Here is a 127,035-nt window from a genome sequence, read left to right as displayed (position 1 = left end):
TGTGAGCTGCAAGTCAGTGTTTATAGTAGCATAATGCAGATGGCTACAAGCTTCTAGCTGAGATACTACTTTTACACTTTTTCTTAACAGGAAAACAAGGAGTTACTAAATAAGTTTATACATTTTAAAATTATTACAAGGCAAGGGTGCTTCACACGGTCTATAAGCAGCCTGTGCCGTTCATAATCAGAGAACAAGCTAGCAGACAAGCACCACAGTTAGCATTAAGAGAACTGTTAGGCGGAGACTGGTACTGGTATACTTCATACAGAAGTCAGGGCTTGAGGAGAGCATGAGTACGTCCACGTTCAATCCTTAGATTTATGTGAACTTAAGACAGTTGCCCGAAGCTGATGGGCTGCAGCAGCAAAGAGCACTGCTTGAGCTAACTCATATTTTGGCAAAGCTTCGTGCAACTGCTGATGTGCCCCAGGAGGCTGTCAGCTCAAGCAAGCAGGAGAGATGATCAGAGGAATGAAGGGTCTGGACCAGGACAACAAATCTGGGACTCACACAACCAAAGTGAATAGAGAAAGGAGGTTTTCCCAAGTGTGGCAGCTCACCTCATGACATTGCAGGACTGCTCTGCATATATATTCCTCAGTTCCTCACAGGCTTGTCTATAGGATATCCTCAGAGCCATCTCAGTCTCTTCTGCCCTGGCTGGAGAACTGCACTTGCATATGTGCATCCTTTCCTTATATCACGTTAAGGCATCAGAATAGCAGGCAATACCCTAGTGCTGACACTCAACCTCGTGTTCACTTTTTGTCCTCACAGTCCTCACAGCTACTCACAAGGTTTACTCACGACCTTTTAAAAGTATGACAGATCAAATTAGTCTGCTTAGAGAAACAAGCACTGAGAAATTTAGTCAGCAACATGGCGAGTGATGGCTCAAGCAAACAAAGGTGTCTTCTAGGACCGATTTTCACATGGAAAGTCATCAGCACCAAAAGATGCTCTTCCTCTGGACTGCTGTTCTGCTGGCTTTCACACCCATATAATGCTGTGCCTTACCAAGTGTCTGGTCTCAAGCTCTGGTGCAGTATTCCCCAAAGGCCAAAGCCCTATCACTGGAATCAAGTTGGGAGGAACCCAGAGAGGTCAGTGTATAGATGCATGCCATTTTACAACACTGAAGACTTTGGCAGTGTCTGTGCACATATCCATGGCCTGAATTTCATTATTTCTACAAGAAATCTTTCTCCAGCAAAACAAACATAACATCCCTTCATCTCTGCTGCAATGCATTTATGAAAGATCATGTTTTCTCAAAGGGACTGGAGAAATCCAATGAGTATTCTGCCTGAGATTGTAGTGTTTCTATCTGGCTTTCACAAGGTCACATCTCATTTATTTCATCCTATATCTAATTCCTCCTACCCAGAAAAACCATATTATCCTCCCAAGTCAACCTCTAACCCCCGTCTGAGATCGGCCTGTCTTCTGACCCCAAAGCTCTTCTCGAGGGAGAAACTATGACTGTAAAGGGGAAAGAGAAGAAGGAAGGGGGCAAAACATTTTATGGGAGGTAAGCAAAACAGCAGTCAAACAGCTCGTCAATTTAAGTGACATCCCCTGGTGTTTTCCAGATCCCCTATGTTCAGGGAGAGGAAAAACTATTCATCCCGTCCCATAAAATTCGCAACTGCCTCCAGTTCTTTGGATGATGAATAGCAAGAGTTTATTGAACTGCACCCCTCATGTCGCACAGATCTTGCAGACATGGCTTCAGCTCTCTGCTCTCTGACAAAGTCCAGAGTTTTAAAAGCATAAACTGATAGTATTCACTAGACAGTTTTTTCCCCTCAACATCTTCCTGAAAACAAAGTACAAGAGAAATCTTTCATCCCAACACGGCAGATTAAAATTTACTATCAGGCTGGACTGAGAGGAAAATACACTTTGCACTTAATTCAATAATTCAGTGAGGTATTTTTCCTCCCCTTTAAACTTTTATCACCCTATGTGCCCCCCCATGAGAAGGGATAGTGAAACAGAAAAACGAAGGCACCTTTCAGCACGAAAGGCCATCTGAGTGGCTTCATTACTGAGCTGTTTTGACATATCCCGTGGCAATAAGAAAAGTGAACCATAAAATATCTTATTTACCCTGCCTATCACTGGGCTGTCTGATGACAGGGGTGGCAGTGTCCCCCCAGGCATGGCAGGGGGGTGGCGGCAGCCTTGCCTGCAGCCAGGCGCCCGTCGCTCATGCTCTGCTTCTCCAGGAGAGCCGCGCTGCTGCCACCACGCCTCTGAAGGAGATGTGGGATCAGAAAGCTGAGAGAAAGGCTTTGAGAGGAGGAATTGCATCAGAGGATGCTGCGAAACAGCAGCACCCGGGGAGAAAAACAGCTTCTGCTCAAGAGTTGTGTTAGCGGAGTCAGCTTTTATGCTGCAGGATTTACAAGTGCCGAGTTGCAGCTGCCCTCTCAGGCTGCTTTGTCAAACGAACAGTCAGGCGTCCCCTCTCTTGTACAGAACTTGCTGCTCCTTGACTTTAATCAACAAGCTGAAAGTATTTGGTGCATTAGTAGCAGCCCAGGACTCAGGATTTCATTGTGGCGGGGGTCGGCACCAAGGTCACTCCAGGGCGTCCCATGGGGATGGCTGGGCTGCAGCCAAGGAGGGAAACCGCAGCTCAGCACCTTCCTTTGTTTCCATGCTTTCAGGCTACTGTTTTCTCACTTCATGCCACAGATCACCTGGAAATCACCTCTGCAATGTTTATGGGTAAGGAAGGAGGTCAGAAAGCACCTGGCGCTAGTGATTCGGGTACACAGCTGGAAGGACGCATGAGCTGGGCTGCTTGACCCACACCTGGTATTAGCCCAGGTGAACATGACCTTACCTTACAATATTTTTCAGAAAAAATAAGAGCTATCATTAAGTAGCTACTATTCAAGCCATTTGTATATTGAGGAATCTGCCTCTAAAGCATGCCTACTGTACGAAACAAGTAATTCGTTTAACTATTTTGTTTCCTGGTGTATGCTTCACAAGTACTAATGAGATGGCATCATTAGTGACCAGTAAAAGGTACTCTGATCATTATTTTTATAAGGAATCCGTTGAAATATTTGTCAAAACTCTGATGGAAATTGCCTTTTTAACATTTTTCATAGAAAATACCTACTTGCCCTTATTTTTTTTTTAAATGTGAAAGCTTGCATTTATGATGACTGACATTTTTAAAAGGGAAGGGGTTTGGTTTTGGGTTTTTTTTTTCCTCCTGAAGAAATAGTAAAAGTTTTCACTTGAAAAATGCTTGAAAATTATTTGGAAAATGTAAACATATTTTTGCATTGCCTTGCAATTTTTTTTAACCGCAGTTTTCTCTGCTCAATAAAGCTGATCTGTGGTGTGCCCAGAAAAACCTGAATCACAGGTGTACACAGGCCCCTCCTACGATCCTTTGAGTGCTTGAATCAAGGTGAATAAGCTTGACATTAACAAATCACAGAGCAGAATTTCCTCAGTACAGTTATGGCTTAATTTTTGATGCATCTAAATCAAATAAGACTTAAAAAAACCCTGCAAGAACCTTGAGAAAAAATTATCTCCTAAAAGATGCACTAGGAGAGGTCTCTCTTCTTGCCTTGAAGGGGTTGGAGATCAACTGGAACTGCCAAAACTTAAACCCATTAGTTACTTCCAATGCCAAAAATGTGCCCCTTCCCCATACTGATTGTAACAGTCAGCTGCCAGTGCCCTGAAACATCACACAGCCAGTCGTGCTGGAAGTTGTGTCTGTGTTTGGCTCTTCCACGAGAAATGCCAATAGTTCTGGAGTGCTAGCAAAGGAGGGACAACAGAGCTGTGAGGCATTTGTATCCCATGGACAAGCAGGTATTCTAGAAAAAAAGACAGGAGAAAATACCTGCCATTTCACTTAACAAATAACTTTGCAGCTGTATCAGTGCTCGATGCAGATCGGTGGCACTGTGAGAACCTGTGAGCATGAACTGAACTGTTCCAGTTCAGGAGGCAGCGGCTTGTGACACGGCTGATTTACCCAATATTTACTAGGGCAAGCGCTCCCCATCTGCAGCGAGGGAGCCAGGGTGCGCATCGCCTGCCTACAGGCTTTGGAAACTCCCAGAACTCCCAGGGAACCAGCTCTCAAAAGCTGACCTAAGTCATGCAGAAAAGTCTCTGTTCCAGGCCACTGGAAATAAACTTTGCAACTGCGTGAGATATCCACTGTACTGGGCTTTCTTGCATCGGGAGGGGAGGTCTAGTAATGTGCATGCGTGAGGCAAACGCTAGAAACGGAAATTTTCCTTTACAAGTTCCACAGACTGATTTCAATTTGCTTCCAGCCAGTTTGATGGTAGGTCTCAACTTCCTGAAACAGATAACATTGTGCTGAAAATGCTGAAGGTAGGAAGATAAGATCCTGCCTGATAGAAAAAGGGATAGAAAAAGCTTCAAAAGGAACAATGTGAAGCAGTAAGTATTCACTATCAAAAAAAATCTGATAATAATCAATCAAAGCATCTGGTAATCACCTTGTTTGATTAAACCAGCATCTGAAAGCCAACCCACATGGACGAGGTGAACTGGGTGCATCCCTGATCACCATTCCCATCCCAGTGCTTCCAGTTCCTGCTCAGACTCACTGCCTCGGTGAGAAAAGAAATGATCCTCTGACTCCGCTGTTTTCTCCGGGGTCTTTTGAAGTCCTGGGACAATTTCCCTTTCTCAGCAGAATCTAAATCATGACAGTCAACCTTGTCCTTTACTGGACCGGGATTAGTGGCAGTTTCCCTGGGGCAGAATCATAGAATCTTCATGGTTGGAAAGGACCCTTAAGATCATCGAGTCCAACCAAACACCCTACAATCTCTGCCACTAGAGCATGCCCTGAAGTGCCACATCTAGACGTTTCTTAAACACTTCTAGGGATGGCGACTCAACCACCTCCCTGGGCAGGCTGTTCCACTACCTGACCACTCTTTCAGTAAAGTAATTCTTCCTAATATCTAATCTAAACCTCCCCTGCCACAACTTCACACCATTTCCTCTGGTCCTGTCATTATTCACCTGGGAGAAGAGGCCAACACCCACCTCTCTACAACCTCCTTTCAGGCAGTTATAGAGGGCAATGAGGTCTCCCCTCAGTCTCCTCTTCTCCAAGCTAAACATGCCCAGCTCCCTCAGCCTCTCCTCATAGGACTTGTTCTCCAGACCCCTCACCAGCCTGGCAGCTCTCCTCTGGAGACGCTCCAGCACTTCAATGTCCCTCTTGTACAGAGGGGCCCAGAACTGAACACGGTACTCGAGGTGAGGCCTCACCAGTGCCGAGTACAGAGGCACGATCACTTCCCTGCTCCTGCTGGCCACACTATTCCGGATACAAGCCAGAATGCTGCTGGCCTTCTTGGCCACCTGGGCACACTGCTGCCATCTGACTGCGTCTATGGACATGGAGCTGTGGTACTCCCTTTCCCGCAATACAGCCTTAGCAATCTTTCAGATAAATGAACCTCAGCCAACACTATTGTGCTGGGCTCGAGAGTTTGAGAGCAGTGTAATTTATAACATACATATGTGCTTTATATGCTTATATATATGTTACATACGTGTATTTAAAAGATAGCAGATCTGGATAAATCAACTGCACCAACTTCTCCTTTTGTTCTTTCATTTGCCTGCGTAGACATAAATCCCAGCATGTGCTGGGGAAACCCAAAGGCTTTAGGGAGTTCATGCTGGAGGAGATTAACCCTAGGAGGATTTACCAGTGCAAATCCAGTCTGCAAGTCTTCGTCCATCAGCTCAGGCTCAGAGTAATTCCTGTACCATGGCTGGCCGTGGATAAGGGCAGAATAGACTTTTTTTGGCTTAACTGCTGTTGCTCAGGGGCAACATGGTTATGCTTGGCTCCTGCTGCACGAGGGAGCTGTGGCACTTGGCTGCGTACACCTATTTTGCAGGCAAGGGTAGACTCATGGCTGTGGGGTTTCCTCCTCTTTCAGATATTTCTCAAGGTGGTAAAGTTCAGCCCAAGAGAGGGGCATGGGTTGATGCCAGTTTGGCATTCATCAAAGTCCCTTTGGCCAATGCTTTGTCCCCAGCCTGTCAGATTTAGGAGCCATGGAGCCCAGCACAGGAGTGACCACCCTGCTGGGAACTGCACCACTTGCTGCTGGAAACAGACCCCGGGGATGGGTTTGGGAGCAGAAACATTCTCCATGTCTGTGTGTGTCTTCCTGACCGCATTGCTGCCTGGCTTTCTGTCTGATACAGAATGAGAAAAGAAACAAGAGGGGCATACCTTGTCTTACTCAGGAAAGTTTATGTAGCACGTTAATGCCAAGGACAGAAATGAAGCCTAGGAAGGAAAAAGCTTTTTCTTTGCTGCTGTGTACATTTTTCACATCACAAAGCCCTGTGCTACATGAAAGAGCAGTCCTGCAAGCACTGATGCGTGCGAATGACTTTATACCCCCAAACAGGCTTTTTGAGGGACTTAAATTTAAAGCAATTAAGATACGGAATTGCACAATCATTACCAAAATTCCAGCAGCTTTACTGCAGGCAAACTTCACCACTAGGGAGCACCAACAGACAAAGTTTTCTAGAGCTTTTCTATACCGAAATCAAACCACAAATATAAAATAGATAATGCGTTTAGCACTGACACAATAAATATTTTAAATTGCGATTTTTTTAAATCTGCCCTCTGAGAAACTAGATGAATCAGGAGTAATGGGGCAAGGGATTTTAATTTATTTGTTCACTAGGCGAGGTCTGTAAATTGATACCAATCGAGAGCTCTGCTGATTCATCTCCGCAACTCGTGGATATTTTTTTCCGAGTTTCTATGTGATTGGTAACTTTATCACGATAAAAAAGGACAAACAGCAGGCACCAAAGGAATCTTTCTACACCAGATATGAACTTTCTAGTTCAAATACAAAGTACACTACAGATCCGAGAGAAAAAACAGCTTTTTTTTTTTCTGTGGCAAATCAGGATCAGAGGTTCCTGATGGCGTTTGGCAGCGACTGAGAGGCAGACAGAGAAAATTCAGAGCTGTAGCTCAAATCCCACAGATTCAGTTGACATGGCAGAACTGACCGACCAGACATGGTTGCTAACAGCTACCCCCCTACACCTTCAGTTCCTCTTCCTCTTGTCAGAAGCAGGACTGTATGTCCTCCTCACCCTCTCTTTCTTTCTGAGTTGGACACAAAACATGAGCATTGCTGTCACATCCCTGCAGAGCCGGGTGACATTAAGGATGGTGTCAGACTGCACTGTGAAACTCTCTGGCTGTTCTGATCTTAGCTGTACGCCCCATCGGCCAGGTTCCACAGGGACACTGTCAGGAGCCTCAGGCCATTGAAATGAAGTCAAGGCTCAAGTCAGCACACCCTTGACTCCTAAATGGCTTTGTGGGTAAAGACCAATGTGTATAATAGGCTGATCATTAATGTAAAATTTCAAATCTCATCTTCTGCTTCTGACACGAGAAGATGGGGTTAGCCTCGATTATTCAGTGACTCAGGAGACACCCAAGTTGCAGCTCTTCCCAGTCTTCATTTTCCCCAACAACCTGGACACGCACTCATGCCAGTGTCAGCTTGGAAAGCAACCCTCCCATACCTCACACCAGTTCCCGCAAAGCACAGGAGGTTTGACTGGATACCAGTCTGCAGCCACTGCTCACAGGGCCTCTCCTCCTCGGCTGGAGCCACGACCGCAAGGGAATTCTCCAAGCAAGCATGCACCTGCTGTAGCTGTCAAAAGATACAAGGTGCAAAGCTCCACACACAGCTCTGATGCAGTGGATGATGGCACACCGAGCACTCTTACCAAAACCCTTTTGGTTATTATACGGAAACCAAACTGCATTAACCTAGCCTGCCATGGTGTCCCAGTTCCAGATGGCTTAAGGCATGTTATTTCGTATCTTGCTCTTCCCAATAGTCATATCACTGTAGTGAACATGCTCTAAACATCAAGAGAAGGTGTAATTGAATTCAGTAGGAAAGCTCCTGTTCACTTGTGCATTGCAATGACATTTAAGGTGGCATTCCTGACCATGTGCAGAGGGATGGCGTCTGTGCTGCGGTGCTGCTGGGCCAGCCAGGGACGCCGATCCCTGGCTGGGGGCTCCTTAGCTCACCGAGGCACTGCATGTTTGAGGGCAATGGGGATGGGAGCACAGGTGTGGCAGCTGAGATGAAATTGAACTGAGAACAGCAGGCGCATACCTGAGTTACGCTTGATAAGCTCTGCAAAGCTGGATGGGAGAAACCATACAGAGGGTGAAAGTTTTGAGGGTTGCTGGGTATTGCATCGGCTGTACGATGCAATACAGAAATAATGCTCTATGCAGGAAGAAGCTGCTTATCCTTTAGTATCAGAATAACTATCCTCAATATCATATCTTAGGGACTCTGTTTCTTCATAGTCATAGCACCCATCTAAAGGTTGGCTCTCCAAAACGCCCTGCAAGCCACACACTCAGTGGAACAGCTGAAGTTTGGTGGGGGGCAGAGGTGCGTGAACTGTGCTGTGAGGGGTCCCAAGGTCTCTGCTGCAACTCTGCTGTGCTTTGACCTCTGATATTTCTGGGCAGACCTAACAATCAAACCATGGCTCTTGTCAGCTGAGATGCAAATGCTCAACACCAGTGCTCATGAAAACTCTCTAGTCTGGAAAGCTTTTCCTCTGGCTGGTGCATGCATAACCCAGACTCTGCCTATTCACTGCAGGGCAATGCTGACTACTAAAGAGCTGAAGATCAGCCCTAGCTTTGCAGAGCCCTGCTGTATCTGACAGGACTGCTTGCCCTGCAAGGTCCCAGGGCCAGCAAACCCAGCTTCAGCAAACCCAGCTTCAGGGAGAAAACTGCAAGGTTTACATGCAGGCAAGCTTACCTCTGTTTATTTGTACTCATGTCCTGAAATATCTAACACACCCGCTTTCAGCAAGGCTGAGCATCAGCTACCAGCATCTGCTAGCAGTCAGCCTTCTCCAAAGAAAGCACTGGATGAATCCTACTGCGTCTTTCCAAGGACATGAACTCCCCGTGATTGCAGCCATCCTTTTGGGAAGCTGGGAGATGGGCTCAGCCCTCCCTGCCAAAGCCTTTGGCTTGCCCAGGCCACCCTGTGCCCCCATCCCAGCAGCATCAGGAGCAGCAGGAGCTGGCCCTGGAGGCAGACACTGCTCAGAGACATCAGCTGCAGCAGGACGGTGCTGTTTGCCCAGGCTCCAGCACTGATGAACCTGTATTTTGGGAAAGGTGTAGGAGAAAGCAAGGCAGCCCTGACCTGGTGTTAATGAACTCGGTCACGACTGCATTGCTATAAAATAGTTTCAACACCATTCAGCTCAGCTGAGATATTTTTGTTTCATGCTAGTGAGTGGGAAATGTTGAACTTTAACGTGCATGCAGTGATTGACAGGCTCACGAGGCGATCTGAAGATACCCCACTATCTATCTATCTAAGACAGCTTTTAAAACTGAGCTTACAGTAGTCAACCCTTCTTTAGAGACTTAATGAGTTTAATGATCATCCCAGTGCCCACATCCCAATGCTCACTTGACAAAAATAAACCCAGAGGACAGAGAGGGAAGTCAGGTAGGTTTCAGCCCCTTAAGCCAGCCCCACTGAAGACAAAAGATGATTTAAGGTGTACCTGTTCTGCAGATAAACAGGAGACCTGAGACACTTCTGTAACTACGCATATGCCCTCCTCTAGAAGCAGTGGCTATTTTCATACCACAGCTCAATAAAGGAAATGTGAGAGGCATCTGTGCTTTGTTTATAGCTCCATTAGCCTTTCTTGAACTGTAAATTACTTGGCAGCAGCTAAGACAAAAGGAAAAGACAGGGCTGGATGCCAAAGGAAAAGTTTGAAGTTCACAGCTAATTCAAGTCTTTCAGATTTTACTGCCTAAAGTTAGAGTTCCTTTGAATAGTTACTCCATAATTACAAAACTCATTAGTGGAAATCAACACATTTACTACATGTTTAGTTGTACAACAGACTACTGTAAAATATATTTTTTATATATAAGTGCTTTATAACATTTCAACTATGATCATTTTCCATGGCAGTCTTCACCCTTGTCTCCTTATTCTTCATCAGGTAGTGAACAGAAAAGAGAATAGACAAATGGGTTTGGGGTCTGCCTAGCACACTTGAAATTTTCAGTGAGGGGAGTTAGGAACAATAAATTGTACTTTTCTCCCATTTCCAGCCCCCTGGTTTAACCACAATGACAACACTAGGAGAACATAAAGGCGCAGCCTGCGAGGGCCAGCAGCAGGAATCATAGTGCTGTAATGGCATCTGGAGCATTATCAGTAGCACAGTTGTGAGTAATTGCATTAATTGCCTTTAATTACACTCTGTGACCTGAAACAGGCTGCTTCCAAGAAACATGACACACAACCAATCACGATGGGTTTTGAAAGTGACTTGTTCAAGTATATGGTTAGATCTTTCTTTGCAGAGCTGCAGCTGGAATGACAGATGTGTTCAGGCATATTTGTGTGCTTGTTTTACAGGTCACCCACAACAGAAGTAGAAGAGCAAGCAGCAGGCCCTTCTTCACATAGGAAACCTTATGCAAACCCCCAGAAAAAGGGCAAATGTGGAAATGGTTCTATGCTTTCCTTTCCCTAGGACCAAACATCACTTCTATCTTATGCCAATTAGTGTCCCTACCCCTAAAGAAAGGCTTTAGAGACAGCACGTTACAACACAATTCCTGCTGGATGGTAACATCTTTGCTATGGGCACGGTGAGAGTTATAAATTACCACAGCTTTCTACAAATCCTGAAAGGAATTTTGCCTCAAATGCAGCTCTGTCCCCTTTTTAGTTACAGTTCTGCAAACATGAATAAACATCTACATGTACGCATTCACATGTGAGGCAGTTCTGTCCAATGCTGGACAGAATTTACTGATTAAATCCACAAGTGGATGAAGGAGTTGCATTAGAAAAGCATGATCTCAGCTTTCCGCCCTAACCTTGGGATGGACCTAAGCTCCTGGTCCAGCATGCCGGCAGCAGAGCCAGGGGCTGTGGTTGTAGATTTATCTGATGATGCTTTGCAGGTGCACATATGCCTCCGTGGCAGGCAGGCAGGCTCCTGAGATGGCTCTGCTGACAGAGCTGAGATGGCTGTTTCTCTGTCACTCCCTGTGTCCTACAGTGGGATGGAGTTGGTGGTGTTGCCATGCCATCTTTACATCGCTCACCTGCAATTATGGGAGCTGTGCTCTTCTCCATGACTCAGAATGTTTTATTCATGATCCATTTATGGTAAGACAAAGCACAGGGGACTCTGATGATACTGAAACTCCTTTGCATGCTAATGGCTAGGTTTTCAGCTGTGGGTCTCTAATTCTCATGCCTTATGCTGACATTTGCGTGTCTGAAGGAGAGTTGCACTGCCAAACCTGAAGCGTGTGCATTTACCTGCGTGTGACCTGCACACAGAGCACAGCTGGCTGTGCAAATTTAATGTGCCTGACTTTGTATCCGAGGATAACTGTGTCTGCATGGCTCCTTGAACACCTGTATGAAGATGAGAGAAAAATTATATGCTATGTCATCTGGCCCAGGCAGTCACCCTGCCAGACTCTCACCCTTCCCACTGAGTTCCTTCAGAGCATGTGGTGAGACCCTCAGGCTGACCCAACTCCCAGCTCAGACACATCTGGCAGCCTTAATCGCCTGAGCTGCACTATAAATCCTTGCATATCCAGGAAAATAAAGGGGGAATCCATTATGCCTACATGATCTAGTCATGCTGCTAAGTGCTCTGTAGCAGACATGGGTGGCAACCCACACAGCTAGACTGATGAAGAGGGAAAACCAACTCCTTCCTTGCTCCCCACTGTGGATGTCCATTCAGTCACAGGCTATCCCTTCCCCTGCCCAGGGTGTCCGTCGGTTCTCAGTGACTCATTTTTGAGTTTATGATCTTCAGCCTTACGTGTATTAACACATTTTGAGGCATTCAAGAGGTGGATCCAGTAGCTCATACTGTGATTTTGTTGTTCTAAGTCTACCTGTCACACAAGTCTTAGTTTTACATTTTTTGGGGGGAACTGTAGAAAGCATACATGCATACTTAACTGTCAAGGAACCTGACGGCTATGTGCAACAGTCAACAAATACAACTACCAACTGACAGCGCTTCTGGGGTCCATATAATTCTTCTGACCTTCTGCTTTGCAAGCAGGAGGCGAACAAAAGAACTTCAAATTCTCTAAGACACCATTTACAAGTAACTGAGATCTCAGCTTTCCAGTAGGTTTTAAAAACAACAAAATCACTCTGGAAACCAGCAGTGAGTCTCTGACTCCCTCAACTGTCCATGAAAATCCCAGACTAAGGTCTTGCTCGTGTTCCCATTGAAGTGATTAAATTAACAAAGTTCAAGATAGGGCAGCAGAGGGTAGCATAGTCCAGACAACCAAACACAAGGTTAAGAACTAGAAATTACAACACCCAGTCCCATGCCTTCTTTTCTATGGACTATGCCGAGTCACTTACTTTTCTTGCCCTTTTCCTCATCTATTTTTAGACTCAGAGATTTATTCACCTGCTTAAAAAAAAAGGATTTTTTTCACCTCTAAATCCGCTATATGATCTTCAAGTCATTAATTTTCTTGGGTAAAGATATCGCTGACAAGCAGCTCTGCTTCTCATCACACGTGTCATCACAGCCGAGCGCAGCCCGAAGCTGCTCGAACTCACACCGGAGACAGAGAGCAGGCAGCGCTGCGCTGAAGGGAGGAACGCACCAGAAAGGGTTTTGTTCTGCACTTGGGAGCCACAAGGACGCAGGATGCACAGCGGCGGCTGCTGGAGGAAGCTGCTGAAGGTGCAAGCCCACACTGCCCTCTGGAACTTAACTCCACAGGAGGGAGGTCTCACGACTAACACACCACACTTGGAACCCCGGAGCATCAACGTTGCTAACTGCAGGCATTTTGAGGTTTACTTTCCCACTCACGCTTTCTCCACTAAATCCTTCAATTCTCAGTGCTTGGGCACAAACAGCCCTGGCTCCCAGCTTCTGTATATGTTCCCGGTGCAAAATCACCTGAGCTGTGACACTCATCTTTGCTTGCCCAGTTTATAGTGCAGCAATGACCTGTTGCCACTGTCCTCCACTGGTCCCATCCTCTCCATCCATCCATCCATCCATCCATCCATCCATCCATCCATCCATCCATCCATCCATCCATCCACTCACCCGCTCCGTCTGCCCCGAGCCTTGGCAGCACTCTAGGCTGCCCTGGTTATGGCTGCTCCAGACTGCCATCATATCCCTCTCCGCTGAGGCTTCACAAGCTGCTTCACAGCCAACTGGAGGGGGATGTAGGGCTTCTGGTGACTCTGAAAGGGATATTCCAACATCACGGTTTTGGCTATACAATTTCACATTTCAACATTTGAAGTCAGTCTTGGAGAAAGAACCTGGAACAAGTCGAACACTTAGTGCAGCATCAGCATATTGCAATCGCCAGACCCACTGTACACGAACACTTGCTTAACAGCACCTTTGCCCTGTAAAGATATTAATAATGACAGTTTTTTTAGCACTGCTAATGATGGTGGGCCTTGTGAAGAGAGCTGACTGTACCACTGCACCAAGGGAACCTGTAGAAACAAATTAAGCAACATATATCAGAGATTTGCCTTCTTTTTGATCCTATTCACCCCAGCCAAGAAGGTCATACAAAATATCTTTCATTTTATTAAAGGCAATTTAAGTCATTAATGTCCAGCTGATGCTGTACTGCTAATTCTGTTCTGTAGGGGTGAAAAAATGGCCAGTGACCGGAATTTTTTAAGCTGCATAGAAACAGCATGGTGCAATTACGATGCTTCAGCCACAGTTAGCTCCATCTCTGGGTATAAACAGGCTATTCCTTCAGAAAAAAATTAGAAAAGATCAAACTTAAAAGCAAGGTCAAAAGCAGAGCATTGGAAAGAACAGTAAAGGACTCTTAATTTTAAAATTCTTTTGGTATTTTCTGATCATAGTGGCTGGACCTTTTTTTAATTTAAAAAAAAAGAGCAAGTCAGGTGAGAAGCTTCTCTTAGATGAAATGTCAGAGAAACTCAATGAATGTAACAGAAGGCAAGTATGCAAAGGAGGGATTAGTACAGTTAGTAGAGCTGGAAGTTTGGAGAAGAAGATGATAGCAAAGAGGACCACGACCAAGCCCGGGAAGGAATTTTAATTGTTTTTGAACAAGATACCAAAATAAAACAATCAGGGGTTTGGTACCACCACATTAACTCAGCTTCATTTTTCTTATGAATGAGTGAGGTGAGATTCAGTTTCACTGACAAGCATTTGGCTTTATTGTTTTCATGATCGTAAAGGTCTTGTGGAAGAATTAGAGCAGTTGAGGAAAAGAAGCATCCGTTGCCTAAAAAAAAAATTAATTACCCAGAGTGTGTGCTATCTAATTAGACATGATCCAGCTGATGTCTCATAGCAGCTGTGAATAAAGACTTCCCCTTCTAGAATCCTCACAATCTGACTAAAATGAAAGATGGTGTGATCCAGAGGCAGTTTCTAGGGTTACTAAATTAAATAAAGCAAAATACTACCGAAAGTATACACGGTAGATTTGTAGGACACATTCAGCTACAGGTGAAGCAAGAGAACAGTTCTGTACAACAGGGAGCTTGTGCCGAATGCTCCCCCAAAAGAAATCATGACTTCTTTAATATAAATATTGCCTCATGTATGTCTGCATGCATGTGTGTTTATTATAGCCAGGCTTACTGTTTTCTGCCTAACAGAAAGCAAGAATGCTGAAGAGGTGCTTCTAAAATATTGATTTAATTTTTTAAATATCACTTGAAGCCTAATTGCACTATTCACTTGAGAATTTACAAACATGAGCAAGAACTGATCTTTTCAAAGTCCTCAGGGATAACCACAAAACCTGGATCTGTATTAATTAAGTCACAGCAGAACCTTGTTATCTGCATTCAGGTGAGTGATTTGCAGCCGCACCATCACCCCATGCAAAAGGAAGCAAACGCTGCCATTTAATGCCTTAGTATTCAGTGCTAAGCTCAGGGCTAACGTATGCTGAGACTGTATGGATCAGCGCTGCAGTAAGAATTACTGTGTTTCATAATTCATGGCGATATAACTTTTATATCACAGCACTGCTGAATGAAGCAGCAGAGGCTGACAAAGCCAGTCGTGCCAGCCTTAACAGTGGCTGGCACTGGAAATAATATACCGAGCTCTTGCAGAGCAACAGTTACGGACTCCAGGACAAAATGAGCACATCCTGCGTTACATGTATTTGGCTCCTCAATGTAGGATTTTATAGGTTGCTAAGCCACTGTAAAGCACTCATCTCGATTTAAGTCTCAAATTGTTCACAGTACCGCACAAACACATTTGAATGTTTGGCTGGTGGCGCTAAGGTAAATAGTCCCCGCAGCCTCACACCTGCCCACATTGCACATTCATTGTTTGTTTCCCAACAGCCCATTTTCTCCTGATTTGGTCCTTGAGCGACACTGTGAAAGGAATTATCACAGACTGATGCAACCCAGATCCTCTAAATCCTGTCAAACTTTAGTGTATTTTGGTTTCGGGCAGGAAGGGGACAGGGAAGGGGGCGACATTGTCCTGAAAGTGGATATTTTCTTCTCCCCCTCCCTGCCAAAAAAAAGTGTATGCTAAACTTTTGGGTTTGAAAACAGAAGGACCAGTAGAGGTACCTGGGAAAACCTTAGTTCACAATTAGCCACTGCAAAATTCCTGTAAAGCCCCCAATACCAGTACAACATTCTTTGCATGGGACTTGCAGGTCAGCCTGAGTGGCAGCATTTTGAACACCTGGTGATTCTACAGCTCTTTAAAGAGCTTCAAACTACATTTGAACGGGGAAAGGGAAAAAACCAGGCTCGCTAGAGATAAACCCTGTACGTTAGGGAGAGTTTTGACCATCTAGAGCTTGATGATGGTGATGAAAGCATTGAGTGTTTATGGGTAAGAATCAGGGGGAAGGCCAACAAGGCAGCAGTCATGGTGGGATTCTGTTATAGAACACCCAACCAGGATGAAGAGGCAGAAGAATGCATCTGGGAGAAGTCTCGTCATCACTAGCCCTTGTTCTTGCTAGGGATTTCAACTTACCGGTTGCCTACTGGAAATAAAAACTGCAGAGAGGGAACAGTCTGGGAGGTTCCTGGAGTGTGTGGAAGATAGATAACGGCCTGACACAGCTCATGAGTGAGCCAACTAGGGAAGGTGTCCCACGGGACTTGTTGTTTGTGGGCGATGTTGTGGTTGGAGGCCCAGTAATCGTGAAACGGTGTCAGTTCTTATAGAAGTAAGGAGGGGCATGAGCAGAACTGCTACCCTGGACTTCTGGAGGGCAAACTTTGGCCTGTTTAAGGGTCTGGTTGACAGAGTCCCTTGGGAGGCAGTCCTGAAGAGCAAAGGAATCCAAGAAAGCTGGACATTTTTCAAGAAAGAAATCTGAAAGGCACAGGAGCAGCTTGTCCCTGTGTGCCAGAAGATATGCCAGTGGGGAATAAGACCAGCCTGTCTGAACAGAGAGTTTTGGCTGAAACTCAGGGGAAAAAAGAGAGTTTATGGCCTTTGGAATAAGGGGTAGGAAGACTACAAGGATGTTTTGAGGTTATGCAGGGAAAAAATTAGAAGGGGCAAAGCTGAACTAGAAATTAACCCGGCTACTGCTCTAAAAGACAATAAAAATGTTTCTATAAATACATTAACAACAAAAGGAGAGCTAAGGAGAATTCCCATCCTTTATTGCATGAGGGAAGAAACACCATGACAAAGGCTGAGGAAAAGGCTGAGGTACTTAATGCCTTCTTTGCCCCAGTTTTTAATAGTAAGACTAGTAGTTCTTGGGGTAATGAGTCCACTGAGCTGGAAGACAAGGACCAGGAGCAGAATGAAGCCCCCATAATCCAAGGGGAAATGGTTAGCGACCTGCTGCACCACTGAGACACACACAAGCCTATGGGGCCAGGTGGGATCCATCCAGGGGTACTGAGGGAGCTGTGGAAGTGCTCACCAAGCCACTTTCCATCATTTATCAGCAGTCCTGGCTAACTGGGGAGGTCCCAGTGGACTGGAGGTTGGAAAATGTGATGCCCATCTAGAAGAAGGGCTGGAAGGAGGATCCAGGGAACTACAGGCCAGTCAGTCGGACCTTGGTGCCAGGGAAGGTTATGGTGCAGATTATCTTGAAAACCATCATGCGTCATATGCAGGACAACCAGGTGATCAGGCGCAGTCAGCATTGGTTTATGAAAGGCAGGTCCTGCTTGACTAACCTGATCTCCTTCTATGACAAGGTGACCTGGTTAGAGGATGAGGGAAAGCCTGTGGCTGTTGTTTACCTGGACTATAGTAAAGCCTTTGACACCATTTCCCACAGCATTCTCCTGGAGAAACTGGCTGCTCATGGCTTGGATGGGCGTAGTCTTTGCTAGGTAGAAAACTGGCTGGAGGGCCAGACCCAAAGAGTTGTGAAAAAAGTATTCTGTCTGCCATCTGGACACACAGCTGCAACATGGATGCACCTGGATGTATTATGGAGCCATGCTTATATCCTGACATGCCTGCAAATTGTCAGGGTGGTGTTACCCATACAGGAGAGCCAGCTGCACCTCTGAAGGCAAACTTGGAGATCTAGCAAAGAAATGAAAGAGCCATTTCCACCTACCATAAAAATGCAATTAATGGGATCCCAAGTGACATGGCTTAGATCCAGTCAGAGAGACAAAGAAAATTCTGTTGTTTAAGAACAGCTTGAAGGTATAGAAACTGTCAGTCATCTTGTAGTTTGAAAGGGAATCCTTTGCAACATGATGAAGTGGAGGTTGCCTTCCCCAGCGATGAGAAGGCTGTTGCTGCTTCCCCGTGGGCAGCTGCGCACACGCCAGACCCCAAGCCTCCCATCCCCGGCTGCCTGCAAAATCCACAGAGAAGCTCCCGTTTCCAAGGCTTTACGTTTTTTCAAGTGAATACGAAGTGCTAGAAAATTAGAGCACCAATATCTTACCCTCATTTTGTAGAGGTATAAATGTCAGGCAAATAAACTGAGAGCAGGCAAAACAGCAAAATCTGGGCACATCCTCACACCAGAAATGTTCTAAGAGGCAAGCACAAGGCAACCCCATGTTAAAAGAAGGGACTTGACCCCTAAACAGCTGCACATGTGCAAATACATATAACACAGACAGGGAGAATCAACAGTGGACTTCACTCAGAAAGGAAAAGAGCTTTCTGTTTGCAAGGTCAATGTGCTCTGAACCACCCACCACACAGGTTTTGTATAGCAATTAGAGAAAAGATGCATGAGAAACAACCAGAGACAAACATGTTTTGTCTTCTCCTTTACCCTCTAAAGGTACCCATCCCCTTTATAATCACAAAAATAGCAACAGAAATGTCCTCAAACCATTTTGTTTCCTTCCACCCTGCCCAATTATTAGGGGAGTATGGGCTTGAATTAAGATACTCTATTTCCACATATCTGTTGGCATTTAAGTGCTTTAAGCAACATAAAAGAGCCGCAGGAGAAGAGAATGGAAGAGCTGCTGACCAGGTGGCAGATGGACCTACTCCTGGGGAGCTGCCTGGGGCTGGACCCCAGGGCTCCTGCACCACCAAAATATTTAGCTAGCATAATAGAGATTAGCAATTTTGTGTTGAAAAACTGTGTTTCAGGAAATAAACTTCAAAGGGGAAAATGAGCAACCCCAAACCCATAGGCAAGCTTGTAAAGTATAAAACCAGGACAATTTCTCTTTTGAGGAGGTCACCTCTCCCCTTTAAGTGCATACTCATAGGCAAGTGCTCACACATATCACGTACGATGTTTACAGGGCAGAATCACTGTTCCTTTTTTTTAGAGGATACAAATCTATAGATTTTCTGACAAATCTTTGTAAACATAGTTTGGCTCAGCTCCTTTACATGGCCTTTCAAAAAAAATTGACGAAGTTCTTGCAACTCAGTATCATAAATTCTCAATGCATCAAAATAGCACTCAGATCATTAATGCTACAATATTTACCACCTGCTTTGAAGAGAGAGCTTGTGCAGACCTGTAAATAAATCCCATTTATATCTATCAACAAACTGTTTCTGAGCACGCACTGGGTCCCACAAGACAAGACCAAAAGTTACCACTGATACTCTGCTCCCACGAAGATTCCACTAAACCACTTCTTTCCACTCACCTGATCCAACCAATGCAGCAAAGGCTGTAACAGAACATTGGCATTAAACACCACTGCTTTATGGTATCAGGTCTTTGTCCAGATTTTGTCCACGATGCTCAAGAAAGAAAAAAAAGACCTCCTTGCAGCAGTAGCAGGTCAAGCAGTTGGTTTGATGTGAAAAGTGAAACATTACAGTCCAATTCTCTATTCTTCTGCACAATGCTATGGGACTAAAAGTTACTACAAAATTGTTAGCATAATTCTCCAAGCTATTTATTTAATTCTTCTAGAAGGTCAAGAGCTTTTCCTGAATTTAGTAACGTATATACAAGTTCTCACATGAGTTACTTGGCCTTTTAATCCACAATCTAATCTTTGCTGCACAAAGAGAACATCAGGGGAAAAGCTCAGAGCTCTACTGTGTTAAACATTATGATTACAGGCAAATTAACACACTTTACACACATTTGTTAACTGCAGCCTTTGCACAACTGACACTTTCAATGTACAGAAAAAGCAGCCCTGAAAGTTGAAAACAGTTTCGTCATAAATTGTTGATTTACATTTTTCTTTGTCAAGTCCTTTTAGCAAGCTCTAATTTCGCCCTCAGGCTTTATAAAAAAGAAAGATGGGAGAGGGAAGATGACAAACATTCAGGAGCAGCAGCAGCCAAGCAGCAACCAGCAAACAGCCTTATGTGGCTCCAGGAAGGGTGAGGCTGCATTTGCTTTCGTGTCCTCCTGTTTCTGGTTTTAAATTGCCAATTTGTCATCATCAGGCTAAATTGCAGCCACATTTTATAAAACCAGAACCCTTTAGTTGAACCTTTAGAAAGCCGAGATCCTACCTGATGTGCTCTGCTCTAGACAGAGTGGTGGGTAGGCCGGGGCACCAGCTCTTAATAAATTATTGCCAATAAAACTCAAAGGCTAAATTTCTTGTACCTTAAGTACTCCGTAATGTCCGGCTGGGTGGTCCACGCTCCGCTTCTGCAGTGAATGCAAGGACCCTTAGCTCTCACTAAAAAAGCAAACGTACTTCCAGCACCAGCTGGCGTTGCGTGATACAACAGCCCCCATCGGCTTTCACCAGCCTGAAGACACACCACCTTTGCCTGACTGTTTCAGAGAGGAGGCAGCTAATTGCCTCAACTGTTCCCTCGCTTTCGACTTTGACTTTGCTAAAGCTGAAATCCCAGTGTTCAGACTATGTGGTCGGTGCTTACGGTGGTGCTGTCGGATTTTGCAAGTGGCTTTTGAAAGAGGTTCCCCCTCCCCTCCCCGTTACAGGCAGGATGATTATGCACACATACAAAAAAGGTTCAGCCAAGTTTAGCTCGCACGTTTAACTGTTCTAGTAAGGAGAATACAGATTACCTGATTTTCTTGCAGAGTACATTGTCTGCGCAAGCAGATGTACAGAGTTATAATCCTCGTATTACAAAAAAGCACCTGATCTGACCACATTAGAGCTTTAGTAATGCAGTAATTCAAGCAGACGACAAACTCGTCTCTAAAAGGTTTGATTAATTGGAGCACTGCTATTTTGTGCAAGTCCATGAATCGTGGGTATGATTACCTATTTGTATAACTACGTAGTTAATCATCCCAAAGCATTCAATGTGGAAGCCTGCTTTGCACCTGGAAAAGGCTATTGCGGTCTTTATTTCATTGAACACGGAGCATGAAGAGACTATAGCTTGTTAGATTGGTCTATGGAGACAAGGCATGCAGGTCGGTTTAATACCAGGCCCTGTGACAAGCTGTGACTACAGCTAATAAAGCAGTCCTGGCTCTCCACTCAGCTGTAAATTACGTGCCCAAATCTTTAGCCCACAAAAATAGTACTACACAAATGCAGGTTGGCTGAACAGCCGGGCAGCCTTATGAAAATATGTACATCAAATAGATGAGTGAAGGCATACCAGGATCTTTTCCTCCAAGATAATGCTTTTAGCATCTGATAATCCTGTCTAGCCAAGGATATTAGGATGGATTAAATATGGAAATAGATGAACCTGAATTATTCTGTGACTCTACGATAACAAATCAGTGGGGTTCTCATGGGTGCGCTATCCAAGCACAGTATACCTTTACATCCATATAACATGAATTAACTTTTTTCTTATTCATCACTAGGCAAGTGCTATTGCATTTTGATTTCTGTGAAAGATTATGCTTTATTTACCAGGCAAATGTAATAGTTTTTCTTTGTGTTATGAGACAACAGCATCTAAGCACCATCCCAGCCCCCAGCTGTTCACAGCTTAGGAACTGCCTGAGATTAATCCATTCTCTGTGTATTTATTTTCAATAAATTCATTTTTCATGAACTTGCCTAGACTCCCTTTGGGCTGATGAAAACATTCAACACCCAGCCCAGCATCTCATGGCAAGAAGCTCCATGGTGTAACTACACAGCAGGTGAGAAACCCTTCCTTTTGTTTGATCTGAACATGCCACCAGCAAGATGCAGTTGATGCCTCCTCCCACTTGTGGGCCACCAGTTGCAGTCCACCCTTTCCACGCCACTCATGGTTTCATAGCCATATGTTGTACCTCCTCCTATCAGCCTCTTCTCCAGTCTGATGACTCCTGGCTTAGTCTTTCCTGGGGTGGAAGTTAGCCGCAACTTTGCTCATCCTTGTTGCCCTTCTAAAAGTCTTTTTCAAATCTGTCACATGCTCCTTAAGTCTGGGTAACAAAACTGCACTAAGTACTCCAGATGCAGATGATGCTTAGATGAACACAGTGCATAATGATGAGATCTGGCTTGTTCCTATTTCTTTCATCACAATCCCTACTGTGATTTGCTTTTTTGACCTCCAAAGCAAATGAATTTTATTGCTCCATTTTCATTGTTGATGCTAACAGCCATTAGAGGATCAAAAGGTAGACAGATGACAAACACACGTTTCTCAATAGCCTGGAGAATAGGCTACAGCAATTCACTGTCTGTATTCATTGCTAATTGCATATTTCATTTCAGATAAAATCTAAAACCAGACACTTATTTTTGAAACAATCCAATTCCAATGGGATTATTGAAATGTATTGGCCACGTCGGGAGCTTTCAGTGACTCTGTATGAGCTACAAGGCTGCAGCATGTAAAAGTACATGCAGTATGCTTTATTTCTGACAGCTTCTCATGCTTTACATTTTTTGACATTGTAATTAGAGGAATATAAGAGGTGAATTTTATAGGGTAGCAGGTGCATGACACAGGGGAAAAAGAGTTCACTCAGATTTTGGGTCAAGTGTTTTAATGAACATGGGCAAATCTTCCCATTACTGTAGGGAAATAAAAGGTGATTTGCTACTAAGAAACTAAACTTCAAAAACCTTTAAGATCTCTGATGGGTCCGGTCAGACGACTGCCAGGTTGAGACGTACAGCACTAGAGAAAGATGAAAGCGCTAAACCCCGGCTGCGTCAGTGCTTTCACCCGCAGCACCTCGTCTGCCGGCTCCCTCTGCACAGGGCAGGCAGGACACAGAAGCTGGGGAATAACCAGTCGTTCAAAAATGCCTTTTGCTGTTTCCTCACAAAATAAAAGGTGAAATAACAATCTACGTGAATGTATGTTAAAACAGATACATGTTTACCCATGTGTATAGCTTACCCTCCTGTTTAGCAAAGACATACCAAGGCTAATGTGCTATTCCACAGTTGCTAAACCAGGTCTTAATGTTAATCTGTACAGATTAACTGGCCTTTAGACAATAAAAAGTCAACAATGAAAAAAGGGAAAGCAGGAATAAAATTCATTATCTAAATCACTATTTCGTACTTGAAGATTTAAACCTAATTAAGACCAGTTATTTAAGTTATTTTGATTTCAATCAATACATTTAAAATGCAATTATTTTTTCCTCAGAAGTTTCACAGTTGCTGGGAGGAAAAAAAAAAGAAAAAAAATAATGCCAGAAACTGTAGCTAGGGCACTAAGGAGCAAGAAACTGGGCCAAAAATGTGGAAGTCCCATTTATCACTTACACTGTGCCTATGCCCACAAACTGCTTATTTCTATAAAATCTATTTAAAATTGACCTTCCAATAGTTGCATTTTAATTGAACTCCCCTATCAAATTAAAAATATGTAAAACCTTTTTTTTTTTTTCTTCCCTCCTCTCAAATCCAGTGGCTCAATACACAATTACTTTCTAGAATCAGAACTATTTCCTAAGTAACTGTCTCACCTAGTGTTACATATGATTGTTTAAAGGCATCGCCACTGGCGGTGTTCTCGCATATCATCAGAGCACTACATTAACGGTTAGGACAGAGACAACCCATATTTGGAATAAAGCAGCTATTGCAACAGCAGGATAAAGTTGGCCTGCTGATTCTTCTATTGGAGTAGTTTAGGAAGGAAAAAAAAACAAGAGAGAGATGAGAACCGCTTTTGCAATAAGGAAAATTCATTCTGTGTACTGAGCAACCCATACTCTCCGGTGGTAGGACAGTACCTGTGGGGCAGGAAGAGGAGGAGGAGAGATGTTTTAACGTGCAGGCAAATTTCATCCATGGGTTTCTGCAGGGAGGCACTGACAGAGAGGCCTCCTTGGCACTGCTCGTCTTTCATGGCATCTTCTTCTGCAACCCTGGCAGCCTGTGCCTGACTCCTTCACTTCAAACTGGGCCAAGGGAGATGGCAGGGAATGTGCAGGTGCAGAGCACTTGGGCTGGGTCTGCCTGTGACTCGGTCAGAGAGGTGAGCAACAGAGGTCTGTCTGGGAAAAAAACACGTCTGGCCTCGCTAGGAAGAAAAAGTACTATGAGCCGTAAACTCCCAGCTGTTGCCATGCAGTACAGCTTTAGTTTCTAACATGCCACACGTCATTGCAGGAGGCTGCAAAGCCCAGCCCTGTTGTCCATGCTCCTTGGTGGTAGAGCTTGCCTGTCTCCCCTCCGAGAAGCGGGTCCCCAAACCCCACAGGAGGCACCAGGGAGATGAGGGAGGGAACTCATCGGCTGGCTGGCATGTCCTGGAGCCAGGCTTGAGGCAGCGGCTAGTCTGCTCCACCAGCACCTGCAGGCAAGCTGGGCTGGCATCAGTGGCGGGCACTGCCCACCCTGCCCACGCGAGCTGCAGGCAGCAATGGTGAGAGGGCACAGGGAAGCAATGGGACAGACTAACACATCAGAGGTCTAGTCCCTGCTTTCCATCTCCCTCCTCACAAGATACCACCAATGGCAGGAGTCAGCAGCACGGGCCCATGCAGGCTACAGAGTTGGGTGACACGTTTTTGGTGCTAGAGGCAAACTGGGGCTGGAGAGCGCTGGAAGGAAAGAGGTAGTCGAGAGCCTGCTGTGTCCCTGGTAGCGCAAACACATCATAGCATCCTGTGGTATTCAAGGGGCCCACAGTAACCAGGTGGAAATGGTACTCCTGCTGTGATGCCCTCATGGGGTGGTCCACGTACGCCCCTAACAATACAGCACAGCCTGGGTCTAACATCTGACTCCACACCATATCGCAAAACTGTGTTTAAAAAGCCTCCTACGTGTCAAGTCTTGAATACAGCAATGAAGCCATAAAACAAGAATACAGGTACCAGAGCTTTATTAGATGTTTCACTGGATACAAAGAAACTGGATTTTATATTACTCTTTTTTTACATTAAATACACATTCCTGTCATAAAAATTCACATTTGCTATACAGAACCGTAGGCATTTTTTACACAACATTAAAGTACCATTGAATAGATCCTAAAAAGAGAAGGTGCAGCTCTGTGAACCTTTGTGGGCACAACACACAGGGAGCTCCATGTCCTCAGTGTTACACAATTGTCCTTCCCACCAAAACAGAGAAAAGTCATTCAAATGCATTAATGCTCATTGGGAATAATAAGGCTTCTGTACAGAGACCCTGAAGATGTCAGGAGGCAGTGTGTCAATCCTAATCATCACTTACATGATCCTAAAGCTACTGATGACTGAGGCAGTCAAAAACTTAACAGCTGTTCTGGCAAGCCCAGATATTCCTTCTTTTTCTCCTTTTTAGAATTGTATTTTTAACAACATATTTTTATTATCAATAATAATAATAATAATAATTACACATAAACCTAGGATTCTGCTTTAAGGATCCCAGCTTCACAGCAAAACTGATTTCAGCTACCCAAGGAATCTCTCCTGATCAAATTGACTTTTGTGGGACCCAGAGCTGAGGGAGGCTCAGATGACATGTCATCTCAATGAAGTAAAAAAAAAAGCCTAAATGTACCTCCGTCTTAGCATATACTCATTGGCATATAATGCAATCTGGTTTTAATTTGGAGGGAGAAAGTTTATAACTGAATTCTCATCAGCCAAGGTGAGACCCATCTAAGAGGACATGTGTACATAACTTGGAGTGTAGAGATAAACCATCCCGGGGCATCAGATGTGGGACACTGTCATCTTTTAGCCCCATACTTAACATCTTATAAGAACCTGTGGTTTGCTATGGTCTACTGAGGATGACAAACCTGTAACACTCACTTCGAGCAGTGCTGCTCACAGCTGGCAGTTAAAGGGGGGCGTATGCAGAAGTTGAGATAACGAGCACTGAGCAGAGGCAAAGGAGAAGAATGGGAGGATGCTGCATTTTACCTAGACAAAGATAACAGAAGAAGGTCTGAAATCAGACTTCTGCCTTATCTCAATCACTGTTCAGGTGGGTCTGACTGAAGCTGCCCTCACACCAAATGTACGGTAGGGCAGGCACACTCTGCCTACTCCTGTCCAACTGGCCCTCTCTGTGTTCAGCATGTCTTTCAGAATTACCCTTGGCATCAGGCAGAGGCATATCAGACAGAATAGCTGGAGCTGGCTATGGGAATGGCAGAAGGGTCGTACCTGTGGGCAATGAAGAGATTTCTAAGTGGAGCACTAGGTCCTGTGAGCCACTGTGGAATTACTATGGCCTTTTAAATTAAAGCTGCCATGGCTCCTGAAAGCAGAATGCTGTATGTGGTCAGGCCAGGCTACGCTGCTCAGCCTCTGACATTTATCATTTTCACATAAAGATTTTTACAGTCCAACCTAGACTGGAGCAGAGTTCAAAGCTCTTCCTGTGACTTTACAGCTACGCTCCAGCACGGGACATGAGCAGGATTGCATAGCACCCAGGCACTTCCCCAAAGCCGGGTATCACCTTCCTGCTATCGTGTCTGTATCCCAGAAGATGAATTTTAGGCCATTCAATTACATGCTCACAATTCCAGCTGGCATCAGCAGAAGCTGTGTGTGCACAGAAGTGATTTGATCTGTATCACACTGGAAATCACGTCTGTACCACCTTGTACAATCAAGGTAGTCAGTCAGGCAAACGTCCTGTTCTTTATTTACCAATACGTAAGTGAGCTCCAAGTAACTCCAAGTTTGACTCCTTAGTGCTGAAAAGTGAAGGAGTCAGCCCTACGGACAATCCCCATAACATTTGAAATCAGAACTGATAATTATGGGATTTAAACATTATTATGCAAATGCATTAAGGCAGGTTACATAACTGCCCTTTTCCTTTAGGATTAATTATTATTTCCTCATACACTGTAGACAATCCATACTCCCATACACACACATACCTACAAAACAGCAGCACGGTAAAAACTAAACAGATCACTGAACTCCAACATACTTGTAATCAATACGTTGCACATACTATACAGCATATTTTAACCTCATTATTGGGTAAACATACACAATTCAGAACAACATTGACTGTATGTAACACAGAAGCTACCACTGAGATATGGCAAACACATCATATACGCTATTAGCTTTTACTTCACTGAAAAGGCGTTTAGAAGTTTAAAATGGTGTTAACTGAACCATTGAAATCACCAAATAGCTTACTCAGTTGCTAATACCTAGTGCTCCCTATACTATATTCAGGATGAACAGCACTGGAGCTGTGTTTTCAGGGTGCTCCACTTTTTTGATATTGTGGAGTTAAGCTCCGCAACTTTAAATTTCTGTTGCAACACAGCACATGCTTACTACACACTGACTATCAGCTCCCCTCTCATCCCAGGGTAAAGGTTTAGTAACTACTTTGAAGTTAGTAGAAATGGCCTAGATGACAGAAAGACTTCGCCCAGCATACAGGATCGTACATTCCCTCTCACACACATATGTGCATATATATACACACACAGGTGTATGTTTAAAAGAATGGCTTGAAATGGCAGGACCTACAAAACCATTAATGTAACAAAAAGCAAATGGATATATAAATAACCCACTGATTTTTAAAACTAGGCTCCTGGGGTCTGATTCTGATCTTACCCCTCTCCACACAAGGCAGGAATCAGACCCCGGGACCAGATGCTCTTTGGTCCAAATTGCTGCAGGTTGGATCCGTACCGAATAAAGACATCTCAGCTTGTGTAAACCGAAAAAACGTAGCCAGGCAGGTTTACACCAGCCGAGACACTGCAGGTGTTGTGCAGCGCAGTCGCAATTTTTCGAGTATGACTGAAAAGAAAGGATCAAGTAATGACATGAAAACATCAGAAAACAAAACCCTTGATGTGTACATGATGAACATAGAAAGAGGGGAAATGAGCACAGGAAGAAAAAAAGTGTTTTGGCAGAGAATGACATGACAGTTTGAGTAAATAGATGCTTATGAAGATCAATAGTGTAGACAGGTATTTTTCGTCTGATGGGCTGATTACAGTCATCTAATTTCCCATGTAAGATTCCTCATAATACGTGTGTAGAAACCTCCCAAATGAATCGAGTCAGAATAACTCATCTGACCCAACCCTGCAAGCACATTTCTGGTTGAAATCAAAGAGAGTTTTAGCTGCATACGGGTGGTAAAACCGGGCTCTTGAATGGTCCAGTTGTGCTGCATAGTCCCTTCTGGCTTATTCTTTTCTGGCGAGATCTCCCAAACAGTATCAACAGGGAGTGAATCCCTATCAGGACTTACAGTTGTGGGGCCTCGCAGATGAAATCGCCAGAAAAGCGTAGATAATATCCCCAACACACACTTTTTTGTTTTAGTAATTAAGGCAAGTTTGTTTACCTGTCCCTAACATAAAGTGCTGTGCTTCTCCAACAGAAAGAAGATCAACAGCTAAATGAAAAAAGAACTTTTCTGACCAAAATTTAACATTTTGCTAAGAGTTTTTTTCCCCATTAATGGAGAAACTATATGATTTGTCTATTATCCTTCTTATCAGAGGATTTTTTTTTTTTTGCTTTGCTTTTATTTACCAGCACCCAAATGATAATTACAATAAAACTGACGCTAAGCAAACATTTCATAACAATGCTAACAAGCTCAAGATAGCTCTATGTTTATTCATATATACAGGCACACACACACTTTTCTTAAATACAGCAGAACATTTGCTTTAAGTACACCTCTGTGTAAGCAAAAAGCCTGGTGTGTCTGGTGTGTGTTTGAGTGGAGGGTCCCAGGAGGAACTCAAGTGTCATTGATGCTCCCAGATTAAACAGAATTTCGATCAGAACCCAAAAAAAGAAACCTAGGTTTTGCTTCACCCAAGGATTCAGATTACTTTACTATATTAAAAGGATAGGTTAACTCTTTTGACTATACGTAAGCAGCTGAAGGATGACAGTAAGAGTCTGGAAGGAAAAAATCCAGCTAAAGAGAAAAATTAAAAAAGCATTTTATACCACATCGCCAATAAATAAGCAAACATTTACATGTTTCTATGTGGGACACCCACATAGGGTGGGTTCAAAAAAAAACATATGCTCATGTTTCATTTTATGTGTCTGTTACATGAATTTTGCTTGGAGAGCCTGTGGAAAGTGGAAACGAAGTGCATCAACCCACCCCTTACCTTGCTTAGTTGTGGGTGAAAGCACTAGAGTCCTCCCCCTTGTTCAATGCAAATATGGGCTGTGACTCTCGGTAAACTTTTGAGGCAGTTCAGGCATAGTTTTAACACTGTAAAAAACCTAACTGGCTTAGATCACAGATTTCACTGGGGATGAATCTTAGAGTCCTAACCTATACAGAAAAAAATGCCACTGAAGGAGGCATCATAACTTTGTAATAGGTTTTTTTCAACCAAATTTATAATATGCCTGTCCAGAAATCCGAGTATCATTACGCAAGTGTGCATGGATGTCTTTGTGTCATATATGCACATTTAAATGTCTCATTACACTACACATACACTTAAGTGTTTCTTTATAGTACACACTTTTTCCAAGGCACCCTCTCAGTACAAAATAGCAGCAAGTGTTCATTTTATTCCACTACTTCCTAAATTAAAAACAACAACAAATCCCCTATAATCTGTCCATAACCCACCTGTTCAATAAGACCATTTTTGTTTTTCTAAACTCTGATGTTAGATGGTAGTCCTTATCATCTGACAGAAAATAGCAAAGGACCGTATGATGCCATTCTCTTTTCTCACTCAAAACAAAAGTTTTAGTAGCATCAATGGGAACTTGAGCTTAGTCTTATCCCATAAAGCTCTGCAATATTTCAAAGAGCATTTTCTATTTTTCGTTATAGCGTCTAATGTTTTGCACAAATGAAATGTTTTACTTTCCAAAGTTGTATGCCTGTGCATGGATGTGTCCAGGAGATATGACTGATTGCATTGTATCCAGTTAGGTGTCATACAGTGGCAATGCTCTCATTTTATAAATCAGTAAATTTTCCATATATTTGAGTTTTACATATGTTTCAGGATGATCAGCGATTCTGCTGCTAGAACAGTGCCATTCAGTAGACTTCCAACCATGTGTTACGCTGTATTATATCCCACAAACAACTGAAGGACTATATTGTTACTAGCTAGAAACTGAACTACTCTTCAGTACAGCAATTTTTCACTGATGAAACCAGCACTGACTTTTTTTGTAATCAGCAGAAAAGTGTTGTATTTGTAGCTGCCTTAAAGAGAATCTTAGACTGCACCTATTTTTTTTTTTTTAAATGCAGTTTTAGTTCTGCAGAAAGCAGGTTTCCACTATAGGAAAAAATCCTGTCCATCTTACAGTAGACACGATTTACTAATCCTATGCCAAATCCATGCTAAACACAGGAAATTTCCCTATTAAATTCAGTGGATGACAGATCAGGCTCTTACATGAAATGAATCCTGGGAGGGAGTGCTGCTCCAAGCTGGCCTAACTTTGTTCCTGCTACAACCAGGGAAAATACACCCTGGCAGCTCCTGGTACAGAGTTAGGCCAGCACGACGTATCTGCTGACTTGGCCTAGGGCAGAGACGTTGGAAATCCCCATTTTGAGAATGAAAAGCAAGCAGTATTTAGTCTGTGCTCTGTGCAAGCTATGTAATACACCATGTTTACTGTCCACTGATGATGAGTGTGTTAAAGGCATGACTTTGGACTTACTTCACAAAGGCATTTAAACCTGTAGCTCACTGATAAATACGATCAGTTAAACCACCTAAGAGATGAAGTGTAGCGGCTTAAAATTTTTGGGCCAGATATACTGTCCTCGGTCTCCCGGTGTGACGTGCACACCATTAGGAATCCTGCCATAGGCAGGCAGAGGGCAATATACATCCCGTTGCTCCGAAAGCAGCAAATTTCTTGGCACTGTTCATAACCATAGAAGACAAATGAATCGTATTTGGTACCTTATGGAAAACATGTAAATGGCCTTCTTTTATCAAACACTGTAAACATGTTTGGTTTTGCTCTTCACATGAAACAAAAATGTAAAAAATGATCATAATTGATTAAAACATTTCCCCCACGCCCACCCACTAAAGCCCTAAACACCTCAGTGTGTTATAGGAAGATCAGTGTTTTACAAGATAATTCTTTTAAAATGCAATTTTTTTTTTTTTTAATTCTAAGTAATGCAACAACACACATATTATAGTACTATCAAGTAGTGTCATCTTCACCTTCATCCAGGTCATAGTTGAGCTTTATGACTGTGCTGATAAAGTCACCAAGTTCTACAAAATCTGCAGTGATAATATTCACACCACTTTCTCCTGGTTTCTGAGTTCGGACCCACTGCATCATTGCAGGAAGAGCCCTAAGGAGAAAACAGGAACAATAATTACTCAAAAATCAGCAAGACAAATGCATCAAGGCAATAGTGACTCTAAGGGAACCACGTGAAAAAGGACACAGGTTACTGCTCAGGCTTTTTGAAAACGCTTCTTTGTATAATTTTGATTCTCTGTGGAAAGAATATATGTTGATTACATTTCAACTTCTCAGTAGAAAAGAATGAAAGGAAGATCCTACAGGCTCACATTGATCTTGCCTAGGGGCAAGGACCAGATACCTTTTTGATATTATCTGGCCATATGACTCCATTGGATTTCTTAATGGAAGAAGAAGTAACAGAGAACTCAAGTCGTCTGCAGAGCATGTTTGACACATTTAAGTTAATACTGAAACTAATATTTTGGGGGACGCTGGAGCAACCATGATTTCTGCAATATAAGTACAGTATATACCAATGACCCTTTCTTTCCCAGTATTAATATCCTAGCCATGGATTATATTTAATCATAAACCAGCAGTTAGTAACTGAAATAAAGCACACCACAGTCATAACAACTCTTTTCTAAGATGGCATATTTTATTATGTAGGACCCTTAGCATGGGAATACTGAGGTGTAAAAGATGTCTGCCTAATTGGTTTGTGAGTATAAAGAATTTTTTCTAACACCATGGAAATATAAATTAATGATCACAAGAAATATCCATGGGAAAATAAAGGAATATGGCTCAGTCCTTCTGAGCAAGTCAAGCAGCAAGATCCAGAAGAAGTGATCAGAGTTCCAAAAAATAAGGTACAGATTTTTCAGAGAAAGTGTATTTTTCAGAGAAAGGGTAATTGGCCATTGGAACAAACTCACAATGACTGTGACAAACTCTGCAGCACTTGGAGTCTTTAAATCAAGCCTGGATGTCATTCCAAAAATACACTCTCGGTCAACCTCAAGCTGCTGAGTTAAATAAAAGAACCTACAGATTGGGCAGAACCACAGTCAGTTTAGATGAAGACTGTGTTCTCCCTTTGCTCTAAAATCTATACATCTGTGGTTCCCCCTCAGCCAGCATGTTGTACAGCCTTTTTCACAGAGGCAAGGTACATGTAAAATGTTGGCCTGACAGAAATTTAAATCAAGCTGAACACGCTGAACCTAAATCTGCTCCCCAAAGCCTTAGGAAAACAGATCTAAAGAAAACAGAACTATTAGCAGTCACAGATTGTACTTGTCAGTGGCCACCAGAATCAGTCATTTTTTAAAACAATTTTGTACAGTAAAAACCCAAGTCGTTATAATTAGCCCCCTCTATGATTTTGCAAGAGAATGAACAACATCAAGGTTTTGCTTCAGCAAAATGGGCTTAAATCCAGAGTAAGATCCACATTTAAGACTAGCAACACATTGATTCAATATGACTGAAGCACATGAATGTATGCACACCAGCTCATAAAACTGAGCTTAAGCACTCTGCTATATAAGAACCCAGCCAGAATCTTTAGATTTAAGTTTATGCAATCCTGAAAAGCTGCACTCCGTGGCATTGTAACAGGCACAGGTCAGGTGTTAAATATCCATCAATGCCTGGACTGTTTGAAAAGATCTGTGAGCAACCAGAACCAGGACAGATCTCAGCAGAACAGCATGGACCACCAAGGTGATAAAAGGCAGCTCAGAGAAGCTGAAAACTCCACTGCGTCTGTCACACGCAAGAGAGACTGACGAACACTGGGCAAAGACACAAGGCTGAACTTCTAAGATGGCAGTATGTTGCCTTTGTCTTTAATATCATCCTACTTAAGTTCAAAGAGTTTCAGATTTAAAGGTGAACTGACTGATCGTAGACAAGCACAGACTTTTCCTTCCTTCCTTCTGCATAAGTTGATACCCTTGATATTTTACTCCCCCTTGAGGCGTAATTAACTTCTTTTGGTGTCCTTTATTTGTTCTAAAGCTGGTTCTGATGTAATTCTGTCTTCACACCATAGAGTTTACTGTCTATACACTTAGCCTTATAGACTGAAACACTGTTTTCTTTTTCCTACTGTGCTCTTATTAAGCCAGCCTTTAATAGTCATGCCTCCTTTTGATTCGTGCTCTAAATTAAACTTAGTTTGCCCTGCCATTTCATCTCCAGTTAGGCTTGATGGTTAAATGGGTTATTTACATTTTACTGATATTTCACACAGGACACAGTTGCTTGACCCTTTGCTCGTATGCAAACTGTTAAAGTCACAGATATCTTTTGTTCATGAGACTAGAGTGCATTTAAAAATAAGTCAAAAAGTGAATCAGATTATCCAAAAAAAAACTTATTGCATAGAAAAGCAAATGAACAAAATCCTGTAAAAAAACAATATCTGAACAAAAGATTCCACTGACCTTTAAGATTTGATCTAGGCTACGCAACCCTGCTTATGATAAAAATTCATAGAAAAAACCCATACAGATCATCTTCCTCCCATAATGCCATCTTGAAAGTAGATCACATCAATGACTGTAAGAAGCCCTACGTTGCTCCGTTTCAGTACAAATATCTCACATGCTCACAATAATTATTAGAATAAGCGTCCTTTAACATTCCTCAGGGTGCCTTTGTGCTAGCAGCACAAACCTTGTTCACCCTTCCTTGTAATTTCCACTCTCTGCATGCCTCAAACTTGTAATTGTTCTCATTAAGGGTTTTAGTCAGAAGAACAAACCATGCTGTGTGGCAGCCACCTACATGACTGTGCTCACAGAAACCCAATATATACTATGGTCTTTGTAGATATCTTGCAATGTTGATAAGAAATGATCTTGCGCACGAGCAACAGCCAACATGGCTTCACCAAGGGCAAGTCACGGAATCACGGAATCACGGAATCTTCAGAGTTGGAAGGGACCTCTAGAGATCATCTAGTCCAACTCCCCTGCTAGAGCAGGGTTGCCTAAAGCACATCCCTCAGGGCTGCATCCAGGCGGGTCTTGAAAATCTCCAGAGAAGGGGACTCCACAACCTCCCTGGGCAGCCTGTTCCAGTGCTCTGTCACCCTCACTGTAAAGAAGTTTTTCCGTGTATTTGAACGGAACTTCCTATGTTCCAGCTTGTGCCCATTGCCCCTTGTCCTGTCGCTGGGAACCATTGAAAAGAGCCTGGCTCCGTCCTCCTTAAACCCACCCTTTAGGTACTTGTAAACATTAATCAGGTCCCCCCTCAACCTTCTCTTCTCCAGGCTAAAGAGTCCCAGCTCTTTCAGCCTTTCCTCGTAAGGGAGGTGCTCCAGTCCCACAATCATCTTGGTTGCCCTTCGCTGGACTCGCTCCAGTAGTTCCCTGTCCCTCTTGAACTGGGGAGCCCAGAACTGGACACAGTACTCCAGTTGTGGCCTCACCAGTGCAGAGTAGAGGGGGAGAATGACCTCCCTCGACCTACTGGCCACAGTCTTCCCTATGCAGCCCAGGATGCCATTGGCCTTCTTGGCGACAAGGGCACACTGCTGGCTCATGGATAATTTGCTGTCTACCAGGACCCCCAGGTCCTTCTCCTCAGAGCTGCTTCCCAGCATGTCCGCCCCTAACCTATACTGGTGTTTGGCATTCTTCCTTCCCAGGTGCAGGACCCTACACTTGCTTTTGTTGAACCTCATTAGGTTCTTCTCTGCCCAGCTCTCCAGCCTGTCCAGGTCACGCTGGATGGCAGCACGGCCCTCCGGAGTGTCGGCCACCCCTCCCAGCTTGGTATCATCAGCAAACTTGCTGAGGATACACTCTGTCCCCTCATCTAGGTCATTAATGAATATATTGAACAAAATTGGTCCAAGTATTGACCCCTGAGGGACACCACTCGTTACAGGCCTCCAACTGGACTCTGTGCCGCTGATCACAACCCTCTGGGTTCTGTCACTCAGCCAGCTCTCGATCCACCTCACTGTCACCTCGTCTAGCCCATACTTCCTCAGCTTCCTAATGAGGATGTTATGGGAGACAGTGTCAAAAGCCTTGCTAAGGTCAAGGTAGATGACATCTACGGCTCTCCCCTCATCCAGCCAACCCGTTATAACATCATAGAAAGCTATCAGATTGGTCAGGCATGATTTGCCCTTGGTAAATCCATGCTGACCACTTCCAATAACTTCCTGTTCCTCTATGTGTTTGGAGACGACATCCAGAATGAGTCGCTCCATTACCTTCCCAGGGACAGAGGTAAGACTAACCGGCCTGTAGTTCCCTGGGTCCTCCTTCTTGCCTTTTTTGAAGATTGGAGTGACGTTAGCCTTCCTCCAGTCCTCAGGCACCTCTCCTGTTCCCCATGACTTTTCAAAGACGATGGAGAGTGGTCTAGCGATAACATCTGCCAGCTCTCTCAGCACTCGCGGGTGCATCCCGTCAGGGCCCATGGATTTATGAATGTCCAGCTTGGCCAAGTGGTCTCTGACCCGGTCCTCCTCAACTAAGGGAAAATCTTCCTCTCTCCAGACCTTCCCCCTTGACTCCAGGGTATGAGATGCATGAGGGACGGTTTTATCAGTGAAGACCGAAGAAAAGAAGGCATTCAGTAACTCTGCCTTCTCTGTGTCTTCCACCACTAGGGCACCCGTCTCATTCATCAGTGGACCTATATTTTCCCTAGTTTTCCTTTTTCTGTTGATACACTGGAAAAATCTCTTTTTGTTATCTTTAACTGCAGTGGCCAAGCTGAGTTCTGATTGAGCTTTGGCCCTTCTAATCTTCCCCCTGCATAGCTTTGTTATATCTTGATAATCCTCATAAGTTGCTAAGCCCCTTTTCCAGAGAATGTAAGCCTTCTTTTTTTTCCTGAGGTCCAGCCAAAGCTCTCTATTTAGCCAGGCTGGCCTTCTTCCCCGTCGGCTCGTTTTTCGGGACATGGGGATGGCCTTCACCTGTGCTTCTAAGAGCACCTGCTTGAAGTATGACCAGCTTTCCTGGGCACCTTTGCTCTTCAAAACTGCCTCCCAAGGGACACTCTCAACCATGCTCCTAAACAGGCTAAAGTCTGCCCTTCGGAAATCCAAGGTGGCAGTTTTGCTGGCTCCCCGCCTCGCTTCACCAAGAATTGAAAACTCTATCATTTCATGGTCACTCTGTCCAAGATGACCTCCAACCTTTACATCCCCCACAAGACCTTCTCTGTTAACAAACAGTAGGTCCAGTAGGGCACTTCCCCTAGTAGGTTCCTTCACCAGCTGTGTTAGGAAGTTGTCCTCCACACACTCCAGGAACCTCCGTGACTGTTCCCTCTCTGCTGTGTAGTATTCCCAGCGGACATCCGGGAAGTTGAAATCCCCCACAAGAACAAGGGCAGATGATCGTGAGACCTCTGTCAGCCGCTTATAGAATACTTCATCAGTTTCTACATCCTGATTAGGGGGTCTATAACAAACTCCCATCACGATATCTGCCTTGTTGGCCTTCCCCTTGATTTTTATCCATACACACTCAACACTGTCATTCACAGCGTTGAGTTCCAGACATTCAAAACCGCCCCTAACATAGAGGGCCACCCCACCACCTCTCTTCCCTTGCCTATCCCTTCTGAAAAGCTGGTAGCCATCAATTACAGCACTCCACTTGTGTGTGTCTTCCCACCACGTTTCCGTGATGGCAACCACATCATAGTTCCCCTGCTGCACGATGGCCTCCAGCTCATCCTGCTTATTCCCCATGCTGCGTGCATTAGTGTAGATGCACTTCAGTTGGGTTAATTGTCCTACCACTTTCTTGGGGGGACAGGCCCTGATTTGCACCTGATCATTCTCGGACACTACTGTAGTTACCAAATTATCACTACTCCTTCTGTCTATGCTGCCACACAATTCACTATCCCCCACCATCGCTGAGACAGGCTGCAAGACCTTGCTATCACTTATACCCATGAGCACTGCTATGTTGCTCCCAGGCACCACTTTTGTGATCCTGGTTTCGTCCCCATCCCCCATCAAACCTAGTTTAAAGCCTTATGGATAAGCCCTGCTAATTCTTGTCCCAGTCTCTTTCTTCCCCTTCGGGTTAGGCTTCCCCCGCCTGATGCCAGCATGCCTGGTTTCCTGTAGATCAGCCCATGTTCAAAAAAGCCAAAGTCCTGCCGGACACACCAGTCGCGGAGCCAGGAGTTAATTTGCTGGCTCCTCCTATTTATCCCCTCGTCTACCCCTGCAAATGGTGGGATAGAGGAGAACACTATTTGTGCTCCCGATCCCTTAACCAGCCGTCCCAGGGCCCTAAAGTCATTCTTCATTGCCCTCAGACTTCTGGTACCTACTTCGTCACTGCCTACCTGAAATATCAGTAGCGGATAGTAATCTGATGACTGGACCAGGGAAGGGAGTTTCCTCCGTATGTCCTTAATTCTGGCCCCAGGGAGGCAGCTGACTTCCCTGTGGGATGGGTCCGGTCTACAGATAGGACCCTCTGTTCCTCTCAGAAGGGAGTCACCTACTACAATAACCCTTCTTTCTTTCTTTGTTGAGGACGTCCTGAGGCGTGGGGGTGAGTGACGAGCACTGTGCATTTCACTGGATGGATCAGCTTCTCCATCCTCAATCGCCTGGTCCTCAATTTCCAGAGCCTCATACCTATTACGTAAGGGCAGTTGGGATGGTGAGGGGGGCTGTGAGAGGTTTCGCTTACCTCTCCGAGGAGGGATCTGACACCACTCCCCCTTATCCCTTGAGTCCTCTCCTTCTGCCTGGTGACAGGAGGGAAGTGGGTCATCCACTTCTGATAGAGCCTCTTCCTGCTGCCTTTGCCTCAGGGTATGGCTCCACCAATCTATTTCGTTTTCACAGTTCCTAATACTTCTTAACCTTTCTACCTCTTCCTTCAGTTCAACCACCTTCCTGAGCAGATCATTTACTTGATCGCACCGTATGCACACAGTGTCTCTGGAACCCTGTGGGAGCAGTGCCAGACTCAGGCATTCATTACAGCCCGAGACCTGCACAGCTACATGCTTGCAGAGGAGCTCAGTCTGAGTTCCCACGTTCTTCCTCGCAGAAGCTTTTGACTGTTTTGCGGCCATGTTCTTTTCTCGTGCCGGGAGATGGAGGATCTCTGCCGTTTGCTTCCCTCGCGCCCTGAGCCGGTGCCCTTGCACGCCGATGTTCCTCTGCTTGTGGTTGCCCAGCTTCTGCTTACCTTAGACTCAAGGCTTCCAGTGACCCACCGTACGAAATGCTGCTCCTTGTTTGTTCGCTCGCACTGCGGTGCCGCCCTGGGTGACCCACGTAGGCTACCCGCGTGCTGGGTGCGCAGCGGCCGGCCGTTGCGCTCCGGGACCACCCGTTTAGAGCTGCCGCGTGTGACGCTGACTCCGCCCCTGCCGCGTCAGCAGCCCGCCCCCGAGCTGCCGGTTTCGGCACGAGCTAGCCGCCTTTCCTGGCTACAAGAGCCCTCGAAAGAGCCCTCAAAAGAGCCCTTTGCCGGCCTTATCCGCCGCGATCCCCTTCCCCAGTGAGGCCTTACCTGCACTGAAGCTGGTCTCCACGGCGACAAATCTGGTGGCCTTCTACGATGGTGCTACAGCATTAGTAGGTAAGGGGAAAGCAACAGATGTCATTTACCTGGACTTATGCAAAGTGTCCCACACAACATCCTGGTCTCCAAATTGGAAAGGCATGGATTTGATGGAGGGACCACTTGGTGGATAAGGAACTGGCTAGATGGCCGCACTCAAAGGGTTGCAGTTAACAGCTCAATGTCCAAGTGGAAACCAGTGACGAGTGGTGTTTCTCAAGGGTCAGTACTGGGCCCAGCGCTGTTTAACATCTTTGTCAGCGACATGGACAGTGGGATTGAGCGCACCCTCAGCAAGTTTGCCGACAACACCAAGCTGTGTGGTGCGGTCAACACGCTGGAGGGAAGGGATGCCATCCAGAGGGACTTGGACCGCCCTGAGAGGTGGGCCTGAGCAAACTTCATGAAGTTCAACCAGGCCAAGTGCAAGGTCCTGCACCGGGGTCGTGGCAATCCCAAGCACAAATACAGGCTGGGCAGAGAATGGATTGAGAGCAGCTCTGTGGAGAAGGACTTGGGTGTACTGATGGATGAAAAGCTGGACATGAGTGGGCAATGTGCACTCACAGCCCAGAAAGCCAAGCTTATCCTGAGCTGCATTAAAAGAATTGTGGCCAGCAGGTCAAGGGATGTGATTCTGCCCCTTTGCTCTGCTCTGGTGAGATCCCACCTGGAGTACTGCGTCCAGCTTTGGAGTCCCCAACATAAGAAGAACATGCATCTGTTGGAATGGGTCCAGAGGAGGGCCACAGGTGATCAGAGGGCTGGAGCATCTCTCCTGCGAGGACAGGCTGAGAGACTTGGGGTTCAGCCTGGAGAAGAGAAGGCTGCAGGGTGACCTTATAGCAGCCTTTCAGTACCTAAAGGGGGCCTACAGGAAAGATGGGGAGGGACTCTTTATGAGGGAGTGTTGCAATAGGACAAGGAGTAACGTTTTTAAACCGAAATAGGGGAAATTTAGATTAGATATTAGGAGGAAATTCTTTACTGTGAGGGTGGTAGGACACTAGAACAGGCTGCCCAGAGAAGTTGTGGATGCCCCATCCCTGGAAGTGTTCAAGGCCAGGCTGGATGGGACTTTGAGCTGCCTGGTCTAGTGGAAGGTGTCTCTGCCCATGGCAAGGGGCTGGAACTGGATAATCTTTAAGGTCCTTTCCAACCCAAATTATTCTCTGATTCTATGATATGCAAGCGTTTCAAGAGTGCAAACCCCGATAGCACCACTGCCTCTGTGTTACGCAGGTCCTGGCTCTCCTATGGAGGATGTTGATCTCCATGCTTAAGGTCTCACTAGAGCTCTGGCACCAATGGTTCAGATCCCAACCTTGCAAGGGCTGAAGACAGCACAGCCATGGGCGTACAGGCCATGTCTGTAGATACTCAAGGTTAGTAATCTCTGCTGTTACTCCACTAACAACAGAGGTGTAGTCATACTGTAACTACAGACACAACTCTGTTACGCTGGTGTAATAATATTTCCTAATAAAACAGTATCATGCTGGTAACAATGACAGCAACACCACTACTGAAACTGCATGCAGGACAGGCTCTAGCTCTCCTGAGGGCAATCTCAAGTCTTCCAGCTCTCCTGTGCCTCAGCTGCCTCTGCTGTAAATGATACAGTGAAAGCTGGATGAGTTGCTCAGGAGTCCTACTGGCCTCAGAGATGTGTTATGAGGTTTCAGCACAGTGAGTAAATGTTCTGAAGGGCATATAAGATGAAAAGTACTACGTTAACATGCTAACAGATGGAAAAGCTGACAGATGCAGAATACTTGCAGCCCTCAGACTTACTGAGTCGGCTGCATCCCGCAGCTGTGCAGTCCAGCCCTTGCAGCCACAATCCCAGTTCTTGCAAGGAATCACTTCTAACCCTTAGGGGTTGCAAAGACCACTGTGTAACATTGAGACACACACACACACGTGCTGCTTGGCTTAGCCTAGAGCCCGGGAGGAGAGAAGGTGTATTTGTCAGCAAAACCTGAGTGGGGAGAAAGAGAGGAGTCTCCTCCTCTGCTCTACCACCTGGGACTCCTGCTGCAGCTCCATCAACCTGGGTTGGTGCTGGCCAGATCTGACCCTGCCAGGCCAGTGCAGCACTCCCCCACAAACCAGCATCTGAAGTCAACTACTTTTTCCACATCCCCATCAGGAGAGGAGAGCTAGCAGCACAAGCAGGGCAGGGATGGGAAAGCCACAGGACTGGGGGACTTGAGCAGTGGTGGGGAAGGAGGGGAATGGCACACTGCCTGGGTTTGACTATGGATTGAGATCAGTAATCTTGGTCAAAAATTTTCTGTCCTGAAGGGATATGCAGAACTATCATTTATTTGCACTGACTGGGAACCAGGTGGTACCACACTGCTGTCCCTCACTCCCAGGAGGGTGAGAGAGCAGAGGGATGAAAGCGATGTGACTGGATGTGATATGGAAGGACCTCGTGGGAAGGGCTGTGGTCCAGCCCAAGCCCACCACCGCTGCACCTTGCCACCAGCAGCCAGATCCACCCCACCACCCATGCTGCCCCGCAGCCTCCCACAGAGGCTCTTGGATGCACCAAAAAGCCCGCATGAGAATGGGGAGAGCAGAGGAGATCTGAACGGTAGGGACCTATCTATGCTGGACAATGCAGTGTCATGCAGAGATATTTAATGTGGCTATATTTCTTCTGAAACCACAGCTTTTATCTCTAGGTGGCATCCAACTAGGTCAGTCAGAGGTATTAATCATGGCAGCATGGCTTGGATATCAGGATGGCTAACCTCATGCATGTCCTACATCACCGTTTCCAGACTTTTTTTGTTGAGGAGCCACATACTTTGTCATATAGGATTGAAATAGTGATTTTCATTTACAACCCAGTAAAATCTAGGTTCAGCTTTGACAGTTATTAACTCTGTTTTCCCTGTTCTGTTTGCCTGCTCATATAAACAGCAATGTGTGCAGATTTCTTTTTAAGTTTTTCATTTCTTTCAGGAACCATTTTCTGATGCATTAAACTCAGCTGAGAAACACTGCTCTAAACCACAAAACATGCACAGCCCTTTTCAAAGCTATTGAATATTCAAGACTTTTTTTTTTCTTTTAATCTATCAAAGATCTCAAGTGAACTCCAGTGGTATTGAATTTTGTTTAAAAAATAATAATTAAACATTCAAGTAGCTTCAGTTCAAGTAGCAAAACTGTGAATCCCACTATGAGCTTTCATAAAGAAAATATGACATAACTAATTGCATTAAAATTTGGTTTAAAAAATTTGCTCTTAGGCTATTTTAGTTCAGAAAGAGAGGTGGTCGGGTTTTTTTTTTTAAATGTTTGAGTCATCAAAGCCTGACAACGTGACAGAAGACTAATGACAGCAGCGCTCTAAGACAGGACCTCCTGTGGCGAAACAGCCATTCCTCTCTGCAGAGCTTTCAAGGGAGAGGAGGAGGAAAAGCAACTTCGTAAACACAAAAAAAAAGAAAAAAGGGGCTGTTCATTGTTTAATGAGAGTTTGGTCACTAAAGGCAGGGAACAGATTTTCTTCTGGAGTGCAGGGAGCCAGCAGAATCTAATCCAGACTGAGAAACCGGTCTCACTTACAGAGCGTGATGCTGCCTAGCATTAAGCACCCATTACCAGTAACACCAGTGAGAACTGAAGCAGGTCCACTTGCTCAGGGCAAAAGTGACATATGGCATTTTTTCCCTCTCCAGCAAGGCACACACCCCGCTTTCCTCCAGCCTTTTGCAAATAGGCATTACTGTTCAAGAAAAACAGCACTCCTCTGCAGGAGGATGTACTCACATGAGCCTGAATCCCTACTCTTTAACTTTTCACCCCCTCCATCCAATTTTACCCACGTTTGCAAGTACACTGATTAATTCTGGAGCCATAATTCAGCACATGCTGACTTTGGCTTTTCAAGGATGCTGAGAATTCATCGCTCCCATGGGAGCAGTGGATGTCTCGTGTGTCACTGAATCATAAACAGCATGACTGGAAAGAACCTTGAAAAGTCATTCAAGTTCATCCAGCGCATCCTGGGCAGGATCAACTACACAAAGATCAACTATTCAAACCACTCCCAGCAAATGTTCAGTTTAATCAGTTCTTACAGGGCTCCAGTGATGGACACATCACAAGCTTCCTCTGAATAGAGCATCCCTAAGTTAATATCCTTATGCATCCTCATTAGCTTCAACTGGAATTCTAGATGCCACCAGAAATAGTGGCATTAAGGTGTGCTATTCAAGAGCGTTCACCATGTTCTCACTCTATTCCTGCTTAAGATTTACTGTTCATCAGTAAATAAGTTTCCCTGCAGAAGAAGAACCTTAGGTACCATTCCACAGTACATCATTCTACCATAATTCTCTTCTATGGCAAAACTAGTTTAAAAGGTTCTCTTCTTTCACATGCCAGCCATTTGTTTCTGCCCCCTGATCAAAATTTACCTCTGATTAAAATTTATCTCAGTTGTGCTGAGAGACCTGTAACGACAAAGTAAAAAGCAGCATATGGAAATGGTCTGGATTACCAGAAACAAATCAGCCATTTTTGCTCTCCCTCTCTCCCAAATGGCTGTAGTTCATTGAAGAGATTTGATTTACACCAGGACTTCACGAATTGTCGAATTGTCACAAACAAGGAACAAATTAACTGAAGCACAGAGATTTACACGAGCTCAGCATGAACAGGCTGTGAAGGAACTCCTTAGATGCACTTCCTTACTCTTCAGATCCTCTTTAGGCAGCAGTGGTGTGGTCATAAAATCGGCACTACCAAGGCCAGACCAACTAGAACCAGAAAATTTGGGCAATGCTGGGTGACAGGTTATTATTAATAGTCTCAATGGCACACAGGTGGGAATTCCTTTCCCTGGATCCTGAATGGATGTTACACTGCCCATTGGCTGCCATGTTGCAAAAACTACCAACATTAACATCCAACAGCCCTGAATCCATTACTCCAAAATACTTATCTATAATTCAGTCACCTCCAATTGCTTTATACAGTTTGGAAACACATCTAATCAGATAACACAGACAACTGTGCTGGGGTCAGATGAATATTTTAACGTAATTGATCATAGCACTGTACTCTGCAGAGTCACCAGGGGCCAGATGTCTTCACTCTCCAATTGAGCTGTTCTTGGTTTTCTGGGTTTCATTTTTAAGGGAAGGCAGATATGGGCTCAAAAGGGCCTTTCCTGCCCTCCCTTCAAAGAACATTTCAGCTGAATTTATTGAACCTACACCTCTAACTTGTACAAAAACCCCACAATGGGATATTTAATAGCAGCAAATGATGGTTCTGGAGGTGATTAATGTTCAACATCCTATTTTTTTTGCCCGATTCTGTGTTTTTAGACATTGCCCCTACAACAATAACTAACAGCACGAGGAATGCAGACAGACAGCAAAGGAATCAGCGGACCCCATAGTATAAAAGCCTGCATTAATGAGGCAACTTTGGTATTTTGGCTACTCTTTTGGTTAATGTACTCTTGAGCTGAAGTGGGAAATGCCAAAGTTAAAAGCTTGACTGACTACCACACACGAAGTGAGGCATTTAGCTTTTACATCATGACTGAAGAAGGCCTTGTAACACACCGTAGTTACACTAATATGGACAAACACGTGATAGCCCATGGATTAACAGGAAAACTACTGCCTGCCATGAGGATGCCTGTGATCAAAGCCTGGGGTTTTTTTCAGCGATCCAATAGCTTAAGTTATACAAGCTCATCAATTGCTCTTTTAATGAGTTTTATCTTTGGAGATTACATGGGGGAGTAACATCTTCCATTTTCATATCAGTGGTGCATGTTTTAAGCTATGAAAAAGATGGGAAAGAGAGATCTGAGTGCTGTTCAGATGTCATTCCTTTCAAGCTTTTGTGGCCCAAAGAGAGATAAGCCTGAACATCCATTTACACAGGTATCTGCATGTGGCATAGTTTACCTGCTTGACACAGTCACTCCTGGTCCCAGTTCCAGCCACAATTCTGTTCAAGAAATGCGAAGAAATTCACAGAAATGACAGAAAACATGGACTATCTATGGAAATAGGAACTGAAAATTATTCCACTGCCAGTGAAACAGAGAAAAACCTCTGTGGAAGCTGGAAATCTTATTCATTCGTGAAACATCAGTGAGTATACTACAAGGAAGCAATCCACCCAAGAGAGTTCAAATGGAAAATTATGACAAAAATAATTCCCCTTGATAAAAGGTACAGGGAGAGTGTCATTTTTCATCACTGCTGCTATCTGGACAGCAAGAAGCAGCAGAGAGGATAGTAAGAGCTTCAGGCTGCACATCCAAGTAATAGAAATTGGGCATAATTACAGCTTTCATTTGAATGATATTGTGATTAAAACAAGTCAGGAAATGAGATGGTGGGGGACAAAATTATATAGGAACATAAATTTCTTCGGTTAATTAAAAAAATTAAATGTCTAGTTAATGTTCAATGTAGCAAATTAAACATTCTTTTCTTACTTTTTGGTCTCTTAAAATTTAAATAATTTTAAACTAGGTGTCATTTTAAAATAAAGTTATTTTGAAACTGTCAAAATACTTCAATATTTCTAAAACATTAAGTTAGAAAATATCAAGGTGAAATGTTTTCCTACATATTTCCCTCAAATTCAATTAGTCATCAAGTTTGACCCAGTTTCCCAAATAGTACCAATCGTGCTCAGAGATCTATTTTTCCAGCAAATTTCTGTTTAGCACCAAAATTCCTCCCTGCTGTACCTCTCTCCATCTGAGGCATCACCTCTTCTGCTTCCTGCTGTTGTTACTTTTGATAATATTAGCAACCGCCTTTTTGCCTGGACTGAACTTCCTCCGCCTCTCTCTCCACCAAGCCTTTACATGCCAGGACAGTTTTAGCGTTTCCCTTGCAAGGTCTGTATCAAATAGATACACAGCACCCAGGATCCTTATTACACTGCTGTAATTGCTACCCAGGGTTTTGCCACCCAGCACCCCAGCCCAGCACCTGGAGCGCAGGCTGCGGGGGTCTAGGGTCATCACACACCCACCATCTCCTGCGCAACAACTGCTTCATCTCACCAGTGAAGGAGACTAAGCTGCTTATTATCCTTTATACATTTCCTGGCTTCTAGCTCTGGCCTCACACAGCCAAACCAGCTTTGTTAATCAGCTGGATCCCAGAGGCAATATCCTCCTAAATAGCATCCTGGGCACTGCTGTGAATCATTTACCAGGAGCAGCCTTCCCCGAGCTATTCCTCATTCCTTCCACTTGCTTTCCTCACCGCCCAGTATTAACAAGCCCAAAGCATTCATATGATAAAACCTGTATTATACCAATTATAATTATGCCAAATACAGTACCCAGGAGATATTACAGAATAGCCGCTGCCCTTTCACAGTGAAAAATGTTTGTTCTGGCTACAGCTGGGGGAGATATGCTCACCAGGCTACCTTCCTGCCAACGTGGTCCCACATCAGGGGGATTTTTCCCCTAACAGAGACTTCTCTGACTTCTCAATAACCAGTGGGTCTATGAACGATACTGCAATAGCAGCTGCTTCCCCCATCTCTGGGTGGTGGCTTCTCACATGCCTTGAGACCAGACTGCTCCTGGGGCTCCCATAAGCAACCCAGCAGGGAGAGGAACGCTGCGCCACCCGGTCCTGTCCTCCCATCTCCAGCAACAAACCAAGTGGGATGGACAGGGCCGTGCACAGCTGGCTGTGAAAAGGTGGGTTAGCAGCCGTGCCGTCCTCCTGTAGAAGGGATCCTGGGAGGAACCTGGTAATGATCTCTGTTCCTCTTTCAAAAGCTGAGAGAGCTCAGCTTAAAAGCAGTCAGCTTTCTCACTCCTGCTTTTCCAGCTGTAAAACTGTTGGAAAACTTGACTGCTCTGATGGGAGGGAGCCCTTCTCTCACTTCTAGCCTAGATTTATTTAGTCAGTGTATAACTGTTGCTCTTGTGAGAACACTGGCCTTTAGCCTGAACTGTTCTTTTCCCTCCCTGGTATTTATTCCCCTGTGATATTTATAGACAGTAATCACATAGCCTCTCAGGCTTCATTGTGCTAGGAAAAACAAGACAAGCTCTCTCCATGTCTTCAGCAATTCATTCCCTGATTATCCTAGTTAGTAGTCCCTCTCTGCATCTGTTCCAATTTTAATCTACTCCCCAGAACACGGATGATCAGAATTGCACAGGATATCCAAAAAGATACCCTACCTGCACCTTGGCAGCAATATCCCCACCTTTCTGCACATGCTAGAAATGCCTTAGTGCGTACCAAGAGGATACGGCTCTTTTTCCCAGATGCTTTCCACTGAGGGCTCAGCTTTAGCCAGCCATGGGTGACACTCCAGCATCTGCTGTGCTCGGCTTCCCCAGATGATGAAAACCCACTTTAGCCACGCTCCCACCATTATGGCCTTGCATTTTATACCACTGAATTCCAGCTTATTTCTGAATATGGCAGGCATCCGCTTCTTGCCATATGCTACCCCTCAGCTTTCCTCTGTTACGATGATAGCCTCTTACTTTGTGTTATCAGCAAAATCCATTAGCAGTCTCCTACAGCTGAATCAAAGGTCCTTCATGGAAATATTAAAGACAACCAGGCTCTTTGAGGAATGCTACCATTACCTTCTCTTCAGTCTGACACTTCCAACCAGTCTCAGCTCCATTTCTGATTCCCAAATTCCTTTTCGGTTGATAATATCCTACTTAACACTTTACCAGCTACATTATTGAAATCCAAAAAATTTCCTGTAAAATTTCCATAGAATTAGTTACAAAAACAAATCAAGATCATTTGACACCACCCACCTTTGGCAAAACCTCATCAACATTTATCCTATTTTCCATTAACCTCTGTATCTTTAATTATCACTTCTTTCCAGTTAAACTGTTCAGTCTTGCCTTCTGAAAGCTTGGGGGGACTCAGACCATTCCCCTGACATTTTTAGATAAGGGCATTATGTTTGCTGCTTTTCACTCTAAGCCACTGTTTCCATATGTCTGCTTTAATGCTTGCACTGCTCATGCTAGTCCTTCAGCAATTCTGCTATGGAGATTACACAGATCACACTCCACTCTGCTTGAATGTATTCACTTCCTACAGCTTTTGTAAAATATCTTCCCCAGTGATACTGGGAGTCGCAAAGAAGGGTCCAAGAGGAATCCTGACAATTTGAACACTGGATGAAAAACTATTTTCCAGGCTCCACACTGAATATAGAACAATTTAACATGATGATAAGCAGGATTAATGCAGTTATTTTAACCAACTCATGAGGGCTATCATTAAGGTAGCAGAGGTACAGTTTACTTACTGCACTGTGCAAAGGAATGCACTGGAAAGAATAAAATTTGCTTGTTTCACTCTGGTAGATATTTTTGCTGATCTTTTAGCCACCCTTTTTAACATTTATTACTGGCAGATTTTGTAATCAACTGCTAGTAGTCATACTTTCTTTTAACTCAGCATTATAGCCAACAGTCTTGAAATGTCTAGGTGACGCAATCAATGGCAACAGAACATGACTGACAGCAAAATCAGATCAGCCATAAAGCTGGGTCAGGCTCTTCCACATTGCACAGTCCCAAATCAGTAACTCTAGACTACATCTACCGTCTTGCTGCCCATCTTGGCTTCAAACCATTTTATATTTTAAAGAGGGCAGCCATAGAATCATAGAATTGTTTAGGTCAGAAAAGACCTTGAAGATCACCGAGTCCAACCATTAACCTAGCACTGCCAACTCCACCACTAAACCATGTCCCTAAGCACCACATCTACATGTCTTCTAAATACCTCCAAGGATGGTGACTCAACCACTTTCCTGGGCAGCCTGGTCCAATGCTTGACAACCCTTTCGGTGAAGAAACTTTTCCTGATATCCAACCTAAACCTCCCCTGGTGCAACTTGAAGCCATTTCCTCCTGTTCTGTCGCTTGTTACTTGGGAGAAGAGACCAACACCCACAGCTGGGCCATTTCACTTTTGGTCACAATAATGAGGTTGAACTTTCTTAGAGAAAAATTAAAAAGAAGTTCTGACTTATTTTTTCTGCAAAAAAGTAAAGATCCTGGAGATGTGTCACAGTATTACTTAGACGATAGTGTCTCCCTGAAGAACTCTGTCCTTCTACAGGTTTTATTACCATGCACGCCAGGTGAATTATTATAATACTGCTAATAATTAATAATACTGCTACTTTGCTTAGACAGTGGTATTCACTCTATATCTAATGGATAAAACTGTAATTTCCAATATTCATAACCAAACTTAAAATGGACATTAGGAATGACAGAAAAATTATGATATTGACTGCAGACTGTCATTTGATCAACACTGATATCGAGGGACAAGTAAACGCTGAGTACTTTAGTGCTAGACACCCACTGTGGTATTAAACAGATCTGGCTCAAACCCAAGAACTGCTGTTCTGTGAGAAATTCCAGCATTTCAAAATGTGATTTTGTTTCGAATTAGAAAGCAAATACAAAATGTTGGCCTTTCCCATCAAATAAGGTTCAAGACCTATTTCTGAATAGAAAAATTAAAAGCTGGGAATACAGAAACAGCATTAAATATTGCAATTAACACTGTAACATAAATCTGAAGAAAAGACAGAATTAATAGAAGCAAAAAGTTGAAATGTTTTGACATAAACTATTTTGCTAAAATAGACTTCTCCCTGGAGAAAAACACCGAAAGATGCACTCCTGAAAAAAACAGGAGACATTGAGATATTTGCAGTTTTCAATAAAAAGCTGCACCAATGGGAAAAAGAACAAACGTTTTTGTAATCTCTGGGTTGAAACAATTTACGCAAACATGCACTTGCTGCCACAACTAACGAAACTAACAACTGTAGACCAAACTCTTAAAAAAGGAAATAAAATATTAACAAATATACTACTGATGTGATCTCAAATTAGCTTTAAAAACAAAAATGTTTTGTGATACAGAGAGCTCTTACTGGTTCTGATCAGCACTAAAAATAGGCAGATGTTGTAAGAAGTCTCATGTTTCCAGTAATACTGGTAACTGCTGAACTGATCTCATATTTTATTTAATGAGAACTCCACACTGATGAACTAGGGTTTCTATACCACAAATGAAACAAACCACATCACAGACCACGAGGGAAAAGGCAGACTAAAAAAATACATTATGTAGCTTGTAAAAATATAGCAAGGGATTGCAGAGGACACATCAACAATAAACTAAAATCCTTGTGGAGTGAAGCCAGGATAGATATTTGGTTGAGACACACCATAACAAAGAGGTCACAGAATCATAGAATAGTTTGGGTTGGAAGAGACTGTTAAAGGTCATCTAGTCCAGCCCCCCCTGCAATGGGCAGGGACATCTTCCACTAGATCAGGTTTCTCAGAGCCCTGTCCAATCTGGCCTTGAGTGTTTCCAGGGATGGGGCATCTACCACCTCTCTGGGCAACCTGTGCCAGTGCTTCACTACCCTCATCGTAAAAAATTTCTTCCTTATATCTAGTCTAAATCTTCCCTCTTTTAGTTTACAGCCATTACCCCTGCTCCTGTTGCAACAGGCCCTGGAAAAAGTTTGTACCCATCTTTCTTATGAGCCCCCTGTAAGTATTGAAAGGCCACAATAAGGTCTCCCCAGAGCCTTCTTTTCTCCAGGCTGAACAACCCCAATTCTCTCAGCCTCTCCTCATAGCAGAGATGCTCCATCCCTTTGATCATTTTCGTGGCGCTCCTCTGGACCTGCTCCAACAGGTCCACGTCTTTTCTGTGCTGAGGACTCCGTACCTGGACACAGCACTCCAGGTGGGGGTCTCACCAGAGCAGAGTAGAAGGACAGAGTCACCTCCCTCGCCCTGCTGGCCATGATTCTCTTGATGCAGCCCAGCATATGCTTGGCTTTCTGGGCTGTGAGTGCACATTGCCCACTCACGTCCAGCTTTTCATTCATCAGTACACCCAAGTCCTTCTCCTCAGGGCTGCTCTCAAACCTTTCATCACCCAGCCTGTATTGATACTGGGGGTTGCCCCCCAGGTGCAGGACCTCCTTGCACTTGGCCTTGTTGAACCTCATGAGGTTGACATGGGCCCACTTCTCAAGCTTGTCTATGTCCTGCTGGATGGCATCCTGACCCTCATGCATGTCAGCTGCACCATTTAGCTTGGTGTCACCTGCAAATTTGCTGAGGGTGCACTCGATCCCACTGTCTATGTCATTGATGAAGATATTAAACAGTACTGATCCCAATATGGGAACACTACTCGTCACTGATCTCCATCTGGATATTGAGTCGTTGGACCACTACTCTCTGGATGTCACCATCCAACCAATTCCTTACCCACCAAACAGTCCACCCATCAAATCTGTATCTCTCAAATGTAGAGAGAAGGATGTTGTGGGGCACCATGTCAAAGGCCTTACAAAAGCCCAGATAGATGACAACCATAGTTCTTCCCTTGTCCACTGATGTAATCGCTCCATCAGAGAAGGCCACTAGGGTGGTCAGGGAGGACTTGCCCTTGGAGAAGCCATGCTGGCTGTCTCGAATCACCTCCCTGTCCTCCATGTGCCTTAGCACAGCTTCTAGAAGGAATGAGTTCCATGACCTTCCCATGCACAGTGGGGAGGCTGACAGGTTGATAGTTCCCAGGGTCCTCCTTTCTATCCTTTTTAAAAAGGGGTGTAATGTTTCCATTTTTATGGTCACCAGGGACTTCACCTGACTGACATGACTTTTTAAATATCATGGAGAGTGTCTTAGCAACTACATTAGCTGGTTCCCTCAGGACTCTGGGATGCATCTCATTAGGTTCCATAGACTTCTGTATGTTTAGGTTCCTCAGGTTATCACAAACCTGATCTCCCCTTACAGTGGGAGGGACTTTGCTTCCCCAGTCCCTGCCTTGCAGTCCATCCACTTGAGAGGTGTGGGAAAAGAGGTTGCCAAGAGAGGTCATTCCCTCCTCCTTCAATGTGACACGGAGTCCTGCTGGACCACTCTGCTCCATCAGCATTGAACATGAGAGTCTGTGCAGTGGCTCACTCTCCTCTTGTGGGATAAGGACCAATCTGCACATTCACCATAGAGCTGCTGCAGTCCCCTTCCTCCTACAGACCTCTCACACCAGATGCTGATGGTGGTCAGCCTCAGCTGAGCATCTGCCTCGCATCAAGCATCAAAGACCAGCCAGAGAGACCTTGCACCCCTCCACCCAGTACTGACACAGGGGGAGATCTGCTAGACAGCACAGCCTCTGTTAGTGTAACCCAACGTGCTGGTATATTGTGCATCAGCACACACATTATTTAAGAGAGTACAAGAATTCACAAGCATGGAGAAAAATACACGCCACTTAAAAAAAAAAAAAAGGCAGATGTGAATCTGCATCTCAGAAGAGCTGCACAGCCAGTATGGTTGATGCTGGCTGTAGGCAGGAGAAAAGCCCAGAAGGTTACTGAGAGGGAATTACAGTAACTGAGCCTTGAGGTCAGTCCATCCAACGCGTTATTTCCAGTTACTATAGAATAGAGAAAAATCCTGCCTGAGCTGGAAAATATTTTTCCAAGCGATGGCCCATCTATAACTCTAATGAGAAATAGCTTAGAAGGGAAAAACCCCAGATTTTCATCATATGGATTACTACTTCCACAAATGTTCCTCAGACTGCAGAGGTCAAAGGAGGGAGCTTTCCACCATGAGAAAAGTGTTCAGTTGGATTTATGTCTCTTCTGTTCTAGTGCAGCCAGACAGTAATAGCACTGAAATGCTGTCTGATGGAGAGAGGGAGCCAGCAGCCAATGCCACTAGGTGAGACAGATCATTATCACCCTCTCAGCTGAGATTAGCAACAGGCTCAGAAGAACTCACTGTGCCTCGTGTGAGCGCAGGGTGAGAGACCAGCTCTCATTTCCAGTGCCACAGTGGTGACCTTACTCACCAGCCTTGGTGAGCCCTGTCCTTTACCTTCTACAGAAGGATGCTTAACAGATGGACCAAACGGGGCGCAGACACTCGCCATGCCACATGCTCATACTTCTCAGAGAAACACCACTGGTCTTAGACAACACTCATGTACATTGATGACCTTCCGACAATGAGCTTCAGGACTGTCTAGCTAGCACCCTATGAAAGCCTGAAATGAAAGCCTGAAACAGCCTCTCAGGGTACAATACACCCTTTCGTAATTCCTCCCAGAGGCAACTTCAAAGGCCAATGGTAACACTCTGGTTTCAGATTTAATTATCTCATCTTAACTGTCCAAATCCTAATCACCACCGCACATGCAGCTGAAGCAAAAATGAAACTTGCTGGGCTGACTGCTTGCAACAGCCCAGAGGAATAAATGAAAACAAAATAAGAAAAACTGTACATGGGAGGAGAAAGGTGGCAAAAGGCAGCTGAGGAAAGGACGCAACTGCAGCAGTCATGAGCGGAGGCAAATCCTCCTCCTGACACAGGGACGGCAGCCACGAGCCCCACACAAACGATGGCTCCGTTGAGACATCAGGGAAGGGCAGTGAGGAGCTGAGTCCTCGCTGCTTCAGCATCTTCCTCTATCAAAGGCAGGGAATGGAGGGGTGGCCCTGTTGTTTCTCTCCTGTGGTATCAGCAAAACCAAGGCAAACCATAATGAACTTAGGTCTGAGAAAAAGCCAGCTCACAAGGAGGCAAGTTTCTTTCCAATAGCCACTCACCCTTGGGAAACAAGGCAGCAAGCACACTGGCTAAAATGATCCCCTCCTAGTTTCTCAAGCAACACAGTACACTACCATACCTATAGGAATTATTTGGATTATGGCATTGCCTCCGAGATGTAATTTGAATGGGTCTCACAGGAAAAGGAGAGAAGCCAGTTTCAGACTTCAGAGTATGTAAATCTAAGTAGGATGGGAATAAAGGTCCATGGCTGTCCCCCTTCGCTTCCACAGCAAAATTAAAGAGCTCATCACCTGAGACGTGATTTCATTCTCGATTTACTACACAATAGTGTTTGCTGGCACAACTGAGAGCGCCACAGCGCTGGCTGAAAGAAAGTTAAGCCGGTTTTGATACCTCACCCTGAAACAAATCACTGTAAGGTTCCTCCCTTGTGCTGTAGCTCAGAAAACAAAAATTTTCAGTGGGAAAGTGCCTGCATCTCACCACAGCCCCTACTCCACTCTAACCGTTCAGTCTCCTTCAAATCTTAATACTGTTTTATGATATAATACATTCTGGATGACAGTTGCTTAGTTACAAAAACTCTCAGATCAACAGCTACAATATTAAAATCTTGCCAAAGGTCAAATCCCATTGTATGATCATTCAGTGTCTTAAAGACATGTCTTTTATAATTTTTCTTAGTGTCTGACACAAATATTGAAAGACATTTTACTGTAATAGGCTGTGCTCTGTTGAAAAAACTGTATAGCCTAGGACAATACATGCAATGCTATCATCATAATTATAGACAAACTATTATTATAATCTTTGACTACATGAACTTTATATCTTATCCACAAAAAATAGATCAATCAATCCTGGAAGCAAATGGAATTATGAAACATTTGCCTAGGAGTAAAGCTGTAGAGAAAAGATCAATAAAATGAGGTTAAACATTTCCAGGCTTTAAGAACAAAAGAAATCAAAAATAAGCCTATATTTTATCAAAAAGGCATCTTTCATGATAACAGTGGCTCCCTAAGAAAGAAATGCACTGCACCCCACATTACTGAACTCTTAGGGAACAAATCCGTGTTTTAATAGAAGAAAAACATAGGCATTTTTATAGCCTATGCAAGTTCTGCATTATACAGAAGGTGGTACATCACCAAGATCTTTGGCCCGGCTGCTTTTCCTATTTACAAGTCCATTTCCACTCCCTCTATTCCAGACGTTTCTTTTGTGCAAACGTGGCAGCAGGGTGACACTGTCCCTTACTGCTTCCTCTGCGTGGTTTGCCCCAACACAACGCTGGGGATAGCCTGCACGCCCAACTGCTCATTCAGTCTGCAAAGGCTACTTGTTTGTAAGCACAGGGAAGCATTTAATAAAATTAACTGCAGGCTTGGTGCACCTTCTGACAATAGATCACAGGGGCTTTCTGTAGCTAAGGTTTCCTTAGCCTACCATCCAAGTGGAGATAGCCAGGTGTCTTCTCTAGTGACGGAGTGGGTGCATTCTCTCTAGATTACAACTGAAAGCCCTCTGAGGCCTTGGAGGATGCTGAGAATTGCCCAAGTCCATCTGGAATGATACAGTATGTGCAACAGGGTTTTAAGAGCTCACAGAATTTTTTTTTTTTGACAATTTCTATCCGCATCCTAGCACTCTGGGACCTACAGGGGATAAAAAATTCAAACTTCCAAACATATGCATGTTACTGCATGTTGGTTAGCCCAGAACTGCCCAGTTCACTGCTTAAAAATTGCCAAAGATGTGCCTATAGATCTACTAACTCATATAGTCCTGAAGGCAATGGTTTGCAGCATGCAAGCACTAATACAACACAGAGACACGGATGTTGTCATACCTGGGGAGTTTGTATTTGCTTGAGTTTGTATTAAATGTCTTTGTATTACAGAAAGTCATTAGCAGCTTGAAAGCCACCTTGAGAATAAATCTGGAAAGGCTTGTTTGTGTAAGTCTCTGCGCTCATTTTTTACCTTATAAATGAAGAGGAGAAGGACCAACCCATCAAGGAACTGTTTCCTTCACAACAAGGTAAAAGCAGCTAGGCAGACCCAGGCCCCGCACCAACAAATGCATTTCCCCCAAGGTCAGCACTTGTTACCATCCATTAGCTGTAGAGTTTCCTTAGCGATCTCAATAATGTCAGAGAGATCAAAGAAAACCCAACTGACTTAATGAGCCATTTGCAATTTCACTACAGCAGCCACGCAGATTGAAGCATGAAATCTTTGAGACAAGTAGGTGTTAGTGACAGCTTACAGCAGCGGGGCTGGGGGAATGAACGTTTCCTTTTTGTGATGAAAAACACTTGCCGCTTTCTGTATACACAGGGTCAGACTGTGCTCAGACTGTGATGATGGCATCACATAAAATATCTTTACAAGTAGTCACACAGCATATACTGTAACTGCAAGTGGGTGTTTTGGTGCATAACATGATAAAAGTTACAAGCAGGCCAAATAGAGGAAAAGACTGTGAGACACCCCCACCAAGACAGCTACCCCAAAGCTAAGCCACCAATAATGCTGGTGGTCACAGAGCTGGTGGTCACCATGCCAATCTCCTTTCTAGACTAAATCCCACAGGCTGCTAATAGGTATGTAGATAAATACTTTTCCCTAACGAAGTTATTAAAATTCCTGTGCATTTTGTGGCATTTTAATACTACTCCAGGTTCATGACCAAAGCCATCAGACACAATCACCCAGAACTTCCCCAGGGAATGCTATACTAAAATCCCCATGCAGACGGATACTCCGATGATGAAATGCCGCTAAAACGGCTGCCGGCAAAATCAGCCTCAACATACACGGCCCATTCAGGATTTTACTGTGCAGGCCTGTTGACACAGCAGGTAGATGCTTCAAATGAAACCAAGGTCCCCCTTGTGCTGCTCTCTGTTCAAACATGGAGACGGCCTCTTGTGTGGAAAGATCAGGGAAGTAATGAAGGATAGTTTGAGGAAAAACAGAAATACTAAGGATTTGGCTGGATTGCCCAGACTACTTTTGAATTCCCTAGTAATATTCCAGAACGATAGTTTGTGCCTTCTGGGCCAAAAAAAAAAAGGGGAAAAAAAAGGAAAAAGGAAAAAAAAAAAAACAAAACCAAAAACGAGAGCCGCCTCTGAAGTCAAACATGTTGAGAGACAAGTGTGCTTGTACCATACATGCTAACGAGGGACCGAGTCTACACTTGCTTCTTGGCAGTCAAAGAGCTCACATGCTACCTGTGCTGCTATGGGGTTGCCAAGTCCTAAACCCAAACCAACTCATCAGAGCCTGCTGCTCTCCTGCAGCCTATAATGGAGACAGACATCAAGGTCACAAGCAGGAAGGATGCCCAGACAAGTAGCAAAATACAGTTGCCGCAGTTGCTATTTCTCTTGTTGTTTTTCTTTTTCCACATAAAATAGTTTAAGAATGGCATCAGTCAGTACCAAGCGCGGATCAAAATATCATCAAATACCACTCTTCCAGCAACACAGAAACTCTCAAAAATTCAGCTGGCTGAGATACGGCTTGGAGAAGGAGCATGCCCTCAGTAACTGACTCAAAAATCCCACTTCTTGCAACTTTAGGGATTATTTTTCGTATAATATCCACCTATTTGCTAGCCAAATCTGACCCTGCTTAGTTTATGACTGCACCCAGAGATGGCTTTTCCCCAGACAACTTCTGTGGCCTACTTACTACCCCTGCTGCTAATAGAGTGGCTGCTTTGCCTGTACTTCAAAGGCTCATTCTTGTGCAGGATTCTATTTTTTTTTATTTGCTTTGGTTGCTAAGGGGGAAGCTTTAGCATGGTGGGCAAGGATTTAGTCACATGTGAGCTACAGAGAACATTATCCTTAGAGATTAATTTGGAAATCAAGTGACAATTGGCTGGGTATGTGTTTCTTTCTATTTCTTGAAAGCTCTAAAAGTACCACAGGATTTTTGCAGCCTCTGAAGGAGATCTGTTTTTCTTCTATATCATTCAGCCTCAGAGACAACAAAAAGAATATCATGCTTGTCTCCAGTGTCAGAGATAAAATCAGTAATTTCACTGCAAATCAGAAAACAAACTAGATTATTATGAAGAACAGCTCTACAATCATCAAAAGGTTGTTTCACAACTGTCTTTCAGATGTATTAAAGGCAGCTGCCTAACAGTGAAGTTAATTCAATAAGCAGAGGGAACGTAATTCATTTGGTACATAGTGTTTGCTAATCAAAGGGTATTTCCTGGCATCTAAACTGTGCGTGACAGAATGTTAAGCCTGAAAACATATTGTTAGTCCTCGAAGTTTTTCATCAAATCCAAGAAACATAACATGCATGCATGCAAGCGATTCTCCTCATTTAAGTAATGAAGATGAAAGCTGAATTATAAAGTTTTGTAACACTGAGCTGTGGTCCTAGGCAGAGCTTCTGAGAAATGGTTTTTCCTTCTTGTATTTGCGCAGGACAGAAAGTTGGATGACTTTATAATTTCTCCTTCTTTCAAATTATTGTCCCACAGAGCATTAATGTGATGACAACAGCAAAGCCTATGAGCAAGCATTATCAGTAAAAAAACAGACCTGGTACATCTTTACTGAATTCAGTCTTAAGAACATGAAACTTTTTTTTTTTTCTTTTTTTTTTTTTTTTAACCAAGGTTACCGTGGGCCTCCCATCTTCCACATCTGTGCTGTGGGGAACAGGCTGAGGAATAACACCACTTCTCCTTCTGAAATACATCACATTATCAGACTGCTCTGCTGCAGTTGGAACACGTGGACCCCCACCACCACCACAAGCAGCTGCGATGAAAACCTATTAAACCAACCATCTTGGCTACGGAGGAATATTTCACCACGATATCTTTCACATGAGATACAAAGCAGCAGAAAGGAGCATAGATTGCTGCACGGTGTCTGCTTGCCGTTTTCCTGGTGTGACAGATGCTGCAACTGAGACAAACCAGCTTCTCCCTCTAAGGTGGCCACTGCTCTTCAAATCATAAATAACCTCATGACTAACAAACAACTTCAGAGATCAAAACCTGGTGTATTTTATCGGACCTGAAAGGATCTAAACTTTGCTCAATTTTCAGAATTAAATCGGTATGTAAATTAAAATGGCAACTGTACAGACTGGGGCGGGGGGGAAGAGGAGACTACGGGTTTTATGTGAAAATTCCAAAGGAACAGTTCTTAAACGTAAAATTTAATTTAGGGGAAAAAAACCCACCACACCAGAATTATTTGAAAAATTCAAACTTATTCCACATTTGCTTTCAGATCTTTCAAAATTCAATGTGAGGGGAAAATCCTACCCAAGTATTGTTACAAAACTGCTGCCAAAGGCAAGATATTGCATTCTTAATGCAAACCTCATTGCCAGCATTTATTAACAAGTAGAAAATAGTATAGGACGTATAAAACTATGCAGCAACTGGCAACAAAAGCACGTTATCTACCTGGACACAATAATGAGATTTGATCTGTGTATTTGTTCTGAAAAGGACAGAATAATCTTTTTACAAAAAATTATGAAATGTTTCAAAGTGGCAAACACAGTGCAGCTGGAACATATGCTCTGGCTCCTTTTGTATGAATTACATACCTTTAGGTTACTGAAACATTAATGCAGCGAGACTGAAGAGAATTCTGCAAACTCTACTAATCGTGCTGCATACTTCAGTTGCTCATCTATTTTTTTAACAGGAATCATCACCAAATGAGAAGGAGTTCTGAGCGTATTTGATGTTTGCTTTTAGAACAGTTAACTCAATATACAAGCTCAGTTTCTATGCTGATTAACACACATTCCAAGCCAGTACCTTCCTGCGTTGTATTTTTGTGACAAAAATACAAACGAAAGTTCAAAATGAGATGCCACACTTGGAAGACTAAATACTAGCTTTGGAGATAATTTTAAAGGTCAATTTCTTTTGCAATGGTTAAAAGAGTTATGCAAAGAAGGAAAGAAGTAGTCATGCAGCAGATGTGATTACACACTTGTGGCTCATGTGAAAAATCTCAGTTGCAATTTGGAAAAACAACATTTCCAGGTATTCTGGCCCAATTATTTTCTGACATTTCAAGTTAGTAATAATCTCAGAATTTGCTGCAGAGAAAGGCATACTAAGAGTTCAAAGGCTCAAATCATTCAGAGCTTAGTCAAATATAGCTGGAATCCAATTGAAGTTTTTATTTTTCCGAACAGCTTCAAGGAAGCACATTATGAGTCAGAGAAGAAGAAAAGGTTTTTTAATGGCCATTTTATTGATGCAGAAAGTTTTAAGAAGAACGTGGTAGTTTCTTGATTGTCCTACTTCATGTTCTAAAGAACACTCTCTCTAAACAGCTCATGTTCTAAAGAATCCCTGAACAACAAGGTGAGTGTTTAACAGTAAAATCCATCAAAAAATTTCAAAGTATTTCAAGTAGTGCTCTTCAAACTCAGCAGAAAGGGAGATTCTGAGTCCAATCGTGCCTATAAAAACATATGTGGAGGATGTACAAACAGCTGCAAGTGCAGTCGCACAAGCACTTCTGAATCATATCCCACTGCTTATAAAAACCTTCTGTGTCAGTGTTTTACCATTTCAGGTAAAGTTTTCCCCTGTTTTTTCAAGTTAACAGTCGCTTGGGAAAGCTGCCATAAAAATGGCTCAACCTTTCTTAAAAATGAGGCATGCTTTCTTAGCTGGTTGCAGTGTCACAGGCACTGCATCATTCATCTCATAGAAGAGGACAGCATTCCCAATACACCTTCCTGGCAGAGGCACATCCATGCAGAGAGCAAAACGTTAGCAGGCCATTGATCCCCTCTCTCTCTCTCTGTCTCTCTCTCTCTCTATATATATATATGTATGTATTTATTTTATCTATTTATTTTTAATTGTGGTGAGGTTTTTGGTTTATTTTTTTGGGTTTTGTTTGTTTGTTTTACACTCTGCAACCCTTATTTTATTTATTTATTTTTATAAGGGGGAAAAAAATAGCTCTTGTGTCTTGGCATTAAATTTCAGGTTTCCTACCAAGTTGTCAAGAACATAGTCACACATATATGCCTTTAAGCTGAAAATTGGCTGTGATTTATCAAAGTCAGAATGGTATAAATAATGCATGTCTTGCACAGATGGCTTTTTTTGTAATGTAACAACTAATGGCCTGTCAACACAATATTCCAGGTACAGAACCTCTACAACGATCTGCAGTCTCTTTCCTGTATGATAGATGATAGCCTGTTAGGAGGCAAATGTGATATAATGTGTGATGATATGCAGAGATGTCATGGTTTGGTCTGGACTGGACACTAAACAAAAGACAGATGCTCTCCTTAACCTCTCTACCTTCAAAGAAAGGAGAGAGAGTAAGAGAGAGAGAAAAAAACTTACGAGTCAAGAAGAAATTAAACTACTTTAATGAAATATTAACAATAAAAAGAAAATATAATAATATTAATAAGAAAATAATGAAATATATACAATATATACAAATCCAGTATCGAGGTCCCAGGGTGACGATCACATCACTGGCAGGCACTGGGGAAGCCCCAGACTGGACTCAGCAATGGCTGGGAACTGGATTCTGGATCTGAAGTCAGGAACGCACGGATCAGGATCAAAGGCAGATGAGCAGACAGAGTCCTCCTCGGACACTGGCCATTGAAGAAAGACGGATGACCCTTTGATCCCTCAGCTTTTATACTGAGCGTGATGCAGATGGGATGGAATACCCTATTGGTAAGTTTTGGGTCCCCTGTCCCGTTCACTCCTCACTGCAGGTGCGACCACTCTATGCTTTGCCGCTTCCGACCCTCCAACAGGGCACACCACAAAGTTAGTATTGGTATTAACTATAAACATCAGGCCTTATCTGCTAGAAGCAGACACTGCCTGAAAAATGTGCTGTTAATTTCAGAAAGTGCTGTTAGTTAAAAGCGACTTAACTGAAAAGTAAGATCACTAAAAGGAAAATTCCTTCTGTTTTACCTCAAACCAGGACAAGTGAGAAAAGCCATGCCTCTTTAAGGTGTATAAAGGTAGTTAGGGATGCAAATTCTGCATTGTCTGGCTTTGCTGGTGAGCCAAAATGAAAAAATTATTTAGCCGATACCTGAAGACTGATACATACACAAAAACTTTAATGATCTAGATCATTCAGAAGAGATTTGTCCACATCCAGTAAGGAAATCCAAGGAAAGATGTTCAGTGCTCATGGTAAGAAACCACATTTGAAAAACAAAACAAATGGAAAAATCTGCATTCAGGAAGGAAAAAAAAAAAAAAGGCAAGCCAATCTCATAAAATTTTATTAGGCTTTAGTGCCAGATTTTATTTCAAATGCAAAAGCTTCTCCTTCAATGTGTTTCTCTTTAAATATTTTAGGATTATGACAAAGTTCTGACTAATCCACAGTAGCATGTAAGAAACACATCTGCTGGAGTTTCTTTAAAAGGAATGAGAAAAGCAGCATTACCAACACACATATTCAGCACAATCAGCACACGTTGCCCACCAAAAACGTACCTTTCTGTGATCGTTTCTCTGAGACCACTAGCAACCCCTTTCACCACTGTACTAGCCTTTGGCGTCAGCACTACTTGAGATATAAAAAAGGAGCCCTTCTTTCTTCTTTCGGTGATTGACGCCTGGAGGAACTGAATCAGTTTTTCCGGATCTGTTGTGTTTGCCCAAGGAGCTGGCATCATCTGGCCTGGCCAAAGAAATGGTACCTCTAGAGCCACTGGACTGTGGTAGAACACCAGCACTTGGTGTTCCTTTTCCCACAGGTACTGGAGGCTGACTTCATGGGCAAATATAGCAGGACACATTTTGTTTCCGTATGTGTCTTTGAGCATTTGGACAAGCTTTTCATGATGGTATTTCTGCATCCCGTAGAAGTGATTGAAGTCCAAGAAGACCACTTCTTTTGGGTGGTCAGCAAGAAACGCATTGATCTCTTCCAGACCCTCCTTGACTTTGGCACTGAACAAACCATGAGCAAAGTAGAGTTCATTGTCTGGGTCTCTGGGCTTGGTGGAAATTCTAAGATCAAAATACCGTATACCTGCCCCCAGCTGGCTGGTGAAGTTCATGGTCTGTGTAGCCAACCACTTCCTCATCAGCTTTTTAGCCACAGTCCCAAAAACAGACACAAAATTCTGGACCGTCTCTGGCTGCTCAGGCCCAACTGGAGAGGCTTCATCGATGTAGAAGCTAAATGAATCATGAGACCCTAAAAACAAAACAAAGGGAAATGATCAATATTGTTTTCATACATTTAAAGTCATTAGTGATTCTTTCTTAACAAACATAGTTTTCTGACCTTTACTATCGCTCATCAACAGACTCCTCCCTTGCCCTTTTTCTCAATACACTACATTTGTCTGGCAGCATTTACCCCACCAGCACCTTGCAGGAACTTGAAGTAAATGTAGTGCCTGTTTCACTGCTTGTCTGGGCGCTCCCTCACTCTCTTCGACCTCTTACTTATGCCTTTAAGTTCACCGAAGTCAGGAGGCTCTGAACGTCAAAGCAATTCTGGTGCAACTCCAGCAAAGCTAGTCACATAATAAATCCCCAGAGTCAACGAGAAGCGGAGAGTCTGGCACCGTACACTGAATCATGCACGGTCTGGTTTGCAGAACCAAAGAAAAAACTAAATCCAAACAAAAACATCCACCACACTTCTTTATAGCTAGCTAAAACATGAGTTGAAAAATGCCAAGGACATGTAACCTTTCTGACCTTTTTTTTTTATTTCAAGTCTCATCTGGTCATCAACAAGGTTACTGAATGCTGTTTTCCTTCTTAAATTTACCTCTAAAATTCTTTGCTTTCCTTTGCTACATAAATACAACAGATAGAGCTAAGGATAGCATTGCATGCCACTGCTAAAATACAGAAACTCCACTGCATGCTCTTGACAAGAATGAGACGTACTACTTAACACACCTATGTACAGAAGTTATCATTTTCCACAACATAACAAAGTTGAATACAAATATGTTAGACACTTTGCTAGGAAAGATTCTCTCTGTCTCAAGGTACATCCATTAAAAAAAACCCAAAACGCAATAAAACACAAAAGAAAAAACCAACAACTTATTTTGCTCAGCATTTAGACATTTACATGAAAGCAGCTGATAAAGCTAAGGACATCTGCAAACACATGATCATTCCTCTTTAAGGGACTTTGTCTTGCTTTATGGTGAGATGAGCTGACCCTAGAAGATGCTCATCACCCTTGTCTACCACTAGCTTTCTGGCCATTCACACAGAAATATTGTCTGGCTGCAGGCAGAGCCACACTCCCGCAGTCCCAGCCAGAGGGGATGCTTCTGGTCAGATTCACCGTGGCAAGCAGATTGGCTCCTCAGCCACTTGCAAAACTCCTTCAAGGTCAGCAGGACTTGTATTTCTGAAATGGACTGCAGCACTAGGCCCTCAGAGACCAAATCCTAGCATCAAAATGAGTTCAGTGCACAAGCCTTGCCTGCTACTGATGCTTTTCTAGGTGCTTTTCAAATTACTTTCCGAAGCACGCGCGCTGTGGCAAATAAATATCACATTAATGAAATCCTGCTAGTCAGTCATTTCTGATGGCGATGCTATTTTAACTGAACTGGAACAAACCCTATAGATTGAAGTGACAGCTATAACATTTTCTTCTTTAACAATAAATGGAGTCACGACAAATCATCTTAGACTCTAGCTTCGATTTGGCTTTGTTTAATCTGAGAAATGTCTTAAAATTTTGTACACCCCTGCTTTTCACGGCTGTCTCTCTGAACTGCATTTTAATTTAAATATTAGATGAATTTTCCATTTTGATCAAGCTTTCTACTGCTAAGTGTTGAAGCAATAGCATATTCCTTGCAGAACCTGATTAGATCATGGACTATCTGGTTACACACAGATATCCCAGGGGACCAGATCTGCATCCAGAATTTTAATGGTAAAACAAATGATTAGAGCAGTGACTTGTGTTTCGACAGTATTACAGGGAAAAATCAATGAGATACATTAAATGTTCTGCTCAATGTAATCCGCACTAATCTAGAAATCAAAGTAAATCCAGTCTTGTTTAAAACAAAGCATAGCTACAATATTAGCAAGGGATGGATCTTGCAAACCCTCGCTTTGTCCATTGAAGTCCCTTTTATTTCAGTAGGATTTTATGTCAGAATAAGTACAGGTATCATCTGATTGCAGCAGTAGGCTCAAAATGGTTTTAATGTTAATTAAACTATTTGTCCTTTATTGTCTGATGTACAGCCACTAGCAATCTGCAGTGCCAAATGCTACTTAAAACTACTAAAACAACTAAGTTGAGACAGGCAGCACAGTTCTCATGACAGAAAACTAAGGGGATCAACTTGTCAGCAGGTAGCTTTTAGCTACTGGTAATGCAAAACATAGAGAAGAGTGTAGTGAGGGGGGAAACACCACAGTTAAAAATGACTGAACATTACAAGCAGCATAGTTTAGAAAAATATTTTTTCTTAATCAAGGTCTTCATACACATATTTGACCCTAAAAATGGGGATTCCTATGTGGAAGATCCAGAGAAAAGCGCATAGTGCACTGAGAACCTCCATGTTTTGTAACCCAAACAAGGAAGCCCTATTAAATACTACAAAGAAAATAAGTCTTGACTTAACTTGGGTGACACTGAATGAAGCAGATACTCTATTCAACAGTTTGTAAAGCTTCCTCCTGACTGAAAAATGCAGCAAATGTTTTGTCTTTCCACATGTATAAGTAATTTAAACAGGTCATTTAAATATTTATTTTCATCACACACTCATACATTTCCTTTTGCCTTCATCCTGCCCTACTGTCGTAACCAGCTTACTCATATAACTTGGGGAAATTCAAAATCCTTACACTTGGCAGAGCAAATTAGAGTATGACCTTTTCCACTACCGCGCCCCAAATCACTATGTTCCTGGTAATGAGAGAATCCGTACAAACATACACTTGTTTTTAGCAACGACGTTTCCTTACAGCTTTGCTTTGGTGCGTGGGGACATTCCCATACTACTTTGCCACTGGGAAGTGGACTTGCAGGTTCTCTGCATCGTCAAATCTCAGCTCCCACGAAGGCAGGATGCAGGGTACCTTCAGAAATACTAATGCAACGATGCCTGCAGTCTTTGGAAGGTAGCAGTGCTTGCACATCAGCTATCTTTATTATAGTAGGACAGGGGACACATTGACCTGATGTATGGAACAGTCTCTACCACAGAGACTTCACAGTCTGAGATGTGGGGAAACAGAGAAGGGAAATGACTCGTCTCAAGTCACCGAGGGAGGAGTAAGCCGATACTCCTTGTGTGCAAGCATATTTTCTCACCAGTATCTAGCACTTCCTTAAAATATTGCACACTGTTTTCCCACTGTTTCAACGGCACAACATATTGTTGATCCGAGGAGGCTCATGGATCAGGATCACGGGGGTGGTGAACAAGGGGTAAACATGGTGTGCATATGCTACTGACTGACCAGTCAAGACGGGAAAGTAGACAAGGCCTTCTTTAAACAACTGGAAGAAGCCTTGTAATTACAGGGCTTGTCTTCATGGGGAACTCTGAGACATTTGCTGGAAGCGCAGAACAGCAGGGCACAGGGAATCTGGAGAGTATCAAAGACTTTTTTTCTGCAGGCACTCCTCTGGGTAGACAAGGTGCACTGCTAGACATGGTACAAATTAAGGAAGAAATGGCTAGGGACACGAAGGCCTTAGCCAGAATGCCTATGAGGTGATACAAGAACTTAAAATACTGAGGAAAGAGAGGAAGACACATAGCAGAATAAAGATCCTGGCTTTCAGAGCAGCAGTCTGTGAGAGAATTACCTTAAATGCCAGGGGACTCAGCAGAAATGGTTGAACTTGAAAGACAACCTCTCTAAAGCATACAGTGTGCAAGAAAACAAGCAGGTAAGGCAGGAGTCAAGTCTGGCTGAAGTATGGGTAACTCCTGAGTGAGCTCAAACTTAAAAAGCTATGTACGGAAGGTTTAAGCAGCGACAGGCTCCCTGGAAGGAACAGAGGAGGAATGCAGGGAGGGAGCTAGGAAGGGCACAGGGTGGGAAAGCTGTAAGGGGTGGGAAAGGCAACAGAGAACTCCTGCGGATATGTCAGCAGCAAAGGGCTGCAAGGAAAATGCTAGACCACCACTGAACAGGGCAGGAGACCTTATTAACGCAGGACAAGGAAACTACTGAAGTACTTGGTATCTTCATTGCCTGAGTCTTCACTGGAAAGGTCCGCTCTCAAGTGCCCCATGTCTCTCTGCCTAGTACTTTCTCTTTTTCAAACTGCTTCGCATTAGTAAAAGGTGACAGAGTTAAGGAATACTTACATGGATTAGACACATATAAGTGTGTCTAATATGGGACAGGACAGGATTCATCTGAACATGCAGAAGGCACAGGCCAAGATCACTGTAAGGCTGCCCTTTCTCACCTTCAACAGGTCGTGCTGACAGGAGGAGGCAAAAGTTAACACTCATCTTCAAAACGAGAAAGCGGGACAATCCAGGGAACAACAGTCTGCCAGATTCATTTCAGTCCTGGGGAAGATGACAGAGCAAGTCCTCATGGAAACCATTTCCAGCTTATGAACATTAAAAAGGTGACTGGGAATAGCTACCATGGATTTAGCGAGAGCAAATCATGACTGACCAACCTGATTGCCTTCTGTGATGGAATGACTGGCTTTGGGGAAAACAAAGTTTTCCTTTCACCTCAGCAAGGCTTTTAACACAATCTCACTTAATATGCTTGCAGTCTAACTGGGAAGACACCAACTAGACAAGTGCACTATAAAGTATGTGCAAAACTGCCTGGGCCATCAGGTTCACAAGGTTGTGGCTGAAGGTTCAAAGTCTACTCGCAGCTGATGACATGCCAATTCTCTTTAACATCTTCATCACCCAACAAAGACAATGAGATGGGGAGCACCCTCAGCAAGTTTGCAGGTGAAACCAAGTTAGGGGAAGAGGTTAATGCTCTTGAGAGAAAAGTTGGTATTCAGAGAAACTTCAGCATAACAGAGAAGCTGGACGACAGGCACCGTAACAAGTTTCAAAGGCAAGATGGATCCAGGACAGACAACCCCATTGAGTAGCACAGTGGAGACAAACTGGCTAGAAAGCAGCTCTGCAGAAAAAGACTTGTTCACACTTGGACATAAGGAAAAAACAACTTCCTCACAAGACCAGTTAAGCTCTGGAGTGGGAGACGAGCAGAGGTGGACTCTCTATCCCTGATTATCAACACTTGGGTCGATAGCCTCATCTAACTTGCAGTTAGCTCTGCTTTGAGCAGAGCATGGACTGGATGACTTCTGGAGCCCCCTTCCAATGCGAAGTGTTCTGTGTCTGCTTATTCTTCCCTCCCCCAAGATAAAAAGAGATTCGTTTCTTGTCTCTCAACCTCAGAAGCCATTATCAAGAGATATTTAAAATGTCTGCACCAGCCGTGATCCAAAGAATAAAACTGGCTCGTTCCAGCCACCAAGACATTAAATTTTCATTAAGTTAGTTGTGGCCAAACACTATTTAGATATTCAAGCCTGAAACACACAGTATCACTTTGATTGCAAGAAAACAGCTGCTAGTACTTTTACTAGGGAGAACGATCTCCTGTTTTCTTTACTGAATTCCTGTAATAGGACAATTGGGAATATATAACCCAGTACAGCTCAGCTATGGACATATTTATGGCTTCCCTGGAGGGCTAAACCCCCCATTTACAAAATAATTGGGCTCAGTGCTGAAAAAAGTCCCTCAGAGAGAGTGCACTTCAGTTCAGAATCATGTCTTCAGTCCCACAGAGGCACAGAGAAGCTACTATTTTTGGTGGCTAAGCTTTAACATATCACTCGTAAAGCTGTCAAGCCTAGCTGAACTTAGCTCTGTCCTCCCCTTGCCTCACTGTTGGCTCTGTCCATGCCTTGTAACAGCCTGGTAAACAGCACCTAATACAGAGATGCAGAATCAAACGGTTCTGCCCAACATGCTCCTTTCGGCAGCAATCACACCCTGAAGACCCACAAGTTACAGAAAAATCACAACCATATAGAAGCAAAGTTTCACAGTTTTTGGCATGTTTTACTCTCTTCCCCTTCTCCCACGAATCTCAAGCTCCTCTTGTCTCTGTGCTGGGAGTGGAGTCTTTTACTACTGCTTTGAGTGTCATTAAAAGCTTTACCTGCTGTTGTCTTCCTATATTTAGAAGATGACATCCTTTGGTGGCTATTGCTGAAATGTCACTTACAGTGCAGCCTAACTTTTTTGAAAATGTCCTTGTCAATGAGGGCTCTAAAGTGAATGACTGCAGATCACAACGCGTTTCTTGGATGTTGTGGAGAACAGCTAGGACAAATTCCATGACCCCTGGTACACAGGAGACCAATGCAGTCTCATTTGATCTCTTCTCACTCTCTTGTTTGGCCTCGAAAAGAATCAAAGAAAGAAAAAGCCCTATGAATCTTTACCTGGCTGCACTGCAATTTCAAGGAATAGTAAAGCCTAGTCACAAACACTAGATTTGTTGAACCTCAATATTGTGTTTCTCCTTCTTTTTAAGATGGCTGAGCACTGTTGTCTCTATCAAAGCCACAGCACATCTCAGGAAGTCAAAAGGTGCTGCTGAGAGCAATGCAATTCAGACTTTACAGTCCAGTTTAGCATTCAGACTGCTTGGGTGACACAAGCTTTATTTGATAAAAGGATTAGCCAGGACAGCAAAACAAAAACAACTGGGGAAAAAAAGAGGTTATACATCGTTCAATGACTCAGCCTCCCCAAAGGTAACTGCCTTGCTTACCAGCTGTTCTTCCAGTGTTCATCACCAGTTGTGTACCCCTGACACCATGCAAAGGCCACAGGGCTTAGGCACTCAGCGCTCCATGATACAAAGGAAGGGAGAGGCAGATATGACCTCAGGTAATGCAAAAATCCAGGTAATGAATAAGTCATCAGAATCAGAACAAGAGTACATGTATGACCCATGCTTATATACATATGCCCACTAGCTATGCACCCGATCACATGAAGTTATGATGTAATGCGTACAGACAACACTTTGCTACCCATAAAACCTCCTTCTAGGCTCACAAACTCTGTCAAAACCCTAGGAGAAACAGCTCAGTTCTCCAAGCACCACGCTGCTGTTTCTAGGTGAACCAGTTAAAGATGCACAGACAGCACCATGCAAGTAAACTTAGATTTAGGTAAACTTAGAACCGAGAAGCCTAAAACTGCATCTCTGCAGGGAGACCAGGGAGCTTTCTCCCTGCAACCCCCAAAACTTTTGTTTTGTTCTGTGTCTGAATTAAGAACCCTACAGAGACTGAGCTGGCCACCTCCCAGGTCTCACCAACCCCAAACTCCATGGTCACAACAAGCCAAACCGCCACGGTTAGCCAAGGGTACCTGGCAAGGAAGCTCATCCAGTTTCGTTCCTCCAACTCAACCTCCAACAGTCACATGGGATTTCTGCAACTCCCCAACCGTAAGCAGTTCCCGCGCTACCCATAATTAGGAAAGCTTTTCAGGCAAGATTGCCAGCAGCACCAGGAGGATGCTGCCTACCTTTTGGCTTTCTGAAGGCTCAGGAAGCCTTCTCAATGGGAAGTCAGAGCAGTGGGTGCTCTTCCCGGAGTCCTGGCCAGCCAAACAACCACACGTTCTTGGACCTTGGTCTTAGCATGGAAATTGGGATTTTCATTAAAAATAAGTATCAGACTTTTCTTTACATGAGAGGAACATTTTTTAATATCCAGGAATATCTGGGTTTTATTCAAGTGAATTGTCTGATCAGAAAGCAAGAAAAAATATTTTATAAGCCTGCATTTATAGGTGGTGAGCTACCCATACATAAATCAAACTGAATCACTCCCTCTCAAGCAGTGAAAACAGAGGAACTACTTAACTTTTTGTATATAAAGCCCTGAAGTTTCTATTAAAAAGAGACAAAAGCCAAAATGAAGACATTTTTAAAATAAGCCCATTAAACAAACTTGAAAAGTCTGTGAGGTAACATGAACACAAATCATTCCACTTTTTAAATCAAATCTTTTTCCAGGTCATACAGCACAAATAATTTTACATCCAGACAGTTAAATCTTGCAAAGTCAACAGTTTTAACCTGTTAAGTAAGCACTTTAATGCTTTCCGGCTATAACTACGTGATAAATTAACCTTGGTTTTCAATGGGAGATTACTGGTGAAGTACAAATCCAGAGCCCAATTCTAAGCACACTTAACTGTTTGAATTATTTTAATTATGTGCATGAACGTCTGCAGGAAAGAGACCCGTTTTTCTTGAGCTTCTTTCAGAATAATAGAATTCCAAATTGCTCTAGAGTTACATTAACACCAGATAAATTGAAGTCGTTGAATATCAGGGAGCAAGAAGAAGCAGGCAGTGACAAAAGAGAAAATGTATTCCGGTCGTGTTTGAGAACATAAGCAAAAAAGGTGACAGGAGTGACAGAGAATGAAGCTGTTAAAACACCATTTGTTACATTACTATTAACTACACAAGAATTCAGATGGTGCTTCAGCTACAGCACAATTTCCCCATCAGAAATGCACTCCCCAATCTGCCCACCTCCTCTGTGCCAGTCCTATCGTCTCTTCCAAAAGAGTCCAAGCTCTTTTCTTCCTCCCCTTGTATCCCCTTCTGCCTTGAAGACTTTGGTGATAATGTGGGAAAAGGAAAGGAAATGTTTGCTTCCTTCCTGCCCCGTTACTTCCCAGAACTGGTACCCTCCGCCCATTCCCTCACCCCAGGAGATAAAGGTGCGTTTTCCCTCTGCCACCAGGTGAGTCCTGGACCAACCATTGGAATTGCATATAACCGTAACTCGGACCTTGGTCCTGTGCCTAGGGACACGGTGGTGTGCTGCCTTATGGGGACTGTTATTGCAGGCAAAGTAGTGTGTAAAAGGGACAATGTGATAAACCAGAGAGATACGCAGTAATTAGTATGCAAACATTTTAACATGGTTTACTTGCAAGGGTGACCAGAACTATTTTGTACTAAAAATCACTTCAAAGTAGTATTTTGTCAACTTCTGCCAGATACGGTTTCTTATACTACTTCTCCTATATGTGGAACCCTGCATTTCTCAGCCAAACCATCTCGGCTGGAGCACCTTAATCCACATCAAATGTCACAGCACAACTACAACAGACGCACCAACTACTGGATCAATGGATACAGCCTAGAGCTGCACATGGCAAAGTACAAAACATTCAAACGCCAGCACAAAGCAACCACTCTGTGATCAGCCTAATATAGAACAGAGACTTCATCCTTCAGAGAATCACAGAATAGTTGAGTTTGGAAGAGACCTGTGGAGGTCATCTGGTCCAGCCCCCCTTTCTCTTGAGTCTGAAGAGAAGTTAAGTGAAAGAAAGAAAAACGTCTGCACAGATGATACAAATCATTGAAGACTGCTCAAAAAGACCTTCCTGAACCAGCATCTTAGCTAGGAAGAAAGAACTGGTAGTCCATCAGTCTGGAAATGGCATCCCATATCTAGTGACCAACTTTCACACCTGACTCTATATTTTTGTTCTCCCTATAAACAGATAAAATTTTCACACACAAGAAAGGATTTTAAGTAACTACTAACTCTTGCTCCTCTGGCTTCTCCTTATCACCTGTAAAATATTCCTGAGGATCATTTTGTTTTGTGCTTTTTAACATGGCTACAATTGCCTTCAAGGGGAACCTATGACTGTTGACATTACCAGTAATCTCCATGACCGTGACAAACTGCTTTTGACTCAGGCCGAAGCTGTTACCACTCTAAGTTGTTTTGTAAGAGACATCTTGTGGACTATGGCAGTGCCTGCACTGGAGCCAAGATCAGTGCCTCACCTAAGCACTGCTTCTTTCCTATAAGGAAGTCACTTCTAAAAATAAAACAGGTTGGAAGGTGGGGAAGGATCTACTTGGCTTTAAGGCTCAAGATAACTGGCAATTACCACAGTACAACAGGCAAGCTTGGCTAAAAATCTGATTAGGTTACTCATTATTCAATTCATACTAATACATTTAGTGTACATAAAAGTACCCACATTCAGTCTCTTAGAGCTCCCTCCCACAAACATGAAGACCTGTTCCTGCTGCTCTTAGAACACTACATCAGTTAATTCCACATTCCAAATTCTAAATACTCTGTTGAAAAGTAAAGAAATAAGACAAAAAAAAAAAAAGCTGTAATTATATTTCCAGCTCTCCAAATAGTGTGAGCATGTTCACAACTATGGACATCACAAGGTCAATTCTGCTAAAGAAACTATTCTTTAACAGAAAATTAGCACATGCTGCCCTCCTGAGAGCATGTTTCCCCTCTCGCTTAGTAACTCCCTTACTGTCCTGTAATTATTTGCGTAGGAGGAGGTGTTGTAATGTTTTCTGAGACACTGCTAAGAGTAGATAGCCTCCTACCTCTTCCCAATCAAACCACCTCCAGACAGATTTCCTTGCAGACTTCACGCAGACAGCACACAGAAGACAGCAGAGTGGAGCAGTATGCGAATGGTGGGGGCTTTCCAAGAGCCTCAGATTACTGTACTCTAAAAGCTCACCATTAAGTGAATTATTAGTTTCATCAAATATAGGTTCTAAATAAGCCAGTCTTTACTCCGACAAATGTAAGATTAACACCACTGGAAACATGAAAAAGGCCTCCAAGATCAGGCCATTGCACAGAACGGAGCAGGGTAATCCTCACGTTTAATAAGCTCGGTGGAGACCTGGCCCCAGGCCACCATGGCCGCAGGACGAGCTCTGGGCAGCACCACTGCTCACCACCTCTCCCCATCTCTACCTCCCCGAGAGCCATACCCAGCTGCTCCACCAGCACGAGTCAGGCCACCAGGTTTCCTGGAGACATCGAACCGCAGAGGGCGTGGGGAACATTTTTGCAGTACAGATGTAGAAGTGGAAATGGTCATGCTGAGGACTGAGAGAATCAGTTGGTGTGCTTTCCCCACTATTTTTTCCAAACGAGATCTAAACCTCCCAGCTGTACACAGATGAAGAGGTGGAAGGCAGTAATATATATGTGCATATACCAAATGCAAGAAAGACCCCCACGCTGTTGGACATTTGTGCACTGCACTGAAAATTTTAGAAGGTGCAAAAGCCTCAAAACTTTTAAAACCTGCCCTACAATAAGCCACTAAAAAGTTATTTTTATTTCTTCTGCCAAGTGAAACTGTAAACATGATTTCACGACGGTTTGTGAGCAGACACATAGTGCAAATTCTTTAATAGAAAAAGGCTCCCATTACCTGTAAGGCTAAAACCCACCAGGATTCATGGAACAAGGACTTCAACTAAAGTTACAAAAATTAATAAATCAGCTCCTATTTCTGACACAGCAAGAGTAACTACCAGTTTTTTTAAAGAATCTTTACATCAGGATTGACCAAGCACCTAAAACATACAGTTTAAGATCATCAGAAGTTAAAACCTCAACAGCAGACCAGACACAACACTATGGCTTTCATGATGCACATCAAGCGCTGTGCTGGGCAAACTGCCATGGCCACCTTATTTATGAATTTGAATGAATTTATGAAGACCGAACAGAATATTCTATATCAAATTAGTAAGCATCACATACAATCTTGTATTTTATGGACAACTATAATCTGAAGACAAATTGTCTATCTAATCACTTGGATATAAAATAGTCAGGGGCAGAGCTGTAGCTACTGTCAGTCACCAGCACTCCACAAATGACAATTCTCTCAAGTTTCTGCTTTTTTGGGAACACTGCAAACAAATCTACTATGCTATTTTTTCTTTTTGCTCTCCAAGCTCACTGCTGCGTGTTCACATGCATCAGAGATCTCTATCAGATCTGACATTTTAGTTAAACACTAGTCTCAGAAGTACCATATTAGCTATTTTTCTTCTTAATTCAGGCACTGGCATACAAGAATGTGAACATTTCAGGGAGGAAAAAATAGCACAAAGTATATCTGATTCTAAGCATAAAATTAATGTGCCAGGAATAGTTTGGGGCATATTTCATTCTAGCACCAGCTCAGTCTGGCTGAGTATGTCATCAGCATCCAAGTCATACCCCCTGGGGCAATCATCATCACTTGAATTGTGAGCCAATAGCCTTGTGACTAGTGAGAAGCTGTGATGACCCCATGCAGCTCTGCTGAGCATGCGAAATGGCATCTCCCCACAGTGAGTGCCTTCCGACCATAATTCTTGTTCATAACCCTAATGCTACCATTGACAGGACACGCGTTGAAAGGCAGTATGCAACCGAGAAGGCATATAAAAAAAGAGAGCAGGCTGTTGATCTGTTCATATCTCTTCCTCCCCATGCACACATAAAGCACTACTTATTATGTATAGCCACAAGTAATTCAATGTTCATACTCTAAAACAGGATCAAATAAGACAAACTCTGCTTCTTATGGTTTTATTTATTTGATTTATTTTCATGGAAAATGTTCTTTAATACTCTTGGTAACAAGAGAAATTTCCCTTGAAATAATTGTTTCTGATTACACAGATCCCTCTTGCCACTTACTGCACCTTTTCAGCAGCACAAAACGTTTTGGATACTTGATTTTGTGCTTCCCCCATCTCTTTGCCTCTCCTCTCATCTTTGATCAACATTTTTTCTTCTCTGGCTTATACAGTGTAGTCCTTTCGTAACTCATGGCTGCATTAATGCATGTATTAGCCTCAGCATAGCTCTTATTTCATTGTGTTCCCCTTTCTATTTTTTTTTAAACAAGCAACAAACAAAAAAACCAACAGTGCAGTGTTTTCTATTAAATCTGAGCATCATTACTGAACAGTTCTAGTGATCTTGTAGCTGACAGAAATTACTTGCACAGCATATGCAGTTTCTGCATCATTACTCAGTATTTTAAGGCCAAGAAAAAGGAAGAACCAGGAGGTGCGGCTGGATAAAACGAGGCTGCATCACAAAGCCAGTGGAAGAACGATGCTTTAAGGTTTTCTGTAACTTTTCAAATCCCTACAAGAAAGCTACTGCCATCCGAGACAGATCACCTCAAGAACTTCAAAAGGCAACATTTTTCAATTGTTTGTATAAGCATCAAACTCTGCTGCAAGGACACTTGCAACACAGAGAATAAGGACTCCTCCTGCACTCTAATGAGCGCACTGACAGTCAGTTTATCAGCACTCCAGGAAGGGCTGTCCTAGGGACAATATTGACAGACTTTTCTACCGCCGTGCAAGAAGTCCAGGCTACGTTCCTTTCATTTTCTCACTCACTGAACTTGGAAAGCTGGGCCAAATCTGAGCAGTTCATCTGATTCTTGTGGGAGAAAACTGGGAAAGCTGGTGGGAGAAATATTATTCCCTTTTCTGAGTCAGTTCGCAAAGGCTTTCACGTACATACCCTCTTAAAAGATCACTTTTAATAAGCTGTCCATCTAAATTTAGCTGACTGACCATGCCAAGGCTGAGAGATAACAAACGGATGTAAAATACTGCAAAGGAAGGGGAGGAAGAGGGAAACATGTAAGGTGTTATATTTTGACCATTCCCCTTGCTCTGCACATTTCCTTATCCTTTGGTTGCTTCAAATCTTCACATTAGACATTGTTCTACTTTTGTGTATTGCCTGGCACAGTTGACCAACTGCTACAAACAAAATACCTCCCTTAGCCACTGCAGTGAATGCAAGACATGTCTCCTGAGACAAGGTGCTCAAGAAGAAGCCTTTCTCGTGCAAGGTCTCCTCAACTACAAGCAAAGACACTGCAATGTTTGACTTCACGTTCACTGGAGGGAAATAACACAATACTTTCCCTCAGGCCCTGAGATGGGAATGGAAAATACTACGTCATCTTTGCCAAAGCATTTTTTTCCTGCAAAAGCCAGAAGAACATCCCTAAGCACTTGAAGCCTGGACATTAGGAAGTCACCGGGAGTAACCCTCTGGCCCAGAAGATCCCCCGCAGTCAGTTTGCTTTGCAGGAACTCAACAGAGTGCAAGACCATGGGCAACTGCAGCCGTGTCATCATGAGGGAACGCAAAGGCTCATAAATATAACCCCTCCACCGAGTTACCACACTGTGGTGTCACTGGCCTTCTCAAGCCCAGAGGTCAGCAAACACAAGCACAGCTCTGCTTTGCTACGTACAACCAGTGCTTTACAACGTGACTCCCTGAGAAAGTACTACAAAGGAAAAAGCCTTTCTAGGAGGCCTCACTGTCTCCTCCGCGTAATCCGTATTTGACTTCTATATCCAACTGCAGAATGAGGAAAATAATCTCATTCAAAGATTTTGCATGTGAGGGTTCAAGCCAGTTGTGGCTTTCATAAGACATCAGCTGCAAGGCACCATGAACCATCAGACAACAACACACTCAGAGCTTGCTGGCACCCAGAGTCAGTGGCCAGTGTCAGAGCACCTCCTTGCACCACGCTCTGCTGCTGAGATTCTCATGGAAGATCTCTACAGTGATGTGTAGTATAACACCTGTAAAACGCTAGATCAATGCCAGAAAAATGCCTCTTGCAGGGAGACAACACCAAGATCAGAAGACAATGAGCCAAGAGGCTTTAGAGGGGAACAGTGGAAAGCTACACGTAGTTGGAAAAGGAGAATCCAGAGAACAAGTTTAAATGAAACTGTTTATTTGGTCACTACTGAATGGAAACATTAGCAAAGATGAGCTGCGTTTTAGTCCTTGACTTTGAGGTGTGGATAGACAAGAAACCTCTCTGCAGCCACAGAAGGAGGTTTAAAAACAAGTCCTATCCAAGCTGGGTGTATTTGCAGGCCAGTGTGGTCCAGGTAAGCATTTTCAGCCAGACCAGCCACCCTGTGATGAGGCAGCATCCCATTTTTGCCAGGGGCTCTACCTCAGCAGAGTTCTGAGAGTCCTCCAGACAGAGGTTGGGATAATGTGCCCGCCCTTCTTCCCTACAGGTTCACAACCTGACTTCCGAATAAGGTTAAACCCTAAAATATGAAGTTTAATAATACCCTTTCCAAAGTTTTCATGATTTTACTTATAACTCTGAATAATCTTCCTATCCACACAAGTGATTAATTTCATTTTTGACCCTTAAGGCCAAGATATATCACAAACGAACAGAAAGGAAAACACAGTGTAACACCAAAGCCTAAAGAAAGTCTCAATCTCAACCAACACGCAGGAAATGGGACTCACTTGGATGCTATTTTAGCTGGTAGATAAAATAAAAAAAAACAAAACCAACATACATTGTAATACAGGAAAGCATTGCAAGTGCCACTGTTGGAAGAGTCTTATCTAGGATTGCAAAATGTGTGTATCAGCCACATCATCTGGTGCACATCCTCTCTGGTCCAGGAACATAAAGAGACTAATAACTTCATTTTGCAAACTGAATGGTGACAAGTAAAGACACACAGAAGAGAGAGGATTCAAACTGTGAATGCCTGCCTTTCACTTGTCTCTTCTACCGTAACCGAACAGGCAATTTAAAGCCCCACACGATCGATCAACCTAGAGTCCCGTCAAACACACTGTGCCTAGCAATCCAGTTTCAATCCAGTTCTTGCATTATTTGTTGCTAACAGCATCCCTGCTTGATTCAATACGCTATCAAATAAGCCACTATACAATACAGAGGACTATAAGAAATGAATGAAAGAAGTTACAAAATAGGAGTATTCCATTTCCTAAATTTTCAGCCTACAGTCCGCACCAGATTCCCAGTTGGTATTTATCAGTATAGCTCTAATGACCCATTAGGCCAATTTACGCACTGCAGATCTGGCTGTTAGTGTTTGCCATTTAGCATTAATAAGTCAATGAAAAAGCACAGGCAGTACTATTGATTAACCGAATGAACAGTCAGCTGATCTGCACTTTGTCCAGGCTCAGGATACATCCAATTTATACTGGATATGCTTATGTTTTTACAAACAATAATTAGTTTAGCTGTTTCATACTAACAGTACATAAATACAACATTTCATAGTAATTTCCTAACATGTAATTGGATACTATCCTCATCCTTTAACTCATTTTGGCTGCTTTTGTCCCCCTGGTTCAAAAGTTAACTTTGATACAGTAAAACTTACAAATTCGTAAATGTATTTTAAGGACCTTTCAAAGCATCTGAACATGGAATGTTTTCAGTCCTGAATGTACCCCAAAAAGCCATGTTTTTTCTGAACATCATGGCAATGGCTGCAGTCCATCTAGACTGATTGTGTTTCGCCTTTAACATGACACTTCCTCAGCTTAGATGTCAAAATATTGTTATCTGCAGTAATCCCACAGCTGGAGATACTGGTAAAGCTGATGATACTGGTAAAGCTGACACAGTGCAGTGATGATGCCAGCACAAATTCTTTCATGCTTTTTTTGAATTCTCTAATAACTTCTGTATCACCCTTTTCTTCTCAGTAGAGATTGCCCTTATTACTCAGGCAGGAATCTCACAGACCAAACTGCCTTAACATCCCCTTACCCTCTGCTCTCTAGCTCTATGCCATCCTGAATATTTATTATCTCAAGACATTTGCAAGGACTTGCTGAAGACAGCCCATTTCTGAGCCAGTTGTGAGAGGATGTGAGTGGCTTGTGTTAAAGGAGACCCTTTGCTTTAAACCATTAAGTAATTCTTTACTAAAATGGCACTGGCAGACAGCATCTCAGTTCAGCAGTCCCACTCCACAGCTAAACACAATGGCAGCTGTTCTATACTGCTATTATTGCTGTTTTTCAAGGAAACTGTCAAAGCTGAGTCTTTATCAGACAGTGTCTTCTTTTTTTTCCTCTCTCTGCCTTTCTTCCAGTTGTAGACATATATATTAATTCAGGAATTTGACAAATTTTGAGTAACTGTGATATTTCGAAAAATAAAATTCTTGTTACTTTTAGGAGCAGCTGTACTAGGGAAAAAAAACCAACCCGGCAAGCCACTTGCAATTATCTAAAAGCGGATTGAGTTGGATAGAGACCTAGATCTTCATACTTAACTTTGTTTAAAAAGCTTTTTCACAACCTTAACCTCTCTGTTGGATGCAGAACTGCCCTCATGCCGGGACATCACTGAAGCTGTGGAGCACATGGTGCCAAAGTTCTCAGGACCCCCCCCATCCCTCCAACACACAGTTGTGATCCAGAGCGTGGTGTAGAAGACAAATTCAGCGCTTAGCTTTGGTGGAAATCTCTTCATCGCTCAATTGTCATTTCTGCAAAACAGAGGATATTAATACACACTCTCATTAGAAGTTTCCCAGTAAGAAGTGCAGCGTAGGAGCTAGGCGTAGCTGAATTTTCAGTTGAGGCAGTACCTGGTGCAAGGAGACAGTCAATGGCTGACCAATATTCTTGTTAATGCCTGTCACAGACCATAAGGACATCCCTCTCGCCCACTAGAGCCACCATGCTGCATTGCCACCCTCCAGCCCGCAAACCTGTGTGCCATGGGCAGCCAGGCAGCCCCTCAGCGCTGCTGCCACTTCAGTGAGACCAACACAGCCACAATGGCAGCTGCAGAACCCATATTTCATCCTTGGAGGCACACGGTGCTCTAGATGGTGCCACAGCAAGGAGGACATTGCCCTCCCTTCCCGCCCCAGTAGCATCATCACTGATCAGACAAATCCCACGTACAACACAAGAGGCCTTTTTGAAGAAGTTTGTTTTTGTGCTGTGCGCACAACCGTAAAACATTCACCCTTGCATACAGTGAAAATGTTCAATATTTTAAAAAGAAAACATCAAAATAATTGCACAGCAAATTATTTCTCACCTATAACAAACACCTAGTCCGTAATCTCTTGTTACTAGCAACAGCACTGACATATAAACAAAGAATAAATACCTCTTATCAGAGGGCATGTTTTGAAATCTAAACATATTCATCAAAAATTAAAATTTGCAGGAAGCTCCTAAATCTGTTCCCGCAACTGGCAATCAGCCATTTCGTACATTATGTTACTGACATACTTTAATTAGCTCTAATTCACACATTATAATCACTGTCTAGAAAATTTGAAATGCACTTGTTATGAAGCAGTTTTGCATCTTTATCAACACACAGTTGCTTTAGTCTTACAGAAGTCACTAACGCAACAAAAAAAGATCTCGTTTTGCATTATGAATTATGACATACCTGTCTTCAAATTAAGTACTCTGGGTTTTTTTGCAAGCCACTTGCACACTAATAGCTAGAAGTATTACAATCTCTCTTCATTGAACACAATAAAGAAAAAAGGAAGAAATAATTCCTTTGCTATAGGGACTAGTATTTTTTTAAAGACATTTCAACAGGACACAGAAACTAATCTTCTTCAGTTCCTCTGAAAAACCCTCTGAGCATATACTTCTATCTTTCTGTTCACGAAGACCTTTGAAACTCTGCCTTGCAGGAGTCCGTCTATTGCTGGGAGTCAGTGACATGTAGGCTCTTCCAAGTGAGATAGACAGCTTTAAGCCCGGCAGTGCTTAACTACAACATGCAGCTTCATTGCTATTGAAGAAGCAGGAATTTAAAATTGAAATTAAAGATTTCTACCCTTTATAACAGTGACGTAGCTGTTGGTGTTACTAAAGTTCAGATCTCATTAACTATTCAGTTCTTCAACATCCACAGTTGATTTCCGAGCATTGTTTAATGCAGCCCAGTTACCAAGTGAGAAGTTTTATGAATTTGCTGGATCTGCTAGACAAACTGTAATTCCCCCTAAGTAGCAAGAATAAAAAGCAAAGCTGGTGCAGGTGAATGCAAGCCAAAGGCACAACCAGCACAAAACCTTGAGAAGAAAAGCTTTTTCAATTGCAAACTATTTTGTCTGAGCACAGACTGGCAATACCATGGCTTCTTTATTCACTGCAATGCACTTCAAGCACAGGTACTTCTCACTCCAGGTGCTTAGCTGTTAAAAAAAAAAAAAAAAAGCTGGAATTGCACCTGATCTCCAAGCAAAAGATATATTCCGCCTTTTGCCTTGTTTCACTAATGTGCCTCTCTCTGTGCAGAGGTAAAAATCCACATTAAACACTGTTTCCTTCTTCCACAAGTGAGCCTCCTTTGAAGAACTCCAGAAACAAGAGATTCAGTTATTTGCATACAGAAAGCCAGACTTAATGGCACTGATTGATTTTCACCAGTGAAGCAGTAACAAAGAGGCGTGAAAGGGCATTGCACTCGGGACAGTAAATGAAGCATTCAAGGATGACGAGGCAAGCGTGGACGCAGGTGCCAGGCACCCGTTTGAGTCCGATGCCACACATAAATGAATGGCCCATAAAGCAGAATAGGAGACATATGGCAACTGATTTGTGCTGCAATCCATCCCTGTCCACTGCACGCTCTATTTAGTGGTTCCGCACAGGCACATCACCCAAAATGCTCGCTCATCCTGTGCGGCTAGAGCAGCTGCAACGGAGGCAGAATCTGCCCCTCAGTGTGGGAGGAAAATGAATAGTGAGCAGAACGGTCCCCACCCTCGTGCCACCAGTTAACAGTTTTGCCGGCATGTGACCTTTTGTTTGCCATCAAATCATCTCCCTAGCAGTCAAATCATATGTTTGTCTATTCATCATATCCTCTGAACATTCAAACCACCTGTTCACATACACAAAGGCTGTTTGGATCCTTCCTGCCCTCTATTGTGGCAGCTCAATAACTAAGACAGGGAGCTCCCAGCTGGGTAGGAGCAGTGGAGAAACACTACACAGCCAGAGGGGAAAGAGATGTCGGCAGAGCACACTTATATAGGGAGAAAATTAGAGTCTGGAAACTCAGCGACAAGTCATCCCTTTTCTTGTGAGTGTCATAAAAGAAAGATGCTCAGAATAATTACTACAATAGCAATGTTAAAATGTTAATTTGTACAGTACTCTGTGGAGCATGCAGTTCTGATTGACGTTTTGGCTGGAAAAGGAGCCTTACTTAGCAATCTCTGTTTGCTGAATTAAAGCACTAATAGAGGCAGTTTGATAAAAATGATGTCACCCTATTTGAAACCAAGCCAAAGGAAAGAAATGTTTTTATGATTTCGCTCCTGCAACTGTACAGTGATATTTAGACATAGAGATTTCCAGGATCTAAGTATGGGTGGATTTGAAGCCTCATCATTAAAAATTAAAAATTGGGGGAAATCTCTAAAAAATTCTAGCAGTAAAACCACCCCCAGCTGAACACGTGCTGTTTGCAGAAGCAGCAATCCGTTGGTATTTAATTTCATCACACAGATGAAGATCCACTTACTTCATCCATGTTTATCACCCCGACCACCTCATTCAATTGTGGCCGTTTCAAATTAAGCCTCTCATCTAAACTGGTACTGGTCATCTAAATTTCTGCAGAGATAGGAGAGAAAGAGAGGAACCTCTGGTGTGTACTTACCTTGTCCAGATATAGGTGTCTAATATAAGTTAGGATAATTCACCAGTGGAGGCAATTCTTCTTCTGCACTCTTTAAATGAGTCAAACATCTCACTTCAAGTAACTAAAGCTCCCTTCAGCATACATACTTCTGCAACTACTGAATGCTTCTTCTTTAAGGGGAGGAAAATATTATCCTCATATTACTAATGGGCAAGTTAGGGTCTCAAGAGGCTGAAAGTCATACCTTAGAAGAATTTGAAGTCCACCTACATGGAATTTAGAAGCTTAAAATCTAAAATCCCTCTGTGGCAGACAGGCAAAGTAGAAAGAGTAGAAAGTCTTACTTCTTACTACAGTATTTCCCAAGCAGTAAGGGTTGCCCAGAAATGAGTCAGTCTTAGCGCCCAAATGATATATAATCCCTGTTTCGATGCACAAACTTAAAGTGTCCTTGCTCTAAATCCCTACTTAGGAATTAAGCTGTGATCCCAACAAGAGAACATCAGAAAGACCTGAAGGTGCTCAGTAACTCCAGACATCATGCCACATAGTCCAGAGCATGAAGTTATGTTTAAGGGAAAAAGGGTGTGTGTTGTGGGGTGGAGGTGAAAACAGTTGAGAGTGCAAGAAGTCTGCAAAATCCAGGCCCACAGTATTTCAAACTGAGCACCAGAAACATTCCGGGGTTTTTTTTGTGTTATTGGTTTTGGGTTGGTTTCTTTGGTTTTGGTTGGTTGGTTGGTTTTTTTGTGTGGTTTTGTTTGTTTGTTTGTTTGTTGGTTTTTTTTGTTTTTTTAATTTTGAAACTTACTCTCCCCTACTCAGCGATAGCTCCATTTCTTTTCTGTCTCACTGACGCACAATTACATCAGTAACATCTGTATTGGGATAGCCTGAAGAATACCTCGCTAAGGACCATGGCTGCCTTGCTCAAGATACGAGTTGGAGAAACTTCTACAGAGACACACCAGAGACAGCCTGTATCTCTGCAAGAATCGAACCATCTAAGGATAAAAAGAAACACATGAAGTAGAAATAAAAATCAAAAGAGGAGACTTGAAAGACACACTAAAATAATAACTAACAGCTTAATAAAAGGTCACAGCTCATCAATTGCTTGCTAAGTGCTTCATGCTTTTACATCACAGTAAAGCTCAATTTTAGGCAAAGACTGGAATAAAACTTCCATTCTGAAACAGTGTTTCTCCGCCTCAGAAATACAGAAAAAAAAGCGTAAGAGAAACGATGATGGTTGTTGTGGGAAATGCTGACTCAGGTACAGGAGAAGGGTGTGCAGGCAAGAACCAACCCTCCACGGCTCTCAAGGCTCACCGGTTGGGCTGAGGCAAGGTGGACTCTGAAACCAGGAGTGAGCACCCTGTGTTTGGTGGGACGGGTAGGGAGGTGTGGATGAGGACAGGGGAGCCTACAAAACCACAGCTGCTGTTACGAGTCCAGCAGAAACACCCATGTGGAAACACACTGTTCTGTTTGTGCGTTTGCTCTACATGAGCGGTGTAGAGAGGAAGGTACATAGGAAGGTACAGAGTCCCACGCAGCCCCGAGAGAACCACCACAAACCCCACCTGAATGCTCTCTGTAAGCTATGAGACAGACATACTATGGGGTGAAACAGCATTATCGCCCCATAACACTCTGTGTTGGACAAACTAACACTACACAAGCCATCTTGGTATTTCCCTCCCCACAACATGAAAACAGTGCCCAGATGCTCAGTCCTTGACGGTTCGAGGGGAAGCATGTTTTGGGATATGCTCAGCATAACCCAGGCTGGACTCCATTTGATATCCAGACGGTAACACTTTCATGTTTCGCAGATTGAGCTACTCAGACTGTGTTTATTCTTAGACGGCACTAGCATTAGATTAGTGTCAGGCTGTATTTTTGTACTTAGCTTGAAGTCTGCTGCTTCCATTTCAGGCCTGGAGAAAGTTTTCTATACCTAAAAGTTTATCCAATTTTTTCCAATTATAGCTGCCGGTTCTCAAAAGATATTATCTTTTAGTGCCTGGGACTATCACAGCTGTAAGGAAACTTCCCGCAATATGGGAAGATACTGAATTTGGTGCCTGAATAGAGATTGCCCAAAATGAAGAAAAATGAAGCCACATTACCATTTAGTTCTCAAATTTACGCACCATCCCCAGAAGACCTATATCTTCAAACCTCTAAATATTACTCATTTTTAACTACTATATACAACTAGGTAGAGACTGTCAAGCACTGAGAAATCATCTGTTTCACTCAGCTACTCAACTCCACAGGAAATAATTTAAACAAGAAGTGTGCTCCAACACAATAAAAAAAACAAACAAACAAACAAAAAACAAAACCAAGCACTATAGAGCAAACCCTAGAATGCTGCCAAAATAATTTGGTAACAGACAAAACAAGGAAAAAACAAAAAAGAAATCTCATTAACATGATGAAAACACCTACTGCCAGCAACAAATTGACCTGGAAACACTATGAAAGCATCAAGAAAAATAACAATAATATTAGATTGGACACCCTTGGACACAAATTTGGAGCAAAGTCCTTAAAAGACTATTTCCTGAACAGCAGGAAGTTAATAAAAACACAAACCTCCTAAACTTTTAATATTTTCGTGACCCCTAAATTTCTTCATTAAGCTAATTCTATTAACCCCTGACCAACAGGTAACAAACCCAGCTGCGAGCTCTAACGATACAGCAAACAGCACTTGGCAATCCATGGCAGTAATTTTCTTTTTTCTCTGCCAAGTAAATAACTATTAATCTCAGACTGCTCTAATATCTAAGGCTGCATCACTAAGGCGAGAAAGAAACCCCAGAAGCTGTAAGAACTGCCTTGCTACAGAGATGGCACTTGCTCAAAGGCAAAGTCCTCTCTCCCCCAGCCACTTCCCCAACCCCTCCCTGCACACAGGCGCGACTTTTCCTTTTGATGTGCTACAGGCATCCGGGGAAGACACACACAGTAACAGGCACCTCATGGCCCAAGAGAAAGGAAGGATGCACATTAAAAGGAAAGAACATTACACATAGGCAAATGTGCTGATGTTTTGCCCATGTACTTCTTTCCACCTATACAGCATGGGAAATCAATTTTTTTTTTATTTGGTTGAAGAGATGCATAGAAGGTGAGCTCAGTCTTGTGCTCTCTATGGTTTACATTAGCGACTCGATTGACAATCAGTTTAGTATTTCCAAATACAGTCCCTGTATGTCTCTTTCTGAAGTCTCCATCGAAGGGCTGCACACAAATTTGGTTGTCCCTGTTCCCAAAACCAATTATGTTCAGTGGCAACTCCCCTCCCATACACTCCCTTCCCCATCCCTCTCCACTTCCCCCAGCCTTCTGTTAGCAGCAAAGAAATAAGAGGACATTATAACTAACATCAGGCACACTTCAACTGAAGCCTGATATGTCATTTTCCTATAAATCTATCAGTTATTTCCTAATAATAATTTATTTATGCATTTGTATCCAAACATACAATAGCTTGTGTCACAAATAGCGCACAAAACTGAGAGAACGACAGAGTTTCTTAACATGGCTGTATTCCTGCTGCAAAAAGTGGCAACTCTAACAGGCTTCGGTTTTGCAGAAAAGGCAAGAGTACAATGGTGAAATGAAAGGTCAATCTGACCTTCGCTTTGACAGATTTTATACATTAAAGGTTAACACACATAAAAGATGTAAGCTCCATCTCAAAGACTCCTTTCCAAGCACTCTTTTGTGTACAGAAATGATGTTTCTGCATGAGTACAAGTGAGTCTTAAAATGATATTTTAACTGGCTTTTGATAAATCAATGCAAGCCTCTCAGTGGACACTTATATTGATTTAAGGAGTTCAGACGGCAAGATTGCAGTAAGATACACCATGTCCAGGCACGGTGCTCCTCTCCGCCTGCCCCGGGGGGGTCCGGCTGGGGCAGCAGCCCACCCAGGGCCGGCACTCCGGGGCTGGCTGCGGGGTGATGCTCCCAGGAGCTGCCCAACCCCTGTGTGGTCCCACCGTGCGACAGGAGCGGTATCGTTAGCAATGCATCATAACCTCATTTTTCTTGACGAGGGTTCATCTTCTTTTCATTATGGATGCATTAATTAGTTAATGAGGAGGAACTGCCACTGTTAAAAGACTGAATGGTAGTGCAAGAAGCCGACTGGCATGAACTGGATTTCAAAACCTGCATGGAGTGATATTATCTGTTGTTTAATGGGAGATTTTGCAGCTCTCTCCATCACACTGAAATTTTTACATTTGCATTTGATATGACAGAGTTGCTAAATTTCTCCCCCTGCCCCTCATCCCCAGTAATATACACTTCTAAAGGAAGCGAGAAGAGGGGATCAATTTTCAAAGACAGGTGGAAATTTAATTCCACAAGTACAGAGACATTGTGAATAGAAAAATTTTATCTAGGTAATACTCATGAGCCAGAACACGGACAAGGACATATTGTAAACTGCAGGCTCCAAAAAAAAAAAAAAAAAACCACAAAAAAACCCCCAAAATCCTGTTCTAAAATAGAAGCAGCACTATTTAATTACTTCACCGATTTCGCTTCTGGCAAAAGCATCAGCTAAGTAAATAAAATATTTCAGTGTAGAGCTGTGATTCCTTATGGCTCTAGCTTTGGCCAGGTTGACAGATAAAACTAGCATAAACCTCAAAACCTGAGAGGCAAACAGTTATCTCATTAAAGTGCAGCACATTAACTTGCAGCCATCAGCTCTGCTGCATGCTGTGCTGTGAATAAATTAAATGTGAATTCAGAAGAATTCTGGCTGGCTGTGTCTGACAAGCTTTATTACCGTGCACATACCAGCAATCATCTCCCCAGTTTCTCAGGGAAAAAAAAAAACGTTAAGGAGGCAAGAGCAGAAGAGTCCAAGCTTATCTTCTCTGGCAGTGGAGCAGCTAAACTCCTAACGCCAGAGATGGCCTCACACAAATGCTTCAGTGGCAAATACAAAAACAGAACTGATCTTTTGCACAGCCACCAGAGAAGCAGATATTTTGGTGACCTACCATTAGCAGCTTCTCCCTGTGGCCATACCAAGTACGTGGCTATTGCTTATGCAAAAGCAGTCCATGCTCACTCAAACTATGGGCACCAACTACGTTGGGTTTTGGCTCAGTCAGTCACATACCACACTGTCAGTCACTGAACAGTGTATTTTCCTGGCGCAGAAGGAAACATTTCCCCACCTTCTTCAGTTCTTTGCCACTATTTCTTGTAGTTATTAAGCTCCTTTATCCTGGAAGCATGAAGAGTCTATAACATGTTAGTTGTGTTTCATCCATTTCAAATGAAACATTTGACTATGAAAAACAGGGATTAGCATTTCTTTTCCACTGTACTTTAAGTTCCATCTCACTAATGAAAACCAGGATTTGTGATCATCATCCTACATTTCTAAATACAGACATAATAGAAGTTCATTAATTTTAATTACCTGAACCCATCAGACAAAGAAAATGTGAATGACAGCCATCACTCTAGCTGGCTCAGGTCTTCCAAGCCACCAGCACAAATGCAGGCATTCAAGACTGAAGCCACAGCAGGTCCCTGATCCAGCACAAGGAAGGAACACATAAATACACATCAACAAGTTTTACATCGGTACTTACAGGATATCATTGTTCAGTTGGGCTCAATAATAATTTATTAACATATAATCTATGGCATGAGCTCTTTAAGACTTTATGGCTGGATTAGCTCAGTGGAGGTGGCACTATGTGACAAGAGTCAAATAATATGCAAGCACAGAATTTGGGCCATGGGCACAACTATAAATAGAAGCATACGAAACCATTTTCTTCTATTAAAACTAACACCTTGGCCTCCGGGAAAGTAAAATCCTGTAGCTCCATGCTTATTTAAATGTGCAGACGCATTAATGTCAGAAAGTCTCTTGGACAAAAGCACATTGAATTCCAATTAGTTCAGATTGATGGGAAATTAAAAATTAACCTTTTATTCATCAATATTTCAAAGCCCTATTAGGTTCCATTCAATAGAGAATGTCCTTAGCATGCATCCAGCAGCGTCCTACAGAGCAATCACAGCGAAGCTGGGGAGGATGACAGGCATTTAACTGAAGAACGTAGAAGGACACGGAGTTTGCCTAAAGCCTCCAAAGCCAGTGGCCATTTTACTGCCAAAAATTTAATTCTACATCTGTATTCCACACTTTGAAAAATTTTGCTACCTCTAAGGAATCCTAGCAAACAAGGTTCCTGTGTCCATTTTCTTCAGTGAAACTTTCACTTCAAAAGCAGCATCACAGCGAAATTAAGCCTCCTCCTTCAGTCCGACTGTTGATATGTGCTATTACAGAGATAGCATCCATTTCAGCTTGAAAACGCAGTCCATATATCCTTTGCGGACCTCTGACGTGGCACATGTTCTTCATGATATTGTCCCTGGAGAGGTGACTGCTCTCTCCACAACCATCACCATTTCTGAAGCCCTTCAGACCCACCAGAACACCACCAGAACACCACCAGAAACTGTGGTACCAGGTGAATGTGGGTAATCTGACCGCATCATCTTAGAAATTCCAATCTCCCTGTAGCAGCTCTCTTAACTTTTACTCCATGCCTCTTTCCTTAAGAAGGGAGTTGAAATATGCCTGTGTCTGTCCAGAGAAAGTAATTTTTAATCCTTAACAATGATGATTTCTGGCCAAAGATGATGGTCTTGCTAATGGTTCCTAACCCCTGTACCAAACACAGATATTCAGCAGCCACTGGGGGTCAGGGGGTGGAGTGGGGGAGGCCAGGGGAGAAGAGAGCAGAGAGAGAAAATACTGAAAATCACAACTCATAAATGGAAAATGGAAAAACCTCAAAGAAAAGGCAGGAAGAGACAGTGCAAAAAAGCAGATCACCTATAGCAGAAGAGGCCAGAGAAGAACAGAAGACAAAGCTGTGTGAGGGGACAGAAGTAGAAACCAAGTCATAATAACCTACAGTGCAGGAGATTTTCAGCAGAGCCAAGGAAACATAGAGGACGTTTTGTATATAGGCATTTGTTATTTCGCTTTAGATGAGCCATGCTTTAGTCCACAGGTAAAATATGTGTATGGAAGCTTCTGTGTGAAGTTTCTGTTAATGGTCAGGGTCCTGAAGGAGCCCACTCTACACTGATGTCCACACACAGATGGAGCTTTGCCAAAGGGATGCTTTAGCTACTAAAAAGGCGTCCAGGCAGAGAGATGGCACTAGAGTCCTATAGTTTCCTAACCTAAGAGGAAGTATCAACACCCAGTTATTTGCCAGGAATGCGCCCCCAAGACGGGGTTACTGAGCTTAAGTGTAATGTAAACATGCAAGATCCAAGCATGGGGCTGCTACAAGTGCCTGGCAGGCACCTGCAGCGGGAAGGCGGGCTGCAGCTCTCACACGTAGAGGACGCAGGGAATTAAAGCCACCCTGCACCAGAACACAAAACCCGCTTCTTCAGGTTTGCTTCTCCCCAGCAGCTTTTTCCAGCCAAACCAGACAGATCATGTGCAGGCGCTGGGGGAAAAAAAAATGATTGAGAGAAAGGAAATAATTGTCATTTGCCTTTTAAATAGCTTTGAGACGTCCAGACACTGCAGTAGATTGTCTGTGCAAGGATCTGGGAACTGAACCTAACTTTTCTGGGGTACTTCCATTTGTAAGAGGTAAAGATATGAACTATGTAGTAAATGAAAATAATTTGCCTTGACAAATACACTCTTTTCTTTGTCAAACAGTACAGCAACCACTACTACAAAGTACCTGAGCAGACAAAACTTATGGATGTGCTCTGAGAGTTCCCACATGGGTTCTTGTGAGAGCAAGACAGGTATTGCTGCTCAACTGCATCTGCACCACCCGGTGTAGGGTGCCCACACGTTCAACGGTGCCACACACGTGGAGAAGAGAAAAACAGAGAATTGGAGAGGACGGTGGCAATGTTTACTCTGAAAAAGGATTGTTCAGCTTTTGAGGGTTTTCTACAAAAGCCAGAATAACTTTCTAAACAAGTTTTGCTTTTCTCGCTCGTTCACCCATCACTCGATTTGTCCCATATACCTTGTGCAGCTTGCAAAATAAATGCTAATTTCATTCTTTATGAACTTTCAACAGCAAGTTGTCACCTGAATGAGCTAACGTGGAAAAAAATATATTTACACATATGCAAACACACACATACACACTCATGTATTGGAGTCAATGCAATGATTAATGCGTATTCAAATTATTATATTTATTAACCAAGTGATTAATCTAGCATCACGTGAAACCTAGCTCTTTATCCTTTGAAGGGGTAATCTGCTTTCCTGGGGAGCAAAATTTTGTCTTGTCTTCAAAAAGGCAGACTTCAAAACAAACAGGATTTGACCCAGGATAGTTTTTCAGTTCTTGAGACCTCTACTCTCACTCACTGATCAAAAAAGTTCAGCAGCTAGTGCAACTCCAAACATGATCCTTTACTCTGGGTTGTTGGTTTTTTGTTGGTTTTTTTTGTTTGTTTGGGATTTGTTTGGTTGTTTTTTAAAATGAAATTTAGGATTTTACTAAAATTATCCCTGTGTAGGATTTAAGCATGCTAAGCCATGGGCGGTGTCTGCCCTGGATATAATACAGTTGAAAACAGGGACAAGAGATGGGCAGACAAAAAAAGAGTCCAAAGGAAGAAAAAAGACAATGCTGCATAACACTACTGGTGGCAGCCACAAATGGAGAGAAAATTCATTTTTCAAATCCTTGTTCACAGTTGTGTTGTGTTTGCATACATATTCCCAGTGCAGGAATAGTAACACAGTACTGCCAGGGACACTCTTGGGTCTCCTACCTGGAGGGCTGCTCTAACGAGAAGCTGACTCACAAAAGTAACATCGTGCTCGTCTCTAGCGAGCGTTTGATCATGTCACTGTACAAATTCAACAAGACTTTAAAATAACATGTCTCTAACTACTCTTTTCAGCATGCAAGGTCTGTGCCCAAGTACGGCATGGAGCAAGCCCAGGCTCTTTAATCTTCAAGCCCTTTCAGTGTGCACAGCAGGGAGAGGGCAGGTTGGACCGATCTGACCCTGGGAGTCCATTTTTAACAACATGCTTCAAAGACCTAACTTCCAGAATTTAAGAAAGAAACCACAGTCACTAAAGCATCTCTCCAGAGTAAAGGTAAGCAAGTAGTCTTGAAGTCCAGATACGAGTGATACTACTACTTTCATTCAACTTTGAGGAGGTAAGCTAGCTACAAAGCCCTGTGTTCAGCTGGTTACAATATTTGATGAAGAGAAGTCAGTCTTTCAGGTACTTTTAATAACCACCTCTCAAATCAGTGGCACAGCTGGTGTACAACACAGAGCTAAGGACACTGAATATTGCTACCTCCAGTGTACCCATTAAGTAGTGATGAACTTTGAGCAGAAAAGTCATACTGCATTTTTATTTCTTTACTCGGAAGACCTGTGCCCAGAGGATAATTTATTGAGAATATCACTATAGATGAAAGCCTAGCTCAAGTTGGAAAAAAAAAAAAAAAGAATGAATTAATTATGTATACATAGACACAAATTTTTTTTTTTTAAAATATGTTTTTTTCATTCATATATATAGTGGGCAGGACTCCTTTGCATGGGAGCCTGAAGAGTTAGCTTGCAACATGTACAGCCACCTTTACACAGCTGTGATGGATCCTTGCAATCATTTGTTATACCTTAATCCTACTCATTGCCCTCTCCAGAAATTCAAGGACACGTGGTGAAATCAGGACACCCAGAGAGACAGAGAAACTACTTTTCCCTGTGTTAGGGAAGAGACAAGCATCACAAACATGGTCACATAACGGGGCCACTTCCAAAATGCCCTGAAAATATATTAAAAAAAAACCCTTGCTGTCCTAAGGGGGGAGCCCACATGCATTTACTTAAGGTTCAAACAGGCCAACTTAAGGCAACGCATACATGGACCTCAGCACTGGCCTAATTCTGACTTTTTGAGAGTGTGGTTTCATGAATTCCAGGTGCATTTGAAAATCCACATTTAAACACTTACCAGTTCCCGTGAAAGTGAAGTCATATACGCATGTTACCTGAACAAGGGCCAGCCTGAAAAATATATACAGGCATCACTTGCTTCTTGGGAGTCCAGTGCTTGTGTCATAAGCGGGATTGAAAAAATGTTTTCATGCATGTTATCTTTACCTTTTGCTGATCACCTATTGAATAGATTCACTGCCCTTATGTGGCTTATAGGGGTTTTTTTCATTATCTTGTAGCTCAGCTGTTCATGCTTCCAGTTCTTAACACATATTCCAAGCATGTAGACTCACTCTTCACATTATGTAGCTTAGTCCACAGTTTGCTTTGAAGCAGTGAATTTGTCTGGAACTAAGTAGTCTGCATTTTGCAGCCTATTTATCAGTCAGATTCATCAATTTATTCTCCTATGAATAGTGAGTGGTGAGTAAACTCCCTCAGATTAGTTTCATATACATAATTGCATCTCACAAGAAAGGTTATGTGAGTGTTCATGAAAGTTCACTGGGTCATTGCATTCAAGAACTACCTTCTCACACTTTTAGTTCACTACATCCCAAATGTTTTTAACCTATTGAACCAGGATCACAGCCACATTGTACCCTGTTCACATTCTGACTTTTTCCTGTTTTGAGGATATAAGTAAGATTTTAGATTTTGAGCTTTTATAAAACATCTGGAGAACAAAGCTCTACCTAAGCAACTCTGATACTGGAAGATTATACTTTAGCTAGAAAAACTGAACACAAGTTACAGCTAACAACATCGTTTTCTGCTCTGTCTACCCCAATCTACCCCACGACAGTCTAGGCTTATAAATTCACTCTAAACTGTCCATATTTGAGATCTCAGTCTGCTGAAGGAAAAATATACATCCAGAGAAAATCCCTTATCAACCATTACTTCTTCTACCAAAAAAGGCTGGAAAGACCAAAGAAACTACCTAATTCCAATGCTATGAAATAATGGTTTGGTTTTTAAAAGGTTGAAGATGAAAAATCGCATAAATAATGTCAAAAGAAAGTAAGAGCAAGGAAAGCAAAAATTCTGGGATTGCCCTGTTTTGTAAGTCAATTAAGTAAATCTAAAGACTATGAAGGAAGAAACAAAGTGAGAAAAAAATCTAGTTATAAGAAGTTGTTGCAGCCATGATTAAATGCCCTTGATTAACTGTGCCACAATTATTACTCCTGGTTCAATCTGGAGAGCAAAACTATGCCAGCCCACGTATCTTCTGCATGTTGTTTAAGTGAGTATTTTCAGATATTGTCTGTTTCTGGCTCCTAAAAAATAAATTTTTGCTCCTAAGAGGCTAAAAAAGACTCACTGCTTCACAGAATGCACAAGTAAACCAGTCAGGTAGCCATCCAGGTAAAATTCCTCCTGAAGCAGACAGCAAAATTGGCATTGCAGTAAATCATTCTTTCATAACCTTGTCAGGAGTAGCCTCTTGCAGGCTTTTTTTTTTTTTTTTTTTTTGAAATAAAAAGAAGTGATAATGGTTTGGTTTCTGACAGAGATCTCAGAAGCCCTTGCAAAGTGGTGATACTACCACACTTTCCAGGTCTTGCAGATAATACAAAATGGATTGGTTTTGTTAGAACATTGATCATAAACTAACAAGACACGTCCATTTCATAAAATATTTCCTACTACTTAAATCAGTAAGAGATAGCATTAATTTTTTATGTGTGATCACCTATGAATCCAAGCTTACACATTTTATTTTTCAAGAATGCCTGCAAGGCATTACTTTAGAGGAAAGTAATCTTCCATGGTTGGTTTACAGAACAGAAACACCCAAGGGAATTAACAGAAAATAGCTACAGATTCACATGGAAATCATATTAGAACTTGATATACGCTATTCAACAAAAAAAGCCTACAACAGCCAGCTTCACAAAAGAAGTAGATTTAAAACACTGGAGGCAGAAACGTACTTAGTTCTCAAGTATTTCCAGCTCATCTTGGCTCTTTGTCAAGAGTTTCCACGCTGCAAGTTCTACTTCTGATCTAAGTCCACACTCACCAAAAACTTAAACGTGTAACGTAAGTGTTTTTTGGTTTTTTTTTTTTTAAATAATTCTATATTACAGATGTCACAGAAAGGGAAGCTTTCAACTAGAAATCTGTTCATTTTTGAAACAGTTTTAAAATAGGAGCTTAATATGGGGACTCTCGGTGGAGTACAGCATTCTGCACAGAGGCGTTCAGCTGCCTGCAAATGACTCCTTTATAAGAAATGTCCTATCTCTAAAATAGAAAGAAGTTCGAATACCCTCAAGATCTGGAAAAACTCACAGAATAAAAAGTGACTTTGACCTTAGGGCTTTCTGAACAGTACTAGCTGAACATTTTTCATGGTCTTGAAAAAGCATATATCTCTCCATCCAAAGATTTAGAAGATGCACAAGTATTTCAGTGAAACAAAAACAAAGTTTATGAGATTTTTAGTACCTGGAAACTGCAAGAATGTACATGGGAAGTAGCAGAGCTGCTTGCCCCTGTTCTTGCTCTTCCCTACAACTCTGCATACAGTCACTGCTGGAGAGCAGGACAATGGGGAGATGGCAGTACATCTATTTATATGGCACTTTAAATGTGATATCTTGTTTGAAATAAATCGTTTAGGTTTGATATATCTTGCGATTACTGAATTAATACATTTAAATTGGCCTATGACTGAAGTTTTTGGGGTTTTATGCCTTTTTTTTTTTAAATAAGAAAGTGCTTATTTTTCCATCCCAAACAAAGTATTCATTTTTAATTGTTTTTTGTTAATGGCTAATGAAAAAAAACCACCATCTGTTACTTTCCAAGTTCTTTTCCTGCCAATATGGAATTTACTAGAAAATAGGCTTAGGGGATTTAAGATCAGGGTCTCTTTACAGACCTCTAACACCATTTACAGACCTTTACAGGCCTCTAAGGCCACTAATCTGATAGCCTTCTATGAGGGCATGCCTGGATGGATAGATGAGGGGACGGCAGTAGATGTGGTCTACCTTGACTTCAGCAAGGCGTTCAACATGGTCTCCCACAGCATCCTCATAGGGAAGCCTAGGAAGTGTGGGTTAGATGAATGGACAGTAAGGTGGATAGATAACCAGTTGAAAGACAGAGCTCAGAGGTTCGTGATTAGGGGCACAGAGTCTAGTTGGAGGTCAGTGACGAGTGGTGTTCCCCAGGGGTCAGTACTGGGTCCAGTCCTCTTCAATACATTCATCAATGACCTGGATGAGGGGATAGAGTGCACCCTCAGCAAGTTTGCTGATGACACAAAGCTGGGGGGGGTGGCTGACACACCGGAAGGCCGTGCCGCCATACAGAGAGACCTGGACAGGCTGCAGAGTTGGGCAGAGAGGAACCTTACGAAATTTAACAAGGGCAGGGGTAGGGTGCTGCACCTGGGGAGGAATAACCCCATGCACCAGTACAGGTTGGGGGCTGACCTGCTGGAGAGCAGCTCTGTGGAAAGAGACCTGGGAGTCCTGGTGGACAACAGGATGGCCATGAGCCAGCAATGTGCCCTCGTGGCCAAGAAGGCCAATGGCATCCTGGGGTGCATCCAGAAGAGTGTGGCCAGCAGGTCGAGGGAGGTCATCCTCGCCCTCTACTCTGCCCTGGTGAGGCCGCATCTGGAGTACTGTGTCCATTTCTGGGCTCCCCGGTTCAAGAAGGACAGGGAACTGCTGGAGAGGGGACAGCAAAGGGCTACGAAGATGATTAGGGGATTGGAACACCTCTCTTATGAAGAAAGGCTGGGGGATTTGGCTCTCTTCAGTCTGGAAAAAAGATGACTGAGGGGGGACCATATCAACGCTTATAAATACTTAAAGGGTGGGTGTCAGGAGGATGGGGCCAGGCTCTTCTCAGTGGTGCCCAGTAATGGGACAAGGGGTAATGGGCACACACTTGAGCATAGGAGGTTCCACCTAAACATGAGGAGGAACTTCTTTACTTTGAGGGTGGCAGAGCACTGAAACAGGCTGCCCGGAGAGGTGGTGGAGTCTCCTTCTCTGGAGACATTCAAAACCCGCCTGGACGCGTTCCTGTGCAACCTGCTCTAAGGTGACCCTGTTCTGGCAGGGGGTTGGACTAGATCTCCAGAGGTCCCTTCCAACCCTATGATTCTATGGATAATGGTTATTTATGCTGGACTGTTGCATAGCACAGAAGAAGAAATCAGTTCAAGCCACAGAATAATTCCATTCAATAGACTCTACTGCAACCCTGAAACCTTGTACTGAGATGGAGTGTTTTTTTCTGGGAAGAACTCTAGCCTCACTTTAACAGATTTCACTTCTCAATCTATCAGTTGTGCTAGCAGTCTCATTGGTAAAAATGCACAGTTTAATTCCGAGCAGAATATATATGGAGTAAAAATGACATCTATATTTCACTTCTTGACTACCCCCAGAGCATGCTGTGATAGTTATGTTCCTACTGGAGATCCATCCTGAAAAAACATTCCTTATATTCTCTAATCAGACTCAGAAAAATTTTCATACTCTGTAGGAAGAGACAGTTCCATCAAAAATACGAATCGCACATGGTCTCTAACACCAACCTTCTTTGTGGTCTTGATGTAGCAAATGGTCTCCTCAGGATTTCAAAATTTCTAGTGTCAGAATAAAATGTGTCATTAAAAGCTTTAAAAGGGCAGCTCATGGAATAGTTTACAGCACACCATCTTCAGCTGACCTCCAAAGATACTGAGATTGAAATGCACAGAAGCAGAAAAGATTTCAGCCTCTTCTCCTGATATCGCCAGCTTCCCCCTTCTCCCTTTGGCTGGCGTAAAAAATTCCTCACGATTTGCTCTTATTAAGCTTTGAAATTCTACTCTGACGTATTACTCAGCAATACCCTCTTCTTAGGCAACCAAAGAACTGTGATTACGGAGCATAGCACAGTCAGAAACATACTCTTTTATACAGAATGATGCTGCCACGTACCTGAACCTCAAATACACTTCGACAGGCGTAATGTCTTTACAAAGGTAAAAAGAGGACTGTATTAGGGATGAAAGGGCTGTTCAGGTAGTATGAACAGAGTAACAAACGTGGTGGTAATTGTGTGGGGTTTGGCTTGGTTCTTTCATTCCTTTGCAGATTCACAAACAACTCAGAAAATAAGCACCACTGTCTAAAGGAGAAGAGGGTAATTTGATACCATGTGGGCTCCCTGCTAAGCATCACAGCGTTGTAACATGCACATTCAGGAAATGCGTAAATTAAAATTAAGAGGCATTGTTTTTAAGCGTATATTTTTACAAGATAAGCTTCAGAAAGCAAGACACCAGTCATTTTTTGCACATCACCAAACCTCTGGTATGCCTTTGTCTTACGGATGTCTTTCTGCAACAGAGGATGTGACCAGCACCCCTGAACCACGCATGGAGGGACCAAACTTTCTCTCTGCCTGGACTTGCAGGGGTTCTTTCATGTGGTTAAGGCTGATGCGATGGCAGAGCAGTAAGGACAGTGTAGGCAGTAGCCAAAAATAATGCCTAGCTCAAGACTGATGGGAAGCAAGCTACATGCAGCATAGCTGTCAGGAAAGTGCCCTGGTACAGTGTTTGGCCAAGTGTTCCCCACGGCTCAGGGACAGCTAACCTCAAAGTATTACTGCGCCTTGGAAAGTAATATCGCATTTAATTGTTAATACATTTTGTCACATCTTCCCTGCTTTAGATTTTCTTGTAACACAGAGTGTGCCTTGATTCCAGCAATGCATTAAGGCATGACTTTAATGTTCACCTGAATTACACCCGTGACTAGTTAAGGCTCAACTGTGGCTCTCATCCTCCAGGTTTGTAAGAGGTTTCTTAAGGTGCAAGCAGACTTTCCAGCAGGCCTGTTCATGTGAAAAAACCTCAACGGTAAGAGAAAAAGAATTCAAAATTTGCTTCTTGATGAGGAGTGACTTCTGCATAGTCATCAGGCTGTAATTCAATGGGCTAGGCTCTGCCACACTCACAAGCATCTAGGGAGAGGCTCCTAGGTCACAGTTCTTGGCTCTTTACCAGATGGAGCTACTCAGCACAAAACTTCACTGAAAAGGAGCACTGCGTTTTGACAGAGTTTAAGATGCCCCCTGTTGAGAAGAGCTCAGAGAGCAGGTCAAGTCATGGAAGAAAATTCACTGCTCCAGTGCTTGCGCAGGCTTTTTGTACAGCATGGCAAAATCAACCTTACCAAGTCATTAACATCATGAATTTCTACAGATCAAGAGTTCCAGTAACTCACCCACAGTTTGCACTAGCAGCAAACTCCCTGAATTTACAGTACCCCTCCAGACTTGTCCCTGATGAAGAACTATAAAAAGCATCTTAGTTGCTACTCTCTAAACTCCTTCTCCTAAGTATTTTGTGCCAGAAGGTGATCTCAATTTGAGAGAAATCAATGAGGCATGGATGAACATTTTTCATCTCTTAAGAAGTTTCTAGAAGTGTTCCATGGAAGGGTCCCTTACGAGTAAACCATCACTGATGTGCTGCCAACCCCCAAGCAGAAAGTCCTCTACACAGCTGATGACCCGTGCTCGGTGGAACCCATCTGATGTAACCCACATGCAGTGTAACTTCCTCAAAAGTCCCAACAGCTCAAGCTCCTGGAAAAGAAGGAAGATTCGGAGATAGCTACAGGTAATGGTGGAGATGTGTCAAGCTGCAGCTTCAAGAAGACTGCATAAGCTTGATCTCCCAGGAGTTTTTACACACTAACTATTGTGATTTATCATTCATTACTACAACTGAAGCTAGCTGAAAAACACCACATTTCAACTTAGGTTCCCTGAAGATGAGTAAAGGATGAGAAGAGAAGGTTTCTGAGGTCAGGCAGGGCACCCACCTGGTAACATGATTGCTTTGTTTTACAACGACGCACTCTTTCCAATCCATGCTTAAAGGAGCTCAAAGGCATCACACCTCATTTCTTTTCTTTGCATCATGTAGTAAGTTAATCCACCACTGATACATTTTCCTGTTGTTGTCATCTCTCGCTGATCTCAGCCCAGCTTCCAGAATTCTACCCGGGTGGCTTCACTATTCCTCATACTGACACACTATCTCAAAGGGCTTTTTCACTTCACTTCCAGCTTCCATTTCTGTCTGTATTTGCAGTAACGATGAACACCATACCTTATTTGCAGCCACACCAGACTACGATCTCTACGCTACATACTGTGCTTCTAAGCAAGTAGCTGAAACCTGCAATGGTGATTTCTTCCCAGCTGCCTCACCTGTCAAAATCCCAGCCACCACTGCCCTCCAGGTCTCTTCCTGAATTATCATGTTTTAAATCCCTCTTCTTAAAAAAGAACTGCCTTTTGAATAATTCTACAGTTCAGCACCAGCCTGTTAGTTTATTTTTATCCAAATGAAGTTCATTTCACTGTGGTACAATATGGGCTACTGTTTTCCTCATGTGCTTCTTGCAATTGTTATTACTCACATATTTTCATAAAGAGCTTGTTCTCATCTAGGTGATTAATGAAAAATATTAAATGAAACAGGACCTAAACATTCCAGTGGTGGAAAAAATGCCCTGCTCAAAACCAATTTTACCAAGTTGGTGCTGTCTTCACCTGAAAGCTGTTCAGACTGATTGGATGCAAACACTACTACTAAGATTTTATTTTATTATTTTTTTAGCAAGTACCATACACAGCAGTAAACAAGTTTTAACCTGTGGTTTAGCCAAAGTCATTCATGAGCTCCCCTCCCGCCCCCCCAACTTTGTTTGACAACAATTCATGTTGACTTTCTCTAAAGTCAACATGAATTCACTGTCAAGGAGAGCAGCAAGAAGTGTGTAACAGCAGGCACAGATCCACCAGCAAACATCAATTTAGACCCTCAGCAATTCCATATCCTGATTTAAATTCGGCAGCTATAAAAAAAATAACCTTTCATCAACAGCTTTCACGTTAAATATCCTAGCTTGGCACTCATGGAATATTTCAATACTGCAAAATAGCTTGATCTCAGCGCCGAACTGTCAGAACACACCCCCATTCTCCTCAGAGCTCGCAGAAACCTTTTTCCTGCATGGTTTATCATTTGCTTTACTTAAAGTTCTCCACAGGAAATTCTGTCACTTTCACATTTTTTAAAGAAAGGCCTGGGATTCAATGGCAAACAGACAGTTCTTTCCAAAAAGAGGTCCCAAGGACAAAATTTAATATATAGGGATGTTGCAGTGATACATATTTTTGGAACACATGTAAGAACTACAGAAGTAAAGTAGTCTTTTCAGAGCCCACAAATGAATTTAGCCACTGGTGAAGTGCTTGGGTATAATCTTTTATTTAGGAGTAAAATGTGGTTTTTGTTACTGTAAATTTCACTTATTTTCCCAATAGCAGCGCAATACCTGTGCCTCCTCTTTCTGAGCACATATTTACTTTCAATTTTGCTCAAGTCTCAGAAGAGAAATCAGGCAGCAAACCACTCCTGGCTGTGCTCTAGATGCTTTCTGAAGCAATGCTTTGCAAAGAGATGGAGCTAAATCTGGTAGCACACACTCGCTAATCTGCAGGCATGGATTTAGGGCAGTAACCTAAATGGCTTGTCCTCATCCCTCCAGCCTTGAGTGTATTTATTCCCCTTTTAACTTACTATATTCTCTCTCTTGCATGATTTCGGGTGAATGGATGAAACCGCTGGTGCCTTCAGGCTTTCAGATGGTGCTCGAGGAGGCTTCTGATTGTTCACACCTTGTCCCACTCCCACCTAGCATATATTAAAGACTACAGTGATACACAACTTGCTCAATGATCTTCACTTCAGGAAACAAATCACGCACTCTGGTTCTTTGCACAGGTGACTGAAGGACACAGATAAAACCAGCTGGCTATGGTTCACCTGCTGAAAGTGGAAGAAGTACTGCTGGATGGCACCGGGAAACATCCAGCACAACAGCAAGGCAGTGTTTGCCTCTAAACTCCAACGGACGGCACATGCAATAACGCAGAATTTATTGCTAAGTGGCAGCCCTTCCTCTGCAGGCCTTGCAAACCTTCCATTTAGCTGAAGCTGCTGTAACAAATTTCTTTGCTTGTCAAATGAGGCCAGAAATCTCATCTCCTGTGGCTCATGCTCTAACCTGTGGGGATCTGCCACAATCGCTTATGATCTGATCTCACCTCTGGCTGGTCCTTCTCTTCAGAGACCACCTCAGAGGTGGGCAATGCAATCTAGCACTCTGTATGCCATCACACCCTCTGATGGCTAATGTACTTGTGTTGCTTTCCAGTGGGAAATGTTTCCTTTCCTTGCTGGTATGACGAAGTGCAAGCCACACAAGTGTCACGTACAAGACATCAAAACCTAACATGACAGCTGTCATGAGAAGCTTTGGATGCCCTCTTCGTCCTCTATTATACAACACCATAATTCACCGTCAGAGCAGAATACACCAATTCGAAATTACACTACTGTTCAGGAAAAAACATGGTTCAAAGGCTAAGTCACTAAATTAAGATCTATAAAACTTGAGTTCATTTCCTGCTCCTGCCTCAGCCTCCTGCTTTTTAAGCAAGCCATTTAGTTTTCTGTCCCATGAAATGTGGAAAACATCCTGTCGTAACACAGAATATGAGTCCTTTACAATTTGTTTGTAATGTGGAGGCTATGGAGACGGTCAAATGATGCACACACTTTCCATGCTCTGACCATTTGTTTTAGACAAGCTTTAAGTGCATATTTCTGGCTCTAAGTCCGTTTTACTGAACCCCATCTCACATCTCCCTCTGGAAGCATCAGCAACAGCCAGAGGTCAGAAGCCCTGTCCTAAGTCAGCCACACCCCCAATCCCCAGTGTTTTTGCACATTGATACAGAGATGCGTCTGCTGCCTGCTAACATCAAAGTCACCCAGTCTGGTCACTTGTACTGCAATACCCAGCTCTACTGCTCTTCTCAGCGCCCAGTCCAGGCATCAAAAACTCCATAAATCCTTGCCTTTAATGCAATACACAAATCCATGCAGTGTTTCTGACAGCTGCTCTTCTGTTCTTGCCTTGCACCTCAGTATTATTTAAACTACTTGTTTTCAAACTATCATGACATGAAAATCCAGCCAAGATCACAGACCAAAACAAGAGGATTGGTCTTGCAAGAAGCTGTTCAAAAGAGATATGAAGAGCCTTTGTGTTCCAGGGCTTCAGAAAACAGACGGATACTGGTGTCATCAAACAACCACACACGGCCTCAAATACATCACAGACATTTTAAAACCCTTTCCTGGGGAGTCTTTTCTGTTTCTATGTGTTTCTCAATTCCATAGTAATTCTAGAAACAGATCACTACATTTGAACTGGGAGACAAAACCAGAAATTCCAATCTTTACTTGTCCCAAGAGTTCTCCAGGCTTCAGTTATATGAACACCTTAAAAGATATGTTAAGGCACTGAAAATAAGCTAGCTTGGTTTTGAAATACTGCTGCCTAAATATTAAAACATATTATTATAAATAAATGTTAGTACATTTGAAAGCCTAATATATTTTTTAATTTTACAGTAAGAAAAGAGTAAGTTTGTGAAAGGCCAGCCGGCTCCAGTATCATTATAATTCAGACCAAAACCAAAATATTACTTAATGGTACTTCAGCAGCCCACTGTCTCAAAAAATATTAGATTATATGCTATTTCCTCCTCTTCTGCATGTTCCTTAAGTCACTACAGTAACAAACTAACAGCATGATCTAGCACTATTAGTCATCACAGTGTGTCTGTCAGTTGATTTCAAAATGCAGTAGGTAAAATCCCAAATCCTACTTTTCTGTGGTTGTTCCCTAAATTATATTTAGGTCATAATCAAAAGACAATGGAATTTTTGGATAAGGCTGAATTGTAAAGCTTGTGATTTTTTTCTCTTTGAAGACAGATTATTTTTTCTTTCATGTGGCTACTTAATAACGGTTGGAGACTGGAAGCAACATAAACTGGTACTCATCTTTCTGACAAGTGAGTTGCATTAGGTAGTTTGCAGGGCCATATTTAAGTCCATGATCTAATCAGCATTGCTGTCTTCAGCTGGTCAGAGCAATTTATTCATCAAGAGCTAACCAAGACAGATGCAGTTCCACACCACATAGGGCACACAGTAAAAATACAGAGTTACTGCTCTGATTTAGTGACACTTCATACAGATCTGCATTCACAGATGGTACAAGGCAGTGGAAAACCAGACCCAGTCAGACTAACATCAAAATTTCTCCTGGCAGCCGATGAATTCTCTTATCCAATAAAATGTCCAAACCCAAACCAAACAAAAAAAAACACCAAAACTTAACTGTGAACTGGGTTGAACTCATGCAAAAAGCTTACTTCAAGTATAATCTCTCCTTTCCTCCCTCTTGTATCCTTGTCCCTCTTGCCCATAAATTGTTGAGAGTTTTGAAAACAGATTACTTTGCCTTCTAGATTAAAACAGTGCTCACAAATTATTATCCATTTTATTATATTATCCAAATTATTATTATGTTGAAATGACACCTGAAGGGAAGTGTGACATAAAAGGGATAGAGTTTAGCTTGGCTTCTGTGTTCCAGGAACAGCACGCTCTTTCAGACAATAGCAATTTTGAAAGGAAAGGGCATTATCTCCCACTTGACTCAAAGAAGTTGCTTTCAATGCATTAAGTTTACTTATTGGTGCTTCTGAATACCATTCCAAATATGAAAACACCTACTCTAAAAACCTTAAAATTACAACAAAACACCATCACCTCCCATCTCTCTGATAAACTTCAAGCAAATTCACAGCCTAGAAAGGTGGTTTAAAGATTAAGAAACCTTATCTCTCTTGGTACATCTGGGAAAGCAATGCCAAAGAAAGATAAAATCCAGTTCTGAAAACTGGAAGCACCAGTGGCTTATTGTTGCCTGAAGACCTACTTGAGAAGCAGGCTGGGCTGGAAAGAGGCCACCACAAATGTTAGGTCCTCTAGGGTTGTTGGCACAATGTGCATGTTTCAGAAAGATGTATGTTTCCTCCAGAGTAGAGAAATGTTGATTTATATGGACTGTAAATAGCCAGAAACTACTGAGCACTAGGAGAATGAAGAGGATGTCCTCCAGCTATGCACTGATAACTCTGCATCAGTGGGCAAGATTCACAGGCCCCAGGAGACCATAAACAAGACGAACATCCACACTCAGTTGGGAAGGAGGTGTTCAGGCTGCATCCGCTGCCCCCAGCACAGGTTCTGTTGTTCGACTCAGTATCTACTCAGTGTCAAAAACCTAAGCAATTCCAGAAGCGGGGACCCAAACTTGTCTCAGTCCTCTCTTGTCCCAGTGACATTCTCCCATGACTGACCCAGTGTCACAAACCCTCTTGTGCCCTCTCCCCATGGCCGTACAAACCTCACACTCTCCAGAAGCCAAGGGGAATAGTGAAAGTCCCTACTCCAGCCTCATTTACAGATAAGGGGACACAGATCTTCCTTGAACGCTGCTGGAAGAACAGTCCATCAGGCATTACAGAATGTAATAATTTGGACGCAACCTTTTGGCTCAAGAAATCCACAGGCCAGAAGAGTAAAGAGGTACAAGTTTGGGGGAATACCCCTTTATTCTGAACTTTATTCTCAACTTTATTTCCTTTCCCTGACACTGGCCAGAGAAGATGCCAGAGCCAAGGCACTGAACTAACTGCACCTTTGTTCTTTACAGCACTTCTCACCCTGGCCTTAGATCTCCACCATTGCATCTTCCATGCTGTGCAACCCTGGCTCAGTTTAATCCCAGTTATTTGCCCTAGTTACCGACAGGGCTCTCCTGCAAAACTGAAGTCACTTTCCAATAGCAGAGATTACTTTTGTTTTTGTAAAGGATGCAGCCTCAAAGGAAACTGTAATAATTTTGTGGTGTAGAAAGCACATTAACAAACAGCTAGAAATTGAAATCATAAGGTGGACCAGACCAATCAACCTTTCAGTGACTTGTTCTGACCCCTGCAGAGCAGAAGGATGCAACGGGATCAAATACATAATAGCACAAAAGCAAACCATTTCTCTTCAGTACCACCACCGCATCATACCGAGCTCTCAGACAAGTCAGCGTCTGGTTTTATCAGTTCATACTCACATCATTTCCAGCCAGAAGAGCCTGCATCATCAACAGCCATTAAAACTGATCTTAGAAATTCCAGTTTTGTCCATATTCCACACTGTGATTTCTAAAGGGATTCCTGCACCTTGCACACTAGAAACAACAGCATTCTGCTTGTGTCCTTCAGTGTCCCTTGGCTTGTTTCCCCTATAAGACAGCTACGTCCAAAAATTACTGAAGCTGGCTTGACTTCTCTGTATTTATTTCAACTTACAAAATGTTTCTCAAAACACTCACTAGGCACATGCACTAAATAACACTTGGCTAACGGCACGAGTCCAGCTCCCTCTCACAGCAAGAGCCTGCACTACTAGATAAGCCTTGAAGCATGACTAGAAGGTCAAAATACATGCACTCCCCATTCCCATCCCAGACAGGACTCTTTTGAGGCAACCTCTCTTACTGGAAAGCACAAAGGCTGACAATTCTGCATCAGAAACACACTAAGCCAGAACTCCAACCTAGCAATGCTTTGAAGATTAAAGTTCATCAAAAACAAGCATCCCCGTGCCATTGGAAAAGCCTCCACTTCAACCCGGGAGACAGTGAGAGAACTATACCAATGGGGGCAAAAGCTGAAGCATTAAAAAAAAAACAAAACCAACAATGAAACCAACCCAGAAACACTGCCTGAGACAGAAGATCCCAGACTTGGATTCATATACTTACAAGTGCTGAATTTAAACATGCAGTTTTTTGACCAAAAATATACTTTGGTCATATGCTGTATGCTGACCAAAAATATGCTGTACTATGAAGCCCACTATGCACAGGCAGCAAGCACAGCTAATTCCAGCGTGCACCTGCTGAGAAGAGGTTCTGGGGAGGCAAAGATGCAACCCCCTAAAAGCTCTTTTCTTAGTGCATTGAGGATACTGATGCAGTACATTATTACAGAAGTAGGTAGCTTACCCCCAGGCCCGTACCAATGTACTAAATACCAGAGTACACTACTCACAGTAAGCGTGCACAAAACCAAAAGTACAAACAAACACTTATGCAAGTTCTGTACTAATACCAAATGTATACCCTCAGGCACTAGTAGCCTGGTATACGGCACCCTGCGTAAGATGTCTCTTACGACTTATGGGAAACCCCTATTGACCGGTCCCTTAACCCAGAACGTGTTTTACCTATATACCAAAAATTTAAAGAATATTTGAAGAATACCTTATTAGATGGTCCTTGTCTGCTCCTGCAGTGATCTGATTGAGGCGAAGCTAGATCTTGTCTTATGTCCAAGCTAGATCTTTGCCTTCAAGAGAACTTTCAGTCAACACTCTCCTCCTCCTTTTTGTGGCTGAAGGTAACTGGGGAATTTCTGTTCAAAAAGAGCTTCATCTGGCCACAGATTTACCCCTACTGCAGTGCAATACAGAGCACCAATGTAGTCCTCTTTGCTTTCCATCAATGGAAAAAGCAACTGGCAGATGTCTTCTACAGAAGCTTCAAAGTGATCTCCTGATCTGTCTATCATACACAGATAAGCTACTTTTGAGATGTCGAAGCAGCACTTCAAGTCTGAGGGAACCAATTGAAGAGACTTACATTTTTTGGATCACATGATGGGAACGTGCATCTGCACTCATGATATATAAGGAACACCACCTCCCTGGCTTGCATGTCTACTGACACAGTATTTGTGAAGATGATCTACATGATTGGAACAGACAGTCTGGAAAAATGTAAGGGCTTCAACAGAAAGAGATAAGACTAATCCTAAAATAGCAAACACATTGGGGTTCTTGTGCTAGCACCTAGAATCAGTACCTACTCAAACTTCTGTGCTGACAAAGAGACTTCTGGGTAGCATTCACATGGCAGGAGACCAGCACTCCACCAAAAGCTTGTGTGAGCTTTGCAGTGCACAACAACCAAACAGCCTGCCTCCCAAAGCACTGCCTAGGTCAGTGAAATGTTCCACAAGCACGGAGCACAGAGCACTAACCCAGCTCTCCTCGTAAGAACAAGGCCAGCCTCAGTATTGGTGGTCTTCCTGAGATTACCAGCCCTGGCCTACAAAGACGACAACGTGGCAGAGATTTCTGACAGCTTTCTTAAGATCATACAGCAGCCTCACAGATAATGAAAATGACTAAAACTTCTCCATTTCTCTTCTACCCTTTAGTGGCAGGCATCCAAGTGAAACACTAGGAGACAATTCAAGTCACATGATGGTTCAGAAGATGTACAAACATGTCATTGGGCTTTGGTATGAACATCCAGACTAGTCTGAAGCATATATTTTTCAAGAATACAAAGCTTTAACCAAAGGATTTAGCGAAAACAAACTAATACACTTGGAGGCCCTAAGCCAACAGTTCGATTGCACAGCACTACATGTACTCATATATCATACATCTTTCCTACTCTCATTTAAGTCCCAGTTTAACAACCTTTCATAGTTATAAAACCAAGTCGCATGGCTGCCAAAGTATAAATACATGCCAAACGTTTAATAAGATTTTAAAAAAAAATAATTCTACTATCAAAACATGAATACTTTGTGGATGATAGCATGACAACAAGGTAAAGCATAAAGTATACTATTAATCTCCTAAGTGTCAGACAGAGAGGTGCAAAGCCTGGAACCACAACTAAGAAAATCCATTTTTTCTCCCCTCCCTTTCTTGCTATTCTGCAATATTTTATTTCATTGTTGAAACCCTACGATGAAGTATTTAAGCATGAGGTATGTGAGCTAACCAGATAAGAGATTAGATGAAGCAAAGGTTAAACTTTATTTAATATGAACAGAGATCTTTTAAAAGGTGTCAAAGCATCTGAAAACTGTTCTAGTGATTTGTTTTAAATTAGATCATGGTGAAAACTGCGAGATGGTTTTAAAATAGACAGAAAAAGACCAAATCTGTACTTCCAAAGAAATAAAACAATATATTCCATTTCACCGCAAGAAAAACAACTTTTAAGTGGCTATGACATTTTTCTACAATAGGAACATCACATTTGGATACTTGGACCTGAGCTGATGGAAGACTGAGGACCCTCGGCTTCCAAGGGAGCTGGCAGCACTCAGCAGCTTTTAGCATTTAGTCCCCATCTACCAGGCACTAATCTATGAGGGAAGGAAGATCTTCAGCTTTGCCTCAAGCATTCTGGATGACAATTTAAGGAGGGGTTGCTACTGGTATTATAAATTGCAATTTCTATGTTTGTTGTTTAGCTGTTCTTCCATCTCGCCAATGGTAGAAACAAATTAAATTATTCAGACCTCCAGATTAACCAACCACTTCTTAGCAGAGACTACTTCTTTGCTACCTATTTGTATCCAGTAAGGAAACTAACCTCTTCCTATAAAAACGTGAAAGTGGTCTAGCTGTGCAAACATACGCAGCACCAAAACAGTTTTCTATCAATCAGAAGTATAAATACATGAAAATAAGCGCACAAAATACTCATCACTGAAATCATAGAATTGCAGAATCATTTAGGTTGAAAAAGACCTTGAAGATCATCAAGTCTAACTGTTAGCCTAGCATTACCACCACTAAACCATGTCCTTAAGTGCCACATCTACACATCTTTTAAATACCTCCAGGGACTCAACCACTTCCCTGGGCAGCCTGTTCCAATGCTTCACAACCCTTTTGGTGAAGAAATTTTTCCTAATATGCATCCTAAACTTCCCCTGGTGCAACTTGAGGCCATTTCCTCTTGTCCTACCACCTGTTACTTGGGAGAAGAGACCGACACTGACCTCTCTACAACCTCCCTTCAGGTAGCAGCAGAGAGCGATAAGGTCTCCCCTCAGCCTCCTTTTCTCCAGGATGAACAACTCCAGCTCCCTCAGCTGCTCCTCATCAGACTTGTGCTCCAGACCCCTCACCAGCTTTGCTGCTCTTCTTTGGATGTGCTCCAGCACCTCAATGTCTTTCTTGTAGTGAGAGGCACAAAACCAAACACAATATTCGAGGTGCGGCCTCACCAATGCCAAGTACAGGCGGACGATCACTTCCCTGGTCCTCCTGGGCATACTATTTCTGATATAGGCCACAATGCTGTTGGTCTTCTTGGCCACCTGGGCACACTGCTGTCTCATATTCAGCCAGCTGTCGACCAACACCCCCAGGTCCTTTTCTGCCAGGCAGTTCTCCACTCTTTCTCAAGCCTGTAACACTGTATGGAATTGTTGTGACCCAAGTGCAGGACCAGGCATTTGGCCTTGTGGAACCTCATACATCTAGCCTTGGCCCATCGATCCAGCCTGTCCAGATCCCTCTACAGAGCCTTTCTATTCTACCCTCAAGCAGGTCGACACTCCCACGCAACTTGGCGTCATCTGCAAACTTACTGAGGGTGCACTTTATCCCCTCATCCAGGTTGTTAATAAAGATATGAAGCAGAACTGGCCCAAATACTGAGCCCAGGGAACACCACTTGGGATCAACTGACTGGATTTAGCTCCATTCACCACAACTCTTTGGGCCTGGCCATCCAGCCAGTTTTTTACCCAGCAAAGAATACACCCATCCAAGCCATGAGCAGCCAGTTTCTTCAGGAGAATGCTGTGGGCAACGGTGTCAAAGGCTTTACTAAAGTTATTCCACAACCTTTCCCTCATCGACTAACCAGGTCACCTTGTCATAGAAGGAGATGAGGTTAGTCAAGCAGGACCTGCCTTTCATAAACCCCTGATGAGTGGGCCTGATCACCTGGTTGTCCTGTACGTGCTGTGTGATGGTACTTGATATAATCTGCTCCATAGCTTTCCCCAGCACCAAGGTCAGACTGTCAGGCCTGTAGTTCCCCAGACCCTCCTTCCGATCCATCTTATAGATGGGCATCCCTCAGAGGATATCACTAGTGTTTCCCATTTCTGGCAGGCTACTTGAGGAGGGAAAAGACTCCTGATTTACAGGGAGTCACATGGAAAAGGAAAGGGGTAATGGGTACAAGTTACTCCTGGGGAGATTTCAATTGGACAAGAGAGAAAAAAATTTCACAATGTAACAGTCAGCCATTAGAATAATCTGCCCAGGGAAGTGGTGGGTTCCCAAAAATTGGACCCTTTTAAGACTCGGCTGGACAGGCTGCTGGGCAATCTTGTCTAGACTGTGCTTTTGCCAAGAAAGGTTGGACCAGATGATTCTTGAGGTACCTTCCCACGTGGTATTCTATGATTTGTTTACATTGATTTACCACAACATTTCAGTATTTCCGTACCATTCTGAACCAACTTTCTTCCAAATCCCATGGCCTTTACTGTAAGGACTGCACAAGCAGATATGTTCACAAATTAAGCACCTATAATTTGTACTACTTTGAACAAAGGAGAAGATGGGCATAGAAGTTATTCTCCCTACAATTGGCTGCTCTTTGTAAAGAAGTACTGTTAAATCATTGAATGGTTTGGGTTGGAAGGGACCTTTAAAGGTCATCTAGTCAAATCCTTCGGCAATGAGCAGGGACATCTACAAAGAGATCAAGTTGCTCAGGGCCCCACCCAACCCAACCTTAAATGTTTCCAGGGATGGGGCATCTACCACCTCTCTGGGCAACCTGTTCCAGTGTTTCACCAGCCACCCTCATTATAATTTTTTTTCCTTATATCTAGCCTAAAATCTACCCTCTTTTAGTTTAATACCATTACTCGTCCTTTCACTACAGGACCTGCTAAGAAGTTTGTCCTCATCTTTCCTATAAGCTTCCTTTAAGTACTAAAAGGCTGCAATAAGGTCTCGCCTGAGCCTTTTCTTCTCCAGGCTGAATAACCCCAACTCTCTCAGCCTCTCTCAAGAGTTGTAGGAAGAGAGATTGCCAGTGAAGACAGGCAAAAAAGCTATTGAGTAACTCAGCCTTCCTCTCACCCGTCATTACCAGTTTGACAGTCTTGCTCATCACAGGGATGTACGCTTTCTTTGACCTTCCTTTTCTGGCTGACATACCTGTAGAAGCCCTTCTTATTGTTCTTTGCATTCCTTGCTGAGTTCCAGCTGTGCCTGGACCTTTCTGACCCCATCCCTACACAACTGGGCAGCATGCCTATGCACTTCCTAGGATACTTGTCCCTGCTTCCACTGTGCATTTCCTTCTTGCCCTGTAGTTTGACCAGCAGGTGTTGACTCAGATATGCCAGTCTCTTGCCTTCCTTTCCAAATCTCTTGCACCTAGGGATTGAGAGTTCTTGTGCTCTATGGAAAGCACCGTTAAAGATCTGCCAGCTCTGTTCTGCTCTCTTGTCCCTAGTTTCCCAGGGGGTCCTATTGACTGACTCCTTCAAAAGCTGGAATTTTGCTTTCCTACAATTCAGGGTCCTGACTTTGCTCTTCGCCTGATCCATATCCCTCAGAACTGCAAACTCTACCAGTGCATGATCACTGCAGTCCAGGCTGCCTCCAATCTTGATGTTTCTGATTAGCTCTCTTGCATTACTGACCACCAGGTCCAGCACCACATCCCCTCTGGTAGGGCTGTCTATTACCTGGCTTAAGATGCATTGCAGGAGTTTGGATTGCTTACAGCTTGCTGTGCTACTTTTCCCGCAGATGTCAGGGTGGCTGAATTCCCCCAGTAAGATGAGAGCCTGCGAATGCAATACCTCCCGTAGCTGGCGTAAGAAGGCTTCGTATATAGTCTCCCCTTGATTGGGTGGCCTGTAGTAGACACCAACCGCAAGGCTCCCTTTGTTGCCTTGGTCTCTAATTCTTATCTGTAAGCTTTCAACCTGCTTATGGCTATTCTTCAGAAAGAGCTCCTCACACTCTATCCATTTCTTGATGTAGAGGGCAACTCCTCCACTCCTTTGTCCCCACCTGTCCTTTCTGAACAGTCTGTAGCAATCGACAACCTCACTCCTGTCACAGGATTCGTCCCCCCAAGTTCCAGTGATGGCAACTAGGTCGTAGCTTTCTAGCAGCATGGTGTCTTCCAGCTCCTCCTGTTCGTTGCCCTTGCTGCGTGCATTGGTGTAGAGGTACTTCAGCTGGGCTGTTGGCTGTGTCACCTTCTTAGAGGAACACCCCTTAATTCCTTTGAGGTATTTCACTGTTTCCGTGTTGGCTCCTATTACCTCAGGAGCCCCTGGATCATCTCTGTAAGGCGTCAAGTGTGCTGCAGTGTACCCAGCATGTCTCAGAGCAACCGGCTGAGTGCCATCACTAGCACCCCCTCCCTCTAACCCTGATGTGTGATCCCACAGCTTGTCATAGGCATCTCCCCCCCACTTCAAATCTAGTTTAAAGCTGTCAATGAGGCCTACTAGTTTGTGAGCAAAGACCCTCCTCCTCCTTTGAGAAAGGTGAATCCCATCTGACACCAGCAAGCCTGGTGCCATTTAGGCCATCCCATTACCAAAAAAATCCAAAACTGGGGCAGTCACACCAGCCACAGAGCCATGTAGTAATAGACCGGATCTGTCTATTCCCTTACCAGCAGTCCCAAGGCCATGAAGTCTCTTTTGATCCCCCTTGGACTACACATTGTGGCTTCATTGACACCCATATAGAATAGCAGTAACGGGTAGTAGTCTGAGGGTCGTACCAGGCTAGGAAGTTTCCTAGTGATGTCCTTAACCCGAGCCCCAGGGAGGAAGCAAACTTCCCTAAAAGGAGAGTCTGTCCAGCATATTGGACCCTCTGACACCTGCAGAAGGGAGTCGTCTACAACTATTAACCATCTTTTCTTCCTCATAGAAGTGGTCATGATACAGGGATAGGCCTTTCTGACCTTGGCAACACCTCTGGGTGCAGATGGACCATCATCCACACCATCCATTCACTGGCCTTCTACATCCTAAGCCTCATACCTATTGTACAGAGGCATCTGGGAAGGCACGGTGGGCAAGGAGGTTTACTAAATCTGGAAAGTATTTATTAAAGATATACAATCAATTTCTAATTAAGTAGCTAAAGTTTTAATTAACATCTTTATGCAAAGCAGTAGAAGAGATTGCACAGCCCTCTTAAGGGGCGTAAAGTTATAGTCTCCGTAACTTTGTCTACTTTGCACCTGCATTTTTGATTACTTGCACAGTTGAGTATGTCTGAGGATCTTCTAAGCAAGTATCATTTTGTGTGAAAGACACAGTACAAGTTGCACTATAGTAAGAACTGTAAAAAGTTACCAAACGTAAAACATATACCAAACATAAAGTTAAAAATTGTCAGAAGGTAAGGGCAGTTTGGGTACACAGAACAGTTAAGAACTTTTCAGCCAAGAGATGAAATGAAACAGAAATTCAATGAGGTGGAAAGAGAGGAATAATTCCAGATGGCAATAAAGCCGTTCCCTCTGCCGCACCTGCCATGGTGGCAGGATGCAAGGCAGGTTAGAGAAGAAGCCATCTCTGCTGGAACTAAGCCGCAGGAGACAGAATGGACAGAGATTGCTGGATTAAATAAATAGCTCCTGTTGGGAAACCAAGCAAAAACGGTTTCAAATTACTTCTTGTAGCAGATGGGCAAGTAACTGAAGGGCTTAAACTGTTTGATTTTTATGGCAGTGTGAGGAACAAAACAGCTTCATTTTGTACATGCTAGAAACGTGTCACGGCAGGGAAAATTAATGATATATCACACAGAAATATTTCTGAAAGGGTTGGAAGTGACACATTAGCATCTGCAGGGCCAGAGAGAGACTGTTTTGTAGATCAAAGTGATGTAAAAGGAAGTCTGTCAATAAGGAAGGAGAGAGTTACCCTAAAAAAATTAGGAAGGTCAGTTATGAAGATCTTCACTCCTTTCCTGAGAAGAAGATAAGGCATTAAGTACTTATTTCAGGCAGAAGAACTCTGAAATAGAGTACGGAGTGCACTGGAAAAAGAAACAGTTCTTCTAGGTACTTACATGCATGTCAAAAGCTAATGGCCAACCTGCATTGTAGGTTTATTTATACATTTACCTGCCTCATCAGTTTACAGTTCTAAGCGAAGCTAATTTTGCACAGAATCGGACGCTGGCAAGTGAAGCAGAGGTACTCTGTTGACCACTAGTGGACAGACAAGGTTGAAACAGGTCCCAAGCACTTCCCAAAGACAATCAATCTTCACTCGAGGAAGATCCAATTTATCGGCTATTCAAGCTCAAAATTAAAGAGCTCCCTGGTAACATTTAAACAGTGAAAATGTTATGTAACTACGTAACCACAAGGAACAAGAAAGTATTTCTAGCCTTTTTTAAGATGAAATAATTTCCCTGTGGGGCTGAGAAGCATCTGCCCAAGAAGTAATCCCTTGAACATAAGCAAAATTATTACAATGGAAGGCAGGAATTTAAAATATTTGAAACAGAGCTGCTATGTTACTTCAGCAGCGCTGTCGTTCAAAAAAATGAATTCCAGCTACAGTAACATGCATGCTTTTCTCAAGTCTGCTTGTACCATCTCACATCTTTTTTGACATCTTGGGCACTCTCATCTTTGACCCTAACACTTTTTTTTCAAAGCATGATGATGGTGGGATAGTGGGAAATACAAAATTGAAGTCACAGAGCCTGTTTCTAAAGATGGGTAGCATAAAAAATTTCCACCTGCCAATAGCTTCTTATTTAAAATGAGCCAATTTTAGCTCTGTTGTGTCTAGTAATTGCTTTCTTTCTGACGGACAAAGAATTTTATAGGTCAAAATACCAAAAAAAAAAATAAAATCTCATCTGAGAAACAGAAGAACCCAGTCAGGTCCTGTGCATTCCTCTTAAGGAGCTACATTAAGCAAACACAGCTGGCAAGCTGGTATCACTGTGAAAATAATTTTCGCTGAGAATTGTATTGCTCTCGGTGAATCCTCCAGCAACAAGAGCACATGCTGAGGCCAAAGGTTTCATCTGCTCAAAGAAAGTACAAAACACTCCTATGAAATGAAAGCCTGAAGAGTCCCAACTCCCAAAATTATGCATTCAAGGGATATTTTAGGTCTCAAATTCATTCAGAAGATTTTATCTTCACTTATATAAGTACACATCAAGATTGCTTCTACAGCAGATCTGATCTTAGGCTAGCACCAATTTTGGTGGAAGGCTTAGTTACTTGGGGAGGAAAGTGCTTTCTTCCATTATAAATTATTCTTACAGACTTCTCAGAGGCTTGGTATATTAACACCAGGGGAAAAGGCAACATGTATCACACATATTATTTGTACAAAAACTCAGACTGATATAAAACTAGAAACATATTTACAGATTGTCAATAAGAAAGGTAATTGATCAGTAAGTGGGTCAATTCGTAAGGAAATGCTGCCTGCTGATGTCTATTTTACTGCATTGCACATAGCTCACACCCTCAACCCAGATGAAGAAGAGGGCATTAATACATCAGAATACATAGGCTCTCTGTACCTTGCCTTCTAGCCTCAACTTGGGGGCACAAAGATTTCAGTTCTATAAACTTACGTTATCTACAACAAACTATTTCTTATCCTGGTCAAAGAGGCACAGGCATTGAATAAAACTACACTTTACCAAATACCAAAAGACACACCCACCTCGAACAACAACAAAATAATCCACAATCCTCCACCTTTTTCTTAGCCTTTTTCTTACCCAGGCAGATCGTTTAACATAAGAGGCAATTTACAAACACTAGGAGACATACACTTTGGGCTGAAATCCTAAGAACATATCCTTTCATTGTTCTAATTGTCACAGCAATAGAAGATTAAATATGGATGGTATTTTCTGGAAGCAAAAAGCGTATACTGTTATTTGCTACTGGTATCCTTCACTTGAGGAAAATCTGCCATTTGCAGTGCAAGAGAACACAGGCATAGACAGCACAGTGAAAGAAGAAAACATCATGGTATAACGCATCATTCTCAAATTTGGAACAAATCCAAATGGAGAAGTTTCTGATTGACAAAGCCGGCTTGATCTCTGCCTCATCTACTGGATTCCTGTTCTTAGGAAAACAAAAGTACCTGCTTGAACCACAGAGAATGAAACAAGTAAATGAATTTACTGGAATACTAACTATGCACTGACTATGGAAGTAAAAGTGGCGATAAATAGGATAAATTTGTGCCTGCGTAATCTTAGTAACAGACCAATTGGAAAAAAAAAAAAAGATTAAAAAAAAGATATACTATGAGCATAACATACCTCCAACAGTTTTGTTTAAATCAATCATGGCCGAATACTATGGTGCTTGTGCTTCTCTTTGCAACAGTTAAAATATTAGATGCCTGTCTATGCAAAAACAACACAGTGTATCATCTCAGTTCCAAGCACTCCTTCCAAACAATGAGAAATGTACTGATGATTTCTAATAAAACAACAACATTTTCTCCCCAGTATTGTGGAATATCATCTGTTTTGTATAAGTGAGGACACATTCATTTGGAAAATTCTAACATTTTCAAGCTAATCGTTTGTTTTCTTCAACATTAGCATTGGACTGTTACTCTGAAACGGAATCCTATCCTGCTGAATTAAGGTCAAAATCAGAATTCCTACTGCATAAGGGAAGTTTACATTCTACTGTAAAAAATAAAAGTGTACTGTTAACTTCTTTTGGTAAGGAAAAAAAAAAGCAATGTTGACAAAAAGCTATTTAAAAGATATAGCAGTAATTCTATGAATACATTAGTAATTAAATGTTAGTTTCCAAACCAGTTAAAAACTCACAAGTTAAAACTATGAAGATTTGACATATGAGGGTTTGCATTGTACACGTTCCTTGCACTAACTACTCGAATAGCAGTTATATGTTAATAGCTACTACGCACACATAACATTAATGTTCAGCTATGGTCATATGGCAGGAAACTTCCAAATAAACATTATGAATGTCTGAAAGGTTATTTCTTCTTAAGGGATGAAACCAATCCCATGTTTGCCTTTGTATTGTGTATTTCCACATTGTATATTGAATATCGTAATAAACCTACTGTTAGAAGATAAAATTTAAATTGCACTGATACCTACAGCCTGTGTGCCAAGCTCCCTAATTGACCAAGTCATACAAAATATTCAGTGTTCATATATTGCCCCTTCCCCATAAGGCTCTATTTGCCAAAGCTGGCATTTTAAAAGTGAGCTGGGCGGTTAAGTGAGGTTTGTGTCAATTTACAATAACAGAAGGGCACATTTCAAAGGTCTTAATACTACATCACTCAATTCGTAGAAGTTTTGCTGCTAATTTCACAAAAAGCAAGACTGGGTGCATGGCTGTTACATAAACAAAACGCTTCTGTCAATGTAAGGCATCAATCTCTGCGCTCACGGGTGCGGAAATTGTCCACTGCTTAATGCTGTACTGGGAGTAACTGGCGCTTACAGCCCACAGTAGGTTTTTAGTTTGTTTGTTTGTGTTTGTTTGTTTTAAAATTTAAACATGTTAACAAAGTGTGAAAGCTTATATTATTACTGCCAAAGCTCTGAAAAACATACTCTGTGAAAAAATGTCCTGTATTTTACAAAGAGGCTATAAGAAAGTAACCGAGAGATCTTGGTGAGATAGATGCACCAATAACAGCCTCGTGATGCTTCAGTCAAGGAAACCAGTTAAAGGTGATGCATACCAAAGGCAATTTCTTGCATCTGGACGACAGTAAGTTTGATCATGATCTCCTCAAAACCAAGTCCCTAAAACAATACATTTAACTTGCAAAGGTGCAATGAATCACGAACAGACTCATTTCTCACCATAGCCAATATTCTGCAAGAACATAATGAAAAGTTATTAACATGAGCTTTTACAGCTCCATTGTAATTTGAAATAACAGTTACACCCTCCATAATTGTGGAGGGACACAATTTTATACAGCATATATTCAACCAATAGCAAAAACACGTGTAGCAAGTAAAATACTAGGCATAGCTTGTGTAAACTTTAAGAAACTTAGACACATGATTTTAAAAGGGCACACCTGTGTTTAAATGAAACTACAGAAAACACATTCTAGGAAATAACTTCTGCAATTACATTGCAAAAAGAAAAAAAATATCTAGTGTTATGAAAATTGCTGACACACGAGCAGCTGCTAACAGAAAACTTGCAAGAAGTGAACATGTCTCGTAAGGAGCTCAAGAGACATGACAGCTTCAGCATCTCCAAAACCTCATTCCTGTTAGACATCTCAGAGGGGATGGGATGCTGGAAAAGAGCAAAACGCAGTGCCTCCTCAAACCAGAAATCACCCAGATCAATTACCGATTTGGATCCTGACATGTATTTTGCGTAAGTCTACAGCTACAGTTAATACCTTACACACACAAAAAAAAAAAACGCAGAGAGTGCGGGGAAGAAGGAGTCCATAGCCGGAGCTCCGTGACCTTGCCGTTTCTCGCTTTACTTAAATCACTGTCGAGATCGAGCGTTTTCCGAAGCCGACGGGGAGGGAAGCGGTGCCGCCCGCCCGCCCGCCCCGCCGCCTTCCCCAGCCCCCTGAGCCCGGCCCCGGCCCCGCCGCACAAGTTTCGAAGTAAACGGGGCAAATGCGGGGCGTTCGTGCGGAGGTGAGGTCCCGCGGGCGGTGCGGGAGCGGCAGACCCGGCCGGGCGCCGCCCGCCGCCGCCTCCAAGTTCCTCATGGTGCGGGGCGGCGGGAACCGCGTCCTGCGGGCACCCCCCGCCCCGCTTCCCGCCGTCCGAGCCGGCACCCCGAGAGGAGGGAGAGACACGGCACCACAGCCCGGGGCTCGCTGCCGCCGCCGCTTCTTTCCTCCTCCTCAGCGGAGAACCGCGCTCACCGCTGCGCTCTCCCCGGGGCCGGCGGGGAAGGGGGATAGAGGGGAGCACCTACCTGGGATGGCCAGGTTGGTGAGCGGGGTGCGGTGGATGCTGCCGGGCAGAGCCGCCATCCAATCGGCGAACCGCAGCTCGTTCTTCCCTTGCGACGAAGCCATGCCGCTGCCGCTCTGCCGCTGCCGCTGCCTCGCCTCAGCCCGCCCGGCCCGGCCCTGCCCCGGCCCGGCCCCGCCCCGCCCCGCCCCCCCCCGCCCCGGCCGCTGCCCCCGGCCGCCTCCCAGCGCCGTGCCGAGCCCTGTCAGGCCTCTCGGGGCCGGCGCCGCTGCGTTCCCCCTCAGCGCTGGGTGCTGGCGGGGCCGGCGGCGCGGCCCGGGGTGCCAGGGAGGGCGAACCGCCCTTAGGAGGGCTCCGGTGAGGGAGAAGGGCGGTGGCACCGGCCCCTCGGACCCGCCGACGGGCACCTCTCCGGCCGGCTCAGCCCCGTGGCCGCCCCAGCAGACACCACCCGAGGGATCGGGCGCGGAGCTGCGGCGACCAGGCGTGTGCTCCCGGGATGGCGTCCGGGGGCACCGGCTGGCGGCGGTCGCCCGGCGCGGCCCTGGGGGTCGGCCATGACCTGCTTGTGGGGCGCCCTCTCCCCTGGGGCTCAGGGCTTCTCTGCCTCGGGTACAAACTTCTCCTTGTGCAATGGGTTACGCTCGTTAACAAAAACATCGCACCTTACTTGAGCGCTCCTTGGAGAGCTGAAACTTTTTTGGCCATAATTTTTTGTTGTCCTTTGATCCTTTATTGTGCTATGTTCCAAAGTAGTATGTTCCGTTGTTATTCCTAACCTGTCTTTGGAGAAGCATCTTAAATGTTGGCATCCACAAAGCATTTATGTTACTGCCTCCAGATCAATGAATGCTTTAAACTGAAAGAGAGCAGGTTTGGATCAGATATGAGGAAGAAATTATTCACTATGAGGGTGGTGAGGCACTGGAACAAGTTGCCCAGAGAAGCTGTGGATGCCCCATCCCTGAAGGTGTTCAAGGCCAGGCTGGATGGGGCTTGGAGCAGCCTGGTCTAGTGGGAGGTGTCCCTGCCCAGGGCAGGGGGGTTGGAACTAGATGATCTTTAAGGTCCCTTCCAACCCAAAACATTCTATGAGTCTATGATTCTATGATGAAGCTCCATGAGCCATCTTGAACTGTTACAACAAGCCTGATCTTTTGACTTCAGCATGACTGCTTGCTTTTCATCAAAGCTGTTGATGCACGTGCAGAAGTTCACCTGGTAGATCTGTCAAAAACAGTGCCTGGAGAGACACACGCCTGAGCCAGGATCAATTATCCGTTCACCTTGAATTCCTGGGAGGGTCAGCTGTCGTCCTGTAGCTTGTGTTCTCACTCCGCATCTTCTCTCACAGCTGGCTTTGGAAATAAAAATTCAGGGAACAACTAATAATAATCCTGTTTTATCTTTCTGTCCAAGTTTCGAGAGCAAGTGTGAAGAAAAGCTCATCCTTCAGCCACAAAATAAAAGAATGATTTTTTGGAAAATGAGGGAATATTTCTGAGGTATTTAAATAAAGGAAATTTTGCTGACTCACTTTTTGCAGTAGAAGTAGCTCTTAAGGTGGGATTTGAATGGGGAAATGTGAACAGATGGTTGACCTTGGGGGAGATGTTGAATCTGAATTGAGTAGTACATGAAAAAGGGAGAGGAGTAAGGAAACAGTCACTGAGACAGGTTTAATTTTTGCAGCATTACTTCCCGCCTATTAGGATGCTAATTTGCCCCTTCCAAAATCACTGGTATTAGTAAACATGAAAAAAAAAAAATGAATCCACATTTTGGATACAAAGACAGAAAACCTGCTAATGACCTAAAGATGGAAGATGTTACTTTGCATCCTCTTCAAAGGACAGGAAGAAATTATAGTAAAAAACTTCAAGATTTCTAAAGAGCATTCAGATAAGGAGTAATGAATGCTTTTATCAACATGATTGGATCACATCAGTTTAAGTGGCAACGTTATTAATGGATTGCATTGGCCATCAGGAAAACTGCTGCTGAATTTTTATCCACTCCACTACTGAAGTATACAGCTTTTTGAAAGGTTAAACACATTGTTAATACTGTTGTTGATCTCTTCCAGTCTCTAGAGCTTTGGGTGTAGCTCAGAGCAAAATAAAACAAATGCCTGCAAAACCCTGTGATTTTAAAATGTATTATTATGTATAGTAATACTGAAACTGGCTGATAGCATTCCAGGTCTCTCAGTAATGCATTCTGCTTTACTGGAGAACTGTAAATGTCCCTCTATGCACTGACTAAAAACTTGTTGGCCTTTGCTTCCACAAGTAATTAGAGCTTTTGTATCTTCTTCGTTCTTTTAATGCCCAACGTAAGACTCTTCATAGCCTGGCTTTTCAAACCATGGATACTCTGCTGTGTAAAAAACAGCCCCCTCTAACATGTCTCGCACTCATCATGTTTGAAAAGGTTTGTCTCTGTTTCTAGTGCACTGTAACTGCTAAAACAGCAGGTTTATAATCCGTCACTATGTCTCTGTGAACTTGTGGGAACGCACGCTTAAATAATTTTGAGGGAAGTGGAATAGGAGGGGAAGCTTTTATGGTACAAAGTGGGGAACATTTCTACAGCAACCTGGGGAGCATTTATGTAGAAGCTTTGACTTAAAAAGGTAGCTTTTTGGAGCTTTTCAGTGGTTTGAAACTTCAGCATTTGTCTATGTATCTGCTTTTTAAATAAAAAACAGAGAAACTCTTTGCTTATCTTGACTGAAGAGCAGCTTACTGTGGTTTAGATTGAACCCGCCATTTTACTAATTTCAACTGATTTGTAAACAATGGCAGCCTGTAAATCAAAATCAGAACATCCGTACAAACTTTTGTTCCTATTTAAAAAGACTAAAAAATAAAAATCATATTGTTGGTCAAATTACTGAAATCCCTATGCATTAACAAGCCTGAGCTGTCAAACAAAGTGGATTCCAGGAATTAAATACTTTAAGAGCTTAAGAGAGACCAGGTAGAACGAAAATGAAAGGCAGTGCCAAGATACTGAAAAATACCATCTTTACTCTTCTATTCACAGCTATGCTGAGCTCACTGAAGATGCCATGGAGAGAAGGAAAATTGAAATTGTACTATCTGTTCATCATGTATTGTGTTCTCTCCGGTCTGCAGCTATAACAGCATGGATGAATAGTGACACCTCTGATTCTATGGAAAAGAAAAACAGAGTAATTTAGCCAGTAGGAATACTACTTCAGCTCTCAAAATTAATTTAATTGTTAAAAAAAGTTTTCCGTTGTTTTTGTTCTCTTAAAAATTAGCATTTTAATGGTAAACATTCACCGTTACACTTTGTCATTTTAACAGTCAGATACTTTGCCTTTTCATATGTCCTTGGCATCTATTTTAATCATGTGAATAGAAAAAGAGTAACAGGATCTTTTTCTCTAAATCACATAAAGTAGATTCCACTCTGAAAGGTGAAAGAAAAAATGGCTTAATGGGGCATTGTCTCTCTGTAATTTTCCTATTATATCTGATTTATTTAGAGGCTACTCTAAATCTGTTGTTAATGAATTCAAAATGAGCCTTCGAACAGAAAAATTACTATTGTTTAACTATTTGAAGTTTTTCAGTGGATTCTGCTTCTGAGGTTTGGTCTCTTCCTCCTTCTTACTGCCCATTTCTATTAATAGAAGTTTTTCAGAACAAGTCCTGGCTGCCATCCCATGTTTGCAGCTCTCATGGCTTTAAATGACGCCATCAGTCACATCTGGGCAGCAAAGCCATTCCAGTTGTTTGCAGCTGAGTTCCAATTATCTGCTTGTTACCTGAGAATGCAGTGGATCTGCGTTTTTCTCAACTTCATTACTCCTCACAGCTAACCGGTATGAAAAGTCATTTTTATCTGTAAGACAAGCACATAAAACCCTAAAGAGTCAAAGTAAGTAGACTGAATGAGAAGCGATCATTTTTAGGTGACCATACAGGTGAATAGAAGAGGTGACAAGTATTTTTATGGCCATTTCATACTTCATCTGGCTACTGTGACAATCTCACCTTGCATTCATTAAGCAATCTCTATTTAGCAGCATTCATCCTGTCAAAACAGTGTACAAAATTTCTGAGTAGACAGAAAAAAAGCCTTGTAGAAACAGGGTAAATAGTCCTTTCTTTATTTTATGGGAAATAATATGTCTGTTTCTGCTTTTCAAGCAAAAGAAAATGTGGTTTATTCTGCACTCTGATTTGTTATTCTTTACTAAGACAATCTGAGCATCCTTGCTGGTGCTGATATTGAATCTGAGAAGGAGCCATATTTGTTCTTGGCAGCTGACAAATGTCAGGATTAGTTATCCCCACTCTTTGTTGTTGTGAACTACAGAGACTGTGAACGTGATGGGTTAATTTAAACATATGTTTCTATTTGCGTACTTTATAACCAAAGCAGAGACATTACAGTGATATACAGAGGACCCAAGGAAGTATATATGTCTTAATGCAAATAAAAATCAAGTCCAAAATACATACTGCATCTACTATTAGAAAAGAATAAAATAATTTACGTGTATGGCAAGACACTTTGTTATAGTTAACCGAATTCTGGAAACTTGAAATAAAGAGGCTAAGAGATGAATGATAATGTTTGTATCCACTCCTCAGGTGGAAATCAATTTCACCATAGCTACTCCTCTCTGAAGAGTATTTCTCAGGTTTCTGGAAGAAGGTTTGTGGTTTTTTTCCTTTTCTAAGTTTGTCATGCGGAGTCATGCTGTGTCTCACCTAAGATGTTTGCTTAAAAACACAGCAGTGGCTACTTTTTCACATGGTTAAAAACAAACAAGCTTGGTTCTGTTGGGATTACTGCAAAATCTCTAATGGCATTACTGAGAGCAGCGATGGCAGAACATGAAAAGCCCTATTTTCTAGCCATTGTTACAAGATCACAGTAAAGTATGCAACTTCAGTACAGGGAAGGATGAGAGGGAGGTTGCTTTTTAATTCTAAACAGACCTGACAATGTTTAAAAATTTTCCATAGAAGCTCATGAACGTTGTGTCTCTGTGACTTGAACGCCCCACATTTAGCTTGGTAAAGAACTTGCAGAGAAAGCATGATTCAAGCATTTGAATTGCAGCACATTGTCAAGGTAGAAACCTGTGCTTTAACAAAAAAAAAAAAGGAGCAAAATGAGCTAGTTTAGTGGTGCAGTTACCAGAGGCAATACAAAAGCAAGCTCCAGCGCTGATCATAATCCATGTAGCCAACCAATGACTGTTGACGTGGTCACAAAAGATTTTATCAGTATGAAAATATCTACCTTTGGATAAATAAAAAGAGTTGAAAGCCCCAAACCAACCTCTCCCCTCCTAACTTTCATGTTTTCCAGCAGCAGCAAAAAAGAAAGAAAAGTTTTCAAGGCAGTCAGATAGTGTCATGACTCCACTTAGGTTTCTCAGAAAACAAAGTCCTTTGTATGAATAGAAAATTTTGACCAGTTCAACTAAAATCTTCACTAAAAAGCAATCGGACAATAGACAACACACTCGAGAAGAATTCAGATTGTCTGGGTGCGGAGATCTTACCTTTCGGGTTGTAGGTAGCACAGGCAAATTAGGAATGTTGAAGGCAGGGTAAAAACTGTTAAAAATGTGAGACAGAATCAAGTCAAGAAAAAAAGCAACTGTTTTCATTGACAATATTTATTATATTATCACGTGGCGGTAAAAAAAGACAAACTTATACACAGAAAAATCAACAGAGGCAGCAGAAATTAAGTGGATGAGATAATCAGAAGTGGATAGTGCTGTCAGGATTTTACACTGGACCACAAGAAAGAGCAGATGCAATCAGTTTGGATGTGTCAGCCAGTTAGGATGTAGTTCAGACCTACCCGGCAAGGTATCTAGCAACTGAGGGAGAAGAGGAAAATAGTATTTCTAAATAGATAGTAAAGTACTTTTGTATTTGTTAATTATGGCAATTAAGTGCTATAAAAAGGGTCTCAGATTTTGCAAATGTCTCTTTACCATCAAGATATTCAGAGTGACATCTTGTAATTGATCCTGGCTGTGGCAGAGCAGCACATAAGCGCTATTATGTAGTTCCCATTTCTTTGCTGTAGGATTATTTTTAAAAGAGCAAGCATCAGCCAAACCATTCATGTTCTGTAGGAAATACTATTTAAAAGAGGCTAAAAGATATGGAAACTACATTAGATGAGAAAATAGTGAAAGCAAATACATGCAAAATGGCTGCTTAAGCAATGAACATTAAGCAATAATAAACAAATTATTTTTATTTCTGTGTGTGTTGGAGAATAGTCCAAAATCAGTGAAGATAATGAAATGACTCCACTGAATTCAGTGGGATTTGGATCCCCTGGATGGAAAACTAGTGTCAGTTGGTTAATAGCTGATACATCTAGTGTGGTTGTATCCTAAGCCACTGGAGGTGAAAAGTTTTTTCTATTTTTAAATAGAAAGGATGATGGATGACACAGAGACTTTCCAACAGGAGCTGCAGAGTTGTTAGCAGTGGTCAATTTCCCTCTTGGCAACCGGAGTCATGTTTGATGAAAGATGCATTTCTGCATCCTGGATGAGGCTTTCCAAACAGGCTCTTGCTGTTTGCATAGTAATGAAGCACTCCCAAAAGGGGTTGAAAGTAGTCAGCAGGACTAATGAGATTTTAGCACACAACTCAAATCGGTCTGCTAGCCACATTTCACAGGCTGCAGTCAGTGCCTGCTGGGGGGATGAGAGGTAATGCTCCTTTTTAATTACACACACCCCATGATCGATGTGAGCGATGCAGTTGTTCCAGCTTGGTGTTTGCAGGTTGCGTAGTACAGGTTGCAGGCCAGTGTCTCAACCCCAACCAATGGGGTGGTGCACCTGGCTTCTCTAGAGAAAGAGGTAAGAAGAGGTCAACAGGGATGCTAGAGAAAAAAGGGTGACAACTACTTGTGGGAAGTCAGCGTTTCTGTGGTGTGCCCCACTCCACCTTGTGATGTTAAGGAATGCTACATGTTGCTCAAAGGTAATATCCTGTAAAACAACATAAAGCTTCTTACTTGATCTGAACATGAGGAGGAACTTCTCTACTTTGAGGGTGGCAGAGCACTGGGACAGGCTGCCCAGAGAGGTGGTGGTGTCTCCAACTCTGGAGACATTCAAAACCCACCTGGACGCATTCCTGTGCAACCTGCTCTAGGTGACCCTGCTCTGGCAGGGAGTTGGACTAGATGATCTCCAGAGGTCCCTTCCAACCCCTACCATTCTGTGATTCTGTGATTCTGTGAAACCATGAATATTTATTCTCCCAGCCCAAGAAAATGAGGTGAGAGAGAAAGATGGATAGAAAAAAGAATGGAGAAAGTGGGTGGCAACAAAGAGAGGGAAAGAATCCCCCAAGGGCATGGAGAAAGTTGATATGCAAAGGTGGTGGTAT

The 127,035-nt window shown here is 42.9% G+C and overlaps 1 protein-coding gene across 1 annotated transcript; it reads right to left on the bottom strand.

The window, feature by feature from the left end:
• Nucleotides 1–31,093: 31,093 nt before the first annotated feature.
• On the bottom strand, nt 31,094–119,730 carry PLCXD3 (phosphatidylinositol specific phospholipase C X domain containing 3). The gene is made up of 3 exons (XM_054185189.1): nt 119,616–119,730; nt 61,907–62,615; nt 31,094–31,250 (listed from the first exon to the last, which is right to left on the bottom strand). The coding sequence occupies exons 1-3, from the start codon at nt 119,716–119,718 to the stop codon at nt 31,094–31,096; spliced, it is 969 nt and encodes a 322-aa protein (XP_054041164.1). The 5' UTR covers nt 119,719–119,730.
• Nucleotides 119,731–127,035: the final 7,305 nt, after the last annotated feature.

This window comes from Rissa tridactyla, chromosome Z (assembly GCF_028500815.1).
Source record: "Rissa tridactyla isolate bRisTri1 chromosome Z, bRisTri1.patW.cur.20221130, whole genome shotgun sequence".
Taxonomy (NCBI): Eukaryota; Metazoa; Chordata; class Aves; order Charadriiformes; family Laridae; genus Rissa; species Rissa tridactyla.
Note: the sequence above shows the minus strand (reverse complement) of the source record. Positions and strands in the feature narration are given on the sequence as shown.

What these genes read in the sequence shown, in the direction of transcription:
- PLCXD3 (XM_054185189.1), bottom strand. Translation starts at nt 119,718, where the DNA reads ATGGCTTCGTCGCAAGGGAAGAACGAGCTGCGGTTCGCCGATTGGATG. An exon ending in CACCAACCTGGCCATCCCAG is followed by an intron (nt 62,616 to 119,615) that starts GTAGGTGCTCCC and finishes TTTTGTTTTTAG; the next exon opens with GGTCTCATGATTCATTTAGC. An exon ending in AGAGAAACGATCACAGAAAG is followed by an intron (nt 31,251 to 61,906) that starts GTACGTTTTTGG and finishes TTTTCTCCTTAG; the next exon opens with GGCTCTTCCTGCAATGATGC.